Below are 144,179 nucleotides of genomic sequence, written 5' to 3'. Positions count from 1 at the left end.
GAGTACTCTAGGGTACTGAAAATGTTCTACATCTCAAACTGAAACGTGGTGACTTGGGTGTAGTAGTCCTGTAAAAATTCATGGGTTGAATGAACCTTTGATTTGTACATGGTATTTAAGTTACATCTCAATCAAAAAGTCAATAAACAAACATGAAAGTTATTGGTGATCTTGAAGACATCAGTTTTAGGAAAGTTTAAGTGTAGAAGTCCATAATATGTGAAATGTAAGTAAACAAGGTAAGTAAACTGAGACAGTAAATATAGACTCATTTTTCAAGAAGGTTACTGGTGAAGCAACAAAGAGATAACAAAGTAGGTGGATAGCACAATTCAGGGACATTGTGTTGTTTTGTTTTTAAGACAAAGAGAAAATAATATACATAACAAGAGCAAATGAGATGGATGAAATGAAGAACATAAGTCCAAGAATAAGCCTCAGAGAGAAGGATGAAGACTTATTTTTCTGAGATTGAAGCAAAAATGGAGTGACACAGAAATCCTAGTATAAAGAAGAGGGGGAAATCAAATAACCTTGAACTCTTTTAGTGAAGCATGCAATGAAGTCCATTGGACCAGGTAAATTGAGTTGGGAAAGTTTCTGAGCTTTAAATACATTTTTTAAGTTTCAAATAGGTACTGCAGAAAATATAAAAGGCAAAGATGAGGGGGGAAATTACAGCAGTAGGACAATCAATGCTCAGTGACCTGAAAGCAAGGGCAGAGATAGCCGATGGTACAGTCTACTCAGGGCTTAGGAGGAGAATAAAAGCTGAAAAAACAAAAAGGGAGAAAAAAATCCAAGTGCTAGCTAGCATGTGCATCACTGAAACTATATAATAAGGAATGATGTCTAAAGAAAATATTTAACTGATGAGAAAGTGGCAGGAGACCTAACAGAAGTCCTGAAAGCTTCAAAGACGAAGTCAGTAGGGTCTCAAGTGCAAAAGGAAAGCTGTCACTAGAGTTCATTACTACTGTAGAGTTCATTACATTCTTCTGCAAATCCCACAAGATCAAAGACCATACATTCTTTCACTGGACTTCCTACAGCTACTAATGGCAACTTCTCCTTGATAAAACTGACCTTTATCCCCTACTTCTAAATACTCCTACACTTGATTAATAAATTATATAAACACATCCTGTCCATCAAAAATTCCATTAATATTTCTACACTGCTTTCTGTGTTTTCCCGTCAAGGTGTTTTCAGTGGGAAACTCCTAGAAGGCTGAGTCTATATCTATGAATCCCTGTTCACAGTGTTGGGCTTTGAGATTGCACACCTGAAGATGTTTTAAAAAGTGCTTTCTCGTGAAATAGATGGTTACTGAAGAGAACCGTAAGAAAGATTCTGAACACACTCCTACAAGACTATGTATAATGACGGCTAAATCAGAGAATGCTTACTTAGGAATGACATCCGTTTTTATAACTGTCAAGACAACCTCCAGGAAATAGGATAACATTTACTATATCATATTACTTCCCCTCCCTTACACTGTTTACCCCTCTGGATAACTCCTCAATCAATACCCCTTTAGCGAGCCTATTCTTTGCAGTTCATTTACTCTCAGCCCACATTCTAGCGTCCCTTTTTCCCTGAACCCCTGACTACAAACGCCTATGGAACCATTTTTCACCCCCCTACTGCCCCATTTCCCATTCGACCCCAGGTCATCACTTCCATTTCTCCACTCCCCATTTTTCCCTCTCCGGACCTCCCATTTCTTCTGCAGAACTATTCAGTCCCCTCCCCTCAAATGCCCTAACCCGTCTTCCCGCCTGAGATCCCCCTCCCCCACCGCTTCCATTCAGGCTCCCCGTCCATCCTTTCCCTCCCGGACCCCGGTCCGCCCTACCTGCTCCTTGACCTCGGGCCCCGCAGGCCCGGTCCGCTCCTCCAGTCGCTGCCTCCCGGGCGGCGCTCGCCGGCGCGGGGGCAGGGGCTGGGGCTGGGGCTGGGGTAGCTCAGCCGCCCGCTGTGCCCCATCCTCTCGGCGGGCGGCCGGCGGCGGAGGCTGCGGTCGGTCGCGGCAGCGGCTCCGCTTCATATCTGCGGCTGGGCCCCGCGGGCGTCAGCACCGCGACTGTCCCGGTCCCGCACGGCTCCGGGCCGCAGCGCCGACGCGCCAACCACCGCCCGCAGCCACCATGGCCGGGCGGGCGCCCGAAGCCACCGACCCCAGCTCGCAGCTCCGCCGCGCTTTCTGGGGCCTCAAGCGCCGCGGCCTCCTCCACGCTCCTTACAGAGGCGGCAGCATCGCCACTGCCTCGTCTTCTCCCACCCGGCGCACGCTTGGCGGGCCACCAGCCGCCACCGCCGCGGGCTCCACCGCCAGCTGCCTGCCCGCCAGCGTCTGACCGGGCCCCGCCCCTCCCCTCCCCTCCGGGCCGCTCCCTCCCCTTCCCGCGACTCCCCTCCCCTCCCCGCGACTCCCCTCCCTGCCCCTCCCCTGGCGCGCGCGCACGAGGAGCGAGCCCGCCTGCCACCTCCGGCCGCGCGCAGCCTCCCGCGCACGCGCCGGCGAACGGTCGCGAGAGACCCGTCTGTGGCCCCTCTGTGTGGCGGGGAGAGCGGAAGGGGGCGGGGCTCCTGGCGCGCAGCTGCAGCTGCGGACACTCATTGATTCTTTCATTCATCCATTCATGAAATTGTGTGTCTGGCCAAGGTTAGTGGTAAGGATCCAAAAACGAATTAGAATTGATCAGTGTCCTCAAGGAACTACAGGAGAAGGGGCCAGGAACAGGAAAGAGTCAAAATATACAACGAATGAATAAAATACTGATGCACGCCTTTTTATTGAGCGCCTGCCAACTGTCGCCTAATCTTCACATCGCACTTTGGAGACAGGTCTGCTCATTTTCATGTTATAGATAAGAACACCAAGGTGAAGTGACATGCACTCAGCAAATAGTGAACAAACTAGACAAGACCCAAATTCTAGCTCTTCTGTAAACCCCTTCCACTGTTTCCTGATGCTTCCAAAAAGTAAGACAAGGTGTGGAAAGTCCTATTAAAGAGGAAGAACTGATGGATTCCTTCTAGGGGAAGAGGACAAAAAGACTTCTGGAACGATTCCCATGATCACCCACTGACAATGAAGTCATTATGTTATAACCCAGTCCAGCCGGCCACAGTCAGTCCTGTTGTGGCCTGGGCAGCCTAGCCTGTCACTCCCAGTGACTCATCTGCTCAGCAACGTGGCTGTAGCTCAGCACTGTCTAGCGTCCTCCTGGCTTCAGTTAGTCTGCCACAACATTGAATTTTTCCTTCTTTTGACTTAAACAGAGTTCTTTCCCTGAAGGCTTCCCCCATTTTTCCTGAGCCTCCTGGGCCATGAATCCTTTCTGAGAGTGCCTACTGGATACCAGATACAGTGCATTCAATTCACGCATATGCAAACAAGAGGTAAGTTGTGTTATTTCCAATTTACAGCTGAGGAAACTGAGGCTCAAGTTACATAACATGCTCAATATGATACAGCTAATAAGTGCAGAGACAGGACTCAAATCAAGGTCTGTCAGATACCAGAGCCTACACACACAACCAAAATACTCTATAGTCTATCACCAGCCTTTTCCAGTATCCTCTCTTTCAGTTCCTCACCGCCATTCATCCAGTTGCCTCAACCAGAAACTTGGAAGTCATCCTAGACTCTTTCCTTACCCTCCTACCCTCACATCCAATTAATGAACAAGTCCCGTTGCTTCTGTAACCTTACTATCTCTCCAATCTGTCTCCTCTTTCCATCCCACCATCACCACCTCAGCTCAAGTCTTATCTTCTCTCACCTACTCAACTAGGTAACCTTTCTAACTGGTTCACCTGCAACCATCCTTTCTTCAAAATTCTCCTCCAAAAAGCCTTTACAGGAATTATCATATAACATGTTACTCCTTTATTTAAAATAATTAAATGGATTTCCATGACCCTCAAGATGAGGTCTCTGCCTACTTCATGTTCTATTAATCCCTGCTGTACCAACTATTTACAGTTATACCAGCCATTCATAGCTCCCTGCATGTACAGAGTCTGCCACATTCTTGGTTACAAACAATAAAAACAAACTCTGGCCTTCCAAAGCCTAAGGAATTTATTGGAAGTCTATAAAAGGGGCTCACAGAACTGAACAGAGATTGGAGATGCAGGCATACGAAATTGGCAGGAAACAAGAAATAAATCCACACCTATATGATGAATTAATCTATGACAAAGGAGGCAAGAATATACAATGGATTGAAGATGATCTATTCAACAAACGGTGTTGAGAAAACTGGACAGATACATGCAAAAAAAAATGAAACTAAGCCACCTTCTTACACCCTATACAAAAATAAACCCAAAATGGATTAAGACTTTAATGTAAGATCAATACCATAAAACTCCAAAAAGGAAATATAGGCAGTAAACTCTCTGATATTGCTCTTAGTAAGATTTTTTTCTGACATATCTCCTTGGGCAAGGGAAACAAAGGAAAAAATAAATAAATGGGACTACATCAAACTAAAAAGTTTTTGCACAGCAAAGGAGACCATCAATACAAAACAAAAAGACAACCTACCAATTGGGAGACGATGATCTCCAACGAAACATTGATAAAGGGTTAATATCCAAAATTTATAAAGTACTCATACAACTCAACAACAACAACAAAAACAAAAACAATCCAATTAAAAAATGGGCAGAGGACCTGAATAGACATTTCTCTAAAGAGGACATACAGATGGCCAACAGACATACGAAAAGAGGCTAAACGTCACTAATCATCAGAGAAATGCAAATTAAAACCACAATATTACCTTACAACTGTCAGAATGGCTATCAAAAAATCAAAAATCAACAAGTGTTGGCGAGGATGTGGAAGAAAGGGAACCCTTGTGCCTTATTAGTGGGTTGCGAAGTGGTGCAGCCACTATGGAAAACAGTATGGAGGTTCCTCAAAAAATTAAAAATAGAACTACCTTATGACCCAGCAATTGCACTTCTGGGTATTTATCTGAAGAAATCCAACACACTAATTTGAAAAGATATATGCACCCCTATGTTCACTGCAGCATTATTTACAATAGCCAAGGTATGGAAGCAACCTACGTACCCATCAATAGATGCCTGAATAAAGAAGTGGTATATATATACAATAGAATATTGCCCAGCCATAAAAATAGAATGAAATCTTGCCATTTGTGACGACATGGATGGACCCAGAGGATATTATGCTAAGTGTAATAAGTCAGACAGAGAAAGACAAATATCATATATTTCACTTACAGGTAGAAACTAAAGAACAAAACAAACAAATAAAACAGAAACAGATTCATAGACACAGAGAACAAATTGATGGTCGCCAGATGGGAGAGAGTGTGAAGGGCTGGGTGAAAAAGGTGAAAGGATTGAGAAGTACTAATTGGTAGTTACAAAATAGTCACAGAGACATAAACTACAGCATAGGAAATATAGTCAATAATAATTTAATAACTATATGTGGTGTCAGATGGGTACTAGACTAATCAGGAGGATTGCTTCGTAAATTATATGAATGTCTAACCACTATGCTGTACACCTGAAATTAATATAAAATAATATTGAATAGCAATTATAAATTTAAAAAATAATTTTAAAAATAAGTCTCTACAGACTGCAAATCAGGGGCAATTTCAGGACATGGCTGTCACCACCACTCCCACACTACCACCAATATGCTATGCTGCTGCCACCCACCTTTGTAAAGGGACTTTTGCCTTCTCTTCATAATTGCATCATCACTTCCGATTCAGTCTCTGGCCTGAGAATCCACTGATTCAACCTTGGTAACTTAGGGATCAGAACTCCATTCTAACTTCTCACCTTCCATCATAGGAACTGGGCAAGTCAGTGTGGCCCACACACTCTATGGTAGCAATTATGATCTTCCCTCTCTGCCGTGTTTTTGCCTTTGTGTGATCCCCTCTCTTTGAGTGTGCGTGGGGCCTATGACTTGCTTCTAACCAATAAAATGTAGTAAAGGTGATATGCTCTTACTTCCATAATTACATTACATTATATAAGATTCTGTCTTGCTAGCAAACTCACTCTCACTCTACTAATGGCCTTGAAGAAGCAAGGTACCATGTTCCAAACTGTCTGTGGAGAGGACCATGTGGCAGGAACTTGCAGACAACCTTTAGGAGCTAGGGGCAGCCTCTGGCCCAAGAGCCAACAACAACAACTACAAACCAAAGTGCTAAGTCCTACAACCATAAGGAAATTAATTCTGCCAACAACCTGAGTGAGCTTGGAAAGAGATTCCTCTCCAGGAGAGAACACAGCCCAGCCATACCTGGACTACTGGTCCATAGAAACTGTAAGATAAGTCATTACCATGACTAAGTTTCTCTCTTGATCTCTGCTTTAATGCATGTGTCTTTTTGCTTTTCCTCCCAGAAACAACCAGCTTACTTACCCTTTGTTCTACATTATTGCTTTATATCATCACTTCTGCCTACCAATATGATCATGGCCTCTTCTCTACTAATTAGCCTGTCTAGGCAATTAAAAAACTTCATTTCTTGCTTCATTTCTTGATTCATTCCCTACTTCCTAATTCATTTGCCTAAGGATGAGAAGCTAATTGGTCAAACTTTACCCGTCATGCTATTTTAACAGCTGCTGGATAACCTACACATTAGTCAAGAGTACCTTCTTGGTCCAATCAGCAATATCTAGAAATTTGAAAGATGGTGTCAAGTGGTACAAAATATGACTGCCTAGAACTGTCCTTAGGACTGTAGGGGAGGGATAATTTTCCATAATGGGGGATGGTATACTTCTCCAGAACTATAAGTAACATGTTTTGGAAAGCTATATTGGAGAGGAATAAAAGTGGAGACCAGAAACTACAGAAAAAGAAAAAGTAAAATGATCATGTACTTGTCAGATTTTTACAGTTGTAGGGCTAGAGACAAAGGGACAAATTGAATAAATATTAAAAATGTAGAATATTCAGGACTTGATGATTAGTCAGACAGGGGAAATGAGCAAATGGGGTGAGTCAGGGATAATCTTCAGGATTCTGGCTTAAATAATCTGGTGGATGGTGATGTCTTTCAATGTCCTAGAGAATACTGAAGGAATTATAAGTTTCATAATTTCATTTTCTCATTTATTTACATACTCAACAATTATTCATTTAACCTTACATGGAAGAGAACATTGAATAAATGCATTCGCTGGACATTAGAAAGAAGTGCAATTTTGGGAAATGCTGATTTTATGGTGCCTAGAGATATACCGGATGGATATATGGGTCTAAAGTCCAAGAAATGCTCTCAGTTTGATATACATGTGACAGAATGAAAATTATTAACAAGCAAATGCTCACAATCTTTTCTCCCACCCTTGAGTCTTCCCCTGGCCAAGAGAGTTCTAGGAATGCCAGACTGCTTCTTTGGACTTTGAGAATACAGGATGAGGAGAATGAGAAATAGAAGGAATATAGGCATACCTTAGAGATATTGTGGGTTCAGTTCCAGACCAACACAATAAAGCAAATATTGCAATTGTTACATAAAATTTCTCGGGGCCAAAAGACCACAAAAGGGACTGATAACTCCAGCATTATATCATGAGTTTATTAAGGGAACTCACATTTGAAGCATGTCTTAGGTGGCAGCGAGAAGACATGGATATCCTCTGTGCCACATGGCAGACACTAAGGCGTTACATAGGACAGGGCAGGATGGATAGGAGTACTGGGGCATGACCAGTACATTTTCCCCAGATAAGGGGAAAATGCTTTACATGCTTACCCAGGGGCAGGACAACAGCCTGTTCCAGGAACCAACACAAACCAGCACACTGTGCGGCATAGAGGAAGGGTCAATCAGAGTCTCTGAGGGGATTTTTGGGAAGCAGTATCTGTTCTGGCCAGAATCTAGCTGGCGGTTCTGGCAGCTGTCACATCATGAAACAATGTCTCTTCCACAGGAATAAAGCAAACCACACAATTTTTTTTCATTTCTCAGTGCATGTAAAAGTTGTGTTTACACTATATGCAGCCCATTAAGTATGCAAGAACATTATGTCAAAAAAGGTACATACCTTAATTTTATTTACTTTTTTGTTATTTTTTATTATTATTATTTATGCCTAGAGCATCTAGTCTTTCTAGGTGGTCTCCCATCCAAGTACTAACCAGGCCCGACCCTGCTCAACTTCCAAGATCAGACATTAGGTTTGTTTAGGGTGGCATGGCCGTAGACCATGGACTGTGGCTCCACTGGAGTGTGAACCCAGGACCTTCTGCGTGTAAAGCAGATGTGCTAACCACTACACTATGGAACCACATTTCATACTTTCATTTTAAAATATTTTATTCCTAAAATATGCTAACTATCATCTGAGCCTTCAGCGAGTCATAATCTTTTTGCTGGTGAAGGGTTTTGCCTCTATGTTGATGGATGCTGAATGATCAGGGTGGTGGTTGCTGAAAGTTGGGTGGCTGTGGCAATTTCTTAAAACAAGACAACAATGAAGTTTCCTGCATTGATTGACTTTCCTTTACAGAGAAATCTTACTAATTTCTCTGTAGCATGCAATGCTGTTTGATAACATTTTACCCACAGTAGAACTGTTTTCAAAATGTTGTGGCTGGTTTGATCTTCTATCCAGACCACTAAAACTTTCTCTATATCAGCAATAAGCCTGTTTTTACTTTCTTATCATTTGTGTGTTCACTGGAATAGCACCTTTAATTTCCTTCAAAAACTTTTCCTTTGCATTCACAACTTGGCTGTTTGATGCAAGAGGCCTAGCTTTTGGCCTTTCTCTGCTTTTGACGTGCCTTCTTCACTAAGCTTTATCATATCTACTTTTTGATTTAAAGTGAGAAATATGCAACTCTTCCTTTCACTTGAACACTTAGAGGCCATTGTAGGGCTATTAATTAGCCTAATCTCAATATTGTTGTATCTCAGGGAATAGGGAGGCCCAAGGAGAGGAAGAGAGCTGGTGAAAAGCTAATCAGTGGAGCAGTCAGAACACACACAAAATTTATTAAGTTTTCCATCTAATATGGGCATGGTCCGTGGTACCCCAGTGACATCAAAGATCACTAACCACAGATCACCATAACAAATACAATAAAAATGACAAAGTTTGAAATACTACATGAATTATAAAACGTGGTAGGGAGAGAAGAAAAGAAAGCTGTATGAATGGGTGGGTGTAGCTGTTTTGTGGTTTGTGAGGGAAGTGGTAGGAGAGGAAGAGAAGCTGTAATGAGTATTGCTACAAATCCTCTTCTCAGTTCCCAAGCAATGCCTGTGAAGGCCTTGTGTCATTTTGAAGCTACTTTTGGCTGCTGGCCCATGTACTTCTCTAAATATGATTCCATGCAGAGACTGCACCATTAAGGGTTACGTATAAATTTGGAAACATATAAATAGAAATCAGAGTTGTAGTAATATATACATAATACTCAGGGTATGTCTCTGAAGTAAAAAGATTAAGAGAGTCTAGTGCAGAGCCCAACATTTAAGGTAAGGATAGTGCCTGAAAAGTTGTTTTAGAAAAGTGAGGAAGCCTACAGCTTCTAAAAGCATCTTAAATTCACAGATGCTCCATCATTGCAATATATAGCACTTTGTGACCCAAATAACTGTGAGTATTATAATTTTAGAGCACAATACAAATATTATCATCTGTAGCAATGTAAAACAGTAAAATAACAAATAGATGTTGGAAAATAGGTAAGGAAAATGGATTGCTTCATCTTTCACTATTGGGAGGAGAAAAGATATTGTTCAAATCTAATAAAAAAATAGATATAAGCTTATTTAAAAGTTACTTAAAGATATATAGGTAAGCTTTAGAAGAATGTTTTTAAGAAATGTTTGTCTAATTAAAATTACATGTTAAAGGGGAAGAAAGGGAAGTAAGAAATGGAAGAATAGAAATTTTGTCATTGCTGAGAGTAGAGAGTTCTTAGATAGTTTCAAGAAACAAAAGAAAATGTTATAGTTATTAAGATAACCACTGGAAGAACTAAAAACTACAAACTTCCAAGTTAGCAGAAGGTACATGCACAAAATAAAACAAAGCAAATATAAATCATCTAATAAAGATTAAAAAACAAAAGTCATCATCATAAAACAAAACAAAAAAGTGCTTGACTCTTCAGGTCAAAAAGAAATTTAGGGATCATCTGGAGCAGAGCTACTCTAGATGTAGTCCCTGGACCTGAGCCAGTTAGCAAACTGTTTGTTACTGGTCTATAAAGTGATAAGTAAAGAAATTGAGAGTAACTTCTTGAAATTCATTTCTAGCAATTTGGCAGAGTAATTTTATATCAGTAAATCTAATCCTAAGAAATTCTGTATGTATGTGTTATTTCATTTTTGTCTAGTTTCTTTTTCTTTATTTTTTATTAAGGTATAATTGACATAGAACATTATAGTTCTAGGTGTATAATGTAATGATTCTGTATTTGTACACATTGCAGAATGATCAACACCTTAAGTCTAGTTAGCTTCTGTCTCCATACATAGTTACAAAAATTTTTTCTTGCAATGAAAACATTTAAGATCTACTCTCAGCAATTTTCAGATATGCAGTATAGTATTACTAACTATAGTCACCATGCTGCACATTATGTCTCCGTGACTTATTTATTTTATAACTAGAAATTTGTGCCTTTTGACCTCCTCAGCCATTTTGCCTACCCCCAACCTCTGGAAACCACAATTCTGTTCTTTGTCTCAATGAGCTCAATTTTTTTTGGGGGGGGAGGTTGTTTTTAGATTTCACATATAAGTGCGATCATATGGTATTTGTCTTTCTCTGCCTGACTTATTTCTAAAATGCCTTCAAGGTATTACTATATTGTCACAAATGGCAAGATTTCATTCTTTTTTATGGCTAAATAATATTCCACCTTGTGCGTGTGTGTGTGTGTGTGTGTGTGTGTGTGTGTGTGTGTGTGTGATGTTTTCTTTAACCATTCAACTAGCAATGGACACTTAGATTGTTTCCATGTCTTAGCCTCCGTAACCACATAATGCTTCAATAAACATAGAGATGCATATATCTTTTCAAATCAGTGTTTCCATTTCCTTTGGATAACTATCCAGAAGTGGAATTGTTGGATCAAATGGTAGTTCTACTTTTAGTTTTTTTTTTGAGAAAACTGCATATTATTTTCCATAGTGGTTGTTTTTCTGGTAGCTCTTATTGTGTTTTACAAAAATATTAGCCTATGCTATCATAGGAAAAATTTTTTAAGTCTCAGATAGTTGAGAATCCCTGATGTAGAGCAGGAGCAACAGCAACATCACCTGGGAATTCATTATAAATGTAAATTTATTGAGTTTCTCTTATTTTAGGCATTGTACTGGGCATGACTCTGAAGAAATCACAATTAATCTAATCTAATGAGTGAGTAGGCATTAGTCTGGTGAATATCTCCAGAGCTCAGGGTCTTCATATTTTACTATATTACCTTCATCTATTCCTGAATTCATTCATTCAACAAAATTCAAAGAGTGACTACTATACTTCAGGACTTATTTCTGTTAAACAAACTGAGATGAACATAAACCTTGGCCCCACTAAAGTTATAATATAATAGGAACTTAAATTTTTATAGAGGTTTAAGCCTATGTCTTGAATTTCCAGATTCTACTTTACATTTTTCCATTAGTAACACAGTACCAGACAGTTTTGATAACTGTTGCACTATAGAATATTTTAAGTTGAGTAGAGCTCTCTACCGGTGTCTGTTACGAACATCTTTCTATTTCCCTAGTTCTACATTTCTAAACATTTTACTAGAGCAGTCAGCAATTCTTGAAACAGTTGACTCTCACCTTCATAAGAAGCTACTTCTTTCTCTTGGCTTTCAGAACAACACCTCTTACCTCTCTGATTACCTCTTCTCAGTCTCTTTGAGATGTCTCCTCCTCTACCTAATTTTTAACTGTTCACATTCTTCAGAGCTCTACCTTGGATTTTCTACTCTTCTTACTCAATACATTTTCCTTAGGTAATCTTGTATATCCCTATAACAAAATACCATATAAATGCTGTTGACTTTTAAATTTATAACTTAAATTTAAATTTATTTCAGATTTCTTTTCTGAGCTCTTCACTACTTGATGTATTCTTGTTAAAGATCTTTAACAAACCATGTCCATGATGAACTTTCTTCTCTTCTTACTCAGCTTAAATTTCATGATCATTCATATTCACTCATTTTTATATACCATTGACTCCTTTGTCCTTCCCTCACTTGGTATACTCACTTGGCAAAACAAAAACTCTAGCTAAATCCAATTCTTTGCCTCTTCCTTGTATGTAATGCTGTAGCTGAACAGGGCTGGGGCAAATATACAACAATGTAGTATGGTCATGGCCATAAATCTTAAGTGAGTCTTATTGTTGCCTGACAATTACACTGTATGTCCCTACTCCACTCATTCTCCCCTCTACTAGATGAGTACATCATACCTTACTACCAAACCCCCAATATATTCTTTCCTGTCTTCACTCTCAGATAATGGCTTTGCTTTCTACTTCAGAAAACAACTTCCACAGGATCCCACCATCACATCTTCTTACTTGCCGGCATCTGAACCGCACATTTTGTTTTTCTATCCGTTATCATAGATGAAGTATCCAGGTTCCTATCTAAAGCCAATCCTCTACTTGTACAATAATTCCACCTTCAGTCATCTACTCAAGAATATCACCCTAGCCATGGCCGCGAGCGGACTTTCGGCTGATGATGGACCTGCTTGCTCTGAGCACCAGCGCTGGTTTGGCTGCACAGGGGACACCAGGGATTTACAGGAGGACACTGAGTTGTCACAGTGAGAGCCAAGGTGAGACTCGCTCTATACAGAAGTGCCGGCAGGATCCATTGTTTCTCTGTTGAGCCCTCTCCACTCCCAGTGTGCGGTCGCAGTGCTGCCATAGGGGAGAGGTCATCCAACTGGATATCAGAGGACACTCTGCCCAGAGGATTCAATGAAACTCCATCTCCCCCAACTCGGGGCCCCACCCAAGCCACATCCAGATGTGTCCTCGCTTAGTTAGGTGCCCCTTGCTTAGCAGTGCCTAGACTCACACTGGTGGCAGCTGGCTTCAGTTTCTGGCCTTTCGAAGCAACTATAATCACAGCATCTGTGGATCGCTTGCTGAATCTTAACGGGTAGCCCCAGAGGGGCACAGGTTGGGGCTAACTTTGGCCTGCAGCTGAACCCCTTTCAGGACTGTACCACCGGACATCTACTACACAAAGCCTCACGAATAAGACCAGGAGATTTAAGAGCTTTGCTTAGTACATAGAAACAAACACAGAAAGGCAGCCAAAATGGGAAGACAAAGAAGCAGAAATCACGTAAGAGAACAGAACAGAGATCCAGAAATAATGGAGTCAAGCAATCTAACAGATGCAGAGTTCAAGACATTGGTTATAAAGATGCTCAATGAGCTTATGTTCGGAAGTATAGATGAATTCAGTGAGAACTTTAACAAAGAGATAAAAAACATAAAGGTAGAAATAGAAATTATAAAAGGGAACCAGTTAGGAATGAAGTACACATTATCTGAGATGAAGAGTATATTAGATGGAATAAACAGAGTGGTTAAAGAAGAGAATTGAAGAACTGATGTAGAGGATAAGGAAGCCAAGGACACTCAATCAGAACGGCAAGAAAAAAGCCAAGACTAAAATTTAAGGAGCCTATAGGACACATTTAAATGTAAAATATCCATGTCACAGGGGTACCTGAAGAGGGAGAACAAGAAGTTGAATATATATTTGAAGAAATAATGATGGAAAATATCCTTAATCTGGTGAAGGAAATAGACATACAATCCCAGGAAGCTCAGAGAGTCCTAAAAACCAGGAACCCAAAGAGGCCCACATCAAGACACATCATAATTAAAATGCCAAAGATTAAATACAAAGAGAAAATCTTAAAAGTAGCAAGAGAAAAGCAGTTAGTTACCTACAAGGGAGCACCCATAAGACTAGCTGCTGATTTTTCAAAAGAAACTATGCAGGACAGAAAGGCTTGGCAAAAAATATTTGATGTGATGAAAACCCAGGATCCACAACCAAGTATACTTTATCTAGCAAAGCAATCATTTAGAGTTGAAAGACAGATAAAGAGCTTCCCAGAAAAAATAAGCTGAAGGAATTTATTATCGCCACACCATAGGAAATGTTGGAAGGACTTCTTTAAGAAGAAAAAATATGTATCAAAAACAGGAATAAAAAATGGTAACAACTACATTCCAATCAATAAGTATCTCAAATGGAAAAGAATTAAGTGCTCCAACCAAAAGATAGAGTGGCTGAATGGATACAAAAACAAGACCCCTACATATGCTGCCTACAAAAGACTCATATCAGATTAAAAGACACACACAGACTAAAAGGAAGGGATTGGAAAAAGCTATTGCCTCGATGGACCTAGAGGGTATTGTGCTGAATGATGTAAGTCTGATAGAGAAAGACAAATATCCTATGATTTCACATACATGTGGAATCTAAAGAACAAAATCAACAACAACACCAAAAGCAGAAATAAACTCATAGATACAGAAAATATTTAGAGGGATACTAGACAGGAAGGGGGGTGGGGGGAACAAAAAAAAAAGCTAAAGGATTAAGAGGTACAAATGGATATTTGCAGAATAGACATGGAGATGTAGAGTGTAGCATGGGGAAGATGGTTAATAATATTGTAATAAATATGTAAGAGAGAAGAGGAGTACTAGATTTAATGCGGTGATTGCTTTGCGAATTATGTGGATCTCTGATTACTATGCTCTATGGCTGAAACTGGTATATTATTGCATGCCAATTATAATTGAAAAAAATTCATTGAATTATACAGTGTAAATACAAGCAACTAATTGTCTAATATTTCAATAAATATAAAAAATAAATAATTAATTGATTGATTAATTTTTTTAAAAAGAATATCACCCTAGAAATGCTGCCTTTTCTATCTTATATCATAAATTTCCCTCTCTGTCCTGGATCATTCCATCAATATATTTGAGGTTTCTCTTGTCTTTATTTCTCCCATCACCTACTCCTAATAATTTTTGCTCCTCTGTGTAGCAAAAATTCTAAGAATATTTTCTTATATACACTATCTCTAACTCCTCTCTTCCATCCTAGTTTTAAAAATCTTTTTGTTATAAAATATACAAACATACACAAATATTGAGAAAAATATAGTAAATCCCTATGTATCCATTCCAAATATTCTATAATTATGAACATTTTTGCTTTATTTGCCATTTTTGCTTTATTTATCTCTCATTTCTTTTTGTTGCTGTAGTCTTTTAGAGTAAATTCCTGATAATATGTCATTTCAACTATAAATACTCATACACATTTCTACAAGACAAGAAAATTTTCTTACATAAATTATCACCTCTTACAAAATTAACAATTCCTTAAAAATAACTGATATCTGCTCCACATCCAATTTGCTCAAATTATGTCCAAAATGTCTTTATATAGTTGATTTATCCATTTTATCTTAAATACACTTCAATTAAGCTTCCCCTTACCATCACTCCATCAAAATTTTTCTGGTCAAAATCATTAATGTTACCATGTCATTAAACCCAATAATCAATTTTCATCTTACTTGGCTTTTCAGTTGCATTTTATATATTTGCTCACTCTTACTTCATTTGTTTTTAGAGAAAATTATATAACGAAACCCCATGTACTATTATTACACAGCTTGGATAATTATCAACATTTTTCCGTTCTTGTTTTATTTACGCACTGCACTTTTTTTCTATAGTATTTAGAGGAATTCTTAGACAGCATATAATTTCACTACATATCTCTTTAAAACATAACTATTATTGTATTATCACACCTAACAAAATTAATAATTTCTTAATATCATCAAATACCTAGTTAATACTCAACTTCCCCCTTTAGTCACACACACAAAAAAAATCGAAATTCTTTCCAAACAACATCCATTTGGCTAACATATCTTTCAAGTTTCCTTTAATCTAAAACAGTTTCCTCTCCCTGCTTTCATGCCATTTATTTGCTGAAGAAATTTAAATTTCCTACATTCTGCATTTAGCTAATCAGATCCTTGTAGTGTCATTTAACCTGTTCCCTATCTCTAGCATTTCCCTGTAACTTGGTAGTTATATCTGGAGGCTTGATGAGATTCAGATTCATTTCTCTTAGCGAGAATACTTCATATGTGGTGCTGTGTTTGTTTCTGTGCTGTACTTCTTATCACATCATATGAGGAGGCACATAATAACTGTGGTGCTACTTTCAGTGATGATAAGACTGATGAGTAGGTTCATACTGTCAACTTGATCCATCCATTATAGATTTTCTCATTAACCATTCACATAGTGGTTTTAGCAGAGAACGACGATCATTGCCTAAATTTGCTATTCACTATTATTTCATTAATGAATCTAATATCTAATTTTACAGAAAAGCCAAAAATGTGCTCGATTCTTTCTCTGTTTACCAATTTTCAGAATAACGAGTGCTCAGCCATCTCCAAAGGAGATTAGTGAGTTTTGGGTTTTCTTTAGGATTAGTTATGGGTTCATGGTTTCAATCTATGTTAGTCATTATTCTTTGTTGTTCAAATTGCCCAATTTTTGGTTCCTATGTCTTTTCATCCTTTTGACAAATCCTAGTAGTCTTTGGTAGTTTCCTTGCTTTCTGGAAAAGGGGATGTCCAAGATTATCCTGTGTATTTCCTGCATCAAACTTAGGATCAATCCATTTTTTCCTTTCTGATCTACTTTTTTACCTAACTAACATTCAATAAATTATATTTCTATCTATCCAGTTGTTTGAGCCAGAAACCTGGAAGCCATCATTACTGATGCCACTGACTCCTTTTGCCCCTACATGTAGTCAATCATCAAATCCTCTTGGGTCTATTTATAGAGAAAAATCTCAGGCCACTATCATCTTTCATTCCTACAAGTGAAATAACCTTCTAATTGAATTCTCCATTTCTATTTTTACTCCTTTTAATCCATTTGCCATCCAGCATTGGCTTTTAAAAATATGTAAGTCAAGAGGCTTTGTTTAATGTTAAAATGAACACATGGTTTTACAACCTCCCTTTCCAAAACTCACATTGAATTTGTACCAAATATAAAATAAATAAATAAATAAAATCCAGTTTGTAGCAAATTCCTACAAAACCAAAAGCAGACAGGTCCAATGGTCTTGATAATATTATAGTATTTAGTTAGGTGTTAGATTTATTTTATTATGCTGGTGTTTATTTTATTAGACTTCAAGCTTACATATATGTTACACATATTATTTTGTATGTCTCTACACATTTATTGCTCATTAAATACACATGTTATCCTCCACATTTCCCAGCATTCTTTGTAGTCAGGTAGGACCTCTTGACCAGGACTGACCAAAGGGCTATGAAAGGAAGGTTTGTAATTTCCAAACCAAAGTGAGAGCATAAGTTTGCTATATTCTTCCTCCCTCTGCAGCTATAACTGTAGAGACTCGTTTTGAGATGGCAGAGCCATAATGGAAATAGATGAAAGTGCTGAGTCATCACATGGAGGACAGCTAACTGGTAGAGTCAGACTGGACTTATCAGCATGGACAAGAAATAAGCCTTTGTTGTTGTAAGTCATTAAGATTTTAGGGTTACTTTCTAGCCTAGCTTAGCCAAGCCTAGCCTAAAAAATTCAGTATTTAATACTATATAATTTTTTAAACCACATTTTTTATAGATAAGATCATACTGATAAGTAAACTATAGTTGAAAAAAACACAGCTTAAAACATGCGCAGAAAACACTAAAATGAAGGTGGAAATAGATCTTCTGGGAGAGAGAATTTTTAAATTGGAGCAGAGGGCACCTCAAAAGGGAAGCAGAACTTAAGATATTAATTGAAACACTGTTTATGGAATAGCTGCACTACTTAGCATCCTTCTCTTTATTCATAGGCAGCCACTAGCTTCCCAGTTACTTCAAAAGACATCCTGAAAATAAATGGAAGAATCTGCCTCGAAGAGTTCATGTCCCATGCTCCTTGTTTTGGTATTTGAGTGGGGGAAGTTTTGCTAGCTAACCTCCACCCTATTTTAATTATATATTTACCTCAATAAACAAGTTCTAATATCAAACTTCTTATCACTTAAACTTTTATATATGTAATAATTTAGAAACTTTATCTTCCACATACTCTTCTTGAAAAAATACATATATGATTGAGTACAAGTGTGTATTCCAGCAAAAATATAAAGGAATCCTCTCAAAAGAAGAGGATATGAGAAGAAACAATTGAACATTTATATTATTAAAGGTACAATAAAAGTGAATAACAAGATTTAGTTATACGGTAGGCCTAAAATACAATTGTTCAAATTAGGATAAAAAGTCAAGAGTTAAAGTGGAATTAATTCTATTCAAATGATAATCTGTTTATCAAGATGAAGAATCTTATTGATATGATAAAGAAGAAAACAATTTCTTGACTTAAAAAGAAAAAAGACTATTAGAATCTCCGGGAAAAAAACAACAACAATACTTAGAGCTATGGTCCAAAAATGAAGCAAATTAAAAATGTGGACTATTACAGCAATCAAAGGCAAATAAGAAAATCCACTTGACCATGACACTTCTATTATTATTGTTAAAGTTTTATAATTTTTAGATTAGATTTTAAAAAGTCCTAATAGACTTCAGAACATCTTTGTGAACTTCAACCATTATTAATTGTGCTAGTCTCCGATCCATGTCTTGCCCTTCCTCTATTTTGCTCTGTCTTGCAAGGGATTGGCTCATGCAGGTTATATTTCTAAAGTTTCCTAACCTGGTTACTTTGGGTTAATGGGAGGGATACTGAGGGAGCTCTACTTCAGGCAGCATCTCCAACACTGGCTGTGTCTTTTCTATGGTTTTAGGTCTCACAGAGTCCCTCCCTTGCTATCTTAGCTCCCACAGTGCAGTTCTTTCCCCTGTGGTTTCAGTTCCTACTGAGCGATCCCAGCTCATGATCTCTGTTAACACCACCTCCTCTGATTCTCCAGCATAGGGGTTATAGAAGCTTCCTGCTGTTGCTAATTTCTGAGTTGCTTCCCTATCTCCTGTTTCACTTCCAAACCATTTGTAACTAGTTCCCTGTATTAAATTAACTACTGGCATAGGCTGTGTTTCTCTGACTAGACTTTGACGGATATAATTAATCTAAACAGTGTGTATAAACTGTGAGAATTAATTCTACTCAATCATCCATCAAAGAACAAGAAAGGAAAGCACTGAGACTAAAGAGTTCTTGGAGCAGTTAGATAGGAATTTTTCCACACTGTTTTTCTATAGAATTCCAGAGGGTGGGCTATCTCCCCTAATGTGAATCATTCTCCCTCAGTATTCAATCCTAAATTCTCCAACTATCTGTTGAATGTCTGTTCGTGCTATATCCTGAGGGAGGCATAAAAATTAACTGGTCATGATACTTGTCTAGGTTCAAGAATCCTAGACCCTAGTTTAAGAAATAAAATGTGGAAGTGCTCAGAAATAGGCAATCCTTGTTCTATGAGGATTCAAAAGAAGAAAGAATCAATTCTAGCTGGAGGTTCAGGAAGCATCTCAAGAAGGTGATGCCATTTGTACAGAAACTTGGACTGTTTTGATAATGAGAGATCATGGATGGAACAGCATGAACAAAGGAGTGGACTTGGGAAAATGCAAGTGGTTTATAGTAAATGGTAAGTATTTTAGTTTGACTAATGAAGTATCCAAAGAGAAGTAAGTAGTGAGAATTATAAGTGGAAAGGTAGTAAGTAAATCTTGGAAATTCTTTGAGTACCAAGCTTTAGAATACAGACTTTAGACATTGGGCTATGGGTTGACAAACTACAGACCACAGGCCAAATCTGGCTTGCTGCCTATTTTTGTTAGGCCTGTGTTACAAATCAACATTTGCATTCTATGTGATGATAGAAAACATTAATTTTGAACCCAAATTAAGCAAAATGTTATTTCTTTTCAAAAAAGAATTATATTCTCCTCATGAGTAGACTAGTATTTTTTTAAAAAGTATTAGTTATTATTATATTTTGAATTTTGTCAATAAAGAGTTTATAGAAATTTGTTTTCCCTGTTGTCAAATAAACATCTACATAATGTTCTTAACTTTTCCTCTTGGCCCACAAAATGTAAAATATCTACTATCTGATCCTTTAAAGAAAAAGTTTGCTGACCTCTGACCTAGGCGGTAGAGTAGCCAGGCTCAGAGATGTGTTTTGGGATGTCTGGTTGGATTTACATAATCAGTCCAAGAAAATGGAAATCAGTGACAGAGAAATTAGTGAGGAACCCAACATAATAATCCAGGAGAGAGACAATGAGGACTGTATTCATTGAAACTTATCAGGTTGCAAGTGATCATTATCTAACTCAACCAGGTAAGAAAAAGTGAACATGGAACACATGGTTAGTTGCCTAGCCAATATCTATCTTCCATACTAAGAGAATTCTAATTTTGTATAGGCAACAGTGTACGTAGTAACTAAAATTTCTTACCTTTCTAGAGTGCAAATGGGAATAATCTATACTTAGGGGTGGCCATGTGAACCAGTTCTGGCCAGTGAGAGAATAAAAGGAATTTTTAGAGTTAGGGTCCAGAGGTATGTTGCTGATATGCTTTCATCTTCAACCTTTTGTCCTTTGTCCTTTCCTTCTCTTTTTGATAAGAAAGTAGACTCTGCTTGTAAAGTATAGCCATTATCTTGCCTCATGTTAAGGATGGTGGAACAGGAAGACAGGGGAGCCTGGTCTTTTATGATGTTTTGTAACCTGAAACAGTTTCTCTGATCCTGAGATGCCTATCTCCAAGCATCATTTTATGGTAGGAAAATAAATTCCTGTATGGTTAAGCCATTTTAATTACTTGCAACTGAACACATCCCTAACTGATAAAGAGATGTATTAGAAGGGTCCTAAAAAACTCACAGATTATACAAACTCAACTGGAGTTCAATGAACTGTTCTTGGAAGTAGCCAAAGAACTGTAGATCATCCCTCTTTATCTCATTACTTAATAAATAGTAAAGATTGGTTTAATATATTATGATATCCTCTTAAATGCAATATTATGTAACCATTATAATAATAGAAATTAAAAAGTATATAGCAGCATGGAAAATCCTTCTAACATAACCTTAATTATATTAGCAATGCTCCATGTATAAATTCAAATGAAACAAAAGTGTATGAAGTAAAAACTGAAAGCTTACCCCAGGGTAACTATTGTTAAAAATTTTGTGTGTTCACAAGCATTTTTCTGTACACATAAAATTGTATATCCTTATACTTTTACTTATCATTGTCCATTGAACATTTTACATGTCATTATATAGTCCTTAAAAACACATTTAATGGCAGTTTGATAATCTACTTTTCAAATAATGTACAATTACCCCTTATCTGTAAAGCTATGATAAACTTTTGGATGCAAGTAATGGAAACCCACTCGAGTTAGCTTAAGGGAAAAATATAAACTGTTATAAAGATAGTGGAGTGTTTCAAAGATGGAAGAGAAAGGAATGCCCAAAGCGACTAGAATGTGCAACGGAATGCTCACCGTATTACTTTGTTTCTGTCTCTTAGCTCTGCTTCTCTCTGCATCTCTGCCTCATTCTCCTCTCTCTGTTGACTGGCATTCTCTGCTTTTCAGTCCACCTGGAAGATTATAGCCTGACACAATTCGTGAATTTTTACACTACTTCCATTCAAGATATCAGCCCAAACTAAACCAAAATTCCAAGCTGAGAAAGACAATATAATTGACCGAGTTTGGTCAGGTGTCTACCCTTGTCCAATCAAGGGTGGCCAATGGATCAAGGTCCCACTTCTCAGGCTGGAAGAAGGAAAGTAATAACATGAATAGACCCTCTGTTCTCAGGGAAAGGTGAATCATTGTAAGTTAAGAAGATACTCCAAAAAATGTCTACTGTTGCCTCATTATGTCAATTTTCCTTCTTAGAATAGACAAGTAAGTGAAATCATCACATCAAATGACATGGGCATTTTAAGGCTAATCGTTTTCCAGAAAGAGCACTGACCCACACTTTCACCTGTAGTGACCGGGAGTTCCTGTATCCCTTCACCTTTCTAACTCTAAGGAAATGGAAGCTCTGACATTTTCTTAATTTGAAAGGGAAAAAGTGGTATCTCGATGTGTTTTAATTTGTTTTTAGCACTAGTAGACTGAGCATTTTCTTAGATGTTCCTGAATTCCAATGCTTCTTCTGGACAAGACAGAGCTTCACGTGGTTTCTTCCCATTTCCTTGGTGAAGATCACGAAGATTCTTCCCTACAAGGCTGAGGAGTTAAACCTTCTGTTAGAACAGATGAATGACTACGGGCTCTAGAGCTACTGTATAAATGTCTTCCAGGCTGCTTATACTTGCCCTCCAGTCACTATCATCTCTCGCCTGCTTCCCTTCCCTCCCACTACCAGTTCTCTACGTCCATCCCTCCTCTCTAAGAGCCATAGCCATGTTTAGATAAAAGTTCTGGGCTGTCCAGGTCTCTCAGTTCTGTCTTCTAGAAAGTAAGAATTTGTAGAGGAAGTTCAGAAGTTCCCCATTAGCAAGAGTCAACACTGTAGCAGCTTGTATAGCAGCACAGAAGCTGGGTATATGTGGAGAATTTAGCTGTACTAACTTTTGGATGGAGCATGTGACTATGAAGACATTCCCCTACTCTGCATCTCTCTGTGAGATTTCACCAACCCCACCCACAGCCTTCAGTGTAAAATTCTGTCATCGTATTTGGCATATTGTATTGTCATTGTCTATGCTAGTATCTTTTTTTTTTCCCTGAAGTATCAACTCCTTGAGGACAGAGACTACATCTGTCTTGTTTATCTCCATGTCCTCAGTTCAATGAAGCTCCTCTACTAGACTTGCTCTGCCAACCTTTCACCAGAACTCCCTGGTTGGGGAGAATAAAAACTAGAGACTATAGGTAGAATAGAGACCCAAGAGGGACCATTTGTTATCCAAAAAGCTAAAGACCAAAAATTTTTTTGACTGGGGACTGAATTTACAAAGCTTATGGTAAGGGGAAACTAACATTTTCTAAGTACCTACTAAGTGCTAGGCATTTGTATTATTCAGTACTCTTTCACTTACTTGGTTTCTTTCCTACAGCTATCAGGCTCCCTGCACTGTAGGAAAGATGGCAGCCAGCAGCTCTAGACTTACATTTTCAGGTAAGAACCTGCAAGCAAAAAAGGAGAGGGCCTCAGACTGCCACAGTCTATAAATTAAGCCAAGAAAAGACTCTAATTAGCTATTCTTTGGTCATATGTCTCCTGTGCATGATTTCTTCCCATCTCCTTGGTGAAGATAATGAAGATTAATCACTGAGCCAGGGAGATGGCTTACTATGGTGGGCCATGGGTAAGTTATATGTCCGATGATAAGAAGAACAAGTTAGATCTTCAAACTCACTCCTCCTCTAGCCGTTTTTCTCCAATCACTTTTGAAAAGAGACTTGCTATTGAAATTCATTCATCCATTACTTCAAAAATAATTTATTAAACACCTTGCTATGTACCAGGACTTTGCTGGGCACCCAAAGAAGAGGAATAGAAAAGCTTGCTAGACAGCCAAGAGCTTTAGTTACCAGGGCAAAAAAGTACTGAAGCCATTGTCTGCCTTAGGAGTCTCTCCTCTAACACTCTAACTACTATACTGTAAGGACTGCCTCCTTGTGCCCTGAGGGATGGAGTCAAAATTCTTAAGGGGTCTTTTCAGCTTTCTAATCAAGAAAGAACATGCTTTTTAAGCCAAGTGTTGAATACTGGGCCTGGTCTGAAATAACCCAGAGGACTAGATATAGATAGTTAGCACATCTGGGTGGATCTGCTCCCACTACTAGGTCTTCAGATAAGAAATTTCAGATCCAGGCAGAATCCATATCAGTCCCCAAGCAACTGGGGTTGTTTTGAGACCAAAGCACAGTCACACCCCATTTTTTTACTTACTTCCTTCTTAGTCCTCCTTCATTAAATGATGACTTGACCTTCAAACTCACTCCTCCTCTAGCTGTTTTTCTCCAAGAAACTTGCTATTGAAATTCATTCATCCATTCCTTCTAAAATAATTTATTCAACATCCTGCTATGTACCAAGACTATGCTGGGCACCTTAAAAACTTAAGAATAGAAGGCCTGCAGGGGTTGAAGCAGCAGAGGTCAGCCTGACCAATTGAAGCCTTCAGTTGAGTCCTTTCCAACTCTTCCTTACTCCCAGGTCTGCAGAACACTGAGCAAAGCAGGTGTGACTTACCAGATGTGGTTTCCAGGTGTCCTAACCTATCCCCTTTCCGATTCATTCACAAAAAAATACAAGATGCCTTTTTCAATCAAACAAATAAATAGATCTATCTAAATAATCAAGGGCTCAGAAAATATATGGCTGTGTTGTTGTTGTTGTTGTTGTTGTTGTTATTGTTGTTGTTGTTGTTGTTCTGGACTTGGAGTATACCCGACTTCACAGATGTACACATATGTGCGCAACTTGCACCTTGGACCAAAACTGGATGGTCTGACCTCACCAGCTATCCAAGCAGTTGGCAACTATCTTTCTCTATTAATTTAGTAACAGCAGCAGTAGGAAAGTAGCCCCAAAGCAAGGTCATCTGCTCAAGGGTATCTCTAGAACTATATGGTTTTTTCATAAAGCCAAAGAAGTAGTTCCTCTGGGCTTCCTCATCTTTACTCTGTTCTGTTGTCAGGAAAAGTGACAAACTCAATTTCCTCAGGCTAGAGCAAGCCACTCCTCAACCACAATACATTCTAAGCAATAACAACTGATGAAAGCTAAGAGGTCTCAGGTACTTTTAAATGGGTCATATGGCATTTTCTGGTATCTCTCAAGAACTCAGTGTGAACTCTCGAGCCTATTCTTGCTGTGTGACAGTAGTACAAATGACACTAGTTGACCAGCCATGTCTCCTACGGTGAAACTTCAACCCGTGAAAACCTTATAAATATAGAAAAAATTACTCTTTAATTTTCATGTGCTGCAAGACAAAATCTTCCCAAAAGCCTGATGAAACAAAGGCAGAATCAGCAGAAATAGTGAGCCAATTGCAGTTTGCTTACAAAATCCAGGCATGTGGTCAGTGATAGTGAAGGGAAACTGAGACAAACCTTCAGGTAAGGCAAAGGAAGTAGCCAGAGTAACCTCTTAGATAAACCGTGGCCACTGTATGCAGGCTGGCAAAGTTATTTATTGAGATCTCATCTTTTGTGAGAAATCTCTATTGCGTATAGATGAATTAGAATTATATGCTGTATTGATTCAATAGACATTTTGATAGAGACAGAAAGTCATAAAGTAATAACCACTCCAACGTCCAGGGGTCAGGAGGAAACAGATTTTGCCCAGCACACCACATGGAGGTAGCTCAGAGTTAAAATGAGAATAGATGTCCTTGGATGAAGAGAAAAGACTATTATTTGTGAGACAGGTGGTCTAATATCATGTTACTCTCTGTGTTTATTTCCCATGTCACCTTCAAGCCTTTAGTAAAGTCTTTTTGAAAGCCCCAGCCTCCTGTCACCATGCTGCTGGGATTAAGGGCAGCATTGTGATGTAGCAACCCATCTAAGTCAGGAACAGCTATAAATAGTTCCTTAGCTCTGCACCAAGCCCAGATAAGCCAAACCTCAGCATAGACACAGCCAGAAGGAAGCGTGTCACATTCCTTCTTTGACCCTCAGTTCTCTCCTCTTACAGGTGTAATATGATATCCCAGCTAAATCCAAACTGAATTCAGAGTCTGGATTGTAGTAGAACTAGTGGGCTAGTGTATGCAGGAGTTAACACACATGAGGAGGTTCCTAGGGAGATGAATGGAAGGACTGTCTTTGCATATGCCAGAGAGACTGATGTTTCCTTGAAGAGTGAATGCCTTAATTTAAATTCCCCTAGAAACAGGCACTGAGACAAGGATTCAAGAGCAAGAAGTTTATTAAATGATATAGGAAACACTAGTAGGGAAGTGAGGAGTGAGAAAAAGGAAGTAAAGGAGGTCAACAAAGAACAAGTTACACACCAGTTATCACTGTAGGTGACTAGAGCTTAATCCTACAAAGAAATCGTGAAAAATTGTGTAGAATACAGGACTAAGAGTTATTGCATGTCAAGAGTGAAGAACTTGGGTATATATACAGCAACTCTCATCAGTCATTGGTTGAGAACTGCTTCAAGATATATTAATTCCCTCCACTACCACCCCTGTCACTGCACATCTGGCCTGCCATATGTAGGGACTGAGTGACCTTCAGGCAAAGAGATGGCAGATACAGGCAGACGGAAATTTGTTAGCGAGTACTTAAGTGATAAGGCCCAAAGTGTAAAAGTAGGGTACCAATAGCATCTGCTACAAAAGGGCTGGAGCACGGTGTGCATCAAATCTTTGTGAGACTTGGGGTAAATTTAGGGAAGCTTTAGGGCCCTGGCCAGAGCCTAAAGAGCATATCTATGAGTATGAGTAGGAAACAGAGAAAGCAGAGAGAGGTGAGGATATAAGTGGGATGGGGCAGCTCAAAAACTGGAGCCAAGAGACAAGAACTGAGAACTTTTCTATGATATGCAGGATCAAGATAATGATTTTCCAACCCCTTATCTCAGGAGGCCTAGATATGATAGGCAGAATTTCCTAGATAATCCCTGTTCAATGCCAGCCCAAGCTGAAGCAGGGCCAGGTTACAAAATAAACTGTTTAGATGAAGGCAGAAATTCAGCTTGGCTTCTCTGGGACCCAGCACAGCAGCCAGAGTCTGAGCAGATGCACACTCCCTGAGCAGGAAATCCACTGGCCACTTTGGCCATACAGGAAGCAATCGTCTTCACAATAACAATGGAGTGTTTGCACAGGGACAAATAGTTTATGAGGCCCTTTAAATGTATTATCTCATTTGAGCCTTGTTTGGGCCCTTTGGGGACACTGTCATATCCATTTTATAGATAAAGTGATGTAGCTTAGAGGTTAAGTGATTTTCCCGTGGTCACATAATTGGTTAGTGACATCTATAGACCTGAAATTCAGGTTTGTCTGTCTCCAAAGCCAGAAAATCCTGTCTTTTCTGTTTCCTTTCCTAAATTGGTCTCCTTGGTGCTCCCTTCCTGAAAACATATATTGTAGAGGACCCTAGGAAAAATAAAGATCTACTTCATTGGGCCCTATAAAGCCCAGAACCTGTTTGTCCTCAAGCAGATAAGGTCCTCAGCTCAGCGACATGATGCTTTTCCTACCAATTTACCCAAGGAAACTTGCAAGAACTGGGATAGAGGGAACTCGGGAGCTGAACGTCTCAGGCAGTGTCCAAATGTGTTAGAAATCCTGCCCAGTGTGTGCAGCTGAGCCTGGTTGAGCTCAGACAGAGAAAGAAGGCAGAAATGCCTCAGGGCTCTTCCATCAAAATCAGGGTATAAGTTCCTCGGCCCCAGCAAGAGGTCTTGATGCCCTTAATTCTTGGGTAAAAAAAAAAAAAAAATGGCAATTTTCTTCTAGGAAATTCCTGAATTACTAAAAAGATTAATCTTAATTTGTGGGAAAATAAATGAATTGCAACTGTTCCTTCTACCCTCTGTTCTACCATTCAGTGAATTTACTACTTCACCGACTACCTCTGGGAAAAAATGACAGCAGACTAAAAAGTTGTTTTTTGGCTTTTTAAAATCTTAGGCTGCAAGTGAACATGATAAATAGTAAGCTTCTTATAGCTGAGACTAGCTTGGAGGTATGCTGAGGTGAAGGAAAAGCAAAGAGGATGGAGAAGGAGTTCAGCCTGGATTTGACTGGTGAGGCAGGGTTATGACAAATTAGCCTATTCTGGACATTTTGTATAATATGTGGTCTTTTGTGACTAGCTTCTTTCACTAAACACAATATTTTTAAGGTTTATCCATGTTGTGACATATATCAGTACTTTATTTCTTTTTATAGTTGAATAATAGTCCATTATATAGCAATACTACATTTTGTTTATCCTCACATCACATGATGGACATTTTGGTTGTTTTCTCTTTGAGGCTATTATGATTAATGCTGCTATGAACATTTGTGTGTAAAAGTTTTGTGTGGACATATGTTTTCACTTCCATTGGAGTGGAATTGTTTGGTCATATGGTAACTCTATTTTTAACATTTGATGAACTGCCAAACAGTTTTCAAAATGACTACACCATTTTACAATCCCACAATCAATGAATCAAGGTTCTAATTTCTCTGCATCCTCACCAACACTTGCTATTGTATGTCCTTTTCGTTTTGGTCATCCCATGAATGTGAAGTGATATTTCATTGTACTTTCGATGTTCATTTTCTTAATGACTTTTCATGCACTATTGACCATTTGTATGATATCTTCTTTGGAGAAATGTCTATTCAAATCTTTTGCTCATTTTAAATTGGATTATTTGCCTCTTTATTATTGATTTGTAAGAGTTCTTTATATATTCTGAATACAACCAGGGGGTTATATTCTAAGGATGATAAAATTCAAAGAAATCTTAAATGCTATTCAATAATTTTATTGTTGGATCATTATTTGAGACATTTCTTCTTTCTATGACACATATTTAGTGCTATAAACGTCCCCATATAGACTGCTTTTGCTGTAACTCAAACATGTTGAAGTGTTGTGTTTTCATTTTCATTAGGTCTAAATTATTTTTCAATTTCCCTTTTGAGTTCTTTAAACCATGTATTATTTATAACTTTCATTGTTAGTTAACAAATAGGAGATAATTTTCTAGAAGTCTATTAGTTTCTAATTTAATCTTATTTGTGGTCAGAGAATATATTTTATATAAAGTATCCTTTTACATTTGTGACTTGTTTGAAAGCCCAGAATATAGTCCATCTTGATAAATGTTCTATGTGCATTTGAAAACAATACCTATTATGCTGATGTTGAATATAGAGTTCTATAAATGTCAATTAGTTCAAGTTTGCTGATAGTATTATTCAAGGCTTCTGCAGGATACACATACAATCACTGTCAGAGATGATGAGAACTGACATGGTGGGTTTCAGTTCATCCTTATGAGCTCCAACTTGTGTTTCTGGCCATTATTTTTCTAGCCTTTTCTCTCTCTGTTTCATTTTGGCTAGCTTCTATTGCTGTGTCTTCAGGTTAACTTTTCTATAGTATCTAATTTTTTGTTGTTATTCCCATCTAAGGTATTTTCCATTTCATTCTTTTTTTTTTCTTCTAGAAGTTTTATTTGGGACTTTTTCTTATATTGTCAATGTCTCTGTTTAACAGGCTCATGCATGCTTTCTTCTACCTTCATGTAACTACATGAAATGTAGTTACAGTTTTAATGTCTCTGTCTATTAATTCTATCATCTGTGTCATTTCTGGATCAGTTGTCTACTGATTGATTTTTCTTCTCATTTTAGGTCATATTCTTTGCTTCTTTGCATGACTGATATTTTTTATTAGATAAGCCTTACTTTGTCAATTGTTGGGTGCTGCATATTTACATTCCTATGAATATTCTTGGGCCTTGTTCTGAAAAAGTTTATTTCAAGACTTGCTTTTAAGCTTGAGGTGGGACCAGAACAGCTTTTAATCCAGAACTAATTTTGCTACATAACTGAAGCAATACTCTACCAGATGACCTGCTCTGGCTTTTGGGAACATGAAATGTTTCCAGCCTATGTTAATTAAGATTTTCCACTTATTTTCCCAAGACTTGGAGAATTTTCTTACACACACTGATCAGCGCCCAGATGAAGATGTGAGGGGAATCTTCTGAAGATCTCCAAAGTGCTCTCTCTTCTCTTTACCCTGCAAATTCTATACAACTTGGCCTCCTCAAATTCTCAATTTTGTCTCCTCAACTTGGAGAATGCTGGACTCTGAGTTTGTCCTCCTTGTATTGTGGCAGGAAATTCTCCATGAAGTAAACTGGGGCAATTATAGGGCTCACCTCATTTGTTTCCCTTCCCTCAAGGATCACTCTCTTGTTCTGCCTGTTTTCCAACATCTAAAAAGTATTATTTCAAATATTTTGTTCAAATTTTTAGATGTTTTATGCTGAAGGGTAAATTATGGTTGTGAGCAAAAGTCTATGAGGAGACTTTGAGATTATGTAAATATCCTGCTCTCCAACATATTTTTATTCAATGGTTGTAGCATCCATTGATTATTCTTATTTTTATTGCCATGATGGTTAAAAATAGTGATTTCCTGATTATCATTCCTTTTACATTTATTAGTTGGCCTATTACCATGAAAAATACATTTCATTTTTCCCTCTTTCACTTATGTATTTAGGTATTTAGTTAGTGTGATGGACAACCTCTAAGGTGGTCTCCATGATCCCTGCCACCTGGTGTTCACTACCTTATGTGGCCCCTTTTCTTTAAATCTGTGAGACTTGTTACTTGCTTCTAATGAACAGAATACAGCAAAGGTGCCTAGGTATTTGGTTATCTGTATGTGATATTACACAATATTATAATTCTGTTGCTAGGAGGCTCTGTCTCTCCTTTGCTGGATTGGAAGAAATAAGCTGTCATGTTGTGAGCTACCATATGGAGGGGGACATCTTGCAGAGCTGAGGGTGGTCTCCTGTTGACATCCAGCAAGAAACAGAGGCCCTCAATCCAGCTGCCTGCAAGGACTGAATACTGCCAACAACCACATGAGCCTGGAAGCAAAATGTTAGCCAGACTCAGATGAGATGGCAGTTCTGATAAACTAGCTGGTTATGACTCTGGAAAACCCTGAAGCAGAGGATCCAACTAAGCCATGCCCAGATTCCCTGTTCTCTGAGGCTGTGAGATAATAAATGTGTGTTGTCTAAAGCCACTAAGTTCATGCTATTATTGCTATATAGCAATAGCTAGGTAATACATTTACTTAGTTATCCACATCTTTTAGTGTCAGGACTGAAAGGACTCATGGATCCTTTTTTGAATTATATTTTCGGACTACACATTAAAATCAAGTATAGAAATGAATTAAACTTAGAATTAGATCTTCAAATTACTGTTTCACAAGATATTTAAAAAGAATAAAGCCTATTCTGTCTCTTTGTTCTCAATAGAAAGAGTTCTTGACATCATTAAAAGTAAAATAAAAACTATTTTAGAAATGTTGTTTGTCATATTTATATCATCTTTTAATTTTATAGCTTGTGTTATATGTAATTTACACAAAAATAAATATATATATATTTGGAAGGCACTTAAAATATTTTACTTATCATCAAACAGTTTGGAATATAATATTCTCTATGTATACCTTTTTTGCCCTTTTATCTAAAGCCACCTTTTTATTTGAACCCAGAAGCCTTCAGGTTTTTCACTCTATTTAGAACATTGTTTCTCATTCTTAGCAGCATATTAGAATCACCTAGTGACTGTTTGGAACAGAAGACTGTGCCCCACCCCAAACCAACTTAATCAGCATCTCAGGGGGTTAGGCAAGGTATTGTTTTAAAAACTCTTCAGGTGATTCCAATGGGCAGCCAAGGTTGAGAACTATTGCCTTTGAAATAAGCAATTGTCTTTGAAAAGTGCTTTGTGAAAAAATACCTAGTTGGAAAAAACATCCAGTTTGAGGTGTGATTCTCTGGCAAAACTCAGCTTCTGGAAGCCCTGAAACTGATACCTAGAGGAAATTTAATCTAGATCACAAGGTGTACAGCCAGCATTCACCTCACTTCTCTTAACCAAAATTAAGTCATGAGTATTAGGTAAAGGTCGAAACCAACAGTTTTAGATGCAAAGTGGTCCTCAACTGAGATTAAAGAAGTTTTAAGTTTTGAGAGAAGTAAGGACAATAGTGAACTGTGAACTTTGGAGTTAGTTCTCTTCTAGTGTGTAAATAAACTACTTATCCTTTGATTCTCTGTTGACTTGCTTGCCAAATTGTAAATACAATGACTGCAGAATAACTAAGAACTTCTGAGCTGGGCACCAAAAAGAAACAGTAGGTATATCATCTAACTTGCCGACATTCCTTTCCTTCCATACCCTCTTCCTGAAGGAACCACTGCATTGTTTTCGATCTCCTCTGCATTTCGGGATTACATATTTCTTTGGCTAATATGAGAAATTCTGTTTTGTCTCTGCCTCTGTTAATTCTACAGCAAATTTTCTGTTCAAACCAAAAAGCCGGCTCTTTTTTCAAACTCTTTCTTCCCCACTCCTTATTTCCAGCCCAAACTATTATTTCTCAAAAGAAATGAAGAAAAGAAAAAACACAAATAATAGTGAGCTTCCGATAAATAAATTTAATCTATTTAATCATGAAACTGATTGCTTAATTGCAAAGTTTTCATTCTCCAGTCTTTAACATAACTTTCCAAGGAAAACAATGATGTATATTACCCAAACTGTATACTAACAGCTCAGAATCTTTTTTAAATGATGTATGCTCTAATAGAGTAGTGATTAGCTTCCTCTGGTGTACAGATTGTGGTCTCTAAATACCATTTTCCATTAAAAAGTATCTAGAGCTCCCTGGAGAAATGGCTGATTCTGACCTGGGAAAAATGTCAAGATGAGCCTGAAATATCTTGCACCTGAAAGCAAAGAAGTTATCAAAGACTACTGGTGTGTCAAAATGATACCGGAGTCAACTAGAAAGGGATTCCCACTAGACAAAGATGGGATAATTTGAGTATCAAAAAGAATAATGACTGCAATGAGTCGAACTAAATCAAATATTTAAAAATCTATGATTTCATAATGATGCCAAAATGTACTTTTGAAGGTTGTTAGGGCATTGAACCATTACTCTGAAAATTGATAAATGGCAGTAAGCATCAATCTTCTATCATGTCTTTAGTATATAAAATATAATTTAAGGTAACCAAAGAGATGATGTAGGAAAGTTCTTCATAGAAGGATCATTGCTAATAAGAAAATGACAAAGAAGTGGCAGAATTTTAAAAATCAACATTTTGCAATCTCTAAAGAAATAACTGATCTGGCAATTATCTAGGCAACAATACACGTGTAAAATTATTTAATCACTACAACTCTAAGAGATAGGCACTATAATTATTTCTATTCTACTGATATAATTAAATAACTTGCCCTAAGGCACTTTACCAATAAGTTTTATAGTAAGATTTGAACGTGACACTAGTTTCTCCTCTTAAATACTTCACTATATTTCTTCCTGAAAATAATAAGAAACTACTGAAGGATTTTAAGCCAAGATCTGATATAATCCTACATGTAGAAAGATCACTCTGACTTGTAGGTGGAGGATAGATTAGAGCAGGGATAAACTTGAGGCAGAAAGAGTAAAATGTTATTCATCCATTCATTGACGAATCTAGTAAATATTGAGCATCTTCCATGTGCTAGCTTCTGTTCTAGGTACTGAAAATACAGCAATGACAAAACAGAGAAAATACCTGCTTTCATATAGTTTACATTTGGATGCGGAAAGACAGCCAATAAATACATAAATCAGTAATATTTATAGTATGCCAAATGTAAATAAGTACTGTGGAGAAAAATATAGATTGAACTGGGAGAGTTCTGGGAAAGTTATTATAATTTAAAGTAGAGAAGTCAGGATGGCTTCGTTGAGATGGTAAAATTTGAAAAAAGACCTGAAGAAATGAGACATGAAGACACACTGAGGAGGAATGATCCAGGCAATTGCAAGCCCCCAAACAGGAGTGTGCCTATAGTTGGAGAACAGCAAGGCAGCCAGAGAGGCTAAAGCAGAATGAATGCAGGGGAGAGCCATAGATGAGATCAGATCCTGTAAGGTCTTTTGGCCAAATGAAGACTTTGACTTACTAAGTGAAATGGAAAGCCAATGGAGAGTTCTGAGCATAGGAGTGATATAATCCTTTTTTTATACGAGAGCTTTATTGAGACATAATTTATATATCATAAAATTTACCATTTTATAATATACAATTCAATGGTTTTTAGTATATTTACATAGTTGTGCAACCATCACCATTGCCTAATTTTAGAATATTTTTATTATCCTCAACAGAAACCCTGTACCCATTAGCAGTCACTCCCTTCTAACTAATTCTCCTCAGCTCCTGGTAATCACAAATCTAATTTCTATCTCTACAGATTTGCCTATTCTGGCTATTTCACATAAATAGAATCAGCAATATGTGGTCTCTTGTGACTAGTTTCTTTCACTTAGCATAATGTTTTCATGATTCATCCGTGTTGTAGCATATACTGGTACTTAATTTTCTTTTACTGCCAAATCATATTCCATTATATGGATACATCACATCTTGTTTATCCGTTCATCGGTAGATGGCCATTGGGTTGTTTCCACTTGGTGGATACTTAAATAATACTACTATAACCATTCCTGTCCAAGGTTTTGTGTGGACGCATGTTTTCATTTCTCTTGAGCATATTTCTGGTAGTGGAATTGTTAGGTCATATGGTAACTCTATGTTTAAACTTTAGAGAAACACCAAACTATTTTCCACAGTGGTGGCACTATCTTACAATTTACCAGTGATGAATAAGGGGTTCAATTCCTTTACATTCTCACCAACACTTGCTATTGTCTGTCTTTTTTTATTTTGGCCATCTTAGTGGGTGTGAAATAGTATCTTCTTGTGGTTTTGATTAACATTTTCCCAATGACTAATAATGCTGAGTATCTTGTCTTATGCTTATTGGCCATTTGTATATCTTCTTTAGGGGATGTAAAATCAAATCCTTTGCTCATTAAAAAATAGATTGTATTTTTAGAACAGATTTAGAATTACACAAAAAATGAGAAGACAGAACAGAGAGTTCCCATATATCTGGCACTCAGTTTTCCCTATTATCAACAACTTACATTAACATGGTACATTTTTTACAATTAATGAACCAATATCAATATATCATTAATTAAATTCCACAGTTTTGTCAACTTTTCTTAATGTTTACCTAATGTCCTTTTTTTCTATTCTAGGATATCATCCAGGATACCCTGTTACATTTAATAGTCATGTTTTCTTAGGCTGTGACAGTTGCTCAGACTTTCCTTTTTTTTAATGACCTTGACAATTTTGAGGAATATTGGTCAGTTATTTTATAGGATGCCCCTCTATTGGAATTTGTCTGATGTGGTTTTCATAATTAGACTGGATTTGTGGGTTTGGGGAAGAAAATCACAGAGGTAAAGTGCCATTATCAAGGGTATGTACTATTGACATGATTTATGATTGTTGACCTTTGCCTATTTTTAAATTGGGTTATTTGTCTTCTTATTTTTGAGTTGTAAGTGTTCTTTATATATTCTGGATACAAGTCCCTTATCAGATGTATTATTGGCACAATTTTCTTCCTTTGGTTGTCTTTTCACTTTCTTAATGGTATCCTTTGAAGCACAAAAGTTTTTAATTTTGATGAGGTCCAATTTATTTTTTTCTTTTGTCACTTTTTCTTTTGGTGTTGTATCTAAGAAGCCATTACCTAACTCAAATTCATGAAAATTTATGCCTATATTTTCTTCAAAGATGTTATAGTTTTTGGCTCTTATATTTATGTCTTTGATTTGTCTACATAAGAAATATCCAAACCTGTAGAGAATTTTTATGAGTTTATTTGAGCCCAAACTGACAATGCCAGGAAGTAAAATCTTAAATGCTCTCTTGAGGGTGCAGTGCCTCCTTGGTGTCATACCCTGGCATTTCAAAGATGTGTTACCTTAAATACATAAGAACAATGGATAGGGCTTGCTTAAGGCAAAGATAACCTTTTAGCAGGAAAGTTTTAGACCTAAGATAGGACTACCACCATTACCTGCCCAGTTAGGAATTTATGATCAGATCACTCTGTGAGGTTACTTTCAGTTACATTTATTACAGTACCCTTTTTTACACCCACCAAAAACATGGTTGAAAGAGTTGGAGGGTTAAATAAATGGAAAGATATCCTGTGTTCATGGATCAAAAAACTTAATATTATGCAATGGAATATTACTCATCTATTAAAAAAATGAAAATCTACCATTTGCAACGAAGTGGATGGACCTAGAGGTTATTATGCTGAGTGAAATAAGTCAGACAAAGATAAATACCATATGATTTCACTTATATGAAGAATCTAAGGAACAAAAAGAACAAACTTATCAAAAACAGACTCACAAATATAGTGGACAATTTGGTAATGGACAGAGGGGAGGGGGGTTGGGGGGCTAGGAGAATGGGGTGAAGGGTTAAAGAAGTACAAATTAGTAGTTGATAGACAATAACGGGGAATGGGAGCATAGAATAGGGCATGTAGTTAGCATTAATATATTGGCTAGGTAGAAAACCAGAGGAGAGAAGGAGCAATTAGGGGGATTGTTTTGTAAACTATATAAATATCTAACCAATGTACTGTATACTAATTAAAATAAATAAATAAAAAGTTTTTTAAAAACTTAATATTGTTAAGATGGCAATACTCATTATGTAAGAAATGTAATCTTCCTTACATTCCTTCCTTAATTTCAAATGTATAAATAAAACTGCAAAACTGTTATTATCCAGAGCATTTAAGATCTTGCTTCCTGACATTGTTGTCAGTTTGGCTCAGATAAATTCTTATAAAAATTCTCTACAGGCTTGGACATTCTTACATCAACATTTTGTAGTTTTCATTTACAACACTTGTATTTCTTTTGTTAAATTTGTTTCTAAATATTTTATTATTTTTGATGCTATTATAAATGGAATTATTTTCTTAATTTTATTTTCAGATTATTCATTTTTAGTGTATGATTTTTGGATACTGATTTGTATCCATAACCTTGCTGAATTCAGTTATTCTAATAGTTTTTTGCGTATATGATTCTGTAGGATTTTCTATACAAGATCATGTCGTCTGCAAATAGAACTGTTTTACTTCTTCCTTTCCAATCTGAATGCCTTTTATTTCTTTTTCTTTCTTAATTTCCCTGACAAAACCTCTAGTACAATGTTGAATAGAAGTGGTGAGAGCAGACATTTTCATCTTGTTCCTTAAGGAGAAAGTATTCAGTCTTTCACTATCAAGTATGAAGTTAGCTGTGGGTTGTTTTGTTTTGTTTTTGTTTTTGTTTTGTAGATCCCCTATATCAGATAGGTGGATTTCCCTTCTATTCCTAGTTTGTTGTGTGTTTTTATCATGAAAGGGTAACATATTTTAAATGTATCATTTTGCTTGCTCTGTAGAGAATGGATTGGAGTGGACAAGGTCTAAAACAAGGAGACCAGTTAAGATGCTATTGTGATAGCTAGGTGAGAGATGATGATAACTTGCAGTTTTCTAGACAAGATATAATGAAAGAGAGTAGGAACTAACCCAGGGGTAATCGGAATAACCGGAAATATTAAGATAATAGAATTGATAGAGCTTTGTGACAACTGAATGTGATACTGGGCATAGCAGATAATGTTGCTGTCTTGCCCAGATCTTCTTTACTAGGCTAGTACAATCATACCCCAGCTGCTGTGGGTGTTGGCTGATAATAGCTCATATGTGTACTTCTCTTAACAAGTGACATTAGCTAACTCATTCAGAGATATCTGGAAGGTTAAATGACTCCCATCCCTGTGGAAGCCTTGACTAACAGATGTGAGGGTTATGAAAGGTTAGCCACCTTACCTCATGTGACTATATATTACAAGGATTGACATCCTTGACCTACCCATTAGGAGTGAAAAGCCATCTCTTTGGCATGATAAATTCAGTTACTAATGAAAGCCATATATTAAGCTGTTGAGATTGACTGTAATAATTGGTCTCAGAAGTTTACCAAGCACTTTGCAGAAGGACTTTGGAGATAATATAAGTATTTATGGTTAGAAAATAAAGAAAAACAAGTCTTCAAAAGTTATGTTAGTTTACGGGGTGATGAAAATAATTTATATCCTGACTGTGGTAGGCTGGCTACATGACTTTATGCTTATGATGGCTGCATGAATGTGCTTCACAGAGTTTCAACTACAGGGAGCATAACTGACCAAGGGCCCTAGCTGCTGAGTCCAGAAATTCATTACCACATTTGAACCAAATGCACATTTCAATGGCTATTCCCAGACAAAAACTGGGCACAGCTAGGATACCAAGGTAAGTCCATTGTGAAAGTTCCTAAAATCAGTTTATCTCAGACTCCCAAAAGCCTTACCTGCTATTCTTTCCTTAGACTTCCTAGCATTCGAGGACACTCCCAACTTTTTTTTTTCCTTCTCTTTTTCACATGGATCAGGCTTGCATTGTGATCAGATGGCTCTCTCAGCCTTTTCTGGCTTCCTCTTCACTTCTATTACAAGCATTGCCCTAAAAAAATATCCTTGTATGTTTGATTTCACATTGACATCTGCTTTAAGGATAACACAGTACATTTGTCAAAACTCAGAACAGTACATTCAAAATCGGTGAATTTTACTGTATGTAAAATATACCTTGATAAACTTGACCTAAAAAAATGTTAATTTTAAACGTTTATCAATAGCAGGTGAGTCATGCCTGTTTTTTCTCCACTCTACTTCCACCATCTACTTCCAAAGCTATATCCTAAAACAAGCCACCACTTAGAACTACTATAATTCTGCCTCTCACAATGACTATATCCACCTAGCCTTGCAACTTGCTTGCGCAGTTACTCCCCAAATCTGTCTGTCCTGGTCTCTCAGGGTTACTTGGAGATACAAATAACATAAGGACTGAAGTTTACAACCAACATAAAAGGAAAGAAAAGGTAAAGGAGAAGAGTACCTAGGCTAGGCAGGAAAACTGGCCTTAGCATCCCTCTGTTTGCTAAACAATCAGATGTCTGGGGCATACTTTTTTTTTTTTTCAATTCACGAATTATCACTTCTTTATTTCTTTCTCTTTTTTTTTTATTTATTATTCTTTTTATGGTGACATTGGTTAACGAAATCCAGTAAACTTCATCTGTACATTTTAACAGTAAGGTATATAACCACAACAGTGCCAGGAATAGCCAAGATGTGCTGAAGAAGAACAAGATGGGAAAACTTGTCCTACCAGATATCAAGAGTTATTACAAAACTAAAGTGGGGCATGGAGAATAGACCAATGGAACTGAATGGAGAATTAATCTGAATGGAGAATTAATCCCAGCCCAAAAGGAAACACGTTATAGGAGAGACCTAGCTTTGCATATCAGTGGGGAAAAATGAACTATTCTATAAATAGTGTTGTGATAACTGATTATACAAACAGAAAAACAAAAAATAAATTAGATCCCTATCCTAACCCATTCACAAAAATTGATTCCTAGTGACTTAATGAATTAAATGTGAAAAGTGAAATTATAATACTTTCAGAAGAAAATAAAAGATAATGTCTTACGACATTGGGAAGGGAAAGAATTTCTTAAGAAACACGTCAATGTGCAAAACATAAATAGGCTGATATATTGATAAAATTATGAACTTTTGTTCATCAAAAAAGATGATAAAATATATAGACAAACCATAAATTGGAAGAAAATGCTGACAACATATATAATCAAAAACCTAAAATCAATGAAAAAAACAAAAAATTCAAAAGAAAAATAGGCAAAAGACATGAATAGCCATTTTACAGAGAAGAAATTTAATTGGCTTATGTATTATTCTGCTTGACCTACCATGACAAAATACCATAAAGTAGGTTGTTTAAACAACAGTAAATTTTTTCTCACAGTTCTGGAGGTTGAGAAGTCCAAGATTAAGGTGTCAGCAAGACAAGTTTCATTTCTGAGACTTCTCTCTTGGTTTGTAATAGTCACCATCTCCCTGTGTGCTCACATGACCTCTTCTTTGTGGGCATGGTGGGGGACAGGGAGAGAGGGAGCAGAAAAGAGAGAAGGGGAGGAGGGCGGAGAGAGCAAGCTCTCAGAGGTTTCTTCTTATAAGGGCACTAATCCCATCATAAAGGCCCCATCCTTATTAATTCATCTAAATCTAATTACCTCCCCAATTCCAAACACCATCGCACCAGGAGTTAGGGCTTCAACATACAAATTTTGTGGGGACACGATTCAATCCGTAGCAACTTATAAACATCTTTTTACTGTCTGATCTCATTAATAATGAGGAATGTAAATTATTTAAAAAATGAAATACTATTTTATGCTCACCACTTATAGAAAATTAAAACATCTGGTGATATTAAGTGTTGGCAAAGACGTGGAACAAGGGAACGCTCATTCACTGCTGGTGGGAATATAAACTAGAACAAAGAGTTTGGAAAAGAGGTACTTTCTAGTAAAATTGAAGATGCACATACAGTATGTTCTGGCAATTCTGCTCCTATGTATATACTCTAGCACTAGTTTTCAGATTGTTGGGTGCAAGCCAATAGTAAATTGTAAAATCAATTTTAGTGGTGCTGAAGTATAATTTTCTGAAAGGTAAAATCATGACTCTCATAGAAATATAAAATAAACATGTCAAAATGTTATTTATCTTATTAATGAGAAAGCCAGAAAATGTTACAAGAATGTTGTACAAATTTGCAAAATAAAATCAGGAATGTTGAAATGAATTTGCTGAGAGAGGCAGAAGTGGTTTAATATCCTCTAGATCAATATAATGTAATGTTTTGAAGTATCTTCTACAGCGTGGACAAGAATTATTTTTAATACCAATTTCTTATAAAGTAGCTTAGTCAATAGGAAGTCAGAGGTCCCTATGGATTCAAATCTTTCCAGAATCTGCTAGACAATGTCTAGCCTTACACTGAAAAAGGGCATCCAGTTACCCTCTTTCGGTCATTTCCAAGTCTTCGACAATTCTTCCTGACAGTGGGTCCCTTTTAGCATTTTCTGGTAATGAAATCGAAAAAAAGAAATAGAAATTTAGTGTAATTTAGTAAGTAGAAACCATTTTGTGAAGCTTTTGTTTCAAGTATATTCATCCATATACACACATACATGGTATTATTGGGTTTGATGTAGAATGTTTTTGTTCACTGTGGGCTGGGGTCAAAAAGTTTCAAAGCCACTAACGTGACAGGATTGAGGTTCTACAGTGAAAAGAACTGCCCGTTTTTGCGTTCTCCCTTTCCTCAAAGTAGACATCCATTCACAGTGCCCGACCCAGTCAGGCAGAGACTCAGAAAGCATTTCAGTGAATGGTAAAGAATAGAGAAAGGCTACAAATGTGAAATTATCATGTTGTACACCTGAAACTAATACAATGTTATATGTCCATTACATCTGAATTAAAAAAAAAAAATTGAAAAAAAAGACTAGAAGCACCTGACCAGGTGTTCGTCTCTGTCTTTCCTTGACACTGAGGTTCGCTGGCTGCCCGGGACGCTGCAAGAACGCAGAGAGCGACGGTAGTGGAAGCGAGCGGGCCAATCGCCTACAGCCAGAAGCTCGGTCTTGCCGCCAGGCGGTTCGCGGGAGGGAAACAAGCATTACCCGGGGGCGGCAGCAGTGTCGCTCTGAGAGCGTCCGCTACCCCACAGCGGAAAAGCACTGCGCACGCGCAGACCGGCCCGCCCCAGAGGCACCCTTGGGTAGGCCCGGCCTCGCCTCCAGCCCTCCGCTGACCCCGCTGCTCGGTCATTCCCGCCTTGTCAACCCCGCCAGGTTTCCCGCGCCTTCTTCGCGCCGGTGCGGGTCGCGACTACCCGCGCAGAGCCTGAGCGGGCGCCGGCGGGAAGGGGAAGCGGCGGGTAAGAAGGGCCTGCGTCCGGGGTGCGTCTGTGACGGGTTGGGAATTTCCTCCGGCTTCCACCGGAGGAGAGAGGAGCCTCTGGAACCGGGTTCCTTCTGCCGCTCAGGCGTGCGCTGCTAGTCGAATTGTTTTCGCCCTCTCCGGAGCTTCGTCTGGTCCGGTCCGCTCCCCGTCCCCACTGGAGAATCCGAAGGCCCAGACCCCGGCTAGTCAGCTGACCCCAAACCTGTCTGAGATTCCTTCCCCGCCAATTGGTAGCGCCTTAATGTTTATCCGCCGTCAGTGTCGCAGCAGCATAGGGGTAACTCCAGGTCCAGCCCCAATTCAAGCACAAAGAGCATCGGGTTGTTTTTTGTTTTTTGGGTTTTTTTTGAGACGCTCTCGTTCTGGGATTCTTTCTGACCAAACAGTTTCCAAATGCTAAAGGCCACCAAACAGGGTTTTTTGTTTTTTGTTTTTTTACTTTCCTTTGAAGTCTCCACCGTTTCCTAATAATGTCTTTAACGTTTGTGTCTCTTGAGGCACGTCTTTTACATCCCTGTGCAATGTCCCGTAATTATGCTTTTTCCCTTTAGAAATATCGTCACTCCATGTGCCGCCTTTTGGAATGAAGTAAACCACTGGCAGTGTGATATCAGCAGTTATTAAGAAGCGTGGTAACAAATTAGGATTTCCGTTCTCTGCCCCTAGAGTGGATGGATATTCAGTGAACTCTTTTGTAGTAGGAGGCAGCATTTTAGCCCAGTGGCTGTGCTTTATACCTTAAAGTTAGGGACAGAGGAGGTAACTTATAATTAAACCACTGGGGTCCAAAATCTGCCAACAGGAAGAAATATAAAATTAAAAAAAGTTTGATAGCCAGGTCATGTTTAATGATATCTGCAGGTCAAATTTCTGCGTAGAGACAAATACAGTTTGCTTTTACATGCCAGTTAAATGTAACATTCTGTAGATGCTAATGTGAAGTTTTAGCAGCCACCTTGGAACTTCTCAATCAAATTTCTCAAGTTAATCATGATAATCAGCTTAGTTATTTTTACAGTTTAAGTTTGACTGAATGCTATAAACTTAATCACGTTTTTCTAACACCAGACCACACCATTTCTGTCAGTCTTATTACCAATTCTCCTTGATGACTAAATTACAAAATTTTAGTCATCTTAGATTCCCCCTGTGCATCATCTCCATATCTCTTAAATAACTGAATTTATGGTTTCTTTACTCAATAGTAACTTGGATTTATCCTTCTGATTCTCATTGTTGAAACTATAAGGCTGTTTTTAGGACTTTGCTACCTTTAGCTCATCCCCCTGAAGGCTCAAATAACAATGCTGAAACATGACTATGCCACGTTTACTTTTGATGAACCTGTAAAAGCTCAGGTCCAAATTTCTGTGCTTGGGTCAAAGCCCTCTCTAGAACCTGGTGTAATAATTCCTATGCATGTGATATAGTGGGAAAAGCCCATTTAGAGTAAGAAGACCTGGATTCAAATACCAAGACTCTCATACTAACACTTTATCTTTGGGAATCTTTGATCTTGTTTCCTTGTCTCTCATTTCAAATAATATGTGAGAATTACAGTTGGCTTAATGTATGGAAAAGCTATCAAAGTTAAAAACAAGCTATTACTGTTATTTCTTATTGTACTCATTTATTTTACAAACATTTGAAAATGTAATATATGTTAGATTCTTGTGCTATAGCTATGAAAGTTAGTCCCGCCCTTAAGGAACTGTCTTTCAAGGTGTGTTTGTGTGTGTGTGTGTGTGTGTGTGTGTGTGTAGGGAGTAGAGTGATAGAGTGACAAGACAGAGTGTGATATAGGCTGTAAAATAGGTAAGCTTAAGGTGAGCGCCAAACCCAGAAAAGAAAGGAATAGGGACAGGTTCCTGAAGGAAATTATATTTGAACAGTGTCTTGAATTAAAACAATGATGCAGAAGGAAAGGGTGGATAAGGGTGCCATGAAAGAGTCACTTTAAGAAAACTGCAAATTGTTAGGTTTTGTTGGAGTATTAAGTTCAAAGAGGAATATGGGAGATAGGACTGGATAGGTGAACAGAGGTAAGATTTGAAGGGCTTTGTGTGCTAAGGGGTGTGCAAATTGAAAGATTTTAAACAGACAGATGCCTTGATGCTTTTTGAAAGTTCATTCTGGCTGCAATGTGTTCTTCCTTACTGTAGTGTACAAAAACTTCTTTCTGCCTTTGTGCCTTGCCTTCTTTTCTTTACTCCACCCAGATGGGTTAATACCCTCTCCTCATACCTTAATTCTTTCTATCTTTCAATATCCACTTCAGGTCCCATTTCTGCTGTGAAGTGTCCTCCAATTATTTTAGGCCTCATTACTTATTCTCTTCTCTGAAACCCTATTACGAACAGTACCACCCAGTTTAGTCCTTATTTGCTTCCTGTGTGTTTTATGTACTTAAGTAGATCGGAAGCTCCTTGAAGATAAGGAACGTTTCATATGTGTATGAATAGACATGTTAAACACAAAAATATGTTGTTTGGTCTCTATATTTTGTTTTTCAGGGTGGGACCAGATTAATGGGCAACAGCCCTTTTAATTTATCATTATCATGGCTAATGAGGGTTGTCCCAAGGCTGGTGATAGTCCTTTTTCATCAGATAAACATGCCCAACTCATCTTGGCCCAGATCAGTAAAATGAGGAATGGACAGCATTTCTGTGATGTGCAGCTGCAAGTTGAAAAGGAAAGTTTTAAAGTTCACCGGCTGGTTTTGGCTGCTAGTAGTCCTTACTTTGCAGCTTTGTTCACTGGAGGAATGAAAGAGTCCTCAAAAGATGTTGTACAGATTCTAGGAATTGAAGCTGGAATATTTCGAATACTTCTAGATTTCATTTACACAGGTATGTTAAGTGAGCCTGTAGATTTGAGTGAAGAATGATGCAATCTCTCATGGGGACATAAATTAATCTAACATAGAAAGTAATTTGACAGTATATTATTATGAGTCTGAAAAGTTCATATCTTTTGACCCCATGTTTATTTTCTAGGAATCCTAAGGAATTAATTAGTGATACAGGCAAATATTTCTGTACCAAATGTTTATTGTAACATTATTTATAATATTATATAATTGAATATAATTGTCTCAACAGGTCGTATAATTATGGTACATGTATATATAATGGAATATTTTTTAAATCTCACAATTCATTTAAATATATACTATCATGGAAGAATGTTTACAATATATTAAATGAAGAAAATCTGGATAAATATCACCCCAATTTTGTTTTAAAAAAATCATTTGTTTGTATTTGTGCACAAAGACCAGAATGTTGGTGTTTACCTTTAGATGATGGAAAAGTCTTATTTTTCCCTTTTTTCCTGTTTTTCCATCAAAATGTTTATAATCAACATGTGTTATTTTAATCAAAACTTTTATTTTTAAAATGTTTTTGAAGAGTTTTAATAACAGAAAATACACATAAAATTATATGTGAAGTATGTCTTATATGTAACATAAATATACATGAAAAAACAGAAAGAAATATACTAAAGTGTTAATACAGTGTATATGTATGGGAAAATGTGTGATTTTCATATTAATTTTTATATTTTTCTGCCTTAAAGTTTTTTTTTCTGTAGTGAATACATATTAGTCTTATAATCAGGAAAAAAATGTTTGAAAACAAAAACCATGTTTGATTGGTCTAGTTTGGATAACACACCATGCTCTCCTTAAAGGACTAGGTGGGAGATAATTATGTGGCCTGAAAAAGTGTTTATTTAATGCATGGTATTTAAACCTAGAAAATGACAAAAGGTGATTTTTCTTTGTGTTATATAATATTCTCTTTTGGAAATTTTCAGACAATGGCTTACTTATTTTGGGATGTAAAAATGTCTACTGAAAGCAATGCAGCTCTGCCTATTGGCTAATGCACAAATTAACATTGAGGGGTTCTTGATCTCACTTTTCTAAATGACTTGTATGAGCTGAAAACTGCTTCATAAATACCCCTGCTTCTCTTATTTGCAAAGTAGAAATTTACACAGATTTATCCAATGGAATTAGTGTTTGAACTACATAAAAACAAGAAATGCCACAAGTTGTGTATTCTGCCTCCGCTGTCTGACAGTAACAAGAAAAGATATTTAGTGACAGAATATTCATGACATCAGTACCATATTGCTTGGCACTTCCGTTAAAGAAATAAAAAGTGGTAAAACCCAGAGACATAGAAGCTACTGAGCGTATCAGGGGAAAATAACATGTAGAATATTGATATTTAAGGCTAAAATTGGTATAACAATTTTAAGTATTTAAGAACAGCATTTGGCTCCTCGTAAAAGATATTAAAAGTTTGTTTTTCCACAAAATTAATCCATAGTAGGCATTCCAAGGCTGGTATGGTGACTTCATGATGTCATTATCGTCCCATTATTCTTCCAACATTTTGCTTCGGGATCTATAGTTTGTAGGTTTTAATATCATGATTACCAAACTCCAGCCAGTGGAAGGAAGATGGGAAGGCAAAAGGGCCTGCTAGCAGAGTCTACTTTTTAAACTTTTCTGGTAGCCCTACCCAGTAACTGCTGTGTATATCCGATTCGCCAAACTCAAAAATTCGCCCCTATCTGCAAGGGAGGCTAAGAAATGTAATTTTCTGTAGGGCAAAATTGCCACCCAAAGCAAAATCAAAGTTCTGTTAGTAAGGATTTGAAAGTGAATATTGGATATTTATTGGAGAGAGAATTTTGTAGTCTTTGATACAATTAGTTCTTAAAAAACATGTTCTTTGATTTTCATTGTAATAGCATTTCTCCTTTGAGGGATGTGGAGGCAGCAAAACCTGTTATTCTGTTGATCTCTCCTTTGGACTTGGCTATACATTCTGTTAACAATTCACAATTCTAATAGATTTTAACATATTTCACACCTCAGATTTTTATTCACTTCACTTTGAATCAGATGACCTGGGTTTTTGATCTAGCTCTGCCACTAATTATGTGATACAAGGCATTTCATTTAACTTTAGTCAATTATTCATTCTTTCAACAGGTATTTATGAATATGATTTTTGAACTAGATACTAGGGATCTGAGGTAAACAAGACAAGCATGGCCTCTGCCTTCACAGAATTTTATAGTAATGCAGATTAGGTATTTTACAAAATAGAAATGAACTCGTGAGAGCCTCATTTTCCTTGTGGTAAAGTGGGGATAGTAGCACTTTATAATTTATGTGAGGTTAAATGAAATAAATTTTAATAAATGTAAAAGCACTTTTTGTAATCTATAAAGCCTTATTAAGCCAGAGGGAATTCTTTTTATTACTATCAAGTAATTCTTGGCTTTATCTGGTAGCAGTCAGTCATTCAGTGCCCTTAAATCACAACCCATGATCTTATCTTCTCCAAGTTTGTGGTGAATTCTCATTCAAGTCAGTTTTATCTCAGTTTTCTTTGAATCCACTGCTATTGTGGATTCTATTTCTTATACTTTAAGAAAACTCCCTGTTTGCATTCAACAAGCCATATTCTTCCTCTCACCATAATATCTTTGGCCAATCATTCATTTAAGATAAAACTTTTGAGCACCTAGTCTAGGCTAGGCATTGAGAATACAGAAGGGACAAGCCTTGCTCCAACAGACTTTATAAATCTAATTGGGAATACAAACTTTAGACAAATAGTTTAGTGGAGTGAATGTTGTTAAAATGATAAAGAGAAAGTAAGACTGAGTGGAGAATTTATCCTTATTAGGTAGAAGAATTACAATTTTTTTCCTTCTAAATGTAATTGACTATTCGATGTCCTCTCAAAGTCATTCTATAAATATGTGAAATCAAAGCCCTCTGGAAAGAGAATAGTATATATAATTTCTTAAATGTTAAGTATTTAATGACTCTTCATATATTATAGACTCTTGGTTTATACCTAATATTAAAATTAACATCTGTGTGGCACTTGATTATCATAATTAAAGATAGGGACTCTGTCTCACCCTCCCAAGTGCCTAAGTAAATGTTTGTTAGATGCAAATAGCCTTATGTTAAAAGTATGGACTTTGATGTCAGTCCCTACCCTCAACTCACTTAACCATGTAACTTGGGGGCAAGTTACTTAAACTTTCTGATTCTGTTTTCTTAATACAAAAATAAGGGGGAAAAAACATACTAATGGGGTTGTAGTCAGGGTTAAACAAATGTATAAAGCAATTACTGCTATGGTTCATTGTAAGTGTTCCATAAATGTTAGGTATCATCATTAAAGTTTTGTGCTCTTTGTACAAATTGTTTGTTGCCTTTTTACTTAGCTATCGGTGGAATCAAGTATAATGCTTTTTGAGAATAAGTCAATGTTTGTTTTTAATTTTCTGGTTATTCTGTCGCCCTATTTCCTTAGGTATAGTGAACATAGCTGTGAATAATGTTCAGGAGTTGATTGTTGCAGCAGACATGCTACAGTTGACTGAAGTTGTTAATCTTTGCTGTGAATTTCTGAAAGGACAAATTGATCCACTGAACTGCATTGGGATCTTTCAGTTCTCTGAGCAAATTGCCTGTCATGATCTTTTGGAATTCACAGAAAACTACATTCATGTCCATTTCTTGGAAGTTCAGAGTGGGGAAGAGTTCCTGGCCCTTACAAGAGATCAGCTGATCAAAATTTTACGAAGTGAAGAGCTTAGCATTGAGGATGAATACCAAGTCTTCTTAGCTGCAATGCAATGGATTCTCAAAGATCTGGGAAAAAGAAGAAAACATGTGGTGGAAGTACTAGACCCAATTCGATTCCCTTTATTACCTCCTCAGAGGCTTTTAAAGTATATAGAAGGTAATTTTTTTGTTGCATATCAAATTAGTCAATTATCCAGTGGCTTTTTTTCTGTTTAAAATGTGATAGTGTTTTTATTTTTCAATTCAATAGCAGACATTTATTGAACAATGACTATATGCAAGATACAGACTTTTTATGTTTTGTGAGTAGACAGTAGTAGTTCAGTACTTCTACCCTTTAATTTTAATCAAATCCTTATGTACCTTTTTTGAGATTAAATACTAACAGATGAAAGTTTTAGATAAAATTAGTGACAGAACTAAAATATTGCTGTTTCTGGCAGTACTAATTATTTCAGTGTAAGATTTCTTATCACTCTGAAAAAGTCAGCAAAACCTAACATTTGAGGAAAATGCATATGCTAAAAACAAAACCAAAACTCAGTAAATCCTGCAAGTGCTCTCATTATAAATTTTCTATTTATGTAATATCATAGCTCCTAAGTAGCCTTTGAATCATCTTTAAATTCTAAACTTTGAAAATACTTTTCACCATAGTATAAAATAGTTTATATCTTTTTATTAGAAAATAATATTTAAATTTATTTTTAAAAACTACTTTAGACCTAGTTTCAAGATTTGAAGATTGTTTTCTTGTCATACACTGAAACTTTAGGATACGGCTGAATTAGAAATGATCTTCTTATGAATTAAATATACTGTTAGCATTAAAGGTATAATTCTGTGAAGGAATTGTATTTAATGAGGCTGTTTGGTTTTTCTCCACTGTAATTTAATAGTGTTAACAGAATTTTGTAGGTTTTTCTGAGTTTAAATGCATATATAGTCAATTCTTGATGTTCACAGTAGTTATGGTCTATAAAGTTACCATGAACACCAAATTGGCAAATACTAAGCCATTGTTCATAAGAGAAACATGGGGTAAGTTCTTAGAAGCCTTTGGTCAAGACATTTTTCTAATTTGATCAATGCATAACCTTGTTTTTTTGTGTGTTTCTGTCAAAACACCTTATTTAATATATTCATTAACATCAATTCATTAACATTGACCTCAGGGCCAATAGTATAATAACTCATGCCTGAATGAAGCCTAACATCACATCATAAGTACCTTCGTGCACTTATGAACACCTCATAGTATACTTCACTTAGTATAGAGCACCTACATAGTATACTTGACATAGTATACAGCACTTCGGCAGTATACTTGGAGGTCATTTTAAACAGTGAAATCACCAAAAAAAAAGTGAAAAACATGGCACTAACTAGACTGTGAAAAGGACACTTGTTTACAGTATGAGAGCTGAAATAGGAAGGCAGAGCATCACCTTGTTTGGTCTTGCTGGAGAACATGCTTGTCAGGATGATGCAGATTTTTTGCCACTCTGTGGCATGTTCATGAATGACTGGAAAGCACCATGAGTATTCATTTGGGTTACAAATACATTTTGGTGAGTAGATGTGCTCACAAGTAAGGGATCCACAAATAATGAAAACTGATTGTATTTAAATGCTAAAACAAGAAGAGAAATTATCCAGACATATTTTTGTATGAATCGTGAGAATTTAGGAGTGGGACAAAAGCTTTAATGGTTGCATTGGTTTTTCCCAAGTGCCACAGAAACAGAATACTAAAGGAAAGTTCCTCTACTAGGAACAAGGGAAGGTTTCCTGGAATCAGGGCATATTTTCCTACAGCTTTTTGTATTATAGTATTCCAGTCTTGCACTGCTTATTAAGCATGCCAGATAGTTACCACCTAAAGGTATTTCACTGAACTAAACCTGCAAAGAGTCAAGAGAGAACTAATGGAACATTTTTTTAAAGGGAACCTTAATATTTTTCAATTTTGAATGTTTCTTCTTTTTGATCTTATTAAAGAAAAGATGGACAATTTATATAGGAAAGTAATGAGAATTTTCGTGATTTTGTTAGTTGACCTGCTTTCCTCAATATTGCCTTTGGGATGTGGGTACAAGGCCTGGAGACAGTCCCTTGCTAGCATATATGGTACTTTTGTGCAAATTAGAAAATAGTGCTTTTCTTAGGGGATCCAGGTCTTAGAGTTTGCCAGGTAGGACACATGTTGACTTTCATTCCCAATTCACCTCCTCAGCTAAGCAGCCTTGAGCAGGAATAACCTACCCAATCATGCTCAGAATCTTTTTAGGGAATATACCCTCGATTGAAGGAAAATATATCTTTATCAGCAATGAGAAAAATAATATTGGATATTGTAGGAAACAAACACCATTGTTTGATGATAAGTTTTTACTTTTTGATTGTTAAATGGGCTTTTACTTTGTGGAAACATGTCTTTTCAATGTTATTTAAAAGTTGATTAAAATGTAATCTTTTTAAACATTGCTTTAGGAGTATCTGATTTTAATCTTCGTGTTGCATTGCAAACACTTTTGAAAGAGTACTGTGAGGTGTGCAAATCTCCCAAAGAGAACAAGTTTTGTAGTTTTCTGCAAACATCTAAGGTCCGACCTCGGAAGAAAGCAAGAAAGTACCTGTATGCAGTAGGTGAGAACCTTTTAAAAAGTAATAGAAATTATCTTTATTTTCAGAATCAAACCTTTTAATATTTTATTATTATACATGTCAGAATATTCAGGTGCATCAAATAGACATTTAATTTCACATACAGGCTACAGATTTATAAATTGTGTTTATATAATACAGTAGACACATTGCTACTCACTTGACATCTATTCTGTGATCTAAGTCTTTGAGTTCTTAGATTACCCAATTATTATCAATAGCTGACTAAAGAAATATGGCTTTAAAAGTTGAAAATTTGAATTATAATGAAAAATAAAGAAAGTCAACCTCAAAAATTTTAATTATTTACAGTTTCTTAGGTGGTCATTAGAGATATTAGGAGCCAGTGGTCCCGAAAGTGGGGATGTACGCAGTAATCTATGGCTGTATCAGATCAACATATTAAAACTTCCTTTCATTTTTATTTTTAAAAGCATTAAACCATATCAGTGTTTGATATATATGACAGATTGCCCAGGTTTATATACATAATTTTATATACTATGATCTATTATGTAATTTTTGAGTACATGCTAAACTTTTTTTAATGATGGGGTGTGCAAACTAGAATTTCAACTCACTATTTTTAATTGCAACAGACACTAATAGAAGTCATAATGAAACTTCCTAATGACCAGCTCCTTGATTTATGTTTTATCCAATATTCTATTATAACCAAGACCAGGTGGTAGAACACTATGGTTAACTCATTGCATTTAAGCCATAATCTTTCAGGACTTGTCACATTTAAAAAAAAAATACATATATATGGCAGGCTCTAAAGCATTTATTCCTTGCTATGAAATAGTTATACTGAATGTCTAGATGTAGAGAGCCAGATTTTCTCCTTACTACCATCCCATGTTTAGCAATAGGGAATTTGTTGTGTTCCTCCTTTTCTTCCTTTGTTCAGGTGGATATACTCGGTTACAGGGAGGTCGTTGGAGTGATAGCAGAGCCCTCAGCTGTGTAGAACGCTTTGACACCTTTAGCCAGTACTGGACCACTGTGTCTTCACTTCATCAGGCTCGATGCGGGCTAGGAGTAGCAGTTCTAGGAGGGATGGTCTATGCTATTGGAGGTAATAATGAAAACAACTTATTTCCCTTGTTAGTCTTTAGCTATAAGTTGGCTGCCTTATATGCCTTATATATTGCTAGGTACTATGGAATATATGTAGATATAATTGTGCTCAGTATATATTTATTGAATGAATAAATGAAAGAAAGAAAAAGGACACACAAGATGTTGAATCATAAGGCAGAATACTTAGGTTTGGTTTTAACGAAAAGTTGTTTGTAAAATGTGGCACCAGAATTTAGGTCAACATTTATGATATAATTTAAAAAATTTTGAAAGCTGCATTACAAATCATTTTTACTTAATGAAGTTATCTGGAGAGTAGGATATATAAAAAAGTCATTTAGACATTGGGATATATTTCATGATTGAAATCTTTTTTAAAACAATTATGAATTATAAAATAATTAATGAATAAAATTAAAGGAGGTTTAAATGTTGAAGGAAAATAATTATCAGAGAAGTATCTAAAGAGAAATAAATGCTTACTTTTAATATCAATATTTCCCAGCATAAAAGAATTGTTTCCCCACTGCTCTGCAGTCAAACTCTGTCATATGTCAAGTAATCGTACATGCATGAATCTGTTTCTAGATTCTTTTCTGTTCCACTGGTCTTTTTGTCTATCCTTTCTTAATTACTATAGCTTTAATTTTAAGTCTGATAAGCTTATCTGATAGGGTAGTTTCTTCTTCTGTTCTGGGAGTGCTTGGCTATTCTAAGCCCTTTGTATTTCCTATAAATTTTAGAATCAGTTTGTCAAATTTGTTTTTAAGAATACTGTATGGTTCCTGTTATATGAAGTACTTAGAGTAGTCACAATCATAAAGACAGAAAGTATAATGGTGATTGCCAGAGGCTGGTGGAGGGGAGAATGGGAAATTACTGTTTAATATAGAGTTTCAGTTTGACAATATGAAAAGAATTATGGAGATAGATGATTGTGATGGCTTCACAACAGTGCGAATGTTTTTAACATCACTGAACTGTACACTTAAAAACGGTTAAGATAGTCTATGGCCATGAACAAGCCCGATCGGGCCTGAACAAGCCCGATCCCATCTGATCTCAGAAGTTAAGAAGGGTCGGGCCTGGTTAGTACTTGGATAGGAGACCACCTAGGAAGACCAGGTGCTGTAAGCTTAAAAAATAAGAGATTGTAAACTGACAAGGTCCTTGTAATCTGTGAGGTCAACCAAGGGTTGCCTCACCTAAAAAAAAATGGTTAAGGTAATAAATTTTATGTTATGTACATTTTAACACAAAAAAAGAGTTTTTAAAAATTGGGATATTACATCTAAATCAGTTGACTCTTCTAATTCATGAATGTGATACATCTCTTCATTCATTTAGCTATTCCTTAATTTAAAATTTTATCTAGATAAAGTTTGTAAATTTTAACAATGGAGGTCTTATACAATCTTTGTTTAGATTTATTCCTAGGTATAGTATATTTTAAAATTCTGTTTTAAGTGATATCTTTAAATTATTTTTATTTTGTTTTTTGCTAGATAAGGATTGCATTAAAAACTTAAATTATACAAGTTTTAAAATGCAAATCATATCCTCAAAAATTACATGGATTGTTTGGATGGTAGAATTAGAAATAGATAATAGGAAAATTGTATCATTGCTTCATTAAATGGGCTTTAATAAATGACAGTGCTACAGATTCAAAATAATACTTGCTGGACATATAAATTTTAATGAATAGTATAAAGTCAGACATAATAGTTGAATTTCCGACACTGTGGAATGCTACTTAATATTGTATCATGGTTCTAGGCTATTAGCATTACCAAACCTTCTCATGTGTCTCTTTTATTTAACTCAGGTGAAAAGGATTCCATGATTTTTGATTGTACTGAATGCTATGATCCAGTTACTAAACAGTGGACAACTGTAGCTTCAATGAATCACCCCCGCTGTGGCTTGGGAGTGTGTGTGTGTTATGGAGCTATCTATGCTTTGGGTAATGATGCTGTTCAATTTAAGGATATCTAGTATTATTTAAATTCTTATTTCCTGATTACTTCAGAAATTTCTTCTCCTCCCATAGGAAACTCGTACCCTTTTAGCTTTATGTATTCTTATCAAAATATTATTACTTGAAAGTGTGAAGTGCTTAGAATGAGATGGAGATGAAATATAGATGAATGTCCAATGAAGCACTTTAGCTAAGATTAAGATAACCATTCTGGGGAGGGGGGAAAAAGATAGCCATTCTGAATATGCAGAAGTTGTTTCAAAGGTAGTTTTGAAAAATACCATATTTCCTATGCAGTATGCTGAAGTTTTTGTTTTTGTTTTGTTTTAAATCTCTAGTGAAACCAGGCAGAGTTAAAAGATCTGAGTTCTGATAACAAATTCTAACTTTTCATGTGATCTTGAACAAATAATCTCTCTGTTCCATGTGGTAATCATCCATAATATGAAGTTGTCGAATTAGATATTTTGTAAAGTGTTTGTCATAAATAAGATTCCTTTATCCCAAACATAAATTTTTTATTTGGTTACAGGTGGGTGGATTGGAGCTGAGATAGGGAACACCATTGAACGATTTGATCCTGATGAAAATAAATGGGAAGTAGTTGGCAACATGGCTGTGTCACGCTACTACTTTGGGTGTTGTGAAATGCAAGGTAATTACTTTATAAAATATTTTTTCTGAAAATATACTTCTTAAAAAACTGAGCTTGAGGCTTCATTTTCACAAAAGTATATTTTATGTCTGTTAATATTGAATGATTAAACACTAACAGTATGGAAGTTCTGCTTTTAACTTTTGTTTTTTAACCTTTTATTTCTTTATTTCTGTATTGCCAAAATAATCAATTTTTTTTTCCAAAATAAAGCTAGAATTAAAAATTCCAGATAAGCAAAAATACCTGACTAGGAAAATAAGCAGGCCTTAGTAAGTATTTCTAGGTAGGGATTGAATATCAAAAACAATCTTCAGTCTTTTCTTGGCTTCAGTGTTTTTTTTACAGTCCACACAGAATGTAATGCTATGATAGATTTGAAAAATGTACTGCATATTTAAATGGTTTACAGACACTATTTTAATTGTGTACTACAGGAGAGGGAGGTAGTAAGCACTGTCAAATAAAACCTGATTCTCTGTCCAGAACTGGAGAGCAGATTTATATGTACCTGCAGAGTAGGAAGCAATCTGCTCATTGTTGTATGAGAACTCATCCTGCTTTGTTCTCAGCTCAGGTTCTGCTTTGTACCTTCTCAGATTTCCACTAGCATTTAAATGTTCAAATTACATGATATAGACATATTCTATTGTTTACTATTATAAAGTTCTCTAGTTTTTTATTATTCACATCTAAAATCATAGAGCTAGAGAGGCATTTTGGAGATTATCTGTTACAACCCCTTTATTTATAAATGAGGAAGCTGAAGATTTGGAAGGTTGTGAGATATCTTTTTTCATAGCTGGTTACTGGCAAAGCTGGAGCTAGACCCCAAGTTTACTAACATTTAATTCATATTTCTTAAAATTCCATTCTTCATAATTTATAACTACTCACTTTAGAACATGGGAAACAATGCTAGACACTCAAAAATAATTGTAGATTGTCAGAACCATTAGTTTCAATCAAATTTAAAACAGAACTCTCTGAATTACATCCTACTGTACTCTAGTGAGTGATCCTGATACTTTAATCTAGCCATATAACTCTTCTAATTTAAATGTAATTCTCTTTTTTATGCCCATCTGAACAAAGGTAGGCTGTCACCAAACAGGGCCATGACATTTTTTAGAGGGGAAAAAAAATCTCTCTCCCTTTTTTACCTAGACATGGTAGCAGTGGATCTGGAACTTAAGATCATCAGGCAGACAATAAGATGGGAAATCTTTATCTGAAAAATTGTTTTGTTATAACATCATTAAGTTATTTGAAAAGTCAATGCCACTTTAAGTTATACCCCTAATTCTTTGTAATATGCTTAAATTTGAACTGCGATAAACTAGACAGAAGTCAATTTCTCTCAAAGAATATAAGCCCAACATTAAATATAGCACCAGCATGGCAAACTGAAATCACAACTATTACCTTTGATATAATTATTTACATCCAATTTTCTATTGCATCTAAGCAAAAATATTCCATTTTCAGGTTTAATTTATGTAATTGGGGGCATCAGCAATGAAGGAATAGAGCTTCGTTCTTTTGAAGTTTATGATCCACTTTCCAAGCGTTGGTCTCCACTACCTCCAATGGGAACCAGGAGAGCATATCTTGGGGTGGCTGCCCTCAATGACTGCATATATTCTATTGGAGGGTGGAATGAGACACAAGATGCTCTTCATACTGTAGAAAAATATTCTTTTGAAGAGGTAGGTTGGATGATTTCAAATGTTTAGTGTCCTGTTATCCTTTTAATGTCTGTAAGATCTGTAGTGATATGTGTTCTTTCGTTCATGATATTGATCGTTTGTAGGTTTTTTTTCTCTTTTCAAAGAACTAACTTTTGATGTCATTGATTTTTTTTCTACTGATTACTCATCTTCTATTTCATTCATTTCTGTTCCTATTTTTTTCCCTTCTATTTGTTTTGGGTTTAATTTGCTCTTCTTTTTCTAGATTCTTAAAGTGGAAGCTTAAATGATTGATTTTAGACCTTTTTCTATAATGTAAACCCTTAAAGTTATAAATTGTTTTCAAGAACTTCTTTAACTATATCCTTCCTGTACATTTTGATATGTTTTGTTTTAATTAGCATTTATCTCAAAATATCTTTTAATTTTTCCCTGGTAATTTCTTCTTTGACCAGTAGGTTGTTAGAAGTATGTTATGTAATTTCCAAATATTTGGGGATTTTCCAGATATTTTTCTATTATTTATTTCTAATTTAAATCCATTGTGATCAAAGAGCATACTTTGATTTCTATCTTGGTAGATACTTCATGTACACCTGAAAAGAATTTTAATAATGCTGTTGTTGAGTGTAGTGTTATATAAATATCAGTTAGGTCAAGTTGATTATTGTTCATGTCTTCCTGAGCCTTTCCAGAAAATTTCAGATTCTTTCATGCCTTCTCTCTTTCCATGTTTGTAAGTACCTTCTCTGTCTGTGAAAAACTTGGCTCCCATTATTCTTAATATTTATTTATTTGTGCATTCTATTTACTTGTTAAATGAAACAAATCTCCCTGTCATACCAGCTGTCTTCTCTACCTGCCACCTCTGCACATTACCTATCCTGTCACTGCACATATGACTCCACAATGTTCTCTCAGTCCCTCAGTTACTGGGTTGATTCAGTTATGGTAGGAAAAGAAGAGAAGAAAAAGATCAAGAAAGGTAGATTATATCTTCATTGAGTCACTGTTCTGTCATGCATTTGTTCATTAGTCTATTTATTCATTCAGAAATACTTATAGACTTTTTAGTATGTAAGTATGGATTAGGCATTATGCCTGGGGAACTAAAAGCAAACTAAACATACAAGGCCCAGATCTCAAGGAGCCTAAATTCTATTGGGGAATATAGAGAAAGAAACAAACAATTGCATTACAATTTGTTAGGTCCTGGGATGATGAAGTACAAGGTGTATTATGCCATGGACTTGCCATGGACTTGACCATTTTTTCCCAAGTAAATTTACATGGAATACTAATATTTTGTGTTCTTAATGGGAATTAGGTAACATGAGTTTCCCTGGCCAATTATATTTAGGGAAAGTTGGGTTAAACAAAGTTAAACTTCTTTACCACAGGACTTCTTTGCACAATGTAATACAATAATATACTTTGTGAATCTTTATGCTAAGCCTCTCACATTTAATTGACCACACAATTAAATTTGTTTGTGGATGTTTGTGAAACATCTGAGGAATAAAGTATTTCAGGAAACATATTTTCATAAATGTGGATTAGTGTTATATTTGAATTTTGTGGTTCTTAAACTGCTTATGGTTTATTAAAATCATCAAAAATAAAGGTTTTTTTTTTATTTCCTTTCATTAAGTAGAAAGATTTTTGTTAATAGCTTTATTGAGATATAATTCACACACCAAACATTTGAGTTATTTTAACTTTTTGGCAATTATAAACCATGCGCTATGAACAGGTGTGTGGACATTTTTGTGTGTATATATGTTTTTTTTTTTCTTGGCTATCTATATACCTACCTAGGTGTAGAATTGATGGATCATATGGTAATTCTATGTTTACCCTTATTCGAGACTGCTAGATTATTTTCCAAAGCAGCTACACCATTTTATATAACCAACAACACTGTATGAAGGTTCTAATTTCTCCACATCCGATGCTTGTTATTTATCTTTTTGATTATTTTGATTATAGATGTCATAGTAAGTGTGAACTGGTATCTCATTTCTGACAAGTTTTTAACTTTAGTGATATTTAAAATTCCTTTCACCTTCTATATGACTTTATTTGTTAATATAGAAAAAGAACTTTTTGAGGGCACTTTCTCTTCTTAATTTTTCTGTATGACTGGAAATGAATAGATTTTTGTCCCAAAGTGTCTATTAGTAATGCGTTATCTTGTTTTTCATGCATAAATTTGAAATGTTATTGTTATTTAGTATCTACTAAAGTCCCACATTATAGATCCAAATCCTAAAGATAATGTAAAACATGTTTCTGGTTTTACGGAGTTTATTTTGGGGCTACTCAGGATAAAAAGAAAACTGTAGTTCTAATACACTGATTGAAAGGAAAGTTTAGCATTAGAAGATGAGCCCCATGGTTCCCTTATTCTTGTCAAGAGCCATTTTTTGGGGAGGCAAAGGTTAGTTCTCCCTTAATGATAAACATAACCTCAACATCCTAATTTCTCTGTAGATATTTTTGTGAATATATGTGTCTTTTAAAATATGAATGTTTTTTCAGCTATGCTAACTTTGTGATGTTCTGTAATTTCAGATAATCAAGTAGCCTTCAAATTTATTATTTTCAATTTCAAAGGATTGTCACTGATTCTAGTATTTCAGAATTTCATTTAAGTTCAGATCAGCAAACATACATTGACTCTCTATAATGTACTGGTGCTATTCTCATTACTAGGATGTGAAGCTCATTCAGATCAGCAAACATACATTGACTCTCTATAATGTACTGGTGCTATTCTCATTACTAGGATGTGAAGCTCATCTTTAAAATGTTCACTTTCTAGCATTGATAAATAATCATTGTTCACTTTTTGTAATTTTATAAATTTTGTTTATCATGTATATGTGTTATTTCTAGGTTCATTTTATTTTTTAACATGGCTATTTGCTCTTTTCTCTTGTGATTATTTCCCAGGACCTTTATTAGCTTTCTTATTTTCTGAATATAGACATTTTCCTTGGAGTAGGACATTTTGGCTGTAGCAGCTTATTGAAATTCCTTTAGGGAACACTGTATACCAGGAGTTAGCAAACTTTTCATTAAAAGGACACAATCTCTTTTTTAGCATATTCTTTTTTTTTTTTTTGGCATATTCTTTTTTTAAAAATAACTTTTGAATTTAGAAAGATCATTCTTAGTTTATAGGCTTATAAAAAATGGGCTATAGTTTCCAACCCCTGAGGTATACTACCTTTCTGAAAATATGTTTTACAGATCACTAACTCCCCTAGGTGGTCCTTAAAAAAAGGATTCCATGGTCAAATACATTTGGCAAGTGTTTTTTTGCTATACTGTTCTGGAGATTTATAAAGCTATTAGCATCTCAAAGATTTTTTTTCCTTTTTTGAACATCTTTTCTCACTTGATTGCTCTTCCAAATAAACTTTAAAATCACATTGTGAAATACATGCACATGCACACAAAACACACATATACACACTCAGTTTCTTTTGGGATGTTATCAGATTTACCCAACTATATGTGTTATTTTGAAGACACATAACATTTTTAAAATAATTGAGTTTTCTTATTAAAAAGAAAGCTATAGCAGTCACCTTAAATTTGTCTTAAGATTACATGCCTTAAATTTGTCTTAAGATTATATTACATATATTGATATTTTATATTTGTGTGGCTATTGGAATTAGAATATTCTATAGGGTTATTGCTGGTATGAAGAAAAACTTGTGTTTTATCTAAAGTGAAAGCCCTTTCATCCAAAGCAATTAGGGCCAGTGTTTGATCAGTTATAAGGAAATTGATTTTAAACTGTGTTCAAAGACTATTAAAAGCCCTTCTGCATACTGTGTGTTTTCTTCTTTGAGCTTTGTAGGTTTGTGTTGTGTGTGTATATATATATGCATTACCTACTAGTTTCTCAGATTGCCTGCCTATATAGAATTTCTAGATTATCTCCTGATCATAATTATAATTACAGTCATGTTTTTCAATTATTTCCCTCTAAATTCACTACTTTGTCTACATCTACTCAAAAGTTTATTTAAAAATGTTCTATATACTAATGTGTCTAGATTGTGATTTGAAATTTAAACGTGTAAAAAGAGCTAGAGTATCTGACTTCTCAACAGTTTTCTCTCTTATCATTTTGTGACACTGCTAATCTTTTTTTTCTCTTAACCAGGAAAAGTGGGTTGAAGTTGCCTCAATGAAAGTGCCTAGAGCAGGCATGTGTGTTGTGGCAGTCAATGGGCTTTTGTATGTTTCTGGAGGGCGATCTTCCAGCCATGATTTCTTGGCCCCAGGTACCTTGGACTCAGTTGAAGTTTATAACCCTCATTCAGATACATGGACAGAAATCGGTAACATGATCACCAGTCGTTGTGAAGGAGGTATTGCTGTACTGTGAAATATAAACCACAAGAGAGCACAAGAAAGACTTTGAAAATATCAGATCTGACCTTTTGCAAATCACACATGTATTTGGTGATAGGATCCTCTGATTCCTTTAAGTTTTCTGTGTATTTGGTAGATAGGTGTCTGCAGACTGATTTTTCTAAGAATCTAAATAAAAAGGCACGTGGAATATATCGCAAATTAATAAAGAGCTCACAAAGATAATGTCAAGCTTACCAATAGAAATGCTATTTATGCTCTAGAACTGTCCAATTAGGAGAAGAATCCTATTTGTAAAAATGTTTGCTAGAAGCTTCTTGGCAAATAACGGCTTCTCCAGTACAATTCAAGCTGTAACTTGACCCTTATGTGATGTAAGAATACCAGTGAGACAGTTTAAAGATGTCTGTACATTCATGATTCAATCCAGAGCAGAATTTTCCATGGCCATAGTTTAACCAACAGAGAAAAGCCAATGAAACAACTTCCTACTTTTATTTAATGCTAGGAGTTTTCACTAGCCCCAAACTTTTTAATGGCAGCAGACATACTGGGAGGGACATGTAGGAAATATCTAGCTATTAATATAGAGAGGTAAGTTTGAACCTGTTGATAACAGCATAAAAAAAGCTTTTGCTCACTTAAGTTTTTTTGTCTTGATGCTGAGAATACAAGTGAGTAATTAATAGGTTCTTAGTGACAGTGCTTTATAGGATATAATAGGATGTTGTAATGGGAGATAGAGCCTAGCAAGTGGTATGCACCTAGTAAACTTCTTCCCTATTTTCTAAATAGTCACTAAAAATATCTGGCTTTGGGAAGAGGGAATTTTATTAGATTATCGAGCTTTTTTTTTTTTTTTTTTTTTTGTGAAGCTTACTTGTACTTGGGCAAGCCTTAATATGAGCTTACTATGAGGCTAATGCCTGCCTTGAAGGTGGAATTATAGATACTTGTGAAACTTCTTATAGATGCTGATTCATAAGATGGAAAGGCTTCTTCTCATCCAAAACTGCTTCTCAAAACCTCTTATTTTCCTCAAGAAGTATTCTAAAGAATTGTTCTGAAAGGAAGATTCTTCATATACATGATCATGACTTTAAAGTTATTTCTGCTAGTCAGTTGAAGCCATTTAAATTCAAGGTCTTGCATACATTTAGGTTTACCTAGCTGATTCCAGGATTTGATTTCTATATTCCTGATTTCCCCTCTTCTTTACTAAAGTCCTTCAGTATATTGTTATAGGTATCAGTAGTTTATTTAGATAGAAAACTTTTGGTAAACCTCAGGTAGCATTCATATCCAAAATATTTGGATTGGCCCACAAGGATACTTTTCTTCATAACTTAATCATATGTTTATATTAAGAAAAACTTATGTAGTACAAACAGAAAGCTCTGAAAGTCTGAAGGGTCACAGATACCTGGTTGGAATCTATAAAATGTCAACGAATGAAGTGTCAAAGTAATTTGTAGACTATTTGAGCTCATGTGCCTAAATATTTCCAGTTTTAAAGAATCTGCATTCTGGTTCAAAAGAAATTTACAAAATGCTCCTATTATTTAATTCTCATTATTGCCTGGCAACCTAAAGTGGCACTGTTAAGGGAGGCATTTTGTAATGCTGTGGCAGAAATGTAATGTCAAAACAATCAATGTTTGGGCTTAATAGGTCCAGATGATCCCTGAAAATAGGTCATTGTAAATATGCTTGTTACTTCTAAGGTAATGACATTGTTTTACAAAGAATATACTAATAAAGTATTTTCATTTTTGCTTTTCCGGGATTTTGCTTTTCCTTCTGAGAAAGATCTTCTGAGGAGTATGAGCTTTCTTTCCCTTATTAGGCTCTAGTAAACTATTCTCTACATTAATAAAGGATTGTGTGGTGGTTTCAGCCACAGACTTTAACTGGTAAGCTTTTCAATGATCAAAACAAGGTCTAGCTCCATGGTGTTGTGTTTGTTTGCCTAAGGCTGCTATGACAAAGTACCATAGAAATTTAAACAACAGAATTTATTGTGTCACAGTTTTAGAGGCTGGAAATCTAAAGGTGTTGGTAGAATTGGTTCCTTCAGAGAGCTAAGAGGGAGGGATCTGTTCCAGGCTTTTCTCCTTGGAAGGTAGCCATATTCATGTTCACATGGCATTCTCCCTGTATGTGTGTTGGTCTCTACATTTTCCCATTATAAGAACACCAGTAATATTAACATTATAGTCTTTCCTTATGACCTCATGTTAACACTATTAGTTCTGTAAAGACCCTATTTCCAAATAAGGTCAAATTCTTAGATATTGGGAATTAGGACTTAATTAACATATAGTTCAGCCCTTAACAGTCATGTAGTAAACAAGTTACCACTCCAGACTGATCTCCCCACAGCAAGAATACTAGAGTGGAAATCATATGTATATAATTTACTTTTGAAATTTACTATTTGAATACTTATACAAAGATAACACATACCAGGTGATATCTCCTGATTTGTATTCTTACACTATTTTAAATGTTTTTTCTTTTTCTATGAGGCTAAGAATCTCAAGAGATGAGGTTTTCAAGTTAGAATCCCAAGGTGATGCTTTTGCTGTTTTAAAAAAGCTTCTCTGTGAGCTAACATGTAAAACTAGATAGCACCAATCATTAGAACATCAAATGGCTCCAGCTTGACCTTTCCTCTTTCTCAACTTGTATGTACTAGTGGCTTTATTCTTTTAAATATGTTTGGCCAGCTGGTGTTCTGTTTGGTGATAAGTTGTGTCTATTCCCTACCAAATAGCCTGATAAAAACTGGAAAATGTGTCCAGCTTTTCTTTAAGCATGAATTCCCTTCATGATACTACTCGCAAATGACTTTAGAGCCACAGATTCTTTCAGCTCATAACTAGGATATACCAGGTAAAATGAGCTTGGAAATACAATTTCCGTGGGCAAATGCAATGAAAACACCCTGGAACCACCTATTATTTCCAGACATTCATGGATATGAAGTTTTACTCTTGAAATGGGAGAATGTGTGTTTTCAGTCATCATAAGGCTCTAGCAAAAGGGATTTTTGATTTTTTTAATTTACATTTTTCAAAATAAAACATTGAAATACTTGAGTGGACGTCTACATAACAAAAAAATTGAATGAGAACTATAACCTAATGACATGAAAAGGACTTGTTAGTGATTTTCAAGCTGTCGATCACATGATTCCTATGAAATAAGGATTTCTTGAATGAAAAGTAATGTGAAGAATTACTATTGGTGGGAAACAACTAAACAATAGAAGTAGAAAAAAGAGATGCAAAACAATCTTACAAGGCTTGTAGCCAATATGCTAACATCATCTACAGAGTAGTTTTATATTTATTCTACTTGACCAGGTCTCTTAGGTCCCTTCTCTAGATAAATACCTTTAGCTAGTAAAGTGATTATAAATGATAAAAAGGCCACTAAAGTGACTACTATCCTCATGGCTCTGAACCAATTGGGATAATGTGGCAAGAGAAAAAGTTCGATATGTAATGCTATCCCCAAACCTATTATGACTGTTACTATAGCTTCACTGAGCCTTTCAGAAATGAGGAAAGCAAACCATGAAAACACAACAGGAACTGTACTATTAGCTAAATTGAGGAAGTCTGGTTTAGCTGGGCTACCTTCTGGCAGAGCAAAACCCCATCTGATACCTCCCAAGAAAGATAGGAAGCTGGCTCCATAAGCCATCTGAGTAAAAGCTAATATGGGGATATAAGTCTTTGTCATCACCATGATCAGTGGTGGAGCAACAAAGGGGATTAATCCTGCCACAGTTACATATAATGCTGGCTTTGGGCTGTCAGGCAAGTAAGTGATGGTTTTTGGTGGCCTGGCTGGAATTACTTCTTGCTTCCGCTTAAAGCTGCATGGAGAAGTATGATAGTATTGTGTCTTGCTCATATACACTGGAAATGATGAGAAAGGCCAAGACCTTAGAAACAAAGGTGAAAAGTTCTGCTGGAGACACGTCTTTAGAGAAAGTATTTCTATTCTCCTACTGGCTCCTACTCCGATTGTGAAAGGGTACTTCAGCATCTATAGAGAAAATAGAACCAGAATACAAAAACATTTAAATATATATATATGTTTATTTTCAAATATATATATCACCAAACATCTCAGTTAATCCCAACCTAGAATGATATAAAAACAAACTATCTGGTTTGTGTTAGCATATAGAACTTTACAGAAAGGTTGGACTACAGGATGATGTTACTGCTGGCAAAGACAAGTAGCTACACAACATGAAAAAGAAACTAAATAGAAACCAGTGATGTTTTGGCCTACACTAATCTTATTCCATAAAAGAAACATCTCAAACAGGAACAGATAAAGACTAAGTCTTTAGTATTTGGCATTCTAAACTGCTTTTTCTATTAATAAATTGTAAAAGCAGCTGCACTAATTACTGTGAGAATGCTATTTTATATAGGGAAAAGCAATCTATCTTCTAATTTAGTTTTATGGGCAGTGCATATTTTTCATAGCTCCATGCCTTTCTACATGTCTGTGCCTAGAATTCTAGCTTACTACTTTTCTATCTAGGGAACTTATCTTTCAAAATTCAGCTTGAAACTTTCTCCAATCTGATTTAATGCTCCTATAAATAAGTACCTTGTACATACTTCCATTATAATTCTCACAGTGAATTAAAAAGACTCAGGAGCCAGGACCATATTTTTTCCTTTGCCTTAAAGAAAAATAAAATTCCTAGTGCCTTTCATGGTATGTGGCCAAAGTAAACCACTCCTGCTGATACCATGTTTTAGTGAGCAGATTCCAGACTTCAACTAGTAAATAGATCATCAGTAACTCAAAAAGTGTTAGATAAAAGAAAAAGAGTTTTTTAAGAATCTTGGTGTTTCTTCAAAATGCTAGGCATGATTCCACCTTGAGGCCTTTTTTCTGAAAACCTTTTGTCTAGAATGTTCCCTGAGCTACTTACATGGCCCATTCCCTCACTTTTGACCAATCCCAACTCGTTGACACTCCTTTATAAATGCAATCCCAGCTCTTGTTGACACTCTTTATTCCCTTTCCCTGCTTTATAGTTCAACACAGCACTTACCACTTGAAATAGTAAAGATTTTACTTATCTGTATTTTAACCCCTCCCCCTTTTGAATATGAAAATAAGGATTTTTTTTCTTTTTTTTTCTTTTTTTTTTTGCCATCGGTGTTGCCCAGCCAAGCCATGCCTGGCAAGTAGTGCTCAAATATTTGCTGAATAAACTAACCTTTGAAGATGCTCGAGAAAACTTTTTGATGAAGTGAAGCATACTGGGCCCTAATGAAGTCTTGCTCAGGAAGATGCCAGGCAGTTCTGATCAATGTATTTTTACAGCTAAGTGGAGGAGCTGAATCACAAGCATGTTGCTGTCTACAAAACAAGATGTCACTTAATTGTCTTCATTTTATACATAATTTTATTTTTTTTTAATTTTACTTTTTTCTTTGGCAAAGCTACCCTTAGTTGACCTTACAGATTGCAAGGACCTTGTCAGCTTACAATCCCTTATTTTTTAAGCCTACAGCACCTGGTCTTCCTAGGTGGTCTCCCATCCAAGTACTAACAAGGCCCAACCCTGCTTAGCTTCCGAGATCAGATGGCATCTGGCTTTTTCAGGGTGGCATGGCCATAGATCATAATTTCTTAAAGTAGTAACTCATGTGAATTTCTTTCACATAACAGTTTCCATAAGACTGAAGGTCATAGCCTCTGTTCTTTTTTTCCCCTTCGTTACCTACTTTGAGGCTTAGGAGTTAACAGCTCAAAATGATAGTCACAATCCATACAATTTAGCTATGAACCATACACTATAACTGTGTTTTATATGCATTAACTCATTTAATACAGTAACATCATCAAATCAACTTGGTGCTGAGAGACTGTATGTAGCCTGTTAGAGCGCAAACTTGAGTCAATCTGGGTTGGAATCCAGGGGCCAATACTTACTACCTTTGTGATTTTGGACAAGTTACTTAATTTTGCTATGGACAGTTTACACTTGAAAATAAACATAATTACATAGAGTCGTAAAAATTAAATGAGTTAATACATGTAAAGACCTGAGAACAGTTCCTGACACAAAGTAAACACTCAAAAATGTTAGCTATTATTCCTTGCTTACACAAGAGAGAATAGTTAAGAACCCTGTCTAATATATGTAGCCAGTAAGTGGCTGAGTGAAAATATGAATCCAGATCTGTCTTACACAAGTCCCATTTCTAACCAGGAAAATGAGGTGTTAAGTCTAAAACCCACAGTTGCCGCTTAATTAAAATTTTTAATGAACTAATTTCTTGATCACAGATATTAGGCTTGGGTGGAGAAATCCTGTATACAAGTCCATGTCTTCATTCTACATGTAAGGAAGCAAGTAGGGAGTTGTTGTCCTGGGCCTCTGAGGTCTTAAATGACACCCACCACACACACTCCCTGACTCCCAAGCAGATATATACGGGGGCCGCACACCTTGGCTCAAAATCATCTGCCCAAGGGGCTTCCTGGCCACCCCACTTAAAATCTAAGCGCTCCTTCCACCTTTGGAACTCCCCCGTGCACTGACGTGTCTTCTAACTCATGGGTATCAAAGCGAAAAAATGATAGCCTAAAGCTCGGGGCCTGCCAACTGGTGAGGAAATTAAGGATAAAGATCCAAGGGTTAATCCGCTCAATTTAGGCGAAAACGCTCAAGTATTTCCACTGCCCCAAGAGAAAAAGTTACAAACTGTAAGCCTCAGAGACATGAGAAAAGGGGGTGGAGTCTGGACGCAAGCATCCTGGGGAAACTTTGCCCAACAGAGCCCGCGGCTTCGGTTTACTCCTAACCCTTAGTGCTCACCTTCCCAACCTGCGCCACTGGCAGCTGCCCTGCTATTTACTTGCCAGCGTCGCGCCGGGAGATGGAAAGCTGAGCTGCAGGAAAATCCAGGTTCTCGTGAAAAGACACTTCCGGCAAGTGGGGTTAGACAGTCCCCCACTTCCTGACAACGGGAAAAAATGAGTCCGGGTGGGGACTTGACCAGCGTTAAAGTGGTTCCCAGGCAGTGCTTTCCGTCTTGGGCCACTCCTAATTCTAGTGAAAGTCGGCTTTTGAAGTCTGTAGAGTACCCACCCGAACGATCCTTGCCTCTCTATTCACAGGTTTCCCAGCCAGCAGAATCTAACCCGCAGAATTCGGGAGGGTAGAGTGCAACTACTGAAACAATCTCAGTGATGGTGGTGGAGGAAGGTAGGAGAGATTTGGAGACCAGGCCAAATGTGGCTTGGTCAAACTGCTTGTGCTCTGGAACTCATCTTTTATTTTGCGTAACGGCAGCCTTTCTAGAATCGTCGGGACACATCTCACTGCGCATTAGAGTCCTGAACTAATACCATTTGTGGGGGAGGGATCTTTCTACTTCCATTCTCTTTCCTGGAACACGGAAACTTCATTAAGAAATAAAGAGCACAAGGGACGGGCTTTCATGAAAGATGTGGTGATAAGAGCCGGGGGGCGATTCGTAAAGTTAGATCATTCCCTCTGTCACCTTTTGCTTTAACTTTAACTTGTCGGCTATGTGACCTTGGGTAAGTCTGTTCCCTTCTTTGGGCCTCCATTTTACTATCAAAGGGAACAGCACCAAGCAATTGGAGTGACCTTCTGGAAACACATAGTAGAACAGCTCAAGGTGCCCACGCTGGCCAGCTTCTCCATTCCTCTGGATTCTAGGTGGCCTAGCTTCCTAGTTGCCAGCCATCATATAAGGTTTGGCTTCCCATGCAGTATGAGCTCACAGCTAATTTTTTGTAATAGTAACCGTTTCTGGTCGCGATAGGCTTTCACTTTTATTTCCTTCTCTATCACGGCAGTGCTGTCTCTTCCCGTCATGCTATACCCAATGAGACTATGGGTCGGAGAACCGCTTCTCCGCCATGGCACTGCGGACAGAAATCCGCCCTGCGCTGGGCGGGGGGCGGGACGCCAGCCATCAGACGGAACTACCACTCCCAGCGGGTAGCGCGTCGGCTCCAGCCACGCAGACTTCCACAGCCTTGCCGAGTGGCCCGCTGGGGGCTGGAGTCTTGACATGCGCACCTGAAGGAGCGGAAGGTGGGAAGGGGTCGGAAAACATGCTTCTGCTAAACTGGTTTGCTAGTACTTGTAGAGGTAGTTTGGGAACGGGTGCTTACCCAGAGATGGGGTATGGGAAAGTAAAGAAGGGACAGGGAAAAATGGGTACATATATACACACCACCCTACTCATTGACACGCGTCCAGGCCTGAGTGTTGGGCACCAGGATAAGAGGGGAGTGCCAAACTAGGCTAGCCGGGGTCGGAGTCGCTGGGGGCGGGGCAGGGAATAACCGCCGTTCACGCGCTCCAACGGTGGCGGTGTACGGCGCGGGCAGGGTCATCCAAACAGGGTGCGTGCGCCCTTGTGGACTGTGCGAATTAGTGGGCGTGTAGGAGGCGGGGTCGGGTGGGAGAGGGCTGGGCTGGTCGTCGCTCCTCCCCCCTCGTCCGATCTGCCCCTCCTGGGCCTTGTGGGCCGGGCAGCCATTTTGGGAAGAGCTTTGTTATGGTTGTGGGTTCTCCACCTCTGCGGGATCAGGAAGCTGGGGACGCTCCCTTAGACGCCGCGTCCGGTTTCTGGTTGTAGTCCGGCCGCTGCCCGGTGAGTGGGAGTTCCGGACAATGGGTAATAGGAGATCTAGAGTTTTCCTGGCGTGGGACTCCGCCCGGTGCTTGACCGGCCGGCTGATAAAACAAGTTGAAGGAGGCTCTCACACAGGTGGTTGGGTGTAGGTCGGCCCCGAAAAGGGGAGCGGAGCCCACGGGTCCCGTATTTCGTACCGGGCACCTACCCCCGAGCGTGGCGCTTTGAGCGCAAGCGTCGCTGCGCCTCTGCCAGAGTGCTCCTACTTCAACTTTGGTCTCCGGGTCGGAACGCTCACCTGCGGCTCTCTGGCTCCTCTCCAGGAGTTTCGGCTTGTTGGTGTTTGAGTGACTTGGTTTACGGGTTTTTTCTTTCCTTCTTAAGTTAGAGCCAGCGCCTTTTTTCCAATGAAGGAAAACCTAAGGAGGAAATAATCGTGTAAGTCAAATGTGGAGTATCTGAAGGGAAAAGAACTTTAACCCCTAGCGTTCCGGTTTTCCTTGATAGCGAAGTGTTTTCGTTGATTTAGTCTATCCAGCACCTACCAACCCCGCCCCCGAAAAGAAGCCGGTTGATCTTAAAGTGTTACAACGAGAAATTTTTGTTGTTGTTGTTTTAAATCTACCTCTCGCCCCACCCCACCCCACCTCGTGAAATTCAAAAGAAAGGCTGAATCTAAAATGGCTGTAGCTTAGGGAAGTGCCTCGAGCTTCAGTAACTTAAATACTTTAAGTTATCTTAAATTTTTAGTTGTTTCTCTTACGGAGACAACTGAATCTCTTTGATCTTTTGGTCTTCTTGCAATTGATGTCTTATCTTGAAGAGTCCTTGCTAGACGAAAACAAAGGTGAGGCTAAAGAAGTTTGCTTACTCCAAAAGTTTACATAAGGGTGGGTGCGGGGTTTGTTTGTTGTAGTTGCTTATAGTTTTGAAATTGTGCTGTGGTGTTAATTTTATCAGCCAGTTTTGTGCTCCGAGGTGAGTTTGTCATATTTGTTGAAATATTTGCTCTTAACTTTGGTACTTACTTGTTAGGGAAAACGAAGTTAATGGTGGTCCGTGTTTTAATTTAGGAACAGAAGTCACGTTCCTGTGTAAATGACATCCAAAAGTAAAGTGATTGGTAGTCTTCAGTAGACTTAGATTTGTAGTTTAGTGGACTGTTGGCCTTTTCTAAAATTTTTTCTAAGGTCTTTTATGTGTAATACTTGAAAAGGAATCAGAATACTGTTAAGTTTGTAGCAATTATTAGAAGAGTGTAAGACAAGTGAAAACAAACTTTAGAAGTGGAGTGTCTGATCGTTGTGCTCTTTTAAACAAAAGGGCGGCCTTCTTTTTGTTTGCCTTTTTTTAAGAATAAGATCTTTCTTTTTTTTCTTTTTTTTTTCTTTTTTTTTTAACCATAAGATCCAGAAGTTTAACTGAAAACAAAAAGGCATAGAATGGAAACCAGAAGCAGTTAAATCAGTGTTGGGGAAGGTGCTTGAGTTTCAAGTTGCAATCTTTCTGAAAGGTAAAATAATAAAATGCTAATTCTGAATGAGAATTTTAGAATTAATAGTAAAATAAGCTGTCATCTTCCCTAAGGAGTCAGTTTCGATTTACTTTCCTACATTCTTTCAATACAAAAGTTTATTTTCGTCAGTTCCCCTAGAATTTTTTGTTCTTATTTTGGTGGTTTTCCAAGAGAAGAAAAACATTTAAAGAGCTTTTTAGAAATTACAAGTCAGTTTCTTTGTATTTTGCCATCATTGCCTACTGGACTCAAACTTGAGTGAGATCTTTTTTTTTTTTTTTTTTTTTTTCCCCTCAAGGTGCTCAGAGTGGTTTGCACATATTGATATAAATATTCTTTCAATTGATTCTGGATAGTGTCTTATCAGGGCTCTTGAATTTTGGGGCGGAAGTGTTAGGAAGACTTTTATTTTGAATGAATTCATTCAGTTTTCTCCATCAGTGTCTGTTTAAAGGCTTGGGTGAGGAGGGCACATGCAACCGTTTCACTATGTTTGGGATAATAGGAAATCTGGGCACATTTCTGCTCATAATTCATTTTTAAATGCTCAGTTACAGGGAAAACGCAATTCTGAATGAGACCAGCAGATTGCATATCTTTGTTTTATACACTTAAATTGTATAAGAATAACACTGATAACTCTAATATGCCAGGGACTGTTACTTAAAATGCTTTATCTTTATTATTACTATGAGGTAGATATTGTTTTATCCCCATATTTTAGTTGAGGAAAATAAGTCCAGAGATTTATCCAGTTGGTAGCAGAGCCTGTATTCAACCTAAGCAGTCTGTTTCTAAGTTGTTATGATTAACCATATGGCTGCTGCCCTGAAACATGAAAAAAAGGCTTAGAAAGATGAGAGGTACAAAAAATTTTAAAGGCTCCCAACTAAAAAAGTAGTTAATGGAAAATTTTAAAGGCTCCCAACTAAAAAAATAGTTAATGGAAAAGATGAATTTTGGTGTGTGTATTTCTAGTTTTTCAAATAGATGGGGGAAAATCTAGGTGGTGCATGCTACCTCGTAAATAACTGTTAGTGCCATTGTCTGGAATTTAATATGTGGTTGTGCTGCCCAAGTCACTTCTAAATCAGACCCTGGTTTTTATTTTCCATTGAAGTCTGCCCAATACAAAACTGACTACAATCAAACTTGAAAAATAGTTCAGTAAGCAGAACTGAAGTTTTGTCCAAAAGTACATCTTAACTAATGAGGTAAAATATTGCTAACGTCATGTAAATTGAATTTGTATAGGTGATTTCAGATATATTAGGTAAATATTTAAAGGATTCTAATTGTTATTTTCCTTTACTGAAGCAAATAACCTTTAATTGACCTGTTGGGCAAATCATTTTTCATTTTTCAGACAAAACAGGTCAGTCATTTTAAGAAATGCTAGAGGCTGTGCTATGGTGCCAGTTTTGGTGTGGTAATACAAGGGCTAGTAATACAAGATGACCATAAAACATTCTTGCCACCAGAGAACTTAGTTTAACAAGTAAGTGCAAAAATATTCAGAGGATAACAACATAGAAAGCTGTCTTTCTTTAAGGAGTTGGTTTTTAACATACTCATTAAATGTACCTTCCTTTCATGTGACAAAACTACTTTGTTTTATGTTAAACAGACATTAGGTTAGGGAATCACCAGCATAAACACATTTTTAGTACACTTTCCGAGCAGTAGGTCTACTTGTTTGGAATAAGTTCTATTTTCAAAAACAAAATTGAATTCATATAAGTTGGGCTATACTTTAAATTTAGATTGCAAACTCTTGTTTCTGTTCATTATAAGTTTAAATTTCATTATATAAAAATTCTTAATTATTGCTATCTTTGAAGTTTATAAGTATGTTGAAAACTTGATTTGGTGGCTCTTTAGTTAATTAAAAAGTAGAACCATTTCAGTGTTCCTGCTATGCATTTATGAATTACTAACTCTACACTTTATAATTAGTCTTACCAAGTATGATGAGAAGGGTAATGAGAACCATTTATTGTGGGCTTCATAAATTAGAAGCTATAATAGAGTCCAATATATATAATCCCATTCCTTAAAACACTTTAAAATATATATTAACTCTTCTAAGTGAGTATACAGAGGTTCCAAGAAGTTAAGTAATTTGTATAACTTAAGGAGATGGGGATTCAGGCAGCTTTATCTGATTTTAAAACACTTGTTTCTACCACATCACATAAAAAGTATGGTATGGTAATTAAGGGCACCAGCTTTATAGCCTGATTTTGAATCTCAGCATTGCCACTTACAGCTTTATGACCTCAGGAGAATGTTAGGTGAGGTTTCTGTGCCTGTTCTTTCCTCTCTTAAATGGGGACAGTAGTACCTTCTCATAGGTTTATCGTGGTTAATAAATGAAATAATCTGTAAAGTTCTTAAAACGATGCCAACAATAAGAAGCACTTAATACTTGTTAAATAAATTGTATGAAGTTATTTTAATGAACATCTTTTCACTGATCCTTAGTGAAATTTGAACAGATCATTGCACGTGGAGATTTTTGTTTTGTTTTTCTTTCTTAGTACAGTTCTATTGGAATCAGAATCCAAGTCCCACACACTATAATTGACTGGCATTCTTTCAGGTCTCTTAAATTGTATGTTTCTTCTGGTTTTTTCCTTGCACTTTTTTTATGGGGGAAAAAAGGTCATTTGTCCTGCATTTCCCACATTGTAGATTTTCCTGATTTCCTGTAAGTCGGTAGTTGGATATAGAGGCTTAGACTGAGTTTTGATTTGCGGGGAGGGAGAAGTGAGGAGAAGACTTTCATAGGTGAGTCTGCTTTTAGGGATTTTTTTTTTTCCTGGTTTGTTCACTGGTTCTCATCTATATCATTTTCTTATAATTTCTCTATTGAGCAGCATAGAGTAATTTTATGAGTTATTTGCCCTCCTTTCATATGCTTGTGAAATGGAGAATTTGGTTTGCTTCTGGGCCATATTCAATATTAACTTTTACGGCAGTTTGTTTCTTGTTCTTTTTTTCTTGTATATATTTATTGTATTATGAAATTGAACTAAGTATGCTGAGTTTGCAAGTTTTATTTTCTGTTTTTGTTTACTAGTGAGTAGTTTTATCTGCCTATTTGGTCTGAAATTTTCTCAAAACTGGTTTTTTTTACTCTTGTTTATTTCCCTATCCCCCCCCGCTCCCCCCCACCACCACCACCCCGCACCTATTAAAAACATCATTCTTAACACTTATTGAGTACTCACTTTTTGCCTGTAGGGGAAAATAGCCTGACACTGTTCTTAACACTTTATATATATTCACTCATTTAATCATCAGCTTTCTAACAATCTTCAGATTACAGATAAGGCCTTATTTGAAGCAAAAAAAACCCAAAACAAACAAACAAAAAAAAACGGTCAAGTGACTTGCCCAAGGTCGCAGAGCCAACTAGCTCCAGAGTCTGCTCTTCTAACTTAAAAGTAATGTTTGGATGAGAAAAAAAATTTATTCTTAAGAGAGTTTTAGAAATGCTTGTAAGCAAAATGAACTTGAAGTAAAAACGTGTTTTGTGATAACAGTAGTCACTACTATTAAACCTCAATTATAAAAATTTAGTTTTTAAAAGGTGACAAATAGCCTATTTACTTATATTCATAGGAAATTGGTCCAAAATATGTTTATTACAGGTAGGTATCTATGCAGGCTAATATCTGAGCCCAACCTTGTATTTAATAACACTTTGTTTAATTTCTCAGGATCTCTTTAATTTATCGTTGTCCTTATTTTTCAGTGACACTGACTATTAGGGTCAGTGTAGCTGCAAATATTTGATAAAAGTTATCACTACTGAATAGCTTGTTTGTAGTAGAATTGTTAACAACGGCTTTTGGAGCAAATGTTATAAAAACGTTTTTGCTGGTTCTAAAACCTTTGTTTCAAATACTTGCATGAATCTAATCCACTTATCTGAATCTTGCCAGAATTTAATGTGTCAGATTGCATTAGATAACAAATGTACTTATGTATCATACTATTTTTATTTGGAACCGTTGTGATTTCAGTAAATTCTATTTTTATTAGTGGGGTAGCGAATGTTTCGGTATAATTGCCACAAGTGTTTGTGACCTTTGAATGACAAAACAATGGAATGGAGAAAGGTTATAAATTTTAATCTTTAAAAATTTTCTACTTTGTCAAATTACTTTCAGGAAATGTTTTCTGGAACAGTGAAGCAGAAGATACAGTGATGAAAGTTTGTTACTAATGAGAAGACTGAAAGGATTCTTGTGTTAGACATTCTACTAATTGGGCTTTAAAGTGATCCTTTGTTGTTCCTTTTGTCTGTTTACTGTTTTAACCCCCTTCCAATATTGCCTTTTTTGTGAATATTAGTGGGAAGGGAAACTGGAAAGGCTGTGTGCGTGTAACTTGTATGCATACACACACATATACTTTCTGTTCCGGACCCCTGGCAGCTGTGCTACTCAATACACTAGACTGTGAGAAATGCAACAAAGCAAGGACAGTTTAGGTTCCATTCCATTGGCTAGTGGCAGTGGCATTGCTAGTGGGGCAGTTTCCTAAGAGGCTCTTCCTGTGGTGTGACCTTGGTTGGTGGTTTTGACTAAGCTTTACTTGGTTTCTGCATGTTTGCAGAGTGAAGGAGGTTCTCATTCATTCTCTGAATGCTCACTATATGATAAATTCCTTTTTTGCTTACTCTACCTAAATATGGTTTCTTTCTTTCAACTAAGGACCCTGATTTGTAAATTGGCTAATACAGTTTGCTACTTCTATAAGATTTTGTTTGTTACTGTCTCTGTTTAGAGTAGTCTTCCTAACTCAAATGAAAAACTTCGTGGCTGTTTTTTGTTTGTTTTTTAAAGATAATCTTAGGTAAGAGTTTTCCCTTTTATCCATTCCCAGTTCTTAAAAGCAGTTGTTCTCAACTTTTTAAAATTTATGTTGAGGAAGGCCTGGGTGCCGTTAGTTTATTAAAGCTCCCACGTGACTGTCTTTTAATAAATAATTCTTTTATTATTACAAAAGCAATATATGTAGTGGGTAGAATATTAGGATATATAGATATACAGGAATGAAAACTTGACATTCCCATCATCTAGAAATTACTACTTCACAACTTTCAGTGCATTTTTTTTCCAGATCTTTTTCTAAGCACTTATATATGTTTTAATTTTTATTTTACTAAAATGAGATCAACTTGCAACTTGTTCTTTTTGTCAGTGATGTTCACTTTCACTATGAGTAAATGTTCATTTCCTTTAATATCCAGGTGCTATTTAGATTGCCCCATCTGGTCCAAAATATGTTTATTACAGGTAGCTATCTATGCAGGCTAATATCTGACCCCAACCTTGTATTTAATAACACTTTGTTTAATTTCTCAAGATCTCTTTAATTTAGCATTGTCCTTATTTTTCAGTGACACTGACTATGAGATTGGACTAGTCCTAAAATTGTTTTGTGCCCTTGCATTCTTGCGGTATCGTTTAGTTTGTTTCTTTGATTTCTGTATTTATCTCTAAACTGCACTTTACAGCTAAAAGTGTAATGGATTCACGTCTAAAGGTTTTTGACTAGCATATGTCATAGCTATATCTCATTTTGCATTGTATCATAATACCTGATTGACCTATTTTTGTAATGCTAACATTAATCCTTGTATTAAAGTGATGGTAGTTCAATCCATACATTTAAGAGTAAGTCTTTCCCCCTTGCAACAAGAAACTAATTTGTATGGTGTTACTTTGCACTAAGAGTTCCCAGTCCCTTATCAATCATTGGCCTAATTTTTTTAAGGCAACTTTATTGAGATATAACTTACATAATATGAATTCACCCATTTTAAATGTACAATTCAATAATTTTTTTAGTACATACACAGAGTCATGCAACCAAGTGCCACTATCTAATTTTAGAACATTTTCATCACTCCATGAAGAAATCCCATATTCATTAGCAGTCACCTCCCCGGCCCTAGGCAACTACTAATCAACTTTCTGTCCCTATGGATTTGCCTATTTTGGACATTCCGTATAAATAGAATTATGATCTTTTGTGTCTGGCTTCCTTCACTTAGCATAGTGTTTTTAAGGGTCATCCATGTTGTAGTATGTATCAGTATTTCATTTGTTTTTGATTGCTTTATAATCCATTAGTGAATATACCACATTTTGTTTATCCATGGGCATTTGGGTTGTTGCCTCTTTGTGGCTATTAAGAGTAACACTAGTATGAATATCCACATAGTAGTTTTTGTATAAATGTATGTTTGCATCTTTCTTGGATCTTTCTAGGCGTAGAATTACTTGGTCATATGTTTAATTTTCTGGTAAACTGTTATCCAAAGTAGCTGTACCATTATAGATTTGTACCAGCAATTTATGATGGCTTCAATTTCTCCGCATCCTCAGCAACACTTGGATCTGTCTTTTTTATTATAACCATCCCAGTGAGTGTGAAATGGTATCTCATTGTGGTTTTGCTTTGCATTTCCCTCATGACTAATGATGTTAAGCATCTTTTACTGTGCTTGTTGGTCATTTGTATATCTTTGGAGAAATGTCTATTCAGCTCCTTTGCCCACTTTATAATTGGGTTGTCTTTTTGTTGAGTTGTAATAGTGTTTTATTTTATTGAGGTACAATTGACATACAACATTAGTTTCAGATATACCACATAACCATTTGATATTTGTATATATTGTGAAATGATCACCACAGTAAGTCTAGTTAACACCTATCACCATACATAGTTAAAGTTTTCTTCTCATGGTGAGAACTTTTAGGATTTACTCTCAGCAGCTTTCAGACATGCAACACAATAAAATTAACTGTAGTCACCATACTGCAATTACATCCCTAAGACTTATTTATTTTATAACTAGAAATTTGTACCTTTTGACCCCCTTCACCCATTTTGCCTATCCCCCATCTCCTGCCTCTGGCAACCATGAATCTGCTCTCTATCTATGAGTTTGATGGGATTTTTTTAGATTTTACAAATGGGATCATACAGTATTTGTCTTTATTTGACTTATAAACCCCTCAAATACCATTCATGTTATCACAAAAGACAAGATTTCATTCTTTTTTATGGCTGAAGAATAGAAGTGTGTGTGTGTGTGCGCGCGCGCGCGCACACACACACATCACATTTTCTTTATCCATTCATCTGTCAGTGGACACTTAGGTTGTTTCCATATCTTATCTATTGCATATAATGCAGCAATGAACATGGTGGTAGACAAGTCTTTTCGAATTAGTATTTTTGTTTTCTTCAGATATATATCCAGAAATGAAATTTCTGGATCATACAAAAGTTTTAATTTTTTGAGGGACCTCCATACTGTTTTCCGTACTGGCTGCACCAATTTACATTCCCACCAACAGTGAACAAGGAGTCCCTTTTTTCCATATCCTCACCAAATACTTGTTTCTTGTCTTTTTGAAAATACCCATTCTAATAGGTGTGGAGTAATATCTCATCTTATTTATTTTAGATACAGGTCCTTATCAGATACATGATGTGCAATCTTTTCTTTGTTTTGGGGTTGTCTTTTCACTTTCTCGATGATGTCCTTTGAAGGACAAACATTTTTAGTTTTGATGAAGTCCAATTTATCATTGTTTAGCTCAGTGGTTCCCAACCTTTTTGTTACCAGGGACTGGTGCTCCTATGAGAATCTAATGTCTGGTGATCTGAGGTGGAGCTGAGGCAGTGATACTAGTGCTGGGGAAAAGATTTTAAGATGGAATTGGCCCAAGAACACGTCAACAGTGTACCATTGTGGGTGGCAAGTCTCAAGGTACTGACCTTTAAGAGAATATTGGTCTCTGTAGTAGAGAACAGAAATAGTTAAGAACATGGTTTTATGTGTTTCTTCAACCAGTCAGCTTCATGGGTGATAAACAGTAAGCAAGAGTTGGATTTTACTGGGGTTGGAGTTTTGGGAATTGCGTACAGGTCATGAGAAGAGCCAGAGAGTTGAGGGAGTCATAATGATGATGTAGGTAATTTAAAGTATAGAACTCCCTTCTGCTACCCACCCATCCTCACTATTAGCTGAAGACTTTGTTTCTATTTCATTAAGAAGATAGAAGCAATCAGGATAGACAGTCTAAGCTTTCATCTAGTGTAGTATTCAGATATTCTGCCTTCCCTGCTGTTACTGTAAATGAAATATGTACAAACCTACTGAAGACCAATCTCTGCTGGTCTTTACTTCTTCACCTACTCAAGAACATTGTTTCAGCAGTTTTCTACATCATTAACTACATCAGGTTTTTCTTCTTTACTAGGTTATTCCTATCAATGTACAAAAAAAAAAACTTATTTTGGCCACACATCTCCTAGCCATCACCCCATTTCTGTTTTACAGTACTCAGAGGAGTTGTATACACTCGCAATCTGTAGTCCCTTCCTTTAGAATCAACAGAGATCAGGCTTTCACCACTACCCCTGGTCACTGATAACTTCCATGTTGCTAAATCCAGTGGTCAGTTCTCAGTGTTCTGTCTCATTTAATAGCATTTGATAGAGCTAGTCACTCCTTTATTGAAATACACTTCTACTTAGCTTCTGGGTTCCCATACTTTTTTGGTTTTCTTCTCAGTATTCCCGATATTTGAAGTTATAATACGCTAGTTAAAAATAAGACACTGCATATTTTGGGGATTTTCTCATAGATTATTATTTTTTTAATCTATATTAGAGCCAAACCTTAGCAATATTATAAAGGTAACTCTTGAGTTATCTGTATATATGTGAGGGGAAAGTAATTTTCTATGGATTGAGAAATGGAGGGTGAGAAAATAAAGACACTAAGGGTGCACGGCTCTCTATAGAAATTTTGTTAAGAATAAAGGGAAATGATCATAAATACCTAGAGGGAAATACAGACTCTAGGAAAGAGTTTTGTTTAAAGTTGGGGGAGAATTGGATGTGGTTTTTTGTTAGTTGACTGAAACTGGTATAGATAGAGGTTGTAATTATCAGGAGTAATAGATGGGGACACTGCTGGACTGTGGAGAAAATGAAAGTGATTGAGATCAAGAACACAAGGTAGAGAAGTAAGAGGAGCCTGAGGTAGAGGAGATTGAGATAAGGCCCTGGCAGTATAAGCGTAATTATAAGGTATAAAGTTAGACCATGTTGTGAAGTACTAACAGATTGCCAGGGCCTAAGGAAGTGCCCGATAAGTCATAGATTTTGAAAAGGTAAAATGTTTAACAAATATTTATGAATGAATGGTTGGATCAAGTATTCAGGTATAGGCAATTCTGATATGTACGTTGCAGGGAGAGAGCAAAAGCCGCTTAGGTAAAACCTGAAAATGAATGATGTTGAGCACTGTTTATATTTAGTATTGACTATTTCTACTGACTTAACTGCTTTTTATAATTTATTATAATTTTTTTTATTGTGGCAGAATACACATAAGATTTACCACTGTAACCATTTTAAGTTGTACAATTTAGTGGTATTAAGTACGTTCACAGTGTTTTGCAACCATCATCGTCTAGTTCCAGAAATTTTTCATTACCCCCAACAGAGACCTCGTATGCATTAAGCAGTCACACTCCTTCCCCACCTCGTAACCTCTTATCTGTTTTCTGTCTCTGGATTGGATATTTCATAAGTGGATCACACAGTAATATGTGTATCTGACTTCTTTAACTTAGTATGTTTTCAAGGTTCATCCATGTGGTAGCATGTGTCAGTACTTCATTCCTTTTTATAGCTGAATAATATTCTGTTGTATGGATAAACCACGTTTTGTTTATGTGGTTTCTTCTGTTGTTGGACATGTGGATTGCTTTACTTTGTGGCTATTATGAATAAGCTGCCATGAACATTCCCTTACAAGTTTTTGTGTTGACATGTCTTCATTTTTCTTGGATATATACGTAGAGGTGGAAATGTTAGGTCAAATGTTAACTATATTTAACTGAGGAACTGACAACTGTTTTCCACAGGAGCTGCACCATTTCATATTTCTATGCACAGTGTATGAGGGTTCCAATTTCTCTGCATCCTTACTTTATTATAATTTATAAGAATTAATTAAACCTTTGAATCCTTACCACATACAAAGCACCCCATGCTAGATGCTTAGTGAATTTCAAAGAAAGGCAAGGCAGGAATCTAGCAGCAACAAGTTCTCAGCCTGCTGGCTGTTGAAATCAACATTTGTAACTATCCTAGGAGGAACAAGTGTTAAGTGTACAAGAAGGCACAATTAAAGTACTTAGGATTTCAGGGCATGAGGTTTCTTGTGGGAAAGGCTTATTTCTTGACTATCAGACCAAGGAATTTAAATCCTATTCTGTAGTTGGTAGGAAGCAAGAAAATTTCTGAGCAGGGTAGTGATATAATTTGAGCCTGAATTCAAGAAGAATAATATGGCAGTCAAGAGTAGATAAAGGCTGAGGCAGAGGATAGAAGAGACTTAGTATAGTGCCTGTGAAACCACGTTTGTTTGTTTGTTTGTTTGTTTGTTTGTTTGTTATTTGGAGAGTAATTGGAACCTGGAGTGACAAATGGAAATGGAAGCTAAAGAATGGAAAGAGTGAGACTTGGAAACTCTTTTATCTTTATAGTCTCCCTGGTTATCTCTTCTGACTTTAAACATCATCTACAGTATTCTGACAATTTTCAAAAGTTTATCTCCAGAACAGACCTCTCTGAGCTCCAGACCACATACTTGACATCTCATATTTAAAATATTTTTTATCTTAATTTCCCCTCCAGTCTAGTCTTACACAATGTTTTTTAAAGTCCTAAGAGAATAAGTGATATATTTTTTCCTTTTCAAAATGTCTCAGCGGTTAAGCAAAAGCCCCTTCAATTAGTCTCTTTATAAAAATGGCTACAATCCTAAAAGCCATCCTCAAAGAACTTTATAAAATTTTGCAAAGCGAAGTATTTCATTACAAAAATATGTGACTAATAGAGAAGGTAAGACAAAATGCTCATAGTTCCATCATCCTAGTAAAACCATTATTGGCATTTTGTCACGTTTCCCTTTAGTTTTTTGCTTCCAGAAACAGTAATTTCTTTTATCTGTCCTCTTTCTTCTTTTATTTATCTCCTTTTACTAAAACACTCTCATTTGTCAGTCTTCTCCTCCCTAACACATACTCTGCACTTGCATGCACAGACCATGCTCTTATATAACTTTACATCCTCAGTGTCAGCATATTGAGCATGGTGGGTAAGTAATTGTTAAGGGGTATATAACAGCTTTAGCACCTTCACACCAGTTAGCTTTGCCAGTTAATATTTTCTCCACAATCACAGCTGTTTTAACGGGAACTCTGCTAGAGAAATTTGTGATTGAATATTAACCGAAAAGATGATGTATGCTAATTGGAAGATTGGAATGTGCCTGGTGGGTTTTGAAAAGGGGAACAGTTTATATTTAAAATTAAAGCATTTTTCTTCATATCTAAGTTTCATAACCTAATGGTGATTCATCTCCCTGCCTTGAATTTAAGGTTTTCTCTTTAAACCAGAATTCTTCAGACAAAAGTTATACAGCACTTAATCATCTTTTCCATAAGGAAACTTGATTTGAGTGATATTTTTCCATAAGAACCTATTATAGGAACATCATCATCATACATTTATTACTGGGAGTTGCTAATTTAATAAATGATTATATGAAAAAAACAAACTGTTCAGGTGACTTCTAAAATCCTTGAAAGAATTATAGCCAGTTATGTTGTTATAGGTGGTAACACATTAATGTCTAAATTGGACTTAAGAATTTTGACTCTTAAGATCTTTATTTGATTGATCATTTGACTGGATCTCATTTTAGCAATAATATATAATAATGATTTTGCTTCATGATAATGTGTTTTGTTTTGTTTTGTTTCCATTTATAGTGTGAGATTCCTGTGGCCTGTTAATTGATTGAATAGTGGTGGAAATGGATCCAAAATGATAAGTGACTTCTCTTTCTGAAGCGGTTGAAGATTCTTCATATCACCTTCAGAAGCTCAATTCAGTCTTCAGGAAGGGGCAGAACAAGTGAAATACAGAAAACTGAAGAGAAGAAAACCTCACTTTGAGACTGTCTTTCTCCTTGACTACTCTCTAACCCTTGTCTTTCTACTTAATTTTGCTGTGAATTTATAAATAGTGAAGACCAAAGAAATAGAAGATATATTTGAGAGCTTTATACCAAGAAATTTGCCTTGAAAGCTGCTATTCTTTGGAGGGAAAAGTATATCAAGTTCCTGATTTTTTTTTTTAAACAAGATTTCTTAAATCCTTAGATTCTGAATGATAAATATAAACACATTTCTGCACACTGTTTTTAGCAGCTGTGTAAGAATAATGAAATTTGTAAATTAAGAGCATTGTCCTGTGGATGTTTTGCCACTAAAGTTGACTGCTCAAATCTTTTTTGGCTCTTTAAAAATTACATTTTCGATCTATCACTTTGATGACATTTGCCCATATCAGTCCACTTGCCTTTCTAGCTATGACCTTGTTATGAATAGTGTTCGTACTCACTGTGCAGATGTCTATGTATTATCTATTTAAGCAACATCATAGTGCCATCACCCAAGGAAGTTGAATGAGGTGAACATAGACGTAGCTCTTTCCCCTTCCCCCCTTTTTTAAATGTAACAAACACTTTTATGTTCCCCCTTCCCCTTCCCCTTTCCCCTTTTTGGAAACGTGTCAGGAACTAGATAGATTAAGATGAACAATTGAGGGGACACACAGTGATCCACACAGAGCCTGGCTTCTTTGTGCTTCATCACAAGGCGTGCTGCTGGCCAGCCTTATTAAGCACCCTTTTAACAAGAGAACCTCGTGGGAAATCCAGCTGGCAGACTCAAGAAGTTCAGGAAACAGGACCACAGAGGTTACACTCTGGGGTAAATATTCTTCTCTGTCTAGCTTTGGAAGAAGATTATGTATGTATATGTATTGTGGAAAATATACTACTTTCTGGTGTATTTAATTTTGGAAAATATTAGCGAGGTGGTTTGGAGACACTAATGGATCTCTCAGGAAAACTGGTGATAGCTGGTGTTCGAGAAAATTAATGTGAATTAAATTCACATTAATTAAATTTCAAGATACAACTCTTGAAATGTCGTATCTTCCTTCTCTAGAGAGATCTTATCTACTCTTTTTGCCAAAAGTTACCTGAAGCAGATTGATCTCTTTTCCTAAGTATCTGTAATTTTAAGTAGGTTTTTATTCTTAAGGTTCTTCTAATGTAACTCAAGAATTCATTAGCTTCTTATATAACCTTCCAGCTCTGTGTCAAATTTTTTTTTATTATTATTGTTTTCCATGATCATATATTCATAGACTATTGCTTTTATTTAGAACTTCTCAGGTATGGAGTCTGTAATTAGCCTAGAGAGGCTCAGAGGGCAGGTCTTTGTGTAAAGAGGGGGATCTTAAGTAATCACAGGCTCCTTCACACATCGGTATCAGGTTCTCCCAAGCATAAATGATTTGAATTTCCTCATTTTCAGATCCTGGCCATGAGGTTGGATGCCTCACCTTGCTGAAAAGAGACACTGGACCTAAATGGCGCAGCATGACTTTGTTCCTGCTTGGCTAAATTTCTCAACACCACAATCAGTTAAGGTACTATTCCATTCCTATAGTAACTGTCGAAATACCAGTTCTTTTCATCCCCAACTTTGTCTGTAGCCTCTTTTATGGTCAAGGTGTTTTTTGTGTACTTCGCCTTGCCTGAGGATTTCAGATATGTTTTCATAGACTAATTACCTTTGTTTTAACAGGATATAAGTAATTAGGCAATCCAATTCAGTATGTTCCCTGCTACTGCTAGGTATACTGTTTTGTTTTTTCATTGCATGCTAAGCTTTCCTCATTACATGGCACACTTAAGACTTCTTGTATTAGCTGCAGCACACTTTGGAGCTAAAACATAACTTACAAACCTATTACTGAGGACAAAGGGGGAGAGGTCAAAGGAAAATTGTTTTGGGGAAAATAGACCTTTGGAATGAATACACATTTATCTATCTATAGTAGTAGATGAAGAGGAGGAAAAAGGGAAGAGAGTGATTGATTGATCCACTGCCTTACTAAATGAATCTCAGATTAAATCCTAGAAATTCTGTTTTAGAGGCAGTAACCTACTCATTTTAGGGGGAAATGTGTGTTGTATTAGGTAGGGATAAAGACAAGTGGAATAACCAGTTCTTCTAAGTAAAGTAGCCCTAGTCACAGTACACAGAACAGCCTAAATTATTGATAAAGGAAACTTTTGAGAAACTAGTAAACTTAAAAATTCTTCTCATTTTGCCAACCAATAGAGGAGGGACAAAATTGATATGTAATCTTAAGAAAAAGAAAAGTCTACCTTCCCTATTTTTAAATGTGAATTTGGAGGAAAATGTTTCTGGTTTATATAGACCCGCAACCTTTTGCTCTAAACTTCAGGTTGAACTGCCCTTGTGAAATTCTCAAGATTTCATAATTGATAAAATCTGACCCAAGACTTTGGGTTGGTGGGCCCGAGAGATTAGCCTTGGGATCCAGGAAAGTGCTTAAAAATATACAGATCTTATATCTGCAAAGAATGATGCAGCATAGTGAACTAAGTAAAAAAAAAAATTAGAGAATATGATGTCAATATTTTCAGTAAAGTTACAGTAAGCAGAGTTATATGGTATTGGCATAAGGATAGGCATATAAAGCAATGGAATAGAATAGAGAATTCAAAAATAGTCTGTTGATTTTTGACTAAAGTGCCAAGGTAATTTAATAGAAAAGTGATAGTCTTTTTAACAAATGACTCTAGAATTGGATGGGGCAAAGCGGAGAACCTCTGTTTTTACTTCATATCACACACAAAAATTAACTTGAGGAGGATTATAACCTAAATTAAAAAGTTAAAAACCATAAAACTTTTTAGAAAAACAAGAGTCAGAGAAAATCTTTATAGCCCCCTAGAATGGCTAAAATAAAAAAAACTGACAATACCAAGTATTGATGAAGATAGTAATAAGAAAATAGATGTAGAAATGTCTATGCCTCAACCTACAGAATTTTACTATAAGCCCTTGTCAGATATACCTATACTTTGAATGGCTTTTTAGACTTTGATCTCTGTCATTTGATATTAAAGAATGTCATAAAGTAAAATTATTTGGAATAGGAAGCAACATTAGAGTTCATCTATAATACTGTTTCTTAAACTGCTTTTTTGTGTGACCTCAAAGACTTATTCTGCCTGACCTCTTTCCTCGTGCATAAATGAGTAAAATGGGATGATGCCAAATTATAGTATTGTTAAGAGTATTAAGTAATGTTTGGAAATAAATGTTTTATAAAACTATAAAAACTTTGTGTAGTTGTTAACGGCCTACCAAGGTGGTAGTTAAATCACGCCTTTGTCTCCAATTCTAGAATAATTTACAGAAATAATAAGCTGTTTAGAATATTTTTAAAGCAAGCATCTTGCTATTTCTTTCTTATTGCAAGTTTAACTTAATATTTTTGAGTGTAAAGTTTTGGGGCTTATTCTTTATGACAGGTTTTTTTTTGTTGTTGTTGTTTTTTTTTTAATAATTGAACTGCCTTTTCTCCCCTGCTAGGATAAAGGAAATGATTATAGTAAATAACTGAAGTAGCTGTCTTTTCTCCCCTTCTGGGATAATGTAAATGAGTTAATATTTAAATATGTAACATAGGAATTCTCTAACTCAGATGCCTGTGGTACCTTTATTATGGCCCATATGCTCATAATGGCAGTTTCTGTCACCTTTATTACTTGTGTTCTAAAAGCTTTATGCAAAACCTAAGATATTGAAAGAGACATCTACTTAATCTATTTTCTTCTCTATCCTTTATCATCTTAGTCACCTACAGCCACCTTCGAAAAACACGGAGAGCACCTACCCCGAGGAGATGGTAGATTTGGAGTAAGCCGCCGTCGACATAATTCCTCTGATGGCTTTTTTAACAATGGACCTCTACGAACTACAGGAGGTGAGCCATGCTCAACTTTCAGGAGTATATTTAAGCTCTTCATTTAGGGTAAGCATAGTCTGCGGGTTATGTGTCCATAATCTTGAAATAATGATCTTTTGTAAACATAGTTCTCAGATATTCCAGTAGTCATTACTCAGCTACGTTAGCTTTCTACGTATAAAATTCTTATGTTCTCATGAGTCATTTATTCAGTAGAAGAGCTTATAGAAATTACATTAAAAGAAAGAGATGTATTTTGCTATTTCTTTTTAGTGGACTTAATCTTTAATTAAAAAGGTCCCTTGAAGGGCTTTTGGTATACCATAAATCATATCAGGAAGCATCTGGTCCAATTGTTTCTGAGTTTCCAGGAAGCAAACAATCTAATGTGTTATTTTTCCTTACTATTCTAGATTCCTGGCACCAGCCCTCCCTGTTCCGCCACGATTCTGTGGACTCTGGTGTCTCTAAGGGAGCATATGCTGGAATCACAGGGAACCTATCTGGTTGGCATGGTTCTTCCCGAGGTCATGATGGCATGAGCCAGCGTAGTGGAGGTGGCACAGGGAACCATCGCCACTGGAATGGCAGCTTTCACTCCCGGAAAGGTGGTGCCTTTCAGGAAAAGCCACCTACAGAAATTAGGGAAGAAAAGAAAGAAGACAAAGTGGAAAAGTTGCAGTTTGAAGAGGAAGACTTTGTAAGTATGAAGGTTTAGTTGTGTAGTTAAAACCTAACTAATAATGTTTTAAATATAAGACCTTGTTAGTAATGAGAACATTTTAGAAATTACTAAAAAGGGAGTCCCTAAGTTTAGATTTTTATTGTTTTTAGAAGAGAGGAGTTGATAAGCATTAAGATGACGACTGAAAATCCTGTGTAACTTTTAGCTAATCTTCGTTTTCATCTTTGTGCCTTGGAATTTTAAAAAATTCTTCAGTTTCCCTTGAGAGATTTTTTTCTCTTGATTTTGCCCTCATATAGAATAGTTGCGATAAGTTAATGAACATATAATTAGGAGTATTCTAGCTGTTGCCTGTATAGTCAGTAAAACTTGATGCTATTGTATATTGAACTACATGCCTTTTGGGCTCTAATAAACCAAAAGCAAATTTTTTAGTGTATCTTAACAAGGTTTAATAAGTTTATTTAACAAAACATATCCTAATTATCATTTTAACATGTAACCAATATCTTTAAATAATTTTCATTATTTTTTTGTACTAGTTCTTCAAAAAGCTTTGTATATTCTATACTTGTAGCACATCTCTATAGACCACACACATTCATAGTGCTCAACATCCACATGTGGCTAGTGGCTACCTTATTGGTTAGTGCAGCTCCAGTTATTTTTTAAGTATCACGTTAGATTAGCCAGTCACTTCTATTAGAGCCCATTTTTACTGTTAATAAAGGCAGCTAAAGAAGAGTTAAATTTAGGCATCTTTCCCTCTTTTCCTAAGCCTAGCAGATGTTCTGGGGGGGTCCTTGATTTAAATGTTATTTATTAATGTGAATTCTTAATCCCAAGTAAGCACTCATTCTTCAAAACTTTATTCTTAGAAAGGTCTGTAGTGCTCTGACATATTGAATATTTGTCTGGAATGTTCTCTATGTCTAGTCCAGAAATTACTATGACATTAAATTATCACTTTATTTTTTCAATAAACTTGTAAACAAATCAAAGAAAGACCAGTGGGAACCAGCAACCAAAAAAAATTTAATTCTTATTATGAGTTTCCTTTTTTTTTTTTTGTACTTTTATTCATTTATAATTAAATGAACACACTGTAATTATAATTTATATCTGACATGAATGTTTATCTGAAATGCATTTTATACTATGACTATAACCAGCAGAGCATATAGAAAACAAGTTTATTTGGGTCTCTTATAGTTTTGGTTTCTTATGTGCTTTGGTTAAAAAAAAAAAGATAGTAACAAATGAAAAAGATAGTAACAAACGCTAAGTAGTGTGGGTAAAGTGAAAGTTACTTATAAATTAGGCATTATACTGCTGATTGGTATAGTTTGATAAGAAGGTCCTTTATCAGTTCCGTGAGGTTCCAAGTGGGAGATGGTTTGACAACCGAAAGAAAAATGTTAAGACAGCATTATCTTCCCTTGCTAAGTGATTTAAAAGGAAGTTTGCCATCAAATCAAACTGAACAAGGTCATCGGTAAGGGCAAATTTACTTTGCATTTATGTTTTTATGAAATATTCTAAGTGTTCATAAAGTATGGACATACTTTATGAAATATTAACATTTTAATAGCTCTAGTCCAGGGGTCCCCAACCCCTGGGCCTCAGACCACTACCAGGCCTGTTAGGAAACGGGCTGAGCAGCAGGAGGTGAGCAAGTGAAGCTTCATCTGTATTTGCAGCCACTCCCCAGCACTTGCATCACCGTCTCAGCTCCACCTCAGATATCAAGCATTAGATTCTGATAGGAGCACTAGTCCCTGGTGCCAGAAAGGTTGGGGACCGCTGCTATAGACCGTTATTTTACAAATGAGGCCAGATACTCCAGATAGGTTAAAGCTTCCCTAATCTGTTTTCCTCACTTTCCCCAGAGGTAATCATCTGATTTTCAGTGTTCTGTCATCCTCATGCATGTTTTTGATAAACTTATGTATAGATTCATAAACGTTCTCTAATATCATTTTGCCTGATTTTGATCTTTATAGTATTGTAATTCTCTTTCATTTGCTTAAAATTGTTTTGAGATTTTTCTGTATTAATACATATGGCTCTAGATCAGTGGTTCTCATTTGGATCCAAGTCTCCCCATTCTCCTGGGGCACATTTGGCAATATCTAGAGAAATTTTAGTTGTCGTAACTGGGAATACTGCTGTTGGCATCTAGTATATAGAGAACAGGGATGTTGCTTAACATCCTACAATGTATAGTATAGCCATAACAAAGAATTAACCAGCCCCAAATTGCAGTAGTACCATGGTTGAGAAATCTTGCTCTATATCATTTTCACTACTGTACAGTAAATATTTTATTGTGAGAATATAGTTTATGTATTTTCCGGTTGACAGACATTTAGGTTATAAAAGATCGTGTTTTAGAGAATAAATTTAAAGAATTGGAACTAAGGTATTGTAACTAGAGAAAGAAGAGTCAAAAATAAGATTTCTTTTGAAGCACGTTGATGAATAAATTAGTAATTACTTTGAAAAGGAAAAACAGGAGGAGCAGAATTGGAGAAAGAAAATAACAATTTCTTGGTACCAAAGACATGAGTGAGATCTAGATATGTGTACCTGGAAATAGAGATAATAGTTGAGATTTGTGGATAGATAGATTCACCCAAGGAGGATAGTAGAGCCAGAGAGGAGGCCTTGAGCAGAACTTGTGGAATGGCAGTAAGAGCCAACTGAGAAGTAATTGGTTAAAGAAGCGGTATGTCAAGAAAGAGTATAACAAATTAACGGTATTTTGGGGACCTGTTTATAGTGGATTTTCTATATTTTTTTCTACGTTGTACATTGTATAATTAGAAAATTGTTTTTTTGTTTTAAAATAGTTTAATATAATTAACAGTCCTATATTGTTACCTTAAACAAATAACCCTAATTTTCCCTGAGTTGATAGATAGTAATTTCCCTTGCAACATTGTAGTAAGGAATAAATGATCACATACATTGAATGATGTATGTGAAACATTTAGCATAGACCTTGACACATGGGTTTGTAAATGGTAGTTATTATTAAATGTCAGAGAGCTTTGGATTTGGCCATTTGAAGTACCTTTTCAAATGTCATTTTCAAAAACAGTGGGCTTGGTTGGAAGAATTAGAGAATGACTTGGTACACTCTTTGGAGGAAGAGGAGCCACGTGAGAGTGTAGTTTTCTAGGAGCAAGAGACTTCAATGTGTTTGAAACCTGAGGAGCAAGAAATCTGTGGAGAGAAGGGATTCTGAGAGGATGGCAACAGTGTAGCCATAGCTTTTGCATCTCCCCAAATTCCCCAGTTAAAGCATAGTTCCCTTTAATACCTTGAGCAATGTTAGGATTACTCTCACTATTTACATTTAACATTGTGCTGGAGGTGCTGTCAAGTACAAGAAGGCAGGAAAAATAAAATGCATACACATTAAAAGGAAGAAATATAACTCTATTCTCAGATGACTTGATTTCAAAGAAAGTCCTAAGGACTCTAAAGAATTACAAGGTTTCAGGATTCAAGGTCAGTATAAAAAATAAATTGTATTTTTATATGCTAGCAACAACTAATTGGGATATGAAGTTTTATAAAATGCCTTTTGTAAAAAAAAAAAAAAAACCTTTTGTTAAATTTAACAAAAAATGTGAAAGGTATCTATACTGAGCCACAGAATATTGCCAAGAGAAATTAAAGATCTAAATAAAAGGAGAGAGATACCATTTTGAATGAAAGTCTTTGAAATGGAAAACATGTTTAGGATGTCAATTCTATAGATTCTGCACAACTCCAACCAGCATGCTCTTACAGAAACGGACGTTGTTCTAAAATTTATATTGAAATGAAATAAAGAATACATAAATAGACTATCCAAAGAAATCTTGAAAAAGAACAAAGTTGGAGGACTTATACTGCCTAACTTTAAGACTTAGTATAATGCTACAGTAATCAAGATAATGTTACACTGTTAAAAAGATAAACTGATAGTAGAGCTGTATAGAGAGCCCAGAAATAAAACTATGTTTATATAGTCATTTGATTTTCAACACAGGTACCATGGCAGACCATTGGAGAAAGAAATGAGTTTTTAACAAATGGTGCTGGAACAACTATATATATTTTTTGCCCTACTTCTACCTCATAGCATACCAAAAAAAAACAATTAATTTAAAATGGATTATAGACCCTAATGAAAGGCCTAAAACTGTAAAGCTTCTAGAAGAAAACTTAAGAGAATACCTTTCTGGCTTAGGGGATAGAAAAAGATTTCTTTGGACATGGGAAGCAAAAACCATAAGGGAAAACATTGATAAATCAAACTTCCTCAAAACTTAAAACAACTTTCTCTACCAACTCAGGGTAAATATTTACAGAATATATCTATCTATCTATTTATCCATCTATATATAGACAGAGATCTGAAAAGGGATGTATATTCATAATATGAGTAACTCCTACAACTCAATAATAAAAAGACAGCTTAATTTTCTTTAGGAATAATGAGCAAGATTTGAGTGGACACTTCACAAAGGAGGATATATGAATGGCCAGCAGGCACGTGAAAAAAATTATCAATGTCATTAATCATAAGAGAAATTTGGAAATTCAAATTAAGACCCCTGAGGGATAACTGTTACACACCCAACAGAATGGCTAAATTCAAAAGTCTGAAAACACTAAATTTGGTGGCATTTTAGAGCACTTGGAACTCTTTTACATTGTTAGTAGAAATGTGAAGTACTACAACCATTTTGGGAAAAAGAAAGTCTGACAGTTTCTCAAAATTGGAAACAATATAAATATCAATGTGAAAATAGGAAAGTTGTATAATCATGTAATGGACTATTCAGTAATAAAAAGGAATGACTGATAAAAGAATCTCAGCGAAGCCTTACAGGAAAGGGTATATACAATATGATTCCATTTATATAACATTCTACGATTCCATTTATATGACATTCTAGAACAGGCAAATAATCTGTAGTGGGAAAGAAAATAATTGCCAGTGTGGAGTGGGGATTGACTGAGAAAAAGCATGGGGAAACTTGCTGGTTATAGGTAATTTTTTTTTTTTTAATCTTTATAGAGATTGGGGAGGAGTAAGCATTTTTTTCAAAGTCATGGAATGGTGTACTTAGTATTGGTGTGTTTAATCGTATGTAAATTTTAAAAAGTAGATTAGTGTCACCAGTCATAGAATAAACATATCATAAGCCTCCTGATGCGATGCACTGAGGATCCAACATTATCTCTGTGAATTTCTTCCCAAAATGCATAGCCTTGAATCTAACCATGAGGAAACATCATACAAACTCAAACTAAGGTTTCTACAAAAGAATTAGAAAAGATTCTACAAAAGAACTAGCCTGTACTCTAAGAAATGTTATGGTCGTGAAAAAAGAAATTTCCAGATTAAAGAAAACCAAGAGGACAACTAAAGGCAACATATGAAACTAGATTGGATAGTGGATGGGGCAGGGAAACAGTGTTTTTTAAACTTTATTTTGCTATGAAAAACATCTGTTACAGTTTGAGTAAGGATTGTGGATTGGATAATAGTATTTATTGTTAACTTCCTGATTTTTATAATTATACTATGTTTATATAAGAGAATGGCCTCTTAAGGAAATACATAATAAAGTATTTGAGGGTGAATGTCGTCAGGTCCTTCAGTCTGCACATGGTTCAGGAAAAAATATTTGTAGAGAATGGTGGAGTGAATGTGGTAAAATGTTAACATAACAATGTAGATACAAGATGTACAGGAATTCTTTGTATTTTTGTAACTTTTTTGTGAGTGAAATTATTTCAAAATAATAAGAAACAAAAGCAACTGGGATTGAAAAACCAAAAAAATTCATGGATGTCATCTACAAAACAAAGTGAGGAATCATAGCTTAGGGACAAACCACCAGAAGCTTAAGATCTGGGTAGTAGCATTTGCGCTGGAGAAATTGAAGGAAGCAAGAGGGCATCTGACAGCCCTGATTCTCAAAAGAGCCAACAGTTGTTCTAGAAAGCTTAGAGGGCTCATTTGAAAACAGCAGCTAGAAATGAGATGCAGTTTTTCATATTCCAAAAACTAGTAAATAAGGTATGAAGGGTCTTACTGGACCAATCAGGAGAGTAACCCCATAATAGCTTGAACAAGGAAAATTAAGGAATAATTAACTATAACAGGATGGGGTAATGAGCAGTTGCCTAATAAGTAAAGAGAACTAAAGAATGTAGAAACAGCAGATACAATGAGCAGTCACTAACCCTAAGGCTAAGATAAAGAGTCCAAGGAACAATCCCTCAAACCCCCATTAGCACCTCAGGAATGAGATCCAGACCTTGTTGGAAAGGGCTTAGCTGTGGCTCACTGAATGGCTGAGCAATTGCTGAGGCGCTTCTCCAAGAAACATGCTGAAATCTCTCTTCTAGTGTACCTCATAATGCTATTCATGGGAGATGTGTCTCTGCTACAAAATCACTCAAGTCAGAGCTCATGTGTACTTCAGAACCTGGCTTAGCAGGAACTGGGTGCTACGGGAGTCTGCTGAATAAGCACACTGGAACAAGAAGCAAATATCTTTCTATTGTTCTCTACTGACAAAAATTAGCTTGCCATCTGGAAAAGGAAAAATTTTAAGTGCCCAGAAACATTTACACAGAGCTGGCAGAAAGGATAACTTTGGAATTAAAAGGCAATAAATTGATAACTACCATAAGATTCTATCGTTCATACTAACCAGCCAATATTCTCTTACAGAACAAAACTCCAAACCAAGGACAAAACTTGGCAATAGAATCCAGATCAAGCTACAGAGACAGAGACAGTAGAGACAAAAGAAAGAGAAGGTTCTGATAAAAGTGGGGAAGGTGGAGCAAAGGAACAGCTGGGATATCACAGAAAGTAAGCCACCATGGAGTGTTTTTGAACACTCCATGAAAACAACAGAAGAGAGAGCTCCAAAGCATGATGTTAGAAAAGCTATCTTGACCCACACTTACAAAAATTAATCACACAAATGAACAACATAAGGAGCAAGATAACATCCTTACAGACAATGCCAACTATACCTGTAAGACAAACCCACAAAACAAGATAACCATATCCTGCTATTTTTAATTTTAACCCAACCGTGTTAAGAAATGACATGAAAACAACATAAACCAGAAAATCTCAAGGTGTTAGAACTCAGTAAAGAAGTAATAAAAGATTTCAGAAAAAAGGAAGAGCAAACAAGGAACAGGAGAATAAATACTAATGTTTTTCAAGAATTAGAAGATGAGAAAAATTCTAAATAAAGGCAAAACAGTTAAACATTAGAGTTAAGAAATTATATCCAATATATAATGGTCCCTACCCCCATCCTGCAAAAAAAAAAAAAAAAACCCAAACAGGAACAGCTTAAAAGTTAAGTATAATTCAAGAATGATTTCCTGTAATACAGTAAGATTTGTAGCTACAAATTGAAAAACAGACAACAGTGATAAAATACTAGACTCAAGCAAAAAAAATATCCTTTGGACATCCAGACATAAAGACCAAGTGACTTATAAAAGGAAAAATCAGACAATTTGACAACAGTTTTATAACAAGTCAGTGGAGTAACCTTTGCATTACTGTAAGGAAAGAAAATGTGAACCAAGGATTTTATACTCTGTCAAAGTTATCTTCAGTTATAAAGGTCACAGGCAAATATCAATGTGTGAAAACTTATAATACTGTTCCCAAGGCTTTACTAAACAACAAGCTTTAGACAGCCACACTAACCAGAAAGATAGCAACAAAAGGAATGGTAGTAAATATAAAATATATGGTTAATTGTAGAACTAAGACTAAGAATTAAAGTATAGCATTTAACAGCTATGGGTTCTGATAGTCAAAATATAGTATAACTATTAATGAGAGAATGGGGCAAGCCTGTACCAAAAATGAACATTTTATTAACTATATTGGTATAATGTCGATGGTTATCGAGACCATTGTAATATGGAATAAAGCAATTGAATATGATATTCTATACCTTGTGTCCTTAAAAATCAGGATTCTTAGTGTAGAAGAAAGAAAATACAGATTGAGATTGATATACAATAAAACCCCAAGGTACTTGATTTGAATTAGATGCCAATATGAGGTCATGAGGTGTTTTAACATATGTATGTTCTCCTCTACCACCACCCACCCCCGCCACTCTCCCAGGCTCTGTCCCCTAAAAAGTCCTAAAAAAAGAAATGACCAACCCCATAGCAATGAGCATCCCTAGTGCCCAGATTCGTCATCTTGAAATACCATTTCTGGGCAGAATGTTTGAGATAAGCTTGGAATGTTTTTGTTATACCGAGTAGCAAAGAAGTAATTCTTTAATTACTTCTTTGATACAACTAGGGTTGTATCAAAAGGATTCAGAAGCCAAATTGAAGAGGTTCCCACTGGCCAAACATAGGGTATTTCATGTATCAGTTAAGGATGATAACTGCAAGAGTTTGAATTAAAAGTATAATTAAATCTGTGAGTTCACAGTGATACCTCGCCTTGGAAACAAGCATGCATTTTAAATTTTCATATGAATTGTGCCACTGAGTCACCAAATAGAGGAAGTTCCTCTTTATGGAAGTATAATAGCTAATAAAGAAGGAATGATAAAAGATCATTGTTTTGCAGCTTGTAGCGAGTTAATGGTTTTAGACTGAGCATCAGTGCCTGCCAACATCACATAAAAAGCATAACCAGACAAATGTCTTCTAAAAGAAAAAACCAGCAAGAAATTGCCTTGTCAAAATATAAAGGAGAGGAGAAGAGTCTTATGGCTTTTAGAACCAATACCAATTTATAGGAAATGCAGAGGTATAAGACTTTTTTTTAAGACCTGTAGATTTAAAAAGGCAGATGTTTTTTGGAGACGAAAATATAGTTTTGATGAATACACATTTGAGTGGTAAAAGAAGAGCAAAGAGGTGATTGCTGTAAATCAGGATAGTGGTTATTTTCAGAAGGAAGAAGGATGGGTTTTGTTTTTGTTTTTGTTTTTTTTGAATGAGATTTTACAGTGTTTCTGGTTTGGCTGATAATGTTCTGCTTAAACTGATGATTAAGAGAATTAAAAGAACTTTTGCTCATTTGTGCAGTTGTCTGTGTCTTATATTTGAAAAATTTTTAAAAATCAGTGGAAAGAGATTGAAGCAATATTTCTGAAAACTCTAGATAAAATGTGACTAAGAACACAAGTGTCTGACAATGGGGCAAACTAGAAGGTATCGTAAGACTGACAGACAAAGCAGACAACTCCGTAGAATATAGCAGAATTTGTTACAGGGTAACAAAAGAAGATGGGGTAGGAGTGGAACAGAAGACCCAGCAATTTTCTGCAGATTATTCTCCACTACAGGCTGCTGTTACTATACCTTTTTTAATAGTATAACCCTGGTATTAATGATTGACAAGACAAAGGGATAAAGAATGTAGTTGTGTCAGGGGCCATGCCTCCTGGTCTTGTGATAGATGGTTGTTTATAATCGATACTAGTCTGATACTCATCTTTGTTGTCATGCCATTCTACCTGTTACTAACAAAAATAAGGCTTTGTTATAAAGAACACAGATAATCATCAATTAGAAGGCTTTGATAAGCTTACTATAAGGACAGTGAGGTTGGTCAAAGGTCACAACATGAAATTTAAAAAATGAAATCCAGGACAGAGAGTTGATTTTGTTCATATCTACTTTTATACACTAAGCCTATTAAAATGAAATAAGAAAATTTAGCTTTTCTCCATGAGGACTCCTTCCGCCCATACTATTCCATTTAGAAGAGTGTATTTATCTGTCCTTCGTATTTTGTCACTGATTTGTCCATTTGTATAGTGAGTTGGTTATTTGTTTCTGTGCTTGTTCTGTGGTAGTGGGTCTCACCTCGACAGGTTGAAAATATATACCTGCTGGGGCCTCACCCCTGGAGATTTTGATTCAGAAGCTCTGTAGTAGTGTAGAGTCTGGGCATCTTTTTGTTTGTTTGATATTTCGTGGTCAGTTGTGAAGAAAAGCCATTTCCTGCTCTGTTACCAGATCGGAAAGTTTGGACTTGGACACCAGTGTCATTCTCACACCCCATATACAATTAGTTACTAAGTCCAGTCTTGCTCTTACACTTTTCCATCCTCATCTCTTTCTTTATTCCTGTTGCCTTCATTATTCTCCTGGACTATGGAATTGGTCTTCTCAGTGGTCTCCTAGTTGATGTTTAAACCCCTCAAATACATCCTTCAAGCTGCTACCAAACTTTCCTAAGCTAATGATTGGATTGTGTTAACTCTGCATGAAAGATGGATCTCCATTATCTAAGAGTAAAAGTCAGTCTCTCTAAAAACTCCATAATCCGGCTCTTACCTACTTTTTAGGACATCTCTTTCCCCACAGACAGTCCCCTCCTTAGTACTAATCATGTTGAACTATTTACAGATCACTGAATGTCCTATTCTTTTTCATGCTTTTCTGTCTTGGTGTTCATTGAACATTGTTCTTTGAATCACCCATGTTCTAGCTTTGGAATTCATCTTTAAGGACTTTTAGTCATCACCTCTAAAGAAACCTTTTCTAATAGCACTCTCTTTCAAGTGGAATTGACTCTTACTTAGTACTCCTTCCCTAATGTGAATATTTATCATAGTCCCTGTAACCTACTGTATTTATTTTTCTACAAGATTATCTTTGTAAACTTTTGGGTTCAAGGGCTCTTTCTAATTGGCTTAATTGCCGTTGTATTTCTAGCACAGTCCCTGGCACATGGTTTGCCTCAATCTTAAAACAATCTTAGAAATGTTATGAATACCACACATTTCACTGACCAGATTGTCCTCCTTAAATCTGAGAAAAGTGATTGACGTTCTTACTCATTCAGCTTTCTGTGCCTCCTTATTTGGCATACATAGCCTACATATAGGAAGATGAGAACTTGTGCATTTAGTCTTTTTAAAATTTTAATCCTCTTTTTAAAGGAAGTGAACCCAAACAGCCTAATAGTAATATAAAACCTATTGATTTTACATTTCAACATCTTCTGTTTGTTAATTCTGAATACAGCATTAAGTAAGTGCTGCTGATAGAATTATTTGATAGGTTCCATGGTTATGGCTACTTTGCAAAAAGTGCCAAAATGATTAGCTTTCTGTATCAACCATTAATATCCCTTTTTTCCTAGCCTTCTTTGAATCCAGAAGCTGGCAAACAGAATCAGCCATGCAGACCTATTGGGACCCCTTCTGGAGTGTGGGGTAGGTAGATTTTGCCATTTTAAAGGCACAACTTTAAATTTTTCTTAGCAGGGAGAGGAGCAAAAATTCTTTATCTCTCTTTTTTAATTTGTTTCTTTATCTTGTTTTTCATCTTATCCATTTGCACATGGTAACTAACACCTAATAACTCTTACTCTGCCCCCAAAATACCATTAAAAGGTATTGGTAGTAGAGTCAGAATACAAACAACTGAGAGCTTTAGAGCCCTGAATTCGGAAGCAGATTTTCAGCAAAGGGAGAATAATATAAAGCTCATAAGTAATTTTTAATTAACATTGCTAATTTACTTGTAACAATTAAATTGAATTTTATGTGTTATAGTTGTCTCCTAAATATTTGGTAGGTGTATATAACAATGTTTTCTAAGCATTCTTTCATATTACTAAGTAAAGTATTATTTGGAAAGCTATATTATACCACATTCTGCAGACCATTTTGTTCAACCGGGTTCCAATTGCTGAGTTTGGGGGTGTTTTTTTTTTGGGTTTTGTTTTTGGGGGGTTGTTTGTTTGTTTTTGATTTTTGTTTTTTTGGCAGTTATGAATGATGCTTGTTGTCTAAGGCAAGGAGAAAGTATATAAACATACATGTTTATATATGTGTTGATAATAACTAGCCTTATAAAAAATTAACAGGCAAATCAATGTATTTCAAACCAAACCTGATCTGTGGCATTGGGATCTTTGGCATTTATAAATTGGACTCTCCTAGTCTTTACATTAGACATGTTTAGTAGCCAGGCATCTGTTGGGAAGGCTTTAGCATATTTAAATACTGGGTTTGGTTCTTGAGTTACAGGATTAAGGGTGATTGCTGTATCATTTCCCCTTTGTTAATGGTATATAGTTTTGCTCCAGTTTGCCTCATCAGAATGTTTCATGGCAGACTCCTTTACCCAGTCTTATCTCCATTCCCATGCTGACAGGACCTGCCACCCTTAGATATACTCTTATTTGGTCTGTGCCTGAGTGATCACATCATACACTAGACTTGTTAGGCCCATGGAAGACTACTAACATCTTTGGCTTCCTGATTGATTTATGAATTTAGAATCAAGTATTTAAAATGCTGCCTTTTTACCTACGGTTCCCATATAGTGTCGCTTTTGAGAGTGTCTTTTAAGTGCATACCAGGAAATGTTTGTCTCTTAGTTTCAATTGTCAGCTCTTTGTTGAAAGTGAGGCTCTAGTATAACTGTGTTTCCTGTTAACCAATAGGTTTGACATCCTTTTGTCTCTTCACTATTGTATTTCACAGAAAACCCACCTGGTGCCAAGCAACCCTCCAAAATGCTAGTCATCAAAAAAGTTTCCAAAGAAGATCCTGCTGCTGCCTTCTCTGCTGCATTCACCTCACCAGGATCTCACCATGCAAATGGGAACAAATCGTCAAACATGGTTCCAAGTGTCTATAAGAACCTGGTTCCTAAGCCTGCACCACCTCCTTCCAAGGTATGATTTGGAATTAATGTAAGAACCTAATACAGCAGAGGTTTGGGAATGAGTCAAAAAAATTTAGTAAATTTGTATTTTCCTGTTGAATCATTTTGTCACATATTCATTTAGTGCTCATTATATGTATAATATTGTTATTTGTACTCTGTCTCCAAACTCTGAACTGCTACCAACTGGATTTTTAGTAGGTTTCTCATTCATTAGCTTCATCGCATAAACCTGCTTATTCTGATTTGCTGTTTCCATTAGTAGCACTAACATCCATCTGATTGATCACTTAGCTGAATATCTTAACTGCTTCTTTCCTCTTCCTCCTCATTCATGTTCTTCTACCAAGCAATTATAAAGTCCCTGATAGTTATTCCCTCTATACCATTCTGTGCCTTTGTCATCTCACCTTTATGATTGTTGTATACCCTTCTGTTTTCTCATCTCTCTATATTCATTTTCCACAAAAACTTCCAGAGTGATCATCCTAAAATATATCACATCCTTTCCTAAATCCCTGTAGTGGTTTCAAACCGTTTATCTAGAAGGGATTGATAAACTTTCTGTAAGAGGCCACATAATAAATATTTACGGCTTTGCTGGTTACATATGATGTATGTATGGTCTTTGTTACTTTTTTTTTTTTTAAACGACTCTTTAAAATTTTTAAAAACATTAGCTTACAGGCCATACAGAAACAGGTCTCCAGACAGTTTTGGCCCATGGGTCATAGCTTGCCAGCCCCTGATCTTATAAATGCAGTGTCCACATTCCTTAGCAGTGGTATGTACAATTCTCTAGTGCCAAAGCCCAATCCATCTTTTATATTTTACCACCCCTTCTTTCTCTTACCTGGGAAAGAGAAAGAAGGGGTGGTAAAATATAAAAGATTCATTCTTCAAGTTTATGTCATCTTCTCTGTGAATCCTTTTCTATCACTTTTATCTAAAGATCTAATTAACCCTTATATCTCAATGATTGAATACCATGCTGTCTTCTATCACAATATCTGTTGACACTTTATTGCGTTTATTTATTTCTTCACTTGGTTGTAATCTCCTTAAGAGCATATTCAGGTCCTTTTTATATTTGTATCCCTAGCACCTTGACAAAAGCACATAATAATTATAATAATTGCTTGAATGAATTCCAGCCACTGTAAATAAATAAATATATATAATTAGAATTTACCGTGTTGGTGCTTTGAGCAATACAAAGAAATACAACATTAGTCAGTACCCTTCATGAGCTGAAAGTAATTGGGATGACAAGATATAACGATATAAAAGGTCATTTGATTGTGTATGAAATAAAGACAGATTCTAATAACAAATCCTAAACAGATTTGGAATAACTAACCTAAACATTGTTAATGTACATGGTTCAGAGGAGCAAGATCAGTTCAAACTATGACCATCAAGGGAAATTTTACTAAAAAACTGTAATTTAACTGATCTTTGAAGGATGGTTCAGATTTGGAAAAGCAGAAAAGAGTCCGGAGAGTATTGTAAATCATAAGAAAAGAGGTAGTTACATATTGAAACCAGAGAACACTAGACATACTTGAGGGCTAACAAATGAGCCATTTTAATTACTCGTGGTAGCACTGGAGAAATACCAGGGTTGGGTGATAATGAAGCTTTCAGGATAGATAAGATCTCTAAAGGAAGAGGAAAGAAGAGTAAATAATGAGAAAATAAGACTCGGGGGAAATATTTAATATTTCATAAATATTAAGAAAATAACATAGGCAATAGAACTGAGGAATTGTAATTCAGACATAGAAAATTGGTATACTATCAAGGAAATCTGGGTGGATGCATTTATGATAGCAGCCAGGGTTGTCAGCACTTGTCAGTTGCTTGATGATAGATTGAGGGAAATAACTGACAAAAGGTTTACGACTGTAACAGTTGGAAAATCTTTGGTAAATTTTGGATTGAGATTTTAGGAGAGTAGTATAGGACAGGAACAATATTTTAAGAATTCTGGAATTATGTGGATGCAACTGGAGATAGTGGCATCTTTGAGAATTGACAGTAAAAGAAATAGAATATAGGTGGTGGTGGTGAAGTTAAGTGAAAGGATGAAGAAAATCTTTAGGAAGAAGCGCCTGAGGACAACTTGAAATATACTTGAAAGGATCATGACCCAAGAAGAAATGCGTAGGAGTAAAACTGACAAGTGGGATTATTTTTAAAAAGGATTTAATATACTGGTTTCTCTGATGTGGAAGGGAAAGAATGTGAATTTAAGTCAAGAGAAAAACTACTGTAAAGAAAAACAATTTAGCATGGAAAATTAAAAGCAGGGCTTTGGAGTAGACAAATTCCACTTTGGACCTTCTTCGTTATATGCTGTTTGGTGAATTTCATAAGTTCTAAGTTTCCGTTTTATCATCTCTAAAGTGGAGGTAATAATACTTGTCTTTTAAAGGTATTTTTGAGAAATAAATGAGAAAATTTTATGAAGTACTTAAAAGTGGCCTGTATAGTAAGTGCTAATAAATTAGAGCTATTACTATCAACATTACTATTACTAGCAGCACACCTTATGTTTATTGCATTCTTTTAAGAGTTTTCATATGTGTTATTCATTTGAAATGTCTGAAGTATTGTTACAGAAGAATATAAAAATGGGTCAGACAATACAAGGATCTCAAAAATCTTTGAGGGGGTAAAAAGTGACATGGATAAAAGTCACGATACAGAGCTTAAGATCAGTTTAGCCTTGTTGTGTAGGACCAAGTCGAGGATAGATTGGAAATAGGAAAACTAATGGAAAGGCTGTTGCTGTTGTCCTTGTAAAAGGTAATAAAGCCTGAACAAGGAGGACAAAAGTAGGCAGAGAAGGGAGGTGGTGATGGCACATAGTGGGAGCAAATTAGAGGAAGAAAACAGGATGTTGAGCATTCTTTGGGAAACTGGAATAATTATGGAACTGATTCACTGGAGTTAGAGAAGAATGAAAGATCAGTTTCAGGAAAAGTTGATGAGAGTGGTTCTGGATACCTTGAATATGAGATGTTAAAGGAAGGAAGAGGTGAAGTGATTAGTAGGCATATGTGGATTTGTCCATTGAGCATCTATGAACTAAAAGTCATGTGTCACCAGAGGCATGAAATAATCTCAAAAGAATTCTCTATCTAGTGGAGAGACAGATATAAATAAACAATAATTGCTTCTCTGCCTGGAAAGGGTCCTCACAGTCTACATGTAAGGTCATATTTGAACTGAATTTTGAAGTGGCAAAGAGAACTACCATTTATTGACATCTTACTGTTTTTCAAGACATTCACCAGGCCTTTTTCACATATTATAACATTTACTCCCTTAATCCTAACATGTAGAAAATTATGTAATGAGGTTACATAGCTAATAAAGTGATGGAATCAGGACTCTTAACCAGGTTTTTGTCTCACTGCAAATCAGGACTCTTTCCACTGCCCGAGACTGCCTCCCATCTTGAAGGATGAAAAAGAGGAAGTTGAAAACTCAGGTTTTAGAGTCAGACATTACGGTACTCTCTGGGCTGTGATTTTGAGCAAGTTATTTGATTTTTAAAGTTTTAAAAGTACTTGGAATATAGTACTAGCACTTCCTAAATAGTAAGTGGTAATTTAAAAAGAGTAAGAGTTTGTTAGGGTGCAAGTCAGGCATTTCAGGCAGAGGAACTATTGTTACGAAAAAGGTGGGGAACATGCTGTGTTTGGGAAAAGACAAATGGTGAAATATGGCTGGTAGTAGGGAAGGTGCGAGGGAATGTAAGACCTAGAGCCGAATCATGGAGGTCTTTATGAAAGCTCAGGAGAGAAGTTGGGAATAGAGACACAGTTTTACATAGTATTGACATGCTTTTAATAATTTAAATAATTAAAAGTTACAAATAACTAGTTTTTCTGATGAAGTTCACCTAGGAATAGATTATAGCAGAAGAGCGCTGAGGCTGGAACCCTGGAGAATGCCTGCATCCACTAAAAAGACTGAGAGGAATTCAGGAGGTGAGAAGAGAGTGAAGTATCAGGGAATGAGAAAGGAAAAGAGGGACAGGTTCAAAAAAGATGGATAATGAGCAACCTGTCATTCTCCAAAAACAGATTTTTAAGCACTGGCCTTTGAATGTAATATAAGAACAAGATTTATTGAAAGAGGTATTTTATTAAAATGGAGATAGAGGTAAGTTTTGCAGAGAATTAAATAATAAGTAATAATGAGCAAGTGAAAGACAGCAGATAGTGACTTGCCCAGGAAAGTCGGGCACTACATGGATGATGATATAAGGGAAAATAAATGTTTGTTTTTTTCCTCCTAGTTTTGGTAAGGTGGTTTAGCATGTGTGTAGATAAAGTGGGAAGAACTTATTAGAAGGTGATTAAAGATAACAAGGCAGAAATTAATTCTCAAAATAAAATGGATGTAGAATGGTAGAAAGAGGAGGAAGCTATCAAAGGAACTTGAGGTGCAAAGGAGAATTGGGGAAAGTTTGGATCCAATGATTTCTGAGTTTTCAGTCCACTAAGAGAAATCAGGATCATTTGAGGTGGAGAGTTGGGGTTGATTGGGAGTTTGGAGGAAAGAAGAGGACATTTTAAAAAGAAAAGAATGGTTGATATGTGGTTCACTTAGTGTATTTCTGCATATAATTTCTCTAATAAAAAGGGGTATGGGGCATAATAGTTTTCTCCAGTGAGCAGCCAACTAAATAGCATAGTGTTTGAATTTCTGAAAATTAAGATAAGTGGGAATAAAGTTGGGCAGAAATGTAGGTATCTTATTGCATGTAACACTGACTGTTAAACCTTTTGTACTGCTGTGGCAGGAACCCAAATGTTTCTGTGCCCTTCGGTGACAATGTTAGAAGAAAGACAAAGCACCTGGAGATCCTCCACAACTCTGGAGAAACCACTGGGAACTGTCATCTCTGATATTTAGCCTGACATAAGCAGCCATCCTTAGATTTTCATCAGTGCAGGAAAATTAATCTCTAGTTGGGTTGTTGTCTCTCTTATCTGCTTACATGTTCTTTTTTGGAGTCATTGTGAAAAAACAATATTACATCCTAGTTGAGTAACCTTGGACAGATTACATAACTTTCTTAACCTCAGTGTCATTCTCTAAAAAGTCAACATAGTAATTATGCCTGATTGGGTTGAAAATTAAACAATATGACAGGCTTCGGGTACATGGTGGATAATCAATTATTTCCCTTCCTAAAACCTTACAGTATCCTCTTCAATACCAGGAAAGAAATTTTTTTCACTCAGACCCTTCCTTTATCCTGAAGGTCTCTCGATCATAATTGTTTCATTCTGGAAAAAGATGTTTTCCACTTGTTGCAGCCTCACTCCATTGATGTGCTGCTGCTTCCCTGTTCTCCTCAGTGCAATTGACTCAGAAGAAATGGAGTATTCTAGCTATGCTGCCATCATAGTTTGGGCCAGGGCCAGAGTGACAGAATGGGCCCAGACTCCACAAGGCTGAGCAGAAGAAGGGCCTCTGGACTAAACCAGGATTGTCCAGCTGTTTACATTGCTCATCCTGGCCTAGAACTAGCCTCCTACTATTAAAGTTCCTAGAAAACAGCATTTTTCTGATGTGCTTTTTTTTTTTTTTTTTTAAGGTGTCAGGATTACATCAAAGATTAACAAACACACCATAAAAGAAAATATTTTGAGGTCAAATAAATTTTTTAAATGCTATATAGTATATCTGCTTCTCATTCATATGCACAGTTAAATGCTTTGAAAAATAGCACAGTAAAGAAACTTGTTGAACTAGATTCACCCCAGTATCTCTCAGGCTTATTGAACACTAGAGCTCTCTGTTTGAGAAATACCCATGGCTCTTCTGGTTCTCATCTGCCTTTTTCCTTTAAGTGCCTAACCTCAGAAAGAGGTTGCATACCTCCCAGACATGTAGAGACAGGTCAGCTCTGGGAGCTCATGTTCCCATATAACATTTCACTCTTTGCTTTATTATCTTATAGGCTGAGCTTCTGTTGGCATGCTTGTTCTGACTGATTTCTTCTTTCTTCCCATATAGTCCAGTGCATGGAAAGCTAACAGAATGGAACACAAATCAGGATCCCTTTCTTCTAGTCGAGAATCTGCTTTTACCAGTCCAATCTCTGTTACCAAACCAGTAGTACTAGCTGGTGGCGCAGTTTTAAGCTCTCCCAAAGAGGTGAGTGAAAATAAAGCCAAGCAGCCCTTTATAAAGTTGCCATTTTCCATTTAGTTTTACTGAGATACACAGTGTGACATGTACGACTCTAACTCCGTTTCTTTTGTAGCTATGCTTAGCTCAAAGTCATTGCTTTACTGGTGATTCCTGTTAGCATGCAAAGGTGGGCAGTAGCTCGGTGAGGTAGTTGCTCTGTGGTAGACCAGGATCGGCCTGTGTTAGACTAAGATTATGCTGGTGTCTGTAGAAAAATCATAGAGGTCCTATATAAGCCATCCAGTCTTAATTGTAAAAAACCAGCAAAGCTGAAATCTGTTTAAATGATAAGGACAGTTTATTTTTGTAAAAGAGTGGTAAATAGGCTATCAGATTCTGGAAATCAGTACCATGTAGAAGTGACCCAGAGAATCCCAGTTCTTGCTCTTTGCAATCAGAAGCAACCTATTTATGGTATTTGCCCAGAGTCCCTCCAGCACTACTCCTCCAATTGAAATCAGCTCCTCTCGTCTGACCAAGTTGACCCGCCGAACTACCGACAGGAAGAGCGAGTTCCTGAAGACTCTGAAGGATGACCGGAATGGAGACTTCTCAGAGAACAGAGACTGTGACAAGCTGGAGGATGTAAGAGCATAGGATTTTTCTGGCACAACATAGGTGTTTTCTTGTGTTATTTGTGTGCTCTTTTTCCTTCTTAAAGGAGAAAGATGAGGCAGGTTTTTAAAATGTACGGAGAAATGTCTATAGGAGTAACAGCCTGTGGTAGAGTGAGTTTAATCCTTTGTTCAACAGATTTCAAATTAGGGCTTATTTTAATCACAATTGCCTCGGGACTCGTTGTCTTTAAACAGAGCAGCACTGATCAAGTCTTGAATTGGTTAGTGCTATAAGAAGTTGGTAAATTATAGAAACTTTTGTCAGTTAGGATTCTATTTTATTGCAATATAAGAAAATAGGTACCTAGTAGCTTCTGCCACAGTTGACATAACTTTAAGATGGTGACCAGTTGGTATCCTTTGGAAATCTTAGCAAGGCGAGCAAGTCCTCATTTTTAAATGGGAAAAATTTGTGGGTTGAGGTTGTCTTCTGGAAAGCACTTCCCTGGGTTCTTGCTCCTTAATCTTAATAGATTTCATATCTTGCCACAAAGGATTGTTACACCAGGTGTCCTTCCTTTCTGTAATGCAGCTGGAGGACAATAGCACACCTGAACCAAAGGAAAATGGAGAGGAAGGCTATCATCAGAATGGTCTTCCTCTCCCTATAGAGGAGGAAGGGGAGGTCCTTTCGCACTCTCTGGAAGCAGAGCACAGGTGAGAATCGGATCGCAGGACATGCTGGGAGTGGCCTACAAGGAGCTTGATCATACTTAAGGAAACATCTCCAGTTGAGTCCAGCATACAGAGAGAGGTGCCCATGAGTGCCATAAATTGTTCCTCAGATTGGCCTGCTTCTCAGTGAGCATACGGATTCAGCCAACTTTTCACACTCCTCTCTAAGGCTTTTGTGTAGCTTAGTTTCAGACTCAGTTTATGGCTTCAGTCATAGAGGGGAGAGGGGAACCTGGTTTCTGGGACTGTTGTGCTGTCCCCTTGGATCCTCCTGGCCCAGCTGAGCAGATAAGGGGCCTTGAGGGATGAGACGCCCATGTTTGCAGCTGGTTCTTTAAATGAGGGCCTGGAACACAGAGCAGCCAGCTATCTGGGCAACCGGATGGCACGAGGGGCCTGCCAAATATGAGCCTCCCGAAAGGAGGCTCCAGTGCAGGGGAACATGAGAGGTCGACAAGATCAGAAGGTTATGAGGGAGACCATAATGCCATGAAATTGAAAGAGAATTTCAGTACATGTGGAGATTTGCTGATTTTGTTCTCAAGAGACAGAAGTGATTTTTTCCTCTGTTTTGTCAACAGAACAGAGAGGGCCCTTGCAGTTTGGCTCTTTTCTTTATGCTGTCTTATTTTCTGCCACTTATACTGGCTTTTCTCTGTAGCTCTTAAGCTCTAGAAAGAGCACCTGTGGAGATTAATTATAAGCACCTAAGTAGCAATAATTAAAACTTATCCCACTGGGGAGAAAAGAACCTAAGGTTCTTCTCTAACATCCAAGTAGGTACCATTACCCCTGGGCATGGAAGTTTTCTCTCTGGTAAGTCACGGGCTTCCCACTTATGCTCAAAGGTGTCATGTTTTCTTTGCCTGACCTGCCTCCTCCAGATTATTGAAAGCAATGGGATGGCAGGAGTATCCAGAAAATGATGAGAATTGCCTTCCCCTCACAGAAGATGAGCTCAAAGAATTTCACATGAAGACAGAGCAGGTATGTCATAGACCTTTCCTGGAGACCAGTTAACAACTAGGAGAATGAGTCAGGATGGTCGTTGCCTTTAGGGAGCCCAGTTTAGGGTGAGAGAATGACCTTAAAAAAGAAAATAAGAAGTTGGCATTGTAGAAGTGTAGAAAAGCATCTCATTCTCCCTAGGCAGTAGGGATCTCCAGGGTTGGGTACAAAAACTAGATCAGTAGTTAGCAGATTTCAAAAGGTAGCATGCTCTTTCATCCTGGAAGCTTTAACCCCTTATCAGAACCACAAAGGCCCTTGGTGCCTAGGAAGCAGGCTTACTCTCCTCTGCTGCCAGCCCTGTGGGTTTCGTCTGGTACTCTGGCCAGAGCCAAGAAGCCAAACTTGAATTTATTCAACAAATGCTTGGATTCTTTCTCTGAGTGAAATACTGCCAGACCTTAGGGTTTACAACAATGAACAAGACCAGTGGGTCTCTACAAACCTCATGGATCTTATGTCTAGCAGTACATATTTAAAGCATAAATAACAATTGTGTTAAGTCCTATAAAAAGAAAATGCAGGCTGACAAAGATTGCTACTCAGAACTGTTTCGCCATCATTGTCATCACTTGAGAACTTGTAGAAATAGGGAATCTCAAACCCTACCCCAATTATTTTGACTCTTAATCTGCATATTAAATACATCCTTAGATGATTCATTTGCACATTAAGGTTTCATGAGCACTGCTATAAGAAATCTTCAATCTCAGAGGGTCTCCCTCTACATTCTGCCTAAAGTTGAAATGAGGCCCAGCCTTTTCTGGGTCCCATGAACCAGTGTGGTTATTGATGTTTGGTTTGTTTCTTCTCTGGGGCCTGGCCTTTCCTAACTCCTGTGAGCCAATGTATTTATTGATGTTTTTTTGGTTTTTTTCTTTCTTTCCTATGCTTACTACAGCTGAGAAGAAATGGCTTTGGGAAGAATGGCTTCTTGCAGAGCCGCAGTTCCAGCCTATTCTCCTCTTGGAGAAGCACTTGTAAAGCAGAGTTTGAGGACTCAGAAACGGAAACCAGTAGCAGTGAAACATCAGATGATGATGCCTGGAAGTAGGCAGTTAAATCTAACCCATAAACTCAGCTCTTGTGCTTAGGGGATATACAAAAGAAATCTTTCTTTCCTTTTCTTATGTTGTTGAATATTTCATGCACAAGGGAAATAATCATATCCCAAAGAGAGAGCAGTTGGCTTGTTTAGCTTTTGTTGTTCTTCCCTGTTATCTGCTTCATACAGAGAAATTTGTGTGGTGGGAATTTTTAAATACACACTCACACACAGTATATATGGGGCGATGCACAGGTGGGAGCTGGCAGTGCAGGGAGGAGGAGACACTGGTCTGCAGCAACAGCTTCCACCAGCCCTTGGGGCACTCACCCCTGTGCTCAAACAATCATTGTCAATGACAAAGTGACTATTGAAGTTATAATTGTATTAAATTAATGCTAATAATTTGGATATTTTATTTTATTTTTGGCTGCTGGGTAACGTTAGCCCTTAACCATGCATATGTGGGTTTCTTTTTTTTTTTTTTTTTTCCTTCTTTTTCCTTTTGGGTACAGCTGTAAAATATTTGGATATAGGAAATGTGTTATTCTTGCAGCCTTGATATTCAGGGTGGATTGTAAAATATAAATTTTTGTGAGATTTCAAAGATTAAGATTATTTTGATAACATTATTTACAGATTTAAAAGATGTGGCTATCACAAGTCTTGAGGGGGAAACTACTGCATAAAATAACTAACTTGGAATAAATATTTTGCATCAGTTTGGATTGTCTTGTGTAAGTGTATTTTCTTTAAAATTAGATGAGTAGGTTCTTTTTCATGGGAAAATATTTTCAGCAGTCTGAAGGAAATCCGAATTCAGACACGCCATTTTTGCTTTTAGTGGATACTTTTTGATGCAGAAAAACCTGTGCAATAAATTATCAGTAATGAAATCAGAAACCCAAGTCATTCCTGAAACTGTTTTTCACTGCCTGTGTCCTTAACAATGTACATATTATAAGGAAGGTCTGTGCCTCAATTTTCCTGCTAAATAAGAACATGGGGGAATGGGTTTGAGCCAGTGCTTGCTGGGTGACCAGTGAAGGAGGCAGGTTTTTTCATTCAGCAAATACTTTCCAAGCTCTCGTGTGTCCCAGGCACTGGGCAAGGCTCTGGGCATATAAAGATACCCAGGCCAGTAGGGAAAAGAATAAACAGTTATGTTAAAAATGAAACCTCAGTCCAAGATCTGATAGATGAGCAGAAGGCAAACAGACATTTACTGACACTGGCACTCTTTGGCTGTCCCTATAGTACATAGTCCCTAGTGCATATACAGGTCCAAGATCATACTCCAATAGTAGATAAGCAGGCCTGATTTCATGTTAGAATGATAACTATAAGTGTGGGCTCCCAAAAGGGTACAGACTAAATACAGACACCAGAATGACATTTGCTAGATTATAAAGGTTAGGAAGGCAGAGACCTCCCTATCTGCTGTACTGTATTAGAGTCTCTACTGCTGGTGGTATAAGCAGTGTGTGTGCAAGCTGTGGAAATGGTGGTTGAGATACAACAGTAAAAACTATATCATACTTCAATGAATATATGTTTTTAAAGACATTTTATGTACTAATACAAAAAAACTTGACATTCTTGCATCTTTTTTTTTTTTTAACACCTACAGCACCTGCTATTCTTAGGTGGTCTCCCATCCAAGTACTAAACAGGCCCTACCCTTCTTAGCTTACAAGATAAGATGAGATCAGGCACATTCAGGGTAGCATGGCCAACACTCCTGCATCTTAAAATACAGTCGTATGCCACTAATGTTCCAGTCAGTGACACCATATATATGATGGTGGTCCCATCATAGTGGAGCTGAAAATTTCCTATCACCTAGTGACGTAGCCATCATAATGTAAGCACAATGCATTACCAACGTGTCTGTGGTGATGCTGGTGTAAACCTGTGCTTCCAGTCATCTAAACGTATAGCACATACAGTTATGTACAGTACAAAATACTTGATAAAGGACTTCCTACTTTATGTATTTACTATACTTTTTATCAGTACTTTAGAATATACTCTTACTACTTATAAGAAAAACATTTGCTAAAAAATAGTATGCTGTGTCATGCAGCAGCCTCATCTCATACTTACCGAGTCTCATTTTTCTCTTGTGTATGATTTAATCTTTTTTGTACAGTAATATGCAGGTTTGTAGCCTAGGAGCAACAGGCTATATACCATACAGCCTAGGTGTATCGTAGGCTATAGCATCTAGGTTTGTGTAAGTGACGTTCGCAGAAGGACGAAATTACCTAACATGGCATTTCTCAGAACATTCTCATTAAGTGGCATGTGATTGTATTATAAAATGAACTGTTGCAAAAGTATTAAACTGGAAATGAGTAGGTTAAGAGAGAGAATCCTGCCTCTTTGGTCTTGGGCCTTACCACTTACTAGCTTTCTCAGAACGAATTCCTAAAAATGTACCCTTTTTCTCACTTGGAATTAAGCCGGACAGAGATCACATCTTTTGAAACACTTTGCACCTTGCTGCCGTTGGTCATACCTTGACATTACATGGTGGGGGACAGACTACCATAAGTCCCTGTTTTGTTTAGAAAAGGGGACTGGTTTAGAAACAGGGATACCTCAAAGCTCCTACCTCTGATGTATACATATATCTGGGGAAGTAGCAGGGAAATTTGGCCAGCATAAAAGGGTCTTCTTGGCTCCTGGCCTGTCGAGTGAAGAGGTACCTTTCTGAATCCCTTTTTTTTTTTTCTTGATTCTCTCACCTGGTAGACTCATTTTTTCTCAGAACTTTTCATTTCTTGTGCTGTGCTGATTATCCTCCCTTTACAGCGGGAAAAATGGGAATCAAGGAATGAGTTGAGAGCCGGCTAGCCTTGGTGGGACTTTGTTATGAAAAAGCTGTGGCCCAGTGCAAGGAAAAGCTTTTCAGTCTAGGGAGAAGACATGGCGGTGCACTCGGTCCAGCGGATCTGTCTCTTCAACTGTTTGGATGGAACAGACCCACTGACTCCCCTTCTCGCATCCTCCAACCACCCAAAAGCCTCTTTTCCAGCCACAACTTTTGGAACTATCTTAGTGATCCTTGCCGTCCATTTTTTTTAGCTTAATTCCTTATTGCAGAGCACCCATGAGTTCCCAGATTTCATCAGAACTATCCCAAGGTGGAGGCCACTGTCAACCCCATGGTCAGCCTACATCTGCAGGCCACCTATACTTACCTTTCTCTGGGCTTCTATTTTGACTCAACGATGAGACTCTGGAGGGCAAAGGCCACTTCTCGAGTTGGCTGAGAAGCAGCATGAGGCCATTAAGTAGCTCTCAAAGATGCAAAACAAGCGCGGTGGGTGCACCCCTCTTCCAGGACATGCAAAAGCCTTTCTGAGATATGTGGGGTAAAACTCAGGATGCCATGGAAGCAACCATGGTCATGGAGAAGAACCTGAACCAGGCCCTTTCAGACCTGTGTGCCCGGAGTTCTGTCCATATAGACCACCCCCCATGCCTGACTTTCTGGAGATTCACTTCCTAGATGAGGTGAAATTCATCAATAAGATGGAGCAACCACCTGAGTAAACTCCACAGGCCAGCTGGTCTCCAGGCTAGGCTGAGCGAGGATCTTCAAGAGGCTCACCCTCAAGCATGACTAGGATCCTTTGGAGTCCAGAAGCCTTGTGGGGGCCCCTGTGCATCTCTCTGGTGCCAGGCTTCTGCCTACGCCTCTCCCTGCAGCCACTAAGCCTTTTAAACACCCTGGAGCCCTCTCCCACACTCTGGACCAAATAGAAACAAAGCTTTCTGTGGTCATTACTAAAGTGCCAATGACCAAAATGAAATTTAATCCCTTCATGACTTCTGATGGGAGCAAGAACTATAAAAGATATTTGAATGCACCTTCCCACGTTCACGGGAAGGTTATTCTCTTTCCAAAGAGCTGAGATAGACAATGTTCAACCCGTGCTCATCTGAAAGAATAGTAAAGTTTAGGTTATGCAAGGACATTACAAAGGGAAGCAAATTGGCAAAGTAGTCCAGGTTTACAGGAAGAAATATGTCATCTACACTGAATGAGTGCAGTGGGAGAAGGCTACTGACACACCTGTTCATGTGGGCATTCACCCTAGCAAGGTGGTTACTACTAAACTAAGGCTGGACAAAGACCGCACAAAGGCTCTTGAATGTAGAGCAAAATCTCGCCAAGTAGGAAAGGAAAGGGGCAAATGTAAGCAGGAAACATTTGAAAAGATGCAGGAATAAAATAATCTTACATACAGCTTTCATTTAAAACTTGAAGAAGAAAAAGCTTTTTACAGAAGTAAAAAGTTACCGTTTCCTGGCAAGAATGCTCCTAAAGGCAGACCGCCTTCTCTCCCAGGTGTTCCAGGAATGGAGAATGACACTAACTTGGGTTACATCCACTTGAGCAAAACGAGTAGAACAAGATGACACTTCCTTGCCAGACCCTATTAAATGCCCTATGATGAAGTATGTGATGTAGACCTAGCTAATCTAGGAGGCAGCTGTTTGTTTCCCTTTATTTTAATATAGGCAGGAAAACTGAGGTGTAGTGTTAGAGACGTACCCATGTTCATGCAATGAGGCAAAGCAGACTTGTGACACTTTTTCAAGCCAGGAGATCCTCCCAAAGGTGGCCAAACCTTCCCCACCCATTCTCCAGACCTGCCCAGGCCTGTAATCGCTGCCCAGGCAGCTAAGGCTCCTCCCCAAACAAACGATATTGTAGACCCAATAAACCTGGCTTTTCCTCTCTGCCTCTGGCTGTTTCATCTTCTTATCTCTCCTGCTCTCTGCCCTCCCTGTCTTTTGCAGGTCTTGGCTGGTATCAGAGAAAGGCTTCTATCCCATGGCCTCCCACTCGGGGGAGCCAGGACTCCTGCCCTGTGGGTCCTGCGACATGGTTTTTCGTTCCTGGGCCTTGTTGGCCACCCACACGCAGCGCTTCTGCATTGGCCGTCTGACCCGGGAAGTAACCCTTGGAGTACAGCCCTCAAAAGCCACTGCCCCACAAGGCCTCATGGTAAGGGGATCCTCCATGGCCAGGTGGGGGTGTTCAAGCGACCCTAACCCTCAGGATTCCTCACTCCACACCTTGTCCCTAGACTGTGCCACAAGAATACCAGGGCCTCCCAGAAAACGAGGCCAGCAAGTCGGCTCTAAAGAGGCTAACAGAGGAGGTACACCTGGCTTTACCCACACGCTCGAAACTGAGCATGCTCCCCAAACTTATAGCTTGTGCATGAATCAGGTTAACCCTACACGGAGATCGGACATAGCGGATTACTGTTATCTCCAGGTACAGCAGCTGCGGCTGTACCTGCAGGAGATGCGTCCCTGGATAACAGAGATTGCCAGGGATTCAGGGGGACCCTGGAGGCGTTCAGAGGAGCCAACTCTGGGCCCCTCCTCCGAGGCGGCTGGGAGCCCCGGCGAGCGGCTCCGGAAGCTGCACCGGACTCACGCGACGCGCGTTGCGGAGTTGGAGGCACAGAGCCGGACCCTGGAGTTACGCAGCGAGGGTGAGGGGAAAGGTGGGGGTGGGGGGGATTAGGGACCCACCCCCACCCCCACCCCGTCCCTCGCCCCTTAGACTGAGGTTGCTCAGACTCATTTTCACATGGTCCCTTACTCAGAACTGAACCGGCGCCTCCGAGGTTTGGCAGGAGCCCGGGGCGGTATATCACGCCTGTTAGGCCTGGAGCGGGAGCTTCGAGAACTCCGGACAGAGGCCGGGCGTACAAGGGGAACTCTAGAGTTGTTAGGGACGCGCATTCAGCAGCCACAGCCCGAGGCCGGGTGAGACCAGGCGCGCGGGACCCCGGAGCCGCGCGGCGTGGGCCTCCGGACGGCGCCGCGGTCTGGTGGGGCGAGGCCTGTGGGGCGGGACACTTGAGGCTGGGTCCCGGTACGGCGGGAAGGCAGCCCGTGTGAATTCGGGAAGGGGTGGGTCGGCCAGAGTCCGGGGGTCTGAATCCGTGACGCGGTCTCCCGGCCGGTCGCGCTCCACTCCAGGCCCCGGCTGAACTTGCAAGAGGCAGAATTCTGTCGTCCGGTGCTACAAGCCAACCCAGGGACCCTGGCTGCTGAGATCAGGTGAGGTCTGGGGCCGGAAGACGAGCATGGACGAAGTACTGATCAGTCCTGGAAAGATGCTGCTGCCTTCTTGTTCCCTACTCCCTAGGGCCCTGCATGAAGCCTACATTCAAGGTGGGGGCAGGGATCCCGGAGTTCTGGGCCAGATACGGCAGTTGCAAGTGGAGGCATCAGCTCTGGAGCTTCGACGGTCTCGAACCCGCAGGGGTGAACAGGAGGGGCCAGCCAGGAGGGCCTCTCAGAAGCAGTGGGCTTAGTCCTGGGAGGAGAGAAGGGAGGTGATGGAGGGCATGTTTCTCATGGTAACCACCTAAGCAAAAGCCCCAAGGTAGAAAACCTGGGTGCTCTTCGAGGCCGTGGTTAGAATGTTAGCTGACAAGTCCAGCTTTGTCCAAAGCAGTAAAGCTGGAGAGCTGCTCAGAGCCGGACCAGCTGGTCACCAGAGGACAAAGGTGACAAATCAGACTTGTTCATCGCAGGAAGACCAGCAGGTCCCGCATTTGGGGAGCTTCTAGTAGTGGAGGCCGAAAACCAGCGCCTGGAGGCGGAAATCCTGGCTTTGCAAATGCAGACACGTGTAGGCCAGGTGCCCTGGGGTCAGTGAGCACCCCCCAATCCCACCCCACCTATCTGTCCCCAGCAGGCTGGGGTTAGAAGAAGGGGTTAGAGGAACTACGCATGGGGAATGAGACTCGTGTTTGTGCCCTGCCAGTCTGTGTTCACCCATATCTCCAGGTGTGTGTGTTTGTGTGTGTGCACACTCAGCTATCAGGAGAGTGGTATCTCAGCCCAGCTACTTGCTGTGTCCTGCTTAGGGGAGCCCTACTCTTCCTCTGCACCTAGGGCCCAGGGAACCTCGACATGTGGCCAGTCTCAGCCCACATCTGAGATGGAGGGACAATCCCCCGTGCCTCCCACCTCCAGTGGCACCCCCACTGCCACCGCTTCCACACTCTACAGGCGTCCTATTCTTGGGTGGCACAGAAAAGACTGTGAGGACCCATGGCATGGGGCAGGGGCAGGGCTCTGCTCTGTGCAGTTGGGGTAGCACAGACACCTAGGAGGGTTCCTGGAGGACTAAACTCTTCCCTAGTCACAGCTTCCTGGAGCCATGACCAGGAACCTGGGCCTGGATCCACACTTCCTCCTGCCCACAACTGACGTTCTGGGCCCTGCACCCTACGACCCAGGGTGAGGCCTGCTCCCTCCCTTTGTAACTTAGTCACCGCTGGTGGTTAAGGAGACCCACTAGGTCCAGCTAAGGTTGGGGAACTGGCTGGGGGTGGGGTAGGTAGGGGTGAGGAGTGTGTATGTGTAGGTACACTGAGACCTGTGTTCCACAGGGCTGGCCTGGTCATTTTCTATGACTTCCTGCGTGGCCTTGAAGCTTCTTGGACTTGGGTGCAACTAATGACTGGCTTGGCCCGAGATGGACGGCATACAGGAGGGACCACAACTTTGCCCCCAGCCCTTTGCTTGCCCCCACCTCCAGCTCCTGGGCCCATGGGTAACTGTGCCATTCTTGCCAGCAGGCAGCCTGTACCCAGGTCAGTAGATGGGACTATGACTTTGGTGATCTTCGCCACAAATTACTTCATCTGTCTAGAGGGCCACTGGCTCTGAGGGCCAAGCTCTAGATTACAGCCAGTTTGGCTTCTTTTCGTTTTAGACTGCCACCCTCACCATCAGTATCCTTGGTCTGTGAGCTACACGTCTGGCACGGGCTGGCAGGGGCTAGGGCACCACAGCCGAAGGCCTGGGCCTCACTAGTGCTCTTTGACCGGGATCAGAGGGTGCTAAGTGGCTGTTGGCGTCTCCCACTTCGGGCCCTTCCTCTGGACCCCAGCCTTAGCCTTGGAAAGCTGAATGGGATTCCCCAGGTGAGTATGAATGGGAACCGAATATACTCAAAAGGTACAGGTGCAGTACCATTTCACCTCTTTCCAGGTAGGTCAGGCTGAGCTCTTTTTACGGATGGTGAATGCCAGAGATGCAGATGTCCAGACACTGGCAGAAATCAATCCAGGAAGTGCCCACGAGTACCAGTACCCACCTGTGGTAAGGGCTCAGAGATAAGGACAGCATGGGTATAGTTGGTATGGTTGGTTCATAGCCAGCCTTTGTTGACCACTGTGTGCCAAATCACTACCAAATGCTTTCTGTGGACTAATTCAGGTGACTCACACATCCCATTAGGTATTAAGTAAACCAATAAGGAAATCAGAACACAATGGGGGTTAACTTGGTTTAGTTGAAACTTATTAAGACCCTAGAATCTGTTAACCTCTGCATAAACCTTTTGCTAAAGATCTGCGTTTTCCCTTTTCCACAGGTGTCCAGCTCATCTTCACTGGAAGCCAGTTCCTTTGCCCCAACAGGGGGCTTTGTTGACCCCCCTCCTTCTGCAGAAGAGCCCCCTTGGCAGCAGAGTCAAAGGTAGAGATAAGGGTTTAGGCCGGCACCACTGCTTTGACCCTCCCCACCTCCCACCTCAGCTTTTTGAGTTCAGAATGTGGATGTGAATAGCTTTACATGTACAGGACTAGGGTCTAGTGAGGCCTTAAGCTTTATTACTGTTCTGAATCTAGAAGCAAACAGAAGACAAAATATGAGCTCCAACCAGAGTTATACCACCTTCCACAAGTACTTGGCCTTTCTTTGCCTGTTTTTTCTTTGTAAAACAGATTAAATGTTGGGTGCTTGCAGTATAACCTGGCACATACAAAATTCTGTGAGACACTCGATTCCAGCTAAAGGAACTTGATAAACTGGATTTTTTAGCTAAATCCAGTTTTATTGCCGCACTTCATTTGAACCCATGCTTTCTCAGGACATCCTCCAAGAAGCCTTCCAGGCTCTCAATGTCCCCATAAACAGGAAACTTCTGTAGCTTTACAGATTCCAGGGCAGTGCCCTAACCCAATGTTCCTCCCAAGTGTGGGGGGGGGGGGTCACATGTGAAATCTAGCCATAAACCGATGTTGACCAAAGGTCAAAGGCCTGAGAGTAAAGACTGTTGGCCTGACACACCCTCGACGCCCCAAAAGCCTCAAGACTTGCAGTACAAGGGCATCGTCGGTTAGTTCACAGCCAGATTCTGCAGCCACAAGTTATAACCAGCCCAGAAAAACTCCACAACTATTTTATTATTTAGAGCAGCAGTCCCCAACCTTTGTGACACCAGGGACGGGTGCTCCTATGAGAATCCAATGCCTAATGATCTGAGGTGGAGTTGAGGTGGTGATGCTAGCGCTGTGGAGCAGCTGCAAATACAGATGAAGCTTCACTTGCCTGCCAGCCACTCACCTCCTGTTGTGCGGCCTTGGTTCTTAACAGGCCACAGACCTGTACTGGTCCTTGGAGAACAAAATATCATCTGAAAAAACTGGTTGAAATGGCAGGGCTACCCCTGCCTGACACTGGGTACTAACCTGTCTGTCCTTGTAGTAAAGTTGCCCTGTGGGTGTCAGAATTATCAAATCCCCTTGGGTAATGAAGGGCAGGCAGTTTGGAATTCAGTTTCTAGTGCTTGGTACATAGGTTCTTAAATTAAGGATCAGGTCAGAGGAAGCTCACTCTTCACACTAGCCCTGTACCTTGAACATCAGTGAGGACCCAATGGGATGGCTTTAGTACAGGTGCCATGAGAACCAGCACCTTTAGACTGGGCAGCCAGTTTCCACTTTTAAACCACACATTCCACACTAAAATGTTCCAGGTAGCCTAGGATCCCACTGAGATCTTAAACACCAAGTCCAGACCAGGAGCTTTTTATAACATCTTTATTTGAGAAGTCAAAACTGCAGACAGGTAACAGTTTAGCGTTGATATATTTCAACTTTCTTTGTACAGAAAATAATATAACTCAACCAGCCAGCCTCCCCAGATTCTTCCAACCACATCCAAGTGTCCACTGTAGTCAGTCCCTTAGCCACTTTCAAACCAGAAATCTCAATTCTCTACAATGAGCACACCAGTTTTCCTCAAGGACTACCCCACCCCCAAGTCTTCCTCAGAGTTCTTTTACTAGAACAGGAGTATGGCCCCAGTTGGAGACTACTTGGTACCATTCAAGACTTGGCTTAGAGGCTGTTATCAGCTCAGAGTCCATCATACAGTATCAGCACCAAAGAGCAAGATCTTCACCAAGTCTTGTTTTTATAGCTCCCATCCAGGGACAGCACCACTGAAAGTTTGCAAGACAGCTGGGTTCAGTCAAGTATTTAAAACAAAAATAGCACCATTGAAAGACAAAGGGCTGGCAACCACACCTGATCACCTCCACATTAAACAGACAGGAATTTGGATTATTATAACTTTCCAGAGATAGTACAGAGTGGGGAGTACCTTTGGCCACTATATAAAACACAAGTGCTCCAAGGCACAGATTCAGCCAATACTTAAGAGGGGAAAAAAAAATCAAAGCCTCAACCTTTGCTTACAATCTTTATTGAAGTTATACAAAAAGAATCCCCCAAAAGTGAAAAAATACATTATATACAAAACACTTTCCCTTGGGAGGAAGGCTCTGCTCCCTCTTAACATGCAGTGCTTTCAACTGTAGCTCCAGCCTCCACTGTCCCCTCCACTGCTGCCCGGCTTTCAGCCTGATTCTCAGCCTGGAAGATAAACAGGGAGCCTGGGCATAAGTGACCCTACTTTAAGCCATTCTATCTTTTACAACGAGTAGGCTTCAGTCAGAGGAAGTAAACACAGGTCCCCTCAACTCCACTTGGCTCCTTACACTAACACGGCAATGACCAAAATATAAAAGCCATTTCTTAAATTCTCTAACAGGGCTGGCAGAGCCAATGTTCAAACATGGAAAAGAGCAAGCAGAAGTGACCCAACGGTTTTGCCATTAAGTATCTTCCCCTACATTCATTAGAGGGGGACCTGTGTGCTATGTATAAAGTTTACATTTGTCAGTGAGACGTCCTACATTCCATAACCAAACTTTCCTGTTGCACTCAAGCAATCCAAACAGGCTCAAGGTGAGAACATGCACTTGTGAGGACTGGTTTCCCCAGGCCTGAGAACAAGGGGAAATGAGGCAAGAGTCCAAGCCCTGCTTAACTGCCCACCTCCTCCTCCATGTTTTCCGAAACTTCATTTCCACTGGAGACCGCATCCCCACTGCCTCCATTCACTTCCAGCTCTTGTTTGGCTTTCTTTGCATCATCTTTTCGGGGGCTCTCTTCTTCTGGTTTCCTCTAAAGACAGAATTGTGAAGTCTTCACAAATACACTTAATGTTTTTAAAAGAAGTGTAAAACAAGCCCTTAATGCCCCCCCCCCCCATGGTGCAAAGATCTTGAACAGGATTCATAGCTCTAAGGGTTTCTCCCTAGACAGATGCCAGCCTGTACTCTGCAGAACTGGTCTGTCCCAACACACCAATTCGGCCTTTCTAATGGAGGGTTGGGGTGGGGGGCTGAGTAGATCTGAACAGCAACCAAATCGTGAGAGTAAGAAAGAGATGACCACACATATATTTACCTTCTTTCTGACAAGGTGAGAAATATCAGTCACACAATTTGATGAGGAAGCACCATCTGTTGGCTTTCTACTGGCAATCTGGCAAAAAGGAACCCTTTTTTTTAAGCAATGTACAGCTATATATGCGACAAACAGTGAGGCTTAATATTAAGTAGCAAAAACAAACAAAACCACCTGAATACTCACCATGGACACTGAAGAGCCTCCTCCACTAGGAGTGAAACCTGAAGTAGAGCTCTCTACCTATGAAAAATGACAAACCCCAATGGGTTCCAGGACAGAATCCACTAAGTCACCCACAGTCCTACATTAGGTAGCACAATCCAAGCAACTGATTAAGACCTCAAATAATAGCTGCCTCCATATAAGTAGCAACATTGTCCACCTCCCTCTATCCATACCTGGGGCATAGGCAGAGTGTAGATATTAAACTAAACTCTCCAGTGCTCGCTTCGGCAGCACATATACTAAACTAAATCCTCTATTTCCTTTCATCACCTGCAGGGTAGAAAGGAAGCTTACATCCTAGCACCCAAAAGCAGAGCCAGGCAATCTAAGGTTAAAAGCCTTCAATACAACCTCACTAATCAATATACAGAGTTCTCAGAGACAGAAACAAGTTAAAATTACTAAAAAAAAAAAAAAAAAAATTGACTTACACTGTCAGATGTATTTTAACATACAGGTACTATCATGCCCATTTTACAAATGAGTCAACTAAGGCAAAGAAATGTTAGGTAAACACACCTGTGGTCACATGTAGTTAAGTAAATAGCAGAGACAAAAGTCAAACCCAGAGTCTGGCTCCACAGTGTATTTTCTTGAGCATTAAACTATCTGACAGGAATAAGATACGAGTTCTCACATTCCCTCTGACCTCCAGCTACTTGGAAACCAAGTTATAACTAAGATTCCTAACAAATAAAACACTAATGCCATGATGCCTTCAACAATATCAAACATGCTATTATCAAAACTTCAAAAGAAAACCAAGCCAACCAGAGTTGCTTTCAGAGCCAATTCAGCTACATTCCCACTACGCTGGGACTCCTTTGCATCTTCTATTTTCTCTCTAATTTCAGGTAGCAGTTCCTTCAGCTCCTCAATTTCTTTCTCATATTCAATAGGTGATCCTTCAGCCTCCTTCATCTGCTCGTTTAGTACAGCTACAAAGAACAAGCTAAAGTTATTAGTAGGTTATCACAAATGGACCCATCTTTTTAACAATCTCAGTTACTGGATCCATCAAGACCATGAAAATACCTGATGTTAACTCACCCATTCTCTTCTCAATGACTTCAATAGATTTGCTGAACTGTGCCACTGCCTCATCATACTGAGAGTTGTATCCATAGGCCAAGCCTAGCTGGTAGTGGGTCTCTGCAAGGAGACGGTCATGGGCATCCAGATACTGCTCTTGCAGGTTTAAGCAAGCCTGGAACTCCTCCACAGCTTGGACATAATTCTCTAATGAAGAGAAAAAGCAAACAAACGAATAGCATTTAATATTAAATTTCAGACCATTCTGTGAGAATGTGCCTGTTTTACATTTCATTTTTTATTGTAACATCCCTAGGACCTTGACTATAAAAAAAAAATCAAAATGACACACACACACATAAAAACTTATTAAAAGACTTTCAGTTAAGAGTATCATTTAGAAGAGGCTGTTTACTGTCCTAGGAACTATAGGGAACCCAAACCTGTGTCCTTTTAAAGCCAACTGCCCACAACTTATCATCAATCAAGCTGGATTTCAAAAAGAATTTGAAAAAGATGGGGGCAGGGGTTGGACATTAGGAGGAGAGTAAAATGGAAAATGTATTACCAGATTCAACACTAACTTCTCCAAGTTTAAGATGTGCCTGTGCAGCATAGAGCTGAGCTTCTTTTGTTTCTTGCCTAAAAGAAGGAAAGATGATCAGAAATCTTAACGGCATTTGTTCAACCTTAACTGGTTTCTATTTTCAACCAACCAAAGCTCCCAACCTGAGCCTTGAAGCACCAAGAGTTTTACCTTTTAAAAATTATCTTTGCTAAATCCAGCATATCCCAGGCAAGCTCTAGGTTCCCAATCTCCTCCTCTTCATTTTCTTGAAGAGACTATAAAGTATATCCAAATTATTGGTATTAGGTAGAAGCACAAGACAGGCATATTTAGATTACAAACCTAAATATATAACTTAGTATGGCTTAAAAACTGACAGAAAATTCAAAATTTGGACTTTCTCCCTAAAACCTACAGGATGGGTCCCCTACAGAGTTTCTACTCCAAATCCCCAATCCCTAACCAAGAAACAGGTACCTATAATAATCACACCTATACTAGTACGCCAGTCCTACAATAAGAAAGCAGACAATCATGCTGAATAAATAATAATTTACCTTGTTTTCAAGAACTGAATCATTTGGTGCTTCTTCAGCCTTGTCATTTTCTTTATCTTCCTCTTCTGAGCCCTCGGTTTCTGCAAGCAAAAATTCCTCAGTACTGTGAATACTAAAGATTATCTTCTAACTAGTCAGAGATTCCAATAGACATCTGTGAAATAACCTACATTCTGAGGTAGGACAGGCTGAGCCAAATCAGTCAACATTAGAACTGGATATAAATATAAGGCCAGTGATTACAGTCTAAGACTTAGATTGGAAAATCTTATAGTGTCTATAGTTCAGATCTTCAGCAATCAAAAGGCTACATGTCCCTTCAAAAAATTAATGGGATCATTCAGATAAATAATGATTAGCTGCTACTACTGCCTTATTCACTAGCTAGAAACTCCCATCTACTCAGCTAGAAACAGCTGGAGGCATCCTCAGCCAGCATTCTTGGCATCTTTAAGTACTTGTTAAATAATAACAATAGGCTGAAAAGTACCAAAAGTTAAATTACTCCAGTCCATTCAGAGCAAGAATGCTCAAGAGACTAGCTTCCTATAACAGCATTGTGGAGAGAAAAGCATAGCCCTTACCAGCTCTCACCAATGAGCATGCCACAGACTCCAGCCAGCTTTAGCATGTATACAATTTGAGTAAACAGTACAAGAACCAGTTATTTTATCCTTGTACCATGTTAAAATATGCAGCCATATTGATGCCACATTTTACTATAATGACATACACTCAAAAGTCAACTACCTGTAAGGACAGATGCTCATAAACAACACCATACATCACTTCAAGTTCAGAAAATTGTGATCAAAATGGGCTTTTGAGAGTACAAACAATGAATCAGGTATAATGTGCCTACTTCTGACATCTTTCATTAAGTATATTTAACATTAGCAAAAGAGCACAAATACTATCTCCTGACAACCTACTATGAGAGTACAAATATGGAAATTAAACCTTAGAGCCATGAGGTCAGGTTAAAGAACTTTTATCTGTATAGCAAGCAATACTGCTTCGGGAAAAGAACAAGCACATAAAATTCCTATATGTTATCAATTAGTAGGACAATCTAAAAAGTTATCTAAGAGCCAGTTACAAGTTACAAGCTAATTAACCTCTATGAGGAACAAGCCCTTTGTTATCAAGTGGCTCACTTTTCTCCTATTGATCAGATAATTTAGCTCTTCTGAAATATAAGTACCCACCACCACACACCATTATCTTTCCATACCCAAATTTCCAAGTGGTTTGTATACTTAGTTCCCTCTTTTTAGACTAGATGGGTGGTTCTACTGACTCTGATAATGAAGCCCATCGTCCAACAGGATATGCAAGACAGGTGAAGTAGATCTATGTATTCTCGTGTAAAAAAAAAAAAAAAAAAGCCTCCCACTTTTCCTTCTCGATTTGCAGAAAAAAATTGACAATGTTTATTATTATTCTATACTGTTCTTAATGACCTACTATCTGTTCCTGTTCATATCAGAATGTTAGAAGGTGACATCTAATTTGGCATAAAATATCTATCTAGAGTTTCACATCAACTTTTTAAATTAAAATTCTGATAACAGTCCGATAAAAACACTGATTTTTCTTGAGAAATCTGTATTACCTTAATGAAATGGTAGAGAGGGAGCTAAGTTAATGAGAAAGCCATTACTTTACACAACACTTTCCAACTAGGTAACCTGTACCCAGGTATTCATGGGAATGCTTTTATGTCCATTAGCTGCTAAAATATTTTCCAAGCTTCTCTGAAAATACAATCTTCTTTGTGGTATGTCTATTATCATCTTTCAGAGAAAAGGATACTGTTTTATACCATTTCTCTTGATCCTGCAGCCTCTTTAAAACAATATGGGTACAGAGAAATGCAAACTAGAAAAATGACTCTTAAAGGCAAAGTAAAGGCAATCTGCTAATTAGTTAATTCTAGCACTCCCACAGGATAGTCAGGTAACCACTATAGATTTGACCAGTAGAGTCCATCTTTTACATGGCCAAGCTTTATGCTTACACTATTAATATTTTATTCACTTACCAATCATATCTAGTGTGACAATCAGAAAACAAACCAATTATCTTTATAGGGATATGGAGAGCCCAAGAGGTGGTAGGAAATGGAGTTTTAAGAGAAAACTAGTAGTGTTGCCGCTTAAATTCCGAATTAGAGGCAAGTTAAGAGAGAGTGGATAAAAAGTGCCTTCCTCAGTGTGAGGTAGCTTGGGAAGAACATAATTTCAAGTCAGATCTAGGGTTGGATTCCAGTACTGTGACTTACTGTTTGACCCTCAATAAGTCACACAACCCCAAAGCCTCAATTTCCTCATCATTATAACTGCAGTCATACTACCTACTACATAGCATTATTTTGGAATCGAAAGTAATGTATGTGAGAGAGCTCTAACAATGAAGATCAAGACGGGAATTTTTTTAAAATTGAGGAAATCAGTTCTGTGCTTTAGCTATAAACAACTTCTAAAGCCCATAAGCAGTCCAAAGGTGTCACCATTTAGCCAAATCACTTCTGGTTACCATGCTTGTTCTGGCTGGAGTGCAGGGACCTGCACATAGGTAGAAGGAAGTTTTCCAGAATGAGCTGCAAATATTGATGATGAGTCTTTGAAAACCTAAAACCTAAGGGAACTGTTGAAGTAGTCTGTAAGTTATATACGAATAATGATTAATTGACATATACCTGTGGTTATTAATACCAACGTTAAATGAACCTTATTGACAGCAGAATCCTCAAATGATAGTACAACTCAATTCAGACGTGCCAATTACGTAATTACGAATTAGAGGCTTTATACATCATGATGAAATTCAATCATAATCAGACTAAGTACTATACAAAGAAAGCATCCATACTTTGTTTTCAGTAATAAAAACATTTGGCAGCCAAAGCAAGCATAAAATGAAGGGAGAAAGGAGCAAGAGGGCTAATGGTTAAATTTATCTTTTGAAGGGGCTAATTTAAACTAATGTGTAAAAGCCTCTAAATACTACCTGAATTAAAGAAGGTCACCAGAATTCTTTCTCCAGTGATACAACATTCAAGGGCTAACTGCCTTTATTTAAATGGCATGCCTGTTTAAGTGTACCAATTCAGTGGATTCTACTGCTCTAATCCTGCTTCCTAAAGCAGAGAAAAGGAACCATGTGAACAGTAAATAAAAATAATCCAGAGGCATGCAAGTGAACATCCATTCAGCATTCTCTGCCAGCCTACAATTAGCCCACTATTCCCCTACCCATCCCACTCTCGCCAACCACTTTTATTGGCTAGTATGGTACAAGTTACTGATAGCTAGCCAAGTCTCAGAAATCACAGAGGCCTATTTTGCAGTTAGTAAAAGCGTTAGTTTATAAGCCAGCTAAAGAAGACTTGCTTTGGATTTAATTTGCTCAACTTATCCCAACTTTCTTAAACTACCCCGTTTTCATTTAGCCCTTTCCTAATCCAAAGGCAGACGGAAAATCCTGAATGGAAGGCTGACTTTTACCCAGGATTAGTGAGTCAAATCCAGAATGTACTCCACCCACTGCAGCTCTTGCATATCCCGGTTACCTTCACCCTCTTTCATCTGTTCTTCTCTCTCTTGTGTTTCTTCATTAGCAGCTATCTTATCTTTGTCTTCAGGGGATTTCTCAGGAGCCCCCTGGGCTACCTTGGTCTCAACCCCATCTCCAGCTGCCCAAGACTCTTCTACGGACTGCTTAGTCTCCTCCTGGTTAGGAACCAATTCTGCCCTGACCTCCTCCTCTAGTCCTGAGCCATCTTTTGTTTCTGTCAATACTTCTGCATGAGTCTCTGGTTCAAGAGGAGTCTGATCTGCAGCTGACAATCCATTGACTGCACCATCCTGAAGGAGAACTGTGGCCTCCTGCCCAGGCTTCTCAGAGACTTCTGATCTAGCTTCTGCAGCTGAGGCCTCCGTAGCCTCTGCTGTCACCTTTGGTGATCCTTCAGCAGGAGGCATTTCTTGCCCTGCTTTTCCTGGCTCATTTTCAGAGGCAGCTACCTGTTCCTTTGGCTCATCCCCACCCACATCCACTGGATTGACTGTTGGATCTACAGGCTCTGTTTCTACCTCCACGGCAGTGCCCTGCTTCTCTAGAGTCAAAACAGACTGTTCATCTGAAGTTTTTGGCCTCTCTTCTATGCTCACAATTACTTCTCCCTGCTTCTCCTGACCGTCTTTTTCTTGGTACTCTTCTTGGATGTCAGTTGCAGAAACTGATTTTCCCTCCTCAGTATCTGGTGCTTCCTGTTCCGGCTTCCCAGAGGTGACCTCAGCTTCATTCAGTCCTTCTGGTGCTGCTGCTCTTTTTGCCTCTTCAGTGTTTTCAGTTAACAGATCTGGGGTTGATTCGACTTTTTCCTGTAGTTCCTCTGCAGGCTCACTTATATCCATTTCTTCTCTTCCACCCTTCTCCATTTCAGTCTCCTGTTCTTTATCTATTTCAGACTTTACCAGAGACTTGTCTTCTGTTTTTTTTGCTTCTTCTTTTTCTCCCATGGCGTCATAAACCTGTTCTCTCAACTCTTCCCTTGCTTCCTCTACATGGTTAAAGAACATGAAGCATAAACACGTCTTCGAGTTTAATGATAAAGGCATAAATGGAAACTAAAAATACATTCCCTTAATACCCTCAAAAAGCCTGGCTTAAGTTTTAGCAGATGGCCTACAAATTATCTGCCCCCTTGAGAAAAGCAAAGGGAAAGTCTCAGCTTAGCAGAGCAACTTATGGCAAAAGAAACCCAAGCTCCTTAAATTAGATATTGTTTTACTTGAGCATTCTGATTATCAGTTAGATAGAGATGCCAAGCTTAATATTGTCTCTAAACATTACAGACCTCCGTCTATTATGTAAAAGCCAAATACAGCTTAGAAATCAACATTTAATTTCTTCTAAAAAATGTGAAAGGACTCTGAAAGCACTGCTATTCAAATAACAGCTGCAGACTTAAAAATTTGCATGAGAAAAATATTTAAGGTTGTCGTAATATTTAAAACACAATTTAAATAACCAGATTTATTTGGGAAATTATCCTTTCACAAAAGCCTGCAGTCAATTTCAGTAATCAGCTACCTCCACTGTAGTCTCTACCAGATGCAGGTGTCACCCAGGTATCTTAGGAGAGACCATCTAGGATTGGGAGAGCCCTATTTCAGTCATATGTACACAAGAAATATACGTCGCATCTTTTGAATGCCATGTGCAACTCCACATACCATCTATGTTATCATTATTTTCTACCAGAGATTCTTCTCCTGTTTTCTCTCCTTCCTCTTCTTCCACATGTACACCTTCAAGGGCATTTCCCAACACACCATTCTCCATTCTAGGAGAACAAAAGGAGAAGGCACCAAAGTAATCATGGCTATAACCTAACAATTTTTGAAAAACAAATTTTAAGTCCTATATTATAAAAGCAACAGAAGAGTAAGCAAATGCAGAAAATAAAACTGAGTAGTCCTGCAAAACTTCCAATATAAATTAAGGCTATGAGAGCACCAAGAAAATAAGCATACCTTCATCTAGCCACCTGTAAAGTACTGATGACTCATCGAAAGAACACGATCAGTATATAGGTTCCTTTACAATAGAGCCACATTTCCCAAATATCACACCCACTCACATTTCCCTAAATGGCCAAAAACATTCTGGCAAGATTTTCATGAAATTATCAGAATGCTCTACAAAATTGGAAAACTTACCAGAAATCTGATTAAATAGATAACAGATAATATGCTAATTTTGTGTACCCTCGATACATTTTATTCTGGTTAAGAAATTCTGGTGGAAAACACAACCTTCCAATAGTTAAGATTACTTGTAACCCTCGTTTACTAGATATTTTCACTTGGTGTTTTCAAATTGTGCTTCATTCAATCCCTGTTAAGGATTATTTTGGGCTACCTGATAAAGGTTCTCTCTACTGAACTTTGATAAACTACTGACTGTTCACTAATGGAAAGGTTTTTGCTCCTAATGACCCCAAAGTAAAAATCTAAGTATAACTTTACTCTTTGCATTAAGTGCCTCTCAAAATTTCCACCAATATTTCATGCTCCTTCCAATCCTCCATTCTAGTAAAACCAGCTGCATTTGGCTCAAGTGAAATCTCAAGCTAATAAACAATCTTAGCAAACAAACAAGTTTTTAAATAGACCATTATGGTGATATAAAACATTCTACTTATAAACTGAGTTGAAAGTCATACCTTGCCAACTCTAGAAGTGATTTCCCATAGAAAAAGAAAGCTTCTCCACACTCATTAGCTGTCTCTCCATACTTCTTACCTCTACAAAAAGAATAAACGAGATTTTAACATCTAGGCTAAAATATTTATTTCTAGTTCTTTAGTTGTAAAATGACATTTTTCTACTAATACGTGCTTCTAGGAACTAACACTTCCCACTCCCTCTTGCTTCCCAGAGTCACAGGGACCTTGCTTGACCTAAGAAACAATGCATGAAATTAATGTTGCCAGTTCTTCATCTATATGTATTGCATGTTCGAAATGACATCAATTTGCTACAGTTATCACATATAATCTAAGAGCCAAACTATATCAATAGGTATTTCTTCTACTACAAGATGGGTGTCAGTATGGACCAGAATAGTTAGAGGATCTTTGACTGAGACCTAAAGGATGAGTAAGGTCCATCATAATATAGTTAAGAGCATGCTCCCCCGGAGCCAGAATGCCTGGGTTCAAATCCTACCTCTAACCTTTAATTCACTGTATAGCCTTATAGTCAAGCTAATCTCACAATGCCTTAAGTTTTCTCATCTGTAAAATGGAAATATTAAGAACTGCTCCAAGAGCTACTGCAGGAAATAACTGAGTTAATGTATATAAAAGCATTTAAAACAATGCTTAGAAATAAAGATAGCACTATATATAAATTTTAGCTATTAATACCTAGACAGAAGAGGGAAGGAGTAAGGAGTAGAGTAAGGAGACCACTTTCATGGAGTAAAGAATTGGCAGAGGTCATGCAAAGTCAAGACAGCTGCCAGCCTGGGAATCTAGTGAGAATAACTAAAACTAAGTGGGAATATTGTGATAAAGGTCACATTTAAGAGTATTCTACTAGATCAGAGTAGTGTATCTCAAATTCTCCTCCTAAATACCCTTACTAGTAGGACAGTGAGAATACTGATAGCTCCAGGAATCTAGAATAAGCTAACAAGTGTGTTTCTTTGCATTTAATATTAAAAACTTAGATTTTAACATTTTACATAACCATAAATTTTTATACAAAAATACCTATTTAGCATTGGATAAAATGTGGGCTCTACCTTTAGCACACTACTCAACACCAGAGGCCACACAGAAATCAGATGAGTATACAGCCATGCCACCCTGAACAAGCCTGATCTCGCAAGCTAAGCAGGGTCGGGCCTGGTTACTACTTGGATGGGAGACCACCTAGGAAGACCAGGTGCTGTAGGCGCAAAAAATAAAAATAAATAAAAAATAAGGGATTGTAAACTGACAAGGTCCTTGCAATCTGTGAGGTCAACCAAGGGTTGCCTCGCCTGGAAGGAAGGAAGGAAGGAAGGAAGGAAGGATGGAAGGACGGAAGGACGGAAGGAAGGAATCGGATGAGTTTACAGCAAACATCCAGGAATAAGATCTTGTTCTACGTTGGGAGGGAAAGTAAGAGTCTGGGGAAAGAATGGACTGATATCACCCTGAATAAATAGAAAGGTTTTTGTTTGTTTGTTTGTTTGTTTCAGCGCCCCCCCCCGGCCTCCCCAAAAAGGCTTTTAATCATAGCAAGCCTCAAATCCGAAACCTAGCTTCATTATAAGCATTTCTTTTATAAGATTTCTTCAGTTTAACTGTATATAATGCACTAAACTAATTAAGAAACATGATTAAATTGAGTTGCTCAGAGGAAACTAGCTCAAACTAAGTCATAGGCTGAAAGGCTATTATTGCTTGAAGAGTTAACATATACTTTTTCTCTCACAGTATGTAAGTACATTATAAAGTCTTTGGATAAAATGAATTGATTTCAAGGCACTAAAGCTAACCTGTTTCCCCAATATAAATTAACTACCTACCAAGTTCCTAGCAGTTATAACAGATAACAAAGGTGTTAAGAATCTATAAACAGTACTAAAATTGGAAAAGTCTCAGAACAAACAAACCAGGACAAGCTGGTCACCCTAATTAGTGGTGACCAGAAAACAAATTACCTTACTCAGGAAAATCAAAAGTTAAAGTTGCTAAGTTATATGTAGGTTTTATAGTTAAAGAAACTCGTACAAGAATAATAACCATATTTTTAAACTCTTGTACTTTATTCTTCTTTCCTATAAAACAACTTGCTATCACTCAAGTTTATTAGGAACATATTATCACATCATAGCTAACAGTACTTACAAAAGGCTAGCTGCTTCCTGGAATGCATTGACAGCTGCTGGAATATCCCCCATCACCAGATGTTTCTGTCCTAAACCCAATAGCTTCTTAGCTTCACTATCCACATCCAGACTGCAAAAAAAATATTTTTTTAAGTGTCAAATACTTTTAAATCAACATTTTAAAAATATGTTACATCTAAACCATAATAAGTCTGTGAACTACTCTGGCAAGGCTTCGCTAACTCACATTCATTACTACAAAAGCAAAAGAAATCTCAAAGGCAACATTCTCAAGAGCTTGACTAGAATATTTTCTCTTAAAGATTTATCTACTCACAAAGCCTATATTGTATGTTACTATAAAGTTGTTAATTAAGCGATAAAAAAGGAATCATAAAAGAACCGTCATATAGCATGTTGTACCAGCTAAAAGAAAAATGAAACCAAGTAGCATTTAGGTAAACATGACAAAAGGCAGTGGTCTCAAGATCAAGACAATGTGGTATTAATTTATATACTGACATACATAAAGCAAATAGGTCAAATGGAATAGAATACAAAAATTGATTCACTCATATGGCCAACTGAAATTTTGATGAGGTCCTAAAGCCAATGGAGACAGGATAATCCTTTCAACAAATGGTGCTGGAATAACTGGGTATCTGCATGTAAAAAAACCTGAATCTCATACCATATACAAAAATTAATTTGAAATGAATCACAGACTTTCTAAATGTAAGATTTAAAAAACAAAACCTCTAGAATATGGGAGCAAATCTTTATTAACTTTGGGTTTGGCAAATGCCTCTTAAATATGACAGAAAAGCACAAACTTTATTATAAAAAGGGGGGATGGATAAACTAGACAGACCATTTGCTTTCTGAAAGACATTTATGAAAATGAAAAAGGCAACTCACAGACTGGGAGGAAATATATATAAAACTCACTGATCTGACAAAGGGTTTAACTCAACAAGACAATCCAACAAAAATGGGCAAAAGATAATATGAACACTTAACTAAGGTATACAAATGGTAAGTAAGCAAATGAAAATATGCTCAAGATCACTAGTCATTTGAGAAATACGAACTCATGAGATACTAAATTATAATCCCAATTAGAATGGCTAAAATGTAAAGACTGCCCCCTCCCTCCATCAAGTGTTGACAAGGATGTACAGCAAATGGAAATCTCATACTCTGCTAATAAGAATGTAAAATGGTAGAATCACTTTAGAAAACAATTTAGTAGTTTCTTAAAGTCAGATATTTACCTACCATGACAGCCAGCCATCCCATTCCTAGGTATTAACCCAAGAGAAATGAAAATGTATACCCTTGCAAAGACTTATACACAAATATTAATGGCAGCATTATTTTTAATAGCCAAAAACTGGATCCTAAATGGATAAACAAATTGTGATACACCCACATTATGGAACACCAACAAAAAGAAATCAACTATTGACACGTGATAACATGGATGAATCTCAAAATAATTATGCTGAATCAAAGATGCTATATAAAAAATACATACAGTATGATTCTACTTAGACAAAATTCTACCCTAACCTTACCTCTCTACTTTATCTGCTGAGGTAGAAGGAGCAGGAGCATCTTCTTCAATTCTGTAATGAAAAATTAAGGGGAAAAAAAGTAAAAATGGAGGCTATTTTAAGCCTAGACATTAAAGAAGAATATAAAGCCATAGAAAGAGTTACCATTTATAAAAGGCCCAACATGATATTAAGATCTTAAGCATTTACTTACATTATCAAATTTAACCCTGCTCATTCAAATATGTTAAAAATGCTTATTTGCTAGGCATGAAGTATAATGAACAAGAGAGTGAATGTGAATACTAGTTTTGAGTTTATAATCAGACGGAAGAGTGCAATATTTGTTATAATGCAATATTTGCATTCCTGACAAACCACATTCTACAAAACTCACTAAAAATAAGGTGGTGGTTGTTTTTTTTTTAAAAGCAGTTTCCCAGAACATTCTTTTTTGAAAAATCCTAGTAAATATCTTTAAAACATTTTGTAATTGTGTTTACTGAAAAGGTCTAAAATAACTAACTCAGTAGCAATGAGTACCCCCTAGCACCCAGACTATTCCTGAAAAATCTATTTCCCACTAAAAGCCACCAAGACTCCATTGAGAGATAACTGATTCTAAGTTGGGTCAGGAGAAGGAAGTACAAAGATGAGTCTGGGACCATTTCATGCCAGAAAGCAACAAAACTGTATCTAATATTACTTAGGGTCATATCTACTTATGGTCATGCCAAAAGAAATTATAAAACAAATATGAGGAATCCATGGGAAAGCATAAAGAGTTCTTTGTACTATGCTTGTAACTTTTCTATATATTTGACATGTTTCATAATAATTTACAAAAATATTACAAAGTATAATATACCCAGGAACGAACCTGACTAAAATCCCACAGGCCAAAAGAAGAGACAATTTGAGCATCAACAAAGGCAATAACTGTACTGGATTGAAAAACTTTAATTTTAAATCCACTTAAAAATCTAATGGATGTTTAAATCCATGAGTTCTCAATGATACCAAAAAACTCATTAGTGAAACAAATGTACAATTAAAAAAAGAGCTTACTCAAATGAATTTAAAGATATTTTAGTGCCAACTATGTGCTAAGCATTGGAGACAGTTTCCTACAAAACAGTTAAACAGCAAGGACAACTTGTTTGGAAGCAGAGAGAGAGGAAGAAGAGATTAAATGACGAATAGGGACTAACTACTATACTGGAGTCTGAGTCCTAGAACATGCTTTAAAAATAAAAAGTTGTCAGCAGGATCCAAAATTTGTTCTAACTCCTAATCTTTTTGTGAATATTATACTTGTCTCTAAGTTTGATGAAAAGCCCTGAGGAATGGGGGAAAAAATGGAGTTAAAACTTCACAGCTTAGAGCCACAGGGATGAGGCACAATTTAAAAGACAGTGCTGCTGGTGGGACTGCAAACTGGTACAGCCACTATGGAAAACAGTATGGAGGTTCCTCAAAAAACTAAGAATTGCTCTACCATATGATCCAGCAACCTCACTACTGGGTATTTACCCCAAAGACTTTAAAACCCATATCCAAAAAGATATTTGCACACCGATGTTTATAGCAGCATTATTCATGATGACCAGGACATGGAAGCAACTGAAGTGTCTTACAATAGATGATTGCATAAAGAAGCTGTGGTACATATACACAATGGAATATTACTCAGCCATAAGAGATAAGATACTGCCATTTGCGACAACATGGATGAACATCATGATAATCATGCTAAGTGAAATAAAAGTTGAAAAACACATATTACTTACATGTGGAATAGAAACGTAAAAGCAACAAATGAACAAGACAAACAGACTCATGGACATGAACTATATAGACTAGAGGTTACCAGAGGGTGGGTGGGTGGGGAGCGGAGGTTAGATGGGGTAAATATGTTGTGAAAGAAAGAAATCTAACTATGGGAGGTGAACACACAACGTAAATATATATATGCCTTACTTTTAAAATGTACAGCTAAAAATTACTGGATTCTGTTACCTAACGTCTCCATAAAAAAAATAAATAAATTGAGAGGGGAAAAAAAAGGGCTTTCAGCTGCAGATAAGCAAGGAGATCTGCCCAGAACTCTGAAATGGCCTGGGATCCTTACCTACAAATATTTTCTGTCAGAGCAAGTTATTTCCAAATAGTTTTGCTAAGGGGTTATTCTAGCCAAATTCTAGCACAGAGGTTCTCAAAATATCTGTGGTTGAAAGACCAGAATTTTTATTTCAAGAGTGAACAAAATGAAAATATAACAGAAATGACAGAGTCATGTCGAATTTGTTTCTGAACACTTGCTCCAAATTTTTTTACTTATCTCTTTGTAGACCAGTAACAGTTCGCAAATACTAATCTACCACAATGTGCTAGTAATGCAAATGTCCAAATAGAACCAAAGTACTAAAAATAAACACATTAATGTTGCACATACATGCTACACAGATTCAGGCACGAGTGGCAACAAGAATACACAAAATGTTTCGTACCCCATATAAGTGAGGGGCAATACTATTTAACTGTCACTGTTAGCCATGATTCACCTTCCCACCTCAAACAACCAAAATACACAAAACATCAGTTGTCAGACTTTGAACAACTAGTGGCAAAGGACAATGATTAGAGAGAAGGGAAATAAATGAGGCAGCCCAGTGAGTGTTCCTAGCTGACTACTTAGAGAGTTCTGTCCACAGAAGAAGAGAAGGAACTGGAAGAGAGTCCATCTCACAGAACTGAGAAGACAGATTCCGGGGGTTGGGAGACCTGACAGAATAGAGGAGAGAACAAGCTTCAAAGATGTGCAGAGGGGTTCTCTCTCCAGTCTTTGGCTAAGTGCTGAACAGCTTATGCATGAGAAAACTACTGAAGCCTGGGAAAGAATCACCAGAAAGGAGTAGATGAAACGATCTTCAGAGAACACACAGGGTCTAGAATAACTCACATTAGCCAAGGTAGAAAGACCTACTACCACAGAGCATCAAGTCCTGCTTCAGTAATGGAGTTAAATTAGTACTAAAGACTGTTCCAGACCTGCCTAACAAAACTTATAGGCAAACCTCAAAAGGACAAATTCTTTCCAAGTAACTCCAATCCAAACGAAGCCAAAGTATATTAAAAGGAATGAAAAACCTCGTGCCCAACAACAAACATCACGATGTCCGATAAATTATATAAATAAAAAATATCAGGCAAAGAAATCAAAACACATAGTGGGAAAAAAGTAATCAATAGAAACAGACCCAGAAATGACAGACAACAGAATTAGATACATTAAAGCATTTATTAGGATATTAATGCATTACTATAAATAGACATTAATGCACTATAAATATATTTCACAAGCTCAAGAATGTAAAGCATGAGCATGTTGATGAAATAGGTATAAAGACTTAAAAAATATATAGAACTTTGTGAAAGACACTAAACAAACATACATGTAAACAGAGCCCCTGAAGGGATAGCGAACGTAGAATAGAAAGAAAAATATTCAAAATGAGGGTAAAATCAAATACAATAAAAATAAAAATTTAAAAAGTAAAAACAAATTTAAAAAAGAAATGGCAAAAAATTTGCCAATTTTAATAAGTATAAATCCACAGATCCAACAATCAACAAATCCCAAGCAGAAGAAATGTGACAAAAACTACACCAAGGAACATAATCAAATTGCTGAGAATGAATAATAGTCTACGGCCATGCCACCCTGAACAAGCCCAATCCCGTCTGATCTCAGAAGCTAAGCAGGGTCAGGTCTAGTTAGTACTTGGATGGGAGACCTAAGAATACCAGGTGCTGTAGGCGTTATTAAAAACAAGCAAAAACAAAACAAAACAAAAAAAACGGTAACAGAAAAAAACCCACAAAAATCAAAGGAAAAGACACATGCCATACAGAATCAGAACAAAAATAACGACAGCCAACTAGGTTTTTGTTACTGCTTTATACATATTCTTTTCACATTTTATCTTATCATTAGTTTCAGGTATACAGTACATTGTCTAGACATTTATATAGTTTATGAAACGATCCTCTCCATTACTCTATTTTCCCCCTGGACAGCCAACTTCTTGTTACAAACGACCGTGAAGCAATAACATTAAAATACTAAAAGAAAAAACTATCAACCTATTCTATAGCTGGAGAAATATTTTTCAAATATAAGAGTGAAATAAAGCCTTTTCTTTCACATTAAAGCAGAGAGAATTCACCACCAGTAGACTATCACCAGACGAAATGTTAAAGGAAGTCTAGGCAGAAAGAAAATAGATAGAAATGCGTTATCTATACAAATAAACAAAAAGCATTGAAAATCGTAAATATGAGGGTATCCATTTTATCTGCTTTTTGGACTTTATGTAAACAAAATCAGATTGTCCTTCACATTATTTAATGTCTTTGAGATTCATTCATACATATGATTCATGCAAATCTAGTTTATTCATTGCTACATTCTATTACACAAATACTGATTATCCATACTACCGTTGATGGACAATTGACAGCTGCTGTGAACGTTGTACAGCTGACCCTTGAACAACATGTGGGTTAGGGGTGTCAACCCTCTCCAGTCAAAAATCTGTGTAACTTATGACTCCCCCAAAACTAATAGCCTACTGTTGACTAGAAGCCTTACCAATAACAGTCAACACATATTTTGTTAGCACTACATATCACATTCTTAGAATAAAGGTAGAGAAAAGAAAATATTAAGAAAATCATAAGGAAAACACATTTACAGTACTGTACATATTTATTGGAAAAATCCGCAATTAAGTGGACCTTCACAGTTCAAACTTGTGTTGCTTAAAGAGTCAACTGTTTATTTGGTGGATAGCCGCACATCTCTTTTCAGCATAGACTGAAAAAGTGAATAAAGTCATAGGTGTTTGGAAGATTTTAGAAGCAAAAACAGGCATTCCTGAGTTAACATATAAACATTTTAGCAATAAAAATCACATAATGAAAACACTTCTAAATAAAGTTTTTTTAAAAAGCTCTTTCCATAGCATGCTTCTTTTGGGGGGGGGGGGAAGTACTTTCTTAGTTATTAAAAATCAACTTTATCTTGAACCAAGAGATTGCTTATTTTTCAAAATATCTACTAGAGAGCATACTACCGATAGCCATTGTTTTTAACCTTATAATGTGACTAATAAAGAGCTAAGAGTAGAAGCTATAAATGGAAGCTATTTACTTGTTTGTTTTTTCTTGCATTATCATCTTCAATCCACCAATTCCAAGCAAGAATCTTTTAAAGATATATTGTCAATTTTTAAGAGATGGTTTAAACTGGAAAAAATAAGTCATAAAAAAGGCAACTGTCACAGTGCACAGTGTCAATCTCTGTATTATTATTAAAGCTTAATGCCTTCCGACTTTGGAGAACACTTCCTTAAACTATAATGTAAATTCCAAAAACTGGACTTCATCTTTGTAACTTTCCTTCTCCCCACTTTCCATCATAAGATGTAACAAGAGCAAGGCTGGATAGTTACACAGGAGCCAGATCATTTCGTTTTGATGCCAGCCTAAGGTTTTAAATCTTTATTCTGAAGTGAGGTACCTGAAGGTGTAATATAATCAAACTTACTTTTTATACAAGCTGACTATATATAGTACAAAACATAGTTTGAAGTGGATAAAGTTAGAAACAAGAAAAATCAGTAAAGACACTATTAAATAGCGTTGTAAAGCACTTGGCAGTGGTAAATTTACTTCCATTCCTAGTAGCCTAGACACATAAAAAGGGCCTGAACTAAGTCAAAAGAAAAGATGGACTAAAGCAGTGGTTCTCAAACTTCGGTCTACATGAGAATTACTTGGAGGACATGTTAAAACACACTGAGGAGCCCCAGCCCTTAGGGTTTCTAATTCAATAAGTCTACTATGTGGTCCATGATTTTCATTTCTAACAACTTCCTAGGTGATTCTGAGAACTGCTGGTTTGGGGACTGCACTCTAAGAATCACTGAGAACAAAAATTATAAACTGATGCTCATGCCCTATCTGGACTATAGACATGTTATTTAGTTATTTTTTAATGTTAATTTTAATAGTTCTACATTTAAAACTATGAAGATATCACATAAATCTGGATTTCTGCTTTTCTTGAAAATTATTTAAATACAAAGCCAGAAAAGTATTAGAGGAGAACTACTTGTAACTCATCTGAAGGGCTTTTTAAATTCAAAACGATGAAAGATTGATAAATTCTACTCCTTCAAGTTCATTTTACAGAACATCAACTTACCAAATATATGTAATCTTAGAACAGGAAAAAAAAATGCCCAACAGGAAAAGATTAAAAATTACAAGATATAAACACAGAAAAAAACATGAATAGCTCAAACATTTGAAAACATGTTCACTCTCATTCTTAAGAGACACAAAATTACAATTAGAAAGCATTTTTTACCCATCAAATAGTTAAAGACAATGATGTCTTGGAGAAACAGGTGCTCTCATATATTGCTAATAGAAGTTTAAATTCACAAAACTTCTATGAAGGTCTATTTGGCAATATCTATCAAAAATGAACACTAACTCTCTGATCCAGCAATTCTACTTGTAGAAATTTACCCTCCTACAAATATACCAGTCCATGGTTTATGACAAGGATATTCACTGTAGCACTGTCAACATAGAGAACTCGAGACAGACACAGAAGAGAATACAACATAGCCATTAAAACAACAACAACAAAAAACCTAAGGAAATTATATCCTGATGAGGAATGATCTCCAAGATATATTAAGTGCTCAGAAATGTTGTCGAGTAGGCTACCATTTATACAACAATGTAGAATAACTACATACATTTTGCTTATATATGCACAAGATATAATTGAGGGATATGTAATAAATCCCTAACTGGTTGACTCTGAGAAAAACTGCGTGACTAGGGAATAAGGACTGGAGGGAAATTTCGACTGTACACCATCCTTCTGGATTTTGAATCAGAAAGGTTATTTCCTACTAAGAAAAAAACTCAAAAGTCCATTAAAAATCAGAATTATCTGTCAACATGGCCTACATTCCTACACAATCAGTTGAAGCTGAACAGCCACCGCTTACTTTATGGGTAAATTCACTATTATCCCAACACTTTATTTTTTCCCATCTGGTCTTCTAGACTTTACAGAAGAGAATACAACATGGCCATAAATATTGGTAACTGTTTAGAAATTAGAAAAGAAGGAAGGGGGAGTCCAGATTTTTTTTTTCTGGGGTTGGAAACAGTGTTATTCAACCAAAATAAGATACAAGAACAGGATTCATTAGTGAAAACTGGGGGGTTATATTAAGACCAGTTGATTTTGAGGTGCTCGTGGAACACTTAAATGAAAAACATTCAATAGGCAATTCAGAACACTTGACTGCCAGACAAATCAATGCATTGCCTATTATGTTTTCATTTTATTCTCTCACAAAGATAAGTTTGTGTAGGAGGCAACATTCCTATTTTACAGATAATTAACTTACCTAATTACACACATGACTTTGTAACCTATGTAAACCCATCACAATTCATACTATATTCCAATTCCCTAACTGACTTCCTGTATTCCCCATCGGGATTTATCTCTAAGGAAAGAAACCATTTCTATCTTATCCTAGCTGTAATCTAGCACCAAGCACAAGGCCTGACACCCAAATCAATATTTATTAAAATATGCAACTGATTCTGAATGACTACTGTAGGATTAGGGCAAGTGATTTTGCCACTCAGTATGTGAGGTGCAAGAACTTTATTATTGAGCTAAATCACTCGTTTTTATTTTGACATCCCTCTTCTAAAACGAGTAAGCTGCTCAAGAATAACACAGCTAAGCCAAAATTCAATGCATCATAGACTACCTCTTTCTGAGTTTTCTAATTCCTCTTTACCACTACAGTACAAACTGCTATATTCTTTAGCTTTTCCTACATAAACAAAATGGTTAAAAACTAGAAAGCAAACTATGACAAAGACTTAGTTTTTAGATAACTGTTGATTACCTTCAACAACATTTAAATGGCATGAGGAACCAGAAGCCAAATCGAAGCTTTTTACAGAAGATAAAAACTGTGGTCCAACATCGCCACTTAACTAATAAAGTTGGTATCAATCAAACCTCTGTACTAAGGTTTTTCATTCCACTTCTACTGGTTTGCAAGTTGTACATGTTTTTATCCTTTCAATGGTTATACTGGAATTATAACACGCATTCTATTAAAGTCTAAACTCAAAAGTCATTTTCTTTACCATCCCCCTTAAAATATACCATAGGTGCTTTACCTAGGAGTAGCTTCAATCAACACTTAACTGAGGACTGCTGCCTTTATTGTTCTAACTAATAAGGTTTTCGTTCGATTTCCTCTCCGGTAAGCTTTTGGGTGGGCAAGAGGAAATAAAAACTTGGAATACTGGGGCTTAACGTAGACTCTACCACTTATTTGGAATTAATTTCTGCATTCTAATAGATTTTTCTCACCTATAAAAGGAAAGTAACTTCTTCACGGTACACTCGTGTGAATCAAAAACTTTCAAAACGACCCAAAAAGTGGTAGGTAGCGTAGGCAGAGATAAGAAGTTCTCTGATAACTGTAAATATACTAAGACAATCATTGACTGTAAGCCTACAGAAGACCAATCTTAAAAACCTCACAGCGACCTTCGTTATAAAACGGAGGAAGCTAACTTCTACTAAAGTGCACAAGGAAAAAAAAAAACCAAGTCAGACCAACTAGTCATATCTTTTCTCATTCCCTCCAGTCATTCTACTACACACATTCTACTGCTCAATTCCCTAGCAACCAAATACTGGGGCCAGTGAGGAGAGCTCCACGCAGCGCTAGGTGAAGATATTTCTCGATAAATCCCCAGAAGTAGCCAAGTCTCTTGTCAACACACCCAGAGTCTAAAGAACCACGATGCTCTCCACCACAGGCCGAAGGACGGGGCTAACTTAGGGTAGGAGGGCACTAGGTGAGCGAAGACATCGCGGGGTACAAGCCTCACCGCGCCCCGCTGCGGAAGTCCGAGGATCTGGCTGCACAGCCCCAAACAATGGAAGTTTTCCCGCCTCCTCACGGGCCCGCCCCCAGCTCTCTAGCCGGCGGAGGCAGGCGAACGCACAGGCGCAAGACCCCGCCCTCTGAGAGCCCCGCCCACCCCGACCCCACCGGTCCAACCTCCCTCGTGGAGGGCTTTTCTTTTTTTTTTTTTTGGCGCCAAATCTCTATTGGTTATTTTCCCGGGTTGTTTGGGGATCCTACTGAAGGCGCGCGCCAGGAGTTCAGGGACAGTAAGGGCGTGAAGGCACACCTGTACGCTAGGGCCCCGCCTCCCCTCGGATAGCCCTGGGCCGGGGGAGGAAGGAGAGGGGCAGGCGATGGAGACAGCCGCCGCTGCCCCCGGCAAGATGGCGGCCGCGAAAAGCGGGGCAGGGGGCGCCAGCCGACCAGCGTTACTGCTAATGCGCAAGGCTCTCTGCAAGAGGTGGGCTTCTCCAGTGTCCAAGCCTCTCCGAACAGCGACAGCTGTTCGTCGGCAGGCAAGTCCTCCCATCCACCAGTCTCCCGTCCCGGGGAGCCCCAGTCCACCACCCCCTCCCCGCAGACTGGCCAGTGCCTCAAGCTCTCCACGATCCCGCTTACTTGTCGGCAGAAACCAGCTCCGCGGCGATGGCGGCAGTGGCTGTTGACTCTGCGGCCATCGTTCCCCTGAGGTGGTGAACCAACGGACGGACTATAGCCTGTGAAGAAAACAGAGGAAATTTGGGACACAAGAGACTTATTCGGAAACAGAAAATGGCAGATTGGAGACCCCGCGCGGCTGGGCCCTCTTATATGCCAGGACCCTTCGCTCCGCCCATCCACTTCCGGATCCTCCCCCTTGAGTTTAAAGGGCCAGAACTCAGCCCAGTCTAGCCCAAAGACACCCCCGCCCTCGCTTCTTGCCCTGCGAGGTATCTTTCCTTCCTGTCCTGTGTTCCTCCCAAAAAGCAACTTCCTGCTTCTCTAGCAAGTCGTGTAAGGTGAACTGGAATCTTGGTACTACAACTCCTGACTAGGCGTCAGCCATCGGCTTCCAGAGGAGGAACCCGGTGTTGCTCTGCATATTTAGAGCAAGTAGACGACGGTCTTTATCCGATCCAGATAACTCGGGGAAGCGTCTGAGACTTTCTATCCGTCCACTTAGGTGTAACGGATGAACACGCAAGAGCCGAGCACCGGTACAGCAGCAACGGCCAGAACTGATCTCGGTGAGAGACGAGTGGCTGAAAGCCTCAGCAACAACTGACGGAAGAAAATG

General features: G+C 37.5%; 6 protein-coding genes and 3 pseudogenes across 14 annotated transcripts in view; 5 read left to right on the top strand and 4 right to left on the bottom strand.

Moving 5' to 3' along the window:
* The window catches only part of MAST2 (microtubule associated serine/threonine kinase 2), a 177,926-nt gene extending 175,557 nt beyond the window's left edge, over window positions 1–2,369 (bottom strand). For all 4 annotated transcript variants that reach the window (XM_023534963.1, XM_023534961.1, XM_011367608.2 and 1 more), the window contains exon 1: window positions 1,862–2,369. In XM_023534963.1, the coding sequence (XP_023390731.1) occupies window positions 1,862–2,053 (192 nt within the window). In that variant the 5' untranslated portion in view covers window positions 2,054–2,369. The remainder of the gene's footprint in view (window positions 1–1,861) is intronic.
* Window positions 2,370–41,539: 39,170 nt separating this feature from the next.
* On the top strand, window positions 41,540–62,600 carry IPP (intracisternal A particle-promoted polypeptide). 2 transcript variants are annotated; one of them, XM_011367606.2, is made up of 10 exons: window positions 41,540–41,684; window positions 42,262–42,342; window positions 44,224–44,562; window positions 48,070–48,501; window positions 50,838–50,993; window positions 51,925–52,092; window positions 53,926–54,063; window positions 54,611–54,733; window positions 56,222–56,442; window positions 60,608–62,600. In XM_011367606.2, the coding sequence occupies exons 3-10, from the start codon at window positions 44,271–44,273 to the stop codon at window positions 60,830–60,832; spliced, it is 1,755 nt and encodes a 584-aa protein (XP_011365908.1). In that variant the 5' UTR covers window positions 41,540–41,684; window positions 42,262–42,342; window positions 44,224–44,270; the 3' UTR covers window positions 60,833–62,600. The 2 variants fall into 2 exon arrangements, with proteins under 2 accessions (XP_011365908.1, XP_011365909.1); XM_011367607.2 differs by lacking the exon at window positions 42,262–42,342.
* Window positions 62,601–62,819: 219 nt separating this feature from the next.
* TMEM69 (transmembrane protein 69) lies at window positions 62,820–67,835 on the bottom strand. Its single transcript, XM_011367605.2, has 3 exons — window positions 67,688–67,835; window positions 66,080–66,222; window positions 62,820–64,878 (listed from the first exon to the last, which is right to left on the bottom strand). Exons 2-3 carry the CDS (start codon window positions 66,119–66,121, stop codon window positions 64,171–64,173), a joined length of 750 nt encoding a protein of 249 aa, XP_011365907.1. The 5' UTR covers window positions 66,122–66,222; window positions 67,688–67,835; the 3' UTR covers window positions 62,820–64,170.
* Window positions 66,368–66,486, bottom strand: LOC111744460 (annotated as a pseudogene).
* Window positions 67,836–67,874: 39 nt separating the features above from the next.
* Window positions 67,875–110,661, top strand: GPBP1L1 (GC-rich promoter binding protein 1 like 1). 4 transcript variants are annotated; one of them, XM_011367600.2, is made up of 12 exons: window positions 67,875–68,077; window positions 82,884–83,888; window positions 84,501–84,615; window positions 86,862–86,991; window positions 87,387–87,673; window positions 98,835–98,907; window positions 100,186–100,379; window positions 106,412–106,552; window positions 107,015–107,173; window positions 107,738–107,862; window positions 108,765–108,867; window positions 109,790–110,661. In XM_011367600.2, exons 3-12 carry the CDS (start codon window positions 84,556–84,558, stop codon window positions 109,940–109,942), a joined length of 1,425 nt encoding a protein of 474 aa, XP_011365902.1. In that variant the 5' UTR covers window positions 67,875–68,077; window positions 82,884–83,888; window positions 84,501–84,555; the 3' UTR covers window positions 109,943–110,661. The 4 variants fall into 4 exon arrangements, with proteins under 4 accessions (XP_011365902.1, XP_011365905.1, XP_011365903.1 ...); XM_011367603.2 differs by lacking the exon at window positions 67,875–68,077 and adding an exon at window positions 68,842–68,938; XM_011367601.2 differs by lacking the exon at window positions 67,875–68,077 and adding an exon at window positions 69,353–69,503.
* Window positions 110,662–113,748: 3,087 nt separating this feature from the next.
* On the top strand, window positions 113,749–114,175 carry LOC111744437 (annotated as a pseudogene).
* A 537-nt stretch (window positions 114,176–114,712) lies between these two features.
* Window positions 114,713–118,551, top strand: CCDC17 (coiled-coil domain containing 17). The gene is given in 14 exon segments (XM_023534995.1): window positions 114,713–114,956; window positions 115,039–115,113; window positions 115,233–115,455; window positions 115,570–115,732; window positions 115,949–116,029; window positions 116,118–116,236; window positions 116,509–116,625; window positions 116,873–117,021; window positions 117,123–117,220; window positions 117,373–117,576; window positions 117,699–117,909; window positions 117,977–118,087; window positions 118,362–118,442; window positions 118,444–118,551. Coding segments are annotated over 14 exon segments (1,914 nt in total). The 5' UTR covers window positions 114,713–114,782.
* A 1,244-nt stretch (window positions 118,552–119,795) lies between these two features.
* Window positions 119,796–143,735, bottom strand: NASP (nuclear autoantigenic sperm protein). 2 transcript variants are annotated; one of them, XM_011367595.2, is made up of 15 exons: window positions 143,522–143,735; window positions 133,884–133,934; window positions 132,326–132,436; window positions 130,148–130,228; window positions 129,156–129,265; window positions 127,487–128,479; window positions 123,913–123,992; window positions 123,545–123,630; window positions 123,356–123,429; window positions 122,806–122,994; window positions 122,527–122,693; window positions 121,714–121,770; window positions 121,528–121,605; window positions 121,114–121,242; window positions 119,796–120,648 (listed from the first exon to the last, which is right to left on the bottom strand). In XM_011367595.2, exons 1-15 carry the CDS (start codon window positions 143,578–143,580, stop codon window positions 120,568–120,570), a joined length of 2,346 nt encoding a protein of 781 aa, XP_011365897.1. In that variant the 5' UTR covers window positions 143,581–143,735; the 3' UTR covers window positions 119,796–120,567. The 2 variants fall into 2 exon arrangements, with proteins under 2 accessions (XP_011365897.1, XP_011365898.1); XM_011367596.2 differs by lacking the exon at window positions 127,487–128,479.
* LOC111744496 lies at window positions 137,569–137,684 on the top strand (annotated as a pseudogene).
* Window positions 143,736–144,179: the final 444 nt, after the last annotated feature.

This window comes from Pteropus vampyrus, unplaced genomic scaffold (genome assembly GCF_000151845.1).
Source record: "Pteropus vampyrus isolate Shadow unplaced genomic scaffold, Pvam_2.0 Scaffold135, whole genome shotgun sequence".
Lineage (NCBI taxonomy): Eukaryota > Metazoa > Chordata > Mammalia > Chiroptera > Pteropodidae > Pteropus > Pteropus vampyrus.
The sequence above is the reverse complement of the archived record's forward strand: the minus strand, read 5'-3'. Positions and strand labels throughout refer to the sequence as shown.

What these genes read in the sequence shown, in the direction of transcription:
- IPP (XM_011367607.2), top strand. Translation starts at nt 44,271, where the DNA reads ATGGCTAATGAGGGTTGTCCCAAGGCTGGTGATAGTCCTTTTTCATCA. An exon ending in GATGGTCTATGCTATTGGAG is followed by an intron (nt 52,093 to 53,925) that starts GTAATAATGAAA and finishes TATTTAACTCAG; the next exon opens with GTGAAAAGGATTCCATGATT. An exon ending in TGGGTGTTGTGAAATGCAAG is followed by an intron (nt 54,734 to 56,221) that starts GTAATTACTTTA and finishes TTCCATTTTCAG; the next exon opens with GTTTAATTTATGTAATTGGG.
- TMEM69 (XM_011367605.2), bottom strand. Translation starts at nt 66,121, where the DNA reads ATGCTTCACTTCATCAAAAAGTTTTCTCGAGCATCTTCAAAG. An exon ending in TTTCTCGAGCATCTTCAAAG is followed by an intron (nt 64,879 to 66,079) that starts GTTAGTTTATTC and finishes TTTTCTCTATAG; the next exon opens with ATGCTGAAGTACCCTTTCAC.
- GPBP1L1 (XM_011367600.2), top strand. Translation starts at nt 84,556, where the DNA reads ATGGCGCAGCATGACTTTGTTCCTGCTTGGCTAAATTTCTCAACACCA. An exon ending in TTTTAAGCTCTCCCAAAGAG is followed by an intron (nt 106,553 to 107,014) that starts GTGAGTGAAAAT and finishes GTATTTGCCCAG; the next exon opens with AGTCCCTCCAGCACTACTCC. An exon ending in TCTCTGGAAGCAGAGCACAG is followed by an intron (nt 107,863 to 108,764) that starts GTGAGAATCGGA and finishes TGCCTCCTCCAG; the next exon opens with ATTATTGAAAGCAATGGGAT.
- NASP (XM_011367595.2), bottom strand. Translation starts at nt 143,580, where the DNA reads ATGGCCGCAGAGTCAACAGCCACTGCCGCCATCGCCGCGGAGCTGGTT. An exon ending in GAGCTGGTTTCTGCCGACAA is followed by an intron (nt 133,935 to 143,521) that starts GTAAGCGGGATC and finishes TTTTCATTACAG; the next exon opens with AATTGAAGAAGATGCTCCTG. An exon ending in CTCACCTTGTCAGAAAGAAG is followed by an intron (nt 121,243 to 121,527) that starts GTAAATATATGT and finishes TTCTGTCTTTAG; the next exon opens with AGGAAACCAGAAGAAGAGAG.